The 144,179-nt window shown below is 45.6% G+C and overlaps 14 protein-coding genes across 14 annotated transcripts; 7 read left to right on the plus strand and 7 right to left on the minus strand.

The window, feature by feature from the left end:
* Nucleotides 1-4,540: 4,540 nt before the first annotated feature.
* On the minus strand, nucleotides 4,541-5,149 carry UV8b_07103 (uncharacterized protein; the record flags this gene model as incomplete). The annotated part of the gene is made up of 2 exons (XM_043144600.1): nucleotides 4,541-4,917; nucleotides 4,984-5,149. 2 exons carry the CDS (start codon nucleotides 5,147-5,149, stop codon nucleotides 4,541-4,543), a joined length of 543 nt encoding a protein of 180 aa, XP_043000535.1.
* A 16,667-nt stretch (nucleotides 5,150-21,816) lies between these two features.
* On the minus strand, nucleotides 21,817-22,951 carry UV8b_07104 (uncharacterized protein; the record flags this gene model as incomplete). The annotated part of the gene is made up of 4 exons (XM_043144601.1): nucleotides 21,817-22,027; nucleotides 22,089-22,332; nucleotides 22,404-22,649; nucleotides 22,708-22,951. The coding sequence occupies 4 exons, from the start codon at nucleotides 22,949-22,951 to the stop codon at nucleotides 21,817-21,819; spliced, it is 945 nt and encodes a 314-aa protein (XP_043000536.1).
* Nucleotides 22,952-25,558: 2,607 nt separating this feature from the next.
* UV8b_07105 (uncharacterized protein) lies at nucleotides 25,559-26,707 on the plus strand (the record flags this gene model as incomplete). The annotated part of the gene is made up of 4 exons (XM_043144602.1): nucleotides 25,559-25,830; nucleotides 25,922-26,160; nucleotides 26,231-26,424; nucleotides 26,513-26,707. 4 exons carry the CDS (start codon nucleotides 25,559-25,561, stop codon nucleotides 26,705-26,707), a joined length of 900 nt encoding a protein of 299 aa, XP_043000537.1.
* Nucleotides 26,708-28,204: 1,497 nt separating this feature from the next.
* On the plus strand, nucleotides 28,205-28,484 carry UV8b_07106 (uncharacterized protein; the record flags this gene model as incomplete). The annotated part of the gene is made up of 2 exons (XM_043144603.1): nucleotides 28,205-28,281; nucleotides 28,343-28,484. 2 exons carry the CDS (start codon nucleotides 28,205-28,207, stop codon nucleotides 28,482-28,484), a joined length of 219 nt encoding a protein of 72 aa, XP_043000538.1.
* Nucleotides 28,485-32,605: 4,121 nt separating this feature from the next.
* Nucleotides 32,606-33,985, plus strand: UV8b_07107 (uncharacterized protein; the record flags this gene model as incomplete). The annotated part of the gene is made up of 3 exons (XM_043144604.1): nucleotides 32,606-33,245; nucleotides 33,362-33,864; nucleotides 33,938-33,985. 3 exons carry the CDS (start codon nucleotides 32,606-32,608, stop codon nucleotides 33,983-33,985), a joined length of 1,191 nt encoding a protein of 396 aa, XP_043000539.1.
* A 145-nt stretch (nucleotides 33,986-34,130) lies between these two features.
* Nucleotides 34,131-35,350, minus strand: UV8b_07108 (uncharacterized protein; the record flags this gene model as incomplete). The annotated part of the gene is made up of 4 exons (XM_043144605.1): nucleotides 34,131-34,543; nucleotides 34,672-34,773; nucleotides 34,840-35,158; nucleotides 35,222-35,350. 4 exons carry the CDS (start codon nucleotides 35,348-35,350, stop codon nucleotides 34,131-34,133), a joined length of 963 nt encoding a protein of 320 aa, XP_043000540.1.
* A 13,040-nt stretch (nucleotides 35,351-48,390) lies between these two features.
* On the minus strand, nucleotides 48,391-48,712 carry UV8b_07109 (uncharacterized protein; the record flags this gene model as incomplete). The annotated part of the gene is made up of 2 exons (XM_043144606.1): nucleotides 48,391-48,527; nucleotides 48,640-48,712. The coding sequence occupies 2 exons, from the start codon at nucleotides 48,710-48,712 to the stop codon at nucleotides 48,391-48,393; spliced, it is 210 nt and encodes a 69-aa protein (XP_043000541.1).
* Nucleotides 48,713-49,406: 694 nt separating this feature from the next.
* On the minus strand, nucleotides 49,407-51,404 carry UV8b_07110 (uncharacterized protein; the record flags this gene model as incomplete). Its single annotated transcript, XM_043144607.1, has 1 exon — nucleotides 49,407-51,404. The coding sequence occupies one exon, from the start codon at nucleotides 51,402-51,404 to the stop codon at nucleotides 49,407-49,409; it is 1,998 nt and encodes a 665-aa protein (XP_043000542.1).
* Nucleotides 51,405-54,582: 3,178 nt separating this feature from the next.
* Nucleotides 54,583-55,641, minus strand: UV8b_07111 (uncharacterized protein; the record flags this gene model as incomplete). The annotated part of the gene is made up of 1 exon (XM_043144608.1): nucleotides 54,583-55,641. One exon carries the CDS (start codon nucleotides 55,639-55,641, stop codon nucleotides 54,583-54,585), a length of 1,059 nt encoding a protein of 352 aa, XP_043000543.1.
* Nucleotides 55,642-56,981: 1,340 nt separating this feature from the next.
* On the minus strand, nucleotides 56,982-58,980 carry UV8b_07112 (uncharacterized protein; the record flags this gene model as incomplete). The annotated part of the gene is made up of 6 exons (XM_043144609.1): nucleotides 56,982-57,092; nucleotides 57,176-57,699; nucleotides 57,767-58,306; nucleotides 58,388-58,534; nucleotides 58,615-58,751; nucleotides 58,859-58,980. The coding sequence occupies 6 exons, from the start codon at nucleotides 58,978-58,980 to the stop codon at nucleotides 56,982-56,984; spliced, it is 1,581 nt and encodes a 526-aa protein (XP_043000544.1).
* A 1,351-nt stretch (nucleotides 58,981-60,331) lies between these two features.
* Nucleotides 60,332-62,706, plus strand: UV8b_07113 (uncharacterized protein; the record flags this gene model as incomplete). Its single annotated transcript, XM_043144610.1, has 3 exons — nucleotides 60,332-60,413; nucleotides 60,472-62,294; nucleotides 62,359-62,706. 3 exons carry the CDS (start codon nucleotides 60,332-60,334, stop codon nucleotides 62,704-62,706), a joined length of 2,253 nt encoding a protein of 750 aa, XP_043000545.1.
* Nucleotides 62,707-64,227: 1,521 nt separating this feature from the next.
* Nucleotides 64,228-65,587, plus strand: UV8b_07114 (uncharacterized protein; the record flags this gene model as incomplete). Its single annotated transcript, XM_043144611.1, has 3 exons — nucleotides 64,228-64,504; nucleotides 64,565-65,210; nucleotides 65,275-65,587. 3 exons carry the CDS (start codon nucleotides 64,228-64,230, stop codon nucleotides 65,585-65,587), a joined length of 1,236 nt encoding a protein of 411 aa, XP_043000546.1.
* A 2,501-nt stretch (nucleotides 65,588-68,088) lies between these two features.
* Nucleotides 68,089-69,673, plus strand: UV8b_07115 (uncharacterized protein; the record flags this gene model as incomplete). Its single annotated transcript, XM_043144612.1, has 2 exons — nucleotides 68,089-68,322; nucleotides 68,441-69,673. 2 exons carry the CDS (start codon nucleotides 68,089-68,091, stop codon nucleotides 69,671-69,673), a joined length of 1,467 nt encoding a protein of 488 aa, XP_043000547.1.
* A 6,231-nt stretch (nucleotides 69,674-75,904) lies between these two features.
* Nucleotides 75,905-80,012, plus strand: UV8b_07116 (uncharacterized protein; the record flags this gene model as incomplete). Its single annotated transcript, XM_043144613.1, has 2 exons — nucleotides 75,905-77,668; nucleotides 77,736-80,012. The coding sequence occupies 2 exons, from the start codon at nucleotides 75,905-75,907 to the stop codon at nucleotides 80,010-80,012; spliced, it is 4,041 nt and encodes a 1,346-aa protein (XP_043000548.1).
* Between the last annotated feature and the right edge of the window lie 64,167 nt (nucleotides 80,013-144,179).

The following is a 144,179-nucleotide window of genomic DNA, read 5'->3' on the forward strand; positions in this document are numbered from 1 at the left end:
CTCCCTCCCTCGACTCTCGTCCTTTCCTTCGGATTTATTTATTTATATTTACTTTTAGTCGAAAGAGCCCTTGCTATTCCTTGGCATAGCGTGTCCGAAAGGGCGCTATTGCCTAAAAAGCCTTCAAGATGGGGAGGAGATGATGGGAGCGGGTCTTCTAATCAAGCCCTGGCATCAATTATTCGAAATCCCTTCGAAGGGATACTTCAGCAAGAGTAGAAAGGCATATACTATATACGCCACATAGCAGGCTTTTCTGGAACCAGCACTTTGAGCTGAAATGGCAATTAGATACGAAAACCAATATTTTCAGCTTTGGTTTAGTCTCCGCATCTTACGTCTTCGTATATGGTCCAGTTCTAGGGCCTGGTATCTTGGCGCGACATGATCTATGCCATTTCCACTGCATGGAACAGTCCAGCGGGATTAGCGACATGCTGAGCCACGTGTTTAGAAATGACTTACCAGGGCGAGTGCCATGAGCAAGGTGACTGGAGGGGCCGCTATCCCGGGGAGTCGAATTCTATACTACGTATTCTTGTAGTCGTATGCACGAATATAGGAAGAGTCTGCTACCGCTACCCCCTGTTGCGTTTCGTTGATCTCGTCGACGGTGCCGGATTTAATATGTACATAGGTAGGTTGCATGAGAGCGGTGCAGTCTGTTCAACAAGAATTGCATCGAGGGCCGTGCAATACTAGCTCGGCTGCCGGGCCTGTGGTGGCAGGAGAGGTGATGTGGAATCAATTTTTGTTCGCGTCGTCGACATTGCTGTCATGCTCTCCATACGTGACAAAGTCTTCATCGCCCCTTGTTTTGATTTCCGTGACGAGCGGAAGAAGAAGCATACGGTTAAAGTGCCTCCTGACTCGCTATTCCTATCTATCATATCCTCGTGTGGTGCTTTACATCGAAATCCCTCCTTCCTCGGCGGCGGCAACGCCGGTCGTACGTTAGATAAGTGGGGCAAAAGGTGGGCACATCGCAAAACCCGGAAAACCGGAAAATCAGAAAAACCTAAACCCCCTTCCCCCACCTTCTCTTGTCTGCAAGATTTACTAATTCTGGTTGGCTAGTTTTTTTCTTAAAACAAATGCCCCACTAAGCTGCGATACCTGCTGTGGTAGATAATTGCTGCAATTGATGCCGGCTGCGACAGATGTCTACTGCAATAGATGCTGGCTGCGATAGGTACTGATTGCGGTAGATACTGGCTGCGGTAAACAACTACTTCGTACGAGAGATGCCTGCTGCGATAGATAGCTGCAGGAGATGCCTGCATCGATTATAGTAGGCATCTCTCCTTCAGCTTCAAAGTAGGCATCTCTTATATTTAGCAATTATTTACCGCAGCTAGCATCTATGGCAGTAGACGCCACTCGAAGCACGCCACCAAATGGCTAACCAGGGTACTGCATTGATCTGCGGGGCATGGGGTTCTTTGTTTTTTCTCGAAGCTGTGGATCTAACTAGTTTCGTCTGGGGTAATGAAGACGGGCCGGCCCCTGATGACAATACCAGGAGCAGTGCCGCTCGTTTCTCTAGATATTGTTGATTTCGAGTCCCACGGCGATATTGCCATGAGGATGAGCTAGGAGTCTGAGGCAGGGTTGGTACTTTTCCGCAGTCAGAGCAGCCAGCCTTGCGACCGATGTTTAAGTGAAGCCGCTAATTCTTCAATTTCGCATTCCGACGCACTAGATCTGCGGGGTACCCCTGCATAGCAGGGTGTTCAGATGTGCCTGACGGCACTAGTGCGCAACTACCGAGGCTTAAACCAAACAGGCCGGATCTCGCGTTGAGCCTCACGCGCCATTTGTCGGGGCCGAGTTGTAGCCGTTCGTGGCAGCTGCGGAGCAGCATGGTGCCCGATAATGGCTGGCTTCGTATCTTTCAGCATAAGCACATTTTCAGACTTTCTCTTTGCGACATTTACGTGGTTGGCATTTGCAGCATTTTGAAGCACTCACCATGGGGAATTGGTCTTGGGGAAGCTCAAGTCGGTCGACAGCTCAACGCGGCTGCGCAAGCTGGGGAAAATCCACACAAACCATCGCATTATTGGGAAAAAGCAGGGACGATTTCGATGAAACCCGCGTTTCTTAAGCAACCCGTTTGAATGTCTATATTCTACAGGGGAGGTGTCATCTGCGCTGCGTATTACCAATGTGCGCTAACAAAATAAGAAGTCACAGATATCTTGCCATGATTTTCTATCCCAGAGCATCTGAAAGTGAAAGAGAGATTTAAAGTCCACTCTAAACAGGACCCCAAGCCTAATAACCCAGCATTATAGACCTTTGGCTTTGCACCTCCCTTGATATATATCAACGGCTTGATCATCATGCTTCCTAGCATCTAGTCCTCTCCGGCGGTCGCCAGCAAACTGGCGTACGCGGCCGTCAAGCAGAAGCTTGCGCCCGTGCCATGTACCAACTGCGTAGGCACATGAGAAAATGCCTATCTTCCCAGCCGTTATGAGCGTACCCTTGATGCACACACCTCGAATTATTTCCAACAATATTTCGACTCTAGCTATCCTGTAGAGAGAACTGCTGTTCTGCCGCAATAACCCCCAGGGCAGCACCTAAGCCCTTAAGTTCTAGCCTCTAAGACCACTATAGAAACGATGTAATATAGCGTTGACATTAATAGTAAGGTAGGGGTTTTACAAGCGGCACGGCGGACCCTTAGAGTGTGTAGGTGGACGTATCCTCGGATATTTCCAAGGAATGGGGAAAAACTTCTGCAGTGACGACAGCGCGCGAGAAACAGTATCCAGTAAATCAGGTAGAGACATGCGATCCGACGACAGTGCAGGTCCAAGGCGATTGTGGGACGGAGATCACTAACGCTATAGCAGTGTGGTATTATAAGAAAAGCGCATTGTTATTGCAGTGGAAAAACTAGCAGATCTTGACGCCTGGCTTTTGGCATAAAATACATTTATAAACTAGCCTGCTTCTTAAATGCAAAGGGTGAATCTAGAACGCTGTGAGGGTGGATGAAGAAGGGCACGATCCCGCTAGACATGGTTATAGACGCCAATGAGTCGAGCCACGATTCCTGGGCCATCGAGGGCATGAGATTGTAGAACTAGGACTTGGAAACCAGAAACTAGAGACAGCGAAGGGTCTGAGGTAGGACTTCCATGACCATCATCATGATGCCTTTAAGTAGGGATGAAAGAAATGTGGGATTTCAGAGTGCTTATGCTCTGATATCAGAGGTCCGGCCTAATTAACATGCTTCCAGATTTCCGATCGGACGTCTGATATCAACTTCAAACAGTAAATATAATAAGTGGATACAATTAATAAAATACAGCTGCGAATATAAATAGATTTAGGTAGATATGCCCAGATAATATCTAGGAAAATACAAGATCCGAGGAGATTAGTACCAAGTTATACTGTACCTAAGCAAGTTCACGATAGCTGGCCAACTCTCCCTTTGCTTTTTGAGTCCATCGCACTAATCGAGACGCTTGCCAGGTACAGTCGCGTCATTACAGCGACGACTTTTGACGACAATGCCACCACGTATGTGTGAATGCTCCCCTTCGTGCCACGTGCAGCAGAATTAAACGCATGGCAGAGACGCTGAAAAAGGTGGTGAGAATCAAGCCTGCATCTCTCAAATGCCACGTATGGTTCCGAAAAGAACCTGTCCTTATTCGGACCCCCCTATTTCCTACGCAGCCTCATTTCTCTCCAAGTTCTTATAACGTAGGCAATTTGAACAACCTCCTCGCATCATCCCTCCCGATCTTGGCCTTGTCAAACAAATCGATAGGCAGGACGTCATACCAGTCCCGGGCATCCGCAAAGTGGTAAACGGATAATCAATCGAAAAAGATTTCCATCAGCGCCGACCCTTGGCAATGCAAAACTGCTGCGTAGTCGGTGAAAAGTGGCCGCTGGTGGCGATGCAGATAGTCTGCTGAAACAAACTCCCGTATGATTTCCCTGCAATCTAAACCAAGAGGCTTCTTGACATCTTTGAGTTAGTGGTGAATTCTCCACATGTAAAAAGGAATTTGCTCGCCCAGGTGGCCCGGCACGACCTAGAGCTTGGGGTGGCGGTCGAGGACACCGTTGGTCACCATACCGAGGAGGTGAAGACTGACGCCCTGAGCGAAGCTAGGGGGCGGTCCGATAATCACTTGGGCTTGCCCTCGGCCTCTCGTCCTGTGTGCCTGTGGGGCTTGGAGGGTGAGGGTAAAAGGGGACGTCCAGTTCGGTGACGGCGGACCAGAAGGCGTCCTATTTCGGGCCGTCGTAAAATCATGTCGTCGCCGTCGGGACCGGCGCACTGCGTGTCGTTAACGAGCTCCCTCGAAGCATCGATTTGTTACGCAGCGCTCGAGTTCAGCGGCTGCTTCTTCCGGACTGTGCTTAGACAGGGCGCTGCGGAGCACATGGTAGTGCCAAGACGCTCGTTATGCTAATAAGAGTTAATACTTCGGCTTTGCGCACGTAAAAGCGCCGAATCGGTCCAGGCGGTGCTTGATGGCTTCGGCGAAATAGTCGTTGATCTCTACGGCGAGGTTCTGGGCTTCCCTGGAGTCCAAATGTCTTGGACACCGGGGGCAGTGTATGACAGGATGGTGTATTGAACGTTGTGCTTGTCCATGTAGTTGACCCTGATGTCAACAATGTCTGTCATCTCAGCCGCGCGCTGTTCTGGATTCACAGCAAACAGGAAAGCCCACCATCTCGTCCGTTCGTGGAGACGAGGAAGGTCAAAGGTCACCTCGAGAGCTATCTTCTGTGCATGGCGTGAAGTGAAAAAAGTCTGTAGATGCCATGCGAGACAATTTCGAGGGCGTGGGGGACCTAGAAAAGCTTGTTCACGGAATATATGAAGAATAGACCGGGCGAAAAAAAGACGATCCACGTCGAGCATGAAGCGGTCTAACGGCCGCCATGATGTATAGCTTCTTGTGGATTATTGGAGTCGGTATTAGACGGCGCCGATACCTTCGCGAGCATGGCTATTTCTGACAGCGACCAAATGTGAGTAGACTCGGGAGTCGGGATCGGGATAGCCGCTCGGGGGACGTTTGGGGTGTTGGGTGAGTTGAAGGGGAGAATCCAGGCGGAAAGGGCAGAGAGGAGATGAAGAAAAGTCAGGACTTAGGACCATGGCCTTTGCACCTTATGCGGCCATAAGTGCGGGGCAGAAGTCATGGGAACTGTTGAAAAGCAGCTAGAATTTCAACCGTTATTGGAAATCACACCTCACAAGCCCCTGTCCTGATCCACCGGTGTGAAACAACGCCCAACACGTGACAATCTCTTCTTTGAACGGAAACCCGTCTGGAAATCACGTGCGACGGCTTAACCTCGGCGCAACCTTTTCCCCAGGCACTGGTTCCACATGCCGTCTTGCTACATAGTTGGACTTGAGTGGATCACCCTATCATAGTGGTCGACAGCATGTCTGATCTGGTCTGGCAGCTAATTGCGACTGTCAGCTGTCAAGCATCGGGAGGCAGGCGTACTTGCTGCGGGTACGGAGCACGTGCCTAATACCCAATAGTCACGGGTCCCTGGCGCTACTACCAAACAGGGAGCAAGGCCCAAGTCACCCTCCGATTTTCAGGGAAAGCGGAGCTTTGCCTGAGATTTGCGAAGAAATCGGAAGGCAAGGCAGAAAGGGCGTAGCTCTTTCCCGCTTTCCCTCTTTAAAATATAGTGAGGCCGTCCTATAGAGACATCTCCACTGCCTGCTTAATGATTCGTTAAAAAACTTTTTAGAATTCTTAATTCGAGCGGATATTAGTTAATTAAGTCGGCAAAGTATTGTGATGTACTGCTTCCCTTTGAAATAAGTGTAAAAGAACGTAAAAGTACGGAAATTAGGCGGTGAGGTTTTGCTATATAAAAGGCGGTGAGATTCTGCTATATAAAAGGCGGTGAAAAGCGTAATTCTGCCATACTTTCTAAGTAGAGGCCCGCTGCAGGCGAAAAAGCCCGCCGTAGGCGGAAGCTCGCCGCAGGTAGCCCCCGGCAGGGCCCCCGGAGGGCCCCTGGAGGGAAATAATAAAAAATGTATCCTATGATAATATTAAAGTATTTTAAATGCTATACTATACTATATTTTGTCGCTTTGCATTGTGTTGTGTTACTGTAGGGTAGGATCCTAGCAAGAGGGTTGTAAGTTGTGATTTATAGTAATGCGGGTCGCTCTTTCTTATAATGTAAGATGCTATGCACTATCCTAACCCTCCTCTTAGGGCTGTTTTTCTACCTTTTTAACTCCTTATAATCTCTTTCTCTTTCTACCTATTAGGCATAATTCCTCTTTTTATCCGAAATTTTTCGTCAATTATCTAATAAAATGACTTCTATTTAGCCTCTTCTTCTACCTCTTAAACCTCCTAGCGGTAATATTGCTGACGCTCTAGATATTCTAGGGGATGCTATTAAAACGCGTTAATATATACTTTACAAGCAAGAGAAGCCTATTGATTAATTTATTAACCTTAAGAACCTAAGCAAATTTATATAGAAGTGCCTTGACTATTGCGATAAGTAGAACGCTTTAGTATGTCATATATATATGCTAATATATATAAATGCTAATCCTTTTATATCTAGAAATGAGTATAGAACCATTTTATAAGGGGCATTTCTTTAGCAGCCGCCTAGAGTAATAAACGTCCTATTAGTAGTGTATAAGCTATAAAATAATAGCCTCTCTAACGACTTCCTATATTAATCTCTTAGGAATATAATTAAGAACGTTAGGCTTGTGAATAATATACAGTAGGAATGCTATAACTTTGGCTATTAACTAGTTATTTCTCTAACTTGATTAGATATACTACTGATTTAATAAGGTTTCTTTATCAAAGGTAGTTTTTTTAGGATACTCTAGAATAAGTAAGAGCTTGGGCTTAGTAGGTATACTTTATTTCTATATAATATAAAGATTAAGCTAATTAGATTAGGCTATAATTTAATATAAATATCGAGCTATATGGCGTGCTGGTAAGGTTCTAGACTTAATACTATTAATTGCCGAGCTAATATAAGCTAATTTGCCTAAAAATCGTACTTCTTAGAGGCCTTAGGTGTAAGATCTTTTTGGTAGTTAACTCGATATTATCCCTAGAAGGAGCGTTTTAAGTAGCTCTAGGGATGGTCACTTTTTTAATTGCGATATCTGCGGTATTACTCGCCCTATTACTGCTCGTTATAACGGAATAAATACTTATATTTACTATGCTGCTAGGCCAGATGTATAATTACCAGCTAAGGAGAAGGTTTGTAACCTTTACTAGCATATATATCTACAATAAGAGTTTATTAGTATTAATAGCATCGAGTATATTTACTGCAGAAGATGTTATTGTGAGTAGGTAAATACCCCTTCTTTAATTGGGGAATTGGATATTAATCTATCCGCATCTCTAATATCTACTATTTTAGGTATTATATTAAGACTTTAGTCTCTTTCTCCGATGGCTATTGCAGTACTTAAAGTAGAGCTTATTCTCCCTAACCCTATTTTCACTAGCGATATTAATAAATATTGCCTGACTAGATGCGATTATAGTTTAATTTAGTAATGGGTTAATAGTCTAAATTCCAACGTTATAGAGTTTTGCTTATATTATAAGGTGTGATGGTTCGACTTTAAACTAAAGAATAGAATCTGCAGCTCTTATAACTATCGCGATATTATTCTATCTGGTCGAGGAATATGGATTTAGCGATATACTGGTTAACCTTTCTTTTAATCTAGTAAAAATAAGCTTGATCCTGGCGAAGTTTCTAGCTATCTGCCCGAGTTAACTTAGGTAAAAGAGATGCTTATCGCTAAAGTTTATATTTATATTATAGTTATGATGTATCGCAGTTAACAATATAGATATAAAGGTTATATTATTAACTTTATAAAGAATATTGGCTAGGTCTATAATTAGCTACCCTTTTTGCTAAAAGATCTTGATATTATTATTCTACGTCCTTCTAATTAAATAAGCTAGCCTTATATGATTAGACAGTTTCGTAATCAATTTCGGGTATATTAGAATATTATTCGGGCTTGGCTTATGCATCTTCGCTAGAATTATACTAGTTACCGCTATATTGAGATTGTTAAGGAAAATATTAATTATCTCCCTTAAGATAGCGATATTATAGATCAGCTAGCTATTAAGAATGCTAATACTATAGAAATTAAAGAAGTCTTTTATAATAACGAAGATGACTAGGTAACTATATAATACGAGGCAGTAGTAGTGCTTAACTTTATTGCCGAGCAATAAGAACTTACTAGGCTATACAATTAGATTTAAGGCGATTAGAATAATCCTCCGATTCCTATAGAGTAGATTCCCCTTCAAATAGTTTAATAGATGTATCTTAATATACCGCAAATGCGTAATACTCCTCTTAATGAATTTAACCGCTTACAGCTACTACTATTAGAAGCCTTTCCTAGGCTCTTTCTAAATGGTAAAGCAGACTTTATCGAGCCTTAAGAGCATAATATTACTTATTCTAATTACATTAATCGGCTGCTTAAGTATTATAATGGCCGTTTTGCGTATTACCCTTGCTTCCTATATATTGCCTTTAATACGCTTATGCGCTAATAGGTAAATAAGCGAAGCGCTTACTTTATAAAGAGAGATAACCGCTATAACCTAGTCGATATTAACCAGCTTCGCCTTGCCTTTAACTCTGATACGGTAGAAGCTAAGGTATTATTTAATTCTATCGTGAGATTTATAGGCAGTCTTAGGGGCATAAGAGTATATTAGGGAGGCCGAAGATACTAGCTTAAGGCTTATATCTATACTCTCGGTTGCCTAAATATATTTATTACCCTTTCTACTGCTGATCTGTATTAGTAAGATCTTTAAAGGCATATGCTGCAGTATAAGGAATAGTTATAAGCAGATAACTAAGGTAAAGCTAGAATTACAGCTAAGAATCTCCAGGAAAACCCTTATATATCGGCATAGTATTTCAAGTTTCGGTTCCAGATATTTCTTATATATATTTTAAAGCTAAAATTCGGTATTATAGAATATTGGTTTCGGTACGAGTGGTAGGCGAGGGGCAGCCCTTATGCTTACTGCCTATTTTGGATTAAAGATGCCCTAAAACCTAATCTAGATACTAATGAATTAAAGTAAGCATTTATCGACTTCTGGGGTCATTATATTCTTATATTTAATGCCGATCTAGCGCGTGCTAGATTATAGCATTAAGGAAATAATCCCTTAATATCGCCAGTCCTTAATCTAATATTTGACGATTTAGTTAATATTATTAACCGCGTGCAGCATCATAGATATGGTAATGTATACTGTTAGCGATATAAATGACTTTTAAATAGAAAGTTATCTAATGAAATTTACTGTTGGTTCTTTTTCCCTCGGCTGTATTATTTGGAGCTAATTATTACTATGCAGTTAAACCCCTAATATATAGTATTCGATAGAGTGCGAAATAACTCTTATATGAATAATTATAATCTAATAACTGTACTCTTATGGCTAGCTAATATCGACTTTACGCTATGTATAAGCTTATAGGCTACTATTAACTATATTACGAAGTACTGCAGCAAATCGGAAAAGAAATCGATTAGTTATAAATAGATAGTAAAAGAAATTTTTTTATGAGTCAATTTTAGCTGTAGGCTTGTCGGCTTTATAGCTAAACTTCTGAATTATCTAGTTGCTAAGAGAGATTAGTCTGCGTAAGAGGTAATGCATTTATTGTTAAATTTTAGACTTTAAGATGGATCTTGTGTAGTTTATATTATTAATTGCCGTCCCCTGAATAAATATTAGAATGCTGATTATCTTCCTACTGAGGGGGACGATTACATTTAATTGATTGTAAATTAGTATTAGAAATATCTTAGTTATCCTGATAATCTGGTAGATATTATTTTCTTCTGGTTCTTAACTCGATATGACTTTTCTAAGAAGCTTAAGAATTAGAAAGAGTTCCTAAATATAGTAAATCGCGTATTTAACTATTTTCCTCGATATAAGGTAAATTCCGATTCTAAAACCTTTAAGGATTTCTATCGGGTTAAGCTTATACTTTATTATCTATATATAGACTTTAATTAGCTGAAAACTATTGAGGATAAGATATTCGCTACCTTTTATAAAGCGTACTAATATTGCAGGGATATTTATAGAGATGCTTATAAAAACGACTACTATAGAGAACTTCCCCCCTTTTTACTAGATTAATTTAAAGAGGACCTAAACTAGGAAGATAAAGTCCTATGAGAGGGATGTGTCACGGACTCGGGCTATGCCCGTGTTATGGATTGACTGAGGCTCGGGCTGCGCCCGTGCCTAGTCCGGAACGGATGACATAGGATAGACGCGCGGGCCCATAAGGCAACATTAGGGCTCTAGCCCGCGCCACACACGGATGTATATAGACTGCGGAAGGGACCCGATTCGGGCTCTTCTCCCTTCCTCCTTAGGTTTATCAATACATCCGATTGACGCCTATCCGCAGTCGCCCTAGGGCCAGTCCGTCACAGGATGGTAGGAATTAGCTAGGTAAGTGCTATATATAGAACTTAATAATAATAAGGTTCCCCTATTTGGTAATTGCGATTTAGATTTAGGTTTCGATTAATCGTCTTATATTAAGAAGTATCCTAATTTTTTAGCTTAAAAGAGGGAATATTAGAAGAGTTAGAAGGAGGTCTTTAACCCTATTATTTCTAGAGGGCTACTTAGCGACTATATTATTTTAAGCTTAAATGCTAAGCAATGCCTTATCTATAATATATTTATAAAGCATTTTAACGATACTCTTGATCGGAATCTTCTGACCCTATTGCCGCTATTACTTTAGGTTGATAGTTAGGGAGGCATTAGAAAGTCCTTTATTATCTATGCTCTATCAACTAGGTTAGAGGAATGACTTCCGGGATATATTATTCGTACTGCCCCTATTGGGATTACTGCAAATAGGATAAATAGTACGATTTTATACTTATTACTTTATCTTCCTGTTTCTCGGTAAATTGCGGTATTACCTGATCTTTTAATAAATAAGCTGGCAGACCTTTAAGCTAAGCTGCGATCTATTAAGTATATTATTATCGATGAAAAGTCTATAATTGGCCTAAAGACTCTTTACTCGGTCGATCGGCGCCTCTATTAAATCTTTACTAATAATGAATACTTTAGTAGCTATAGCGTTATTCTATTTGGAGATTTCTATTAGCTTCTGCTTGTGTTCGAAAAGCCTCTATTTAGTGCTAATCTACTTGCCAATAGTATAGATCTTACGGGCTATAATATATATTATGCATTTAATTAGATTATTACGCTTAAATAAGTAGTGCGCCAATAGGGAGATAATTAAGCACTATTTCGTGAAGCTCTTTAAAGGCTTCGTTAAGGTCGCCCGACTATTAAGAATTAGCGGCTTTTTTATATACGAATTTAAGTGCGGCTCTCTCCTGTAAAAGTAAATTCCTTTATTAATGCTATTCGTATCTATAGCACGAATTAGAAAGTCTGCGATTATAACCGTGATTATATGGAGAAACTGTCGATTGCAATTATTCAAATTAATGCCTCTTATATAAGCAGTTTTAGCCGCGATGCTGACTTTTAGACTGCTAGGAATCTTTATAAAACCTTACCGATATGCATTAGGGCAAGAGTTATATTAATAGAGAATATTTGGACTAATATTGGCCTAGTTAATGGTGCAATAGGCAGTATGGAAGATATTTATTAGGATTATAATGTCACTAATCCTCGTAAGAAGGCGCTAGAGATTATTTTTATACGGCTGGATAAGTACTTAGGACCCCTATTCTTCCTATCGCCTGATATAGCTATAGTCGTTCTAATCTTCTGTTCTTATCGCGAGTTCGTTAAGGGCAGTTATTTATGCGACTGTCGCTAATTTCCTCTGACTATAGTATATAGTATTACGGTTTATAAGTCCTAAGAAATTACGCTTAATAAAGCTATAATTGATATCTCTGCAAAGGAGTTCACAATAGGGCTAATATATATAGCTATTTCGCGCGTTAAGACCCTCGAGGGCATTATATTTGATGCGCCTTTTGATTTTAGTACTTTAGTATCGCGAACTAACCTAAATTCTGCTCTTAAGGCGATTAATGCTTAGCGAAGAGAAGCCTAGACTATTTATGCCGCTTAATTAACCTTATTACTATGGGTAAGATGCGCCTTTAGGTGTATCTTGCCTATGGTCGGCCTGGACTTTAATAGGCTAGATGCGCTTATAAAATAATATATTAATACTATTGAGTGCGTCCGGCCTATAGTCAGCCTGGACTCAATCTATAGGCTAGATGCTATAAAGGACTGGCCCTAGGGCTACTGCGAATAGGCGTCGAATAAATATATTAAATAGACTAAAGAGGAAAGAGAGAGGACCTAAATAAGGGGCTCTTGATAGTCTATTTAACTATACGTTAGTACGGGTCGGGGTCCTAGCGTAGTCCTGTGACCCCATACCGCTGACTTATATGACCCTACCTAGGCTAGGCATAGGTATAGCCCGAGTCCTAGCCATATTGTAGCGCAGGCATAGCCCGAGCCCGTAATATACCCCCCTCTTCCGCCTCGCAATCGAATTAATTGCATTCCGAAACCTACCCCTCCTCTACATAAGCCTAATTAGGTCGCCTAGGTTTTTATCGCAATAACCTTAAGTCTATTCGTCGGGTCTGGTTTATGCGCGTAGGGGTGTCGTAGAGTGGTCAATTCGATAGTGGTATAGTAGAAGTATATAGAAGGCTAGCATCGTATCGCTAGTTGGAAGCTATCTGTAGCAGCCGTTAGTATCATAAAAAATTTTTCGCTAGCTATCGGTAGGTAATCCCCTTAGGTAAAGGTGCGTTTTCTCTCGCGCCCTCTTTATCACCTTTTTTCTTCCCTTTCTTTTCCTTCCTATAGCCGATTTAATTATTATTAGCATCCTACCGTAAGTATTATCCCCCCTGCCTAGGGTCGTAATAGATACTAATATTAATAGACTAGTTACCTGCATATTCTCTAAAAGGCCACACCCTATCTCCGCCTACATTTAATATATATATCGGTTCGAGCCTAATACGACTCTATATTCCCTTAATTAACCGTATTAAGACCCCGAATATATCTAAGCCGAACCCTAATAGCGGCTAAGCCGTAAGCGGCGCAACGACCCCTATAGAACTTAATATTATAGAAATCCTGCGACCTATAAGCGGTCTAACCGCCCTATCTGCCGAGCACTTCGGCCCTTTAGAGCGCAGATATAAGCCATAGTACGCTACGGGCGACTATTTATTAGAGGGTGATTCCTCCGATAAGGAGTATAAATACGCCTATAACGAAGAGTTTTTATATAAGCGGTATGACTAAAAAATGCAGGCGATTGGTATTCTCCCCGTCTGCGTGCGAAAAAGTAAGAGCAAAAGCTACTTTTACTACTAAAATGCGTACAGCTCGTATATATAGCTCGACTTTAAGCTTGCCGGTAATCTTAGACTTTGGCGGATCTATCGGGCGTAGATTAAGGTATATAAGGACGGTACTATTGTTATTAAACCTATGCGTCTTGCGACTAAGACGATTAAGGCCTAGGCTGCTATCCTCTCGCCCTCTTTTCGGGCCCTTAATAACCAGTGGCGGTATACTATAGCCGCCGACTAAATAACTCCCTATATCCTATATCTTGCTTTTGGTCCCCGCGGTGCCGCTAATAAGGCATTAACCAATATCTCTTAGGCTATAACTCCCTTTTGCTGTTAAGCCAGGTCGGTCGTCGATCTGGCCCCTATATTGAGCGTAATGTGGGATATATAACGAGAGGCCTGGGAGTACCACGCCCGGATGGAGCAGTACCTGGCGGCTCCTACCCGGCCCCATCTGGCCCCCCCCATATTCCCCGTATAGTATATCCCCCGGAACGCCGTTACATTAGGGTCGTATGGGCAACCGTCCGCGTCAGGCCTACTCGCCGTATACACATCCGACCCCCTATAGATACCACTATAGAGGTTATACGCAGCCGCCCCCGCCACTACCGCCCCCGTAGCAGCCGCCGCCGCAGGGGTATGCCGATCCCGATAGTGCCGAAGAGGGCCTGTATAATAATGAGTATAGTGGTTATAACGTAAGAGAGGGGGGAGGATAGTATTAGCCTAAGAGAGGGGCGTATAAGCTTAGTGGTTTATTTTTTTTTTTTTTTTTTTTTTAAGGGTTTTTTTTTTTTTTTTGTAAATAGGCATTTAAGCATCGTTTATAGGTCTAGTAGACCTCGTTTCGATAGCCCGGAGGGCCTATTATATATATAAATATCACCCCATTTGGTTTCAAATGCCTCTTATGCCGCTAAATCTTTAAAGTTTTCTAAGGGTTCCTATATAAATAAATTATACCCTTTCTATTTGACTAATATATTACGGTTCCTACCCTAACCCTAAGCGTTTTTCGCCGCTAGTATCGCCTTAACCTTATATTCCTCGTATAGCTAATTAGAGTCTTACGGGAGAATAAATAGGGGCTTTAGCCTAGTATCGATTACGGTCTATATTAGGAGTGGATTGGATATAGCCTATTCGATAAGGTTGATATAAAAAACTAAATAGATACCCTTAGGGATATTAAGCTAGATAATAAGCAGGGATAGGACGGCGATAATAATATATTTAGTAGAGACCTAGTCGAGCTTTTTATAAGGGCGGTTCGTCTTAATATTCCTTAAGCTAAGCTATATGCAGTCTCTAACCTAGAAACGCTTTACTAAGTAGCGTAAATAGTTTATTACGTCCTATTATCGTTATTATGCGAAAGTAATAGTAGTTTAGGCTAACTCCCCTCCCTCTTAGAGGTTAGCTAGGAAGAGAGCTGCCTGCCCTTTTAGTATTTTTAAGCTTAATATTACCTCTAAGGCCGGCATAATAGTTAGTATATCGAACCTATTAAGGAGTCGGTTCGGGCTAAACCCTATTATTAATAATATCTAATTATTTAGGGCGAGTTAGTATACCGCGAGGTGCTTAGGCTAGTCGTATTGGTTAAAGGAGATTATAATATAGAAGATAGTCTAGACCTTTTAGTTTATTTATTCTATACTATTATCGGTTTAGGGGTAATATATAGTCGAGAGGAGTTATTCGGTCCTAACTGCCTTATAAAGTATCGTTTAGAATTATCCTACCTAATCTAAGCTTTTATCGCTAATAATCTCGTTAGGGAATCTATAGAAGTACTATTAGTATTATTAGAATTGCTCTATGCACTCTTCGGCTATTATAAAGTGTATCGCCTCTAGCTAGATATACTTTAATAAGTAGTCGGTAATTACTATAAGGAAGCGTGGGTCGGAAGAGTTATAGGCAGGGAGGTTTATTATAAAGTCTACTAATATTTACGATTAGAAACGGTCTAGGATCGATAAAGGCTATAGCAGACCCTATTGTAATTAGCGGCTCTTATGTGCCCTGCGGCATTAATAATTCTAAATAAACCTTACTACCTTAGATAATATATTATCGAAATGATAATCCCATTATAGCAATTAGAAGGTAGTGTTCTTCCCTAGGTGACCCGCTATAGGCGAGTTATAGCACTATTAAATCACTATTATAGTTAAAGGCTCGAATAATGGGAGCTATATCCGCCCCCGGTAAAGCAATATGCTATATGCGTTTAGGGTATAATCTGCAATTTATTCCTATATCGCTGCCTCTATAGGGAATTATCGCTCTCTATTTGCTACTGCTATCTATTATGCCTAGTATGTATTATCTTTAGATATCGCTTAGTCCTAAAGAGCCTAAAGGTAAGTATTAGCGAAGATATATAGGCTATAAGGTAGGGTAACCTTTAAATCTAAAGTCGGGGTCTTAATGCCTTCTATTTTATCTATATTAAGTGCTAAAATAGATAGCAGTTTTAGGATCTGGCCGATTTGTAGCTTTACCCTATCTGCTTTTTATTCTTATTAAGAAAGCGTATTGAGGCATTAGGCTTATAACCTTAGCCTATATTAAAGATAGAAGTTAAAGAGCGCTAGAGTTTCGGCCTATTAGGCTTATCGCTTAGATATTTCTTATAGTTAGGTAAAGTACTTTAGGTTCTTATAGTCGGTAAGGATAGTAAAGGGGGAGGCTACTAAATAGAGTTTTACTAATTATACCTTAAGGTAAGAGATAATAGTAAGGAGTTCTTTATTGTATATAGTATAGTTCTATTCTGCATCTAATAAGTAAGTAGAATAGTATGCGATAGGGTATAATATATTATCCTCCCCGACCTACGATAGATAGCTATTAAGGGCTATATTAGAACTATCTGCCTTAAGGACTATCTTTTTATTAGGATCTTATTAAGCGAGAACCGGAGATAATATAAAATACTATTTAAGCGCCTAGAATACTACTTCTTCTTTATCTAACTATTAGAATAGAACCCTTTTCTTTATTAACCTAACTAAAAGGTTGGCGAGGCGGGAGAAGTCTGGGATAAAATCGCGGTAGAAGTTGGTAAAGCCGAGGAAACTATAAATGCCTTTTAATTTCGTAAGTGCTTCCTAGTTTTAGATAGCTTTAATCTTTTTGGGGTTTAAATGGATTTCCTTTCTAGCTATTACGATATATCCTAGGTACTAGACCTCCTTTACTATAAAGTCGCATTTATTAAGATTTAAATTTAAGCCGGCCTTTTATAGTCGTCGAAGGATTTCCTTAATGCGCCCTATATAGTCTGCCTTTAATCCCCTAGTATAGATTAAAACGTTATTAAGGTAGGCGGTTATAAAGTCTCTTAGTGTATTCCCTAAGGCCCTGTTAATATATCTTTAAAAGGTTATAGGGGCCCCGGTCAGGCTAAATGGCGTAATAAGCTATTCAAATAGTCCGAATCATATGCGGAATATAATTAAGTATTTATCGCCCTCTACAATACATATCTTATAGAATGCTATATATACGTCAACCTTAGTAAACTATTTCGCCTAGGATAGGGATTGTAATATCTCCTTAATTAAAAAGAGGGGGTATTAGTCTTAGGCTATAACCTTATTAAGGGCCCGGTAGTTGATGTAAAAATGCCACCCGCTATTCCCCTTTTTGGCTAGTAGGATTAGTACTACTATTAATAAGGAGCTCGCTTAGATCTATCCTTTATCTATTAGGTTAGTTACTTATCTCCGAACTTTAAATAATTGGTCTCGTGGTATATTATATAATAGGCCCTAAGGTAGGTCTAGTTGGCTCTTATCTATAGTCTTTTTGAGCCGGATATAGTAATCTAATATGCCTTAGTATAGAGGGAGACTGGAAGCCTTCTTTTTATTAAAGAGGTCGGCGAATTCCTATAATTTTATTAGGAGTACCTATAGCTCTTACGATTATAGGGTAGAGTCTTAATAAGGTAGTAGTATAATGCAGAAGATATATATTATCTCCTATAAGCTTATCGTAATAAAAAAAGTCGACCAATCCCTAGAGCGTTTCGCCTACTTTAGTATACTATAAAAGATGGAGCTAAGGATATTTACTACAGTTAGACCTTATCGTCTTTTCGTCGATTCCTTAACGATAAGGCTATCTACCGATCCGATCTTTAATTAGTACTGCTTCGCCTATAGTATAATATTATAGTGCTCTATCTAAGGTATCCTAAGGATAATATCGTGGGTAAGGCTTAGGATAATATAAAGTATAACTATAGACGGCTATCTATCGATATTAATCGCTATACGGATAATATAGGTAATAGAGGAATATATTACCTTATATTCTCTTAAATAGCTCTAAATATCTATTGCTGTTCCGATTTCCCTGCATTATAGTAGGCGGATAGGTTAGAGGCTTAACTATTATACTATCTTTTCGCTTATAGCGCTATAGTAGTTATATCCCGAGTCGATTAAAGTATTAATAAAGGTATAAGATTTATATAAGATTGGTACTAAAAAGGGGTGTCTATCTATTTATTCTATAATCTCTTTTAATTCCTTCTATAATTAGGCCGGGGTTTATATATATATCTTAAGCCCTCTAATAAGACTAGATTTAAAGGCTATTCTTTTTCTTAATCTTTATTGCTACTTTCGATCTTTACGACTCGTAAGTCTAGCGAGGCTACTTTAACTGTATTTGGCCGGATTACTAGTAGTAGGTAGTATATATTCCTCTAATGCTTAGAAGAGCTATATTAAAGATAAAGACCTTTCTTTCTGCATTCTTTATATTATTCTATAGAGACCTATATCGCTTTGGGTGAATTACCCTTCGAGTCTAGCTTATTAACGCCTGATATTTATATATCGCTTTTGGAATCTTAAGCGTAGGTTGGTCGGGAATAGGCTAAGCCCGGTTAGTAGTTAATAGTCAGGCTAGTCTTAATATCGATAGCAATTTATCGGTAGCAATCTACCGCCGAATAGTAATTATAATAGGAGACCCTAAGGCTAATAATCTTATTAGCTATATAAGTATTAAGCGCCGATCGGAGATATTTTAGCTTAACTTCCTTAGGCTAACTGAGACCACTAGTAAGTATAAGTTTTTCCTCGAATCGCATAAAGAAGGCAGCAAAAGGTTCTTTAAGGCCCTAGCATAAAGAGTACTTAAGCTTAATAATAGCGCGATCCTACTAATATAGGTCCTTAAAGAGATGTTAGAGGTATTTAAAGAACTTTATTATATTATAATTATAAGCTGTACCGTTCTTAAAGAAGGCTGCGACCTATAATTAGACTGTAAACAATAGGTTCTAGAAGATAAATATCTATTAAGTCTTTTTGTCTCTAATAAAGTCCCTATCGATCTTAAGTTTGTATTATATAAAGGTCTGCTAGGCTATAAATATAGCCTTTTTGCCATTAAAGGGGTCCCCTATTGGGATCGGCTTACGCTTTAGCTAGGTATCCTAAGTAGTAAAAAGGGGGTCGTTCTATTATACAACTAGGGCCGGTTGGGTAGTATTTTAGGAGCTATTTAACTAGTTCGCAAGGAGGGTCTATAGTAAGGCGGCAATAGCAGCGAGGTATTACGCGTTAGTCTGCATTTGCGCCTCTATCTATTATAATCCTAATGCGAGCTACTCCATTTGGGTATATATATTACGTCGGGGGTGTCGTAGTCTCGGGTTATCTATACCCATTTCTCTAGGTGTACTTATCTCGATATCTTATATAGCCTGCATCATCGGCTCTATAATATAAGGTTATAACAGTAAGGCTGAGAGAGTCTATTTAAATGTAAAGGACTAGCCCTAGGGCTACTGCGAATAGGCGTCGAATAAATATATTAAATAGACTAAAGAGGAAAAAGAGAGGACCTGAATAGGGGGCTCTCGATAGTCTATTTAATTATACGTTAGCATGGGTCGGGGTCCTGGCGTAGTCCCGTGACCCCGTGCCGCTGACTTATATGACCCTACCTAGGCTAGGCATAGGCGCAGCCCGAGTCCTAGCCACATTATGGCGCGGGCGTAGCCCGAGCCCGTAACAGATGCGCTTATAAAATAATAATATTAATATAATTGAGTGTATCCGGCCTAGGTTAGCTTGGATTCGATCTATAGGCTGGATGCGCTCCCCTGTCCCGATAAATTAATTAATATAAAAGAAATGGGATTATTAAATATTAAGTGTATCCGGCCTATAGTTAGGCTGGACTCGATATATAGGCTGGATATACTCGTGCTAATGTTATTCTTATATTCTTATTAATTGTATCTAGCCTGTGGCCGCTATTTAGGCGGTATATTATTTCTTCTTTAATAGAAGGGGTAGTATATCGCTCGGGCGTTATAAGCGATTGCGTTATTTAGGCGGTATATTATTTCTTCTTTAATAGAAGGGGTAGTATATCGCTTGGGCATTATAATAATAAGCGACTGCGCTATCTAGGTGGTATATTATTTCTTCTTTAACAGAAGGGGTAGTATATCGCTCGGGCGTTATAATAATAAGCGATTACGCCATTTAGGCGGTATATTATTTCTTCTTTAATAGAAGGGGTAGATAATAGGTATCTAGGAGACGGTCAAAATCAGGATCATTAAAAGATATAGGATTAAGCTATATAATCAATTATAGAGTGCTCAATTAAAATAATTATTATTATATCTCGATATATTGTAATACGTATATAGTATGGTGTGGTATCGCGATAACCTTATTTACATCCCCCCCCCCCTTCCCCTCCCTCTATTGCAATTAGTATCAATGTGTTATATACTAGAATTGGTAAATTGGTATTCAACCTAAGCTATAAGCAAAGAGGTCGTGTTTTAATGCAGTTGGTAGTAAGGCCGGCATTACCAATTCGCTGATAAACACTATATAAGACCGGCCCTTGTGTAGTAGACCTCGTTGTAAGTGTATGGGCATTAAGGCTGCTTCCTTGCCTAGTTCAAAAAGAAGAAACCCCCCCTGCTATAGTTGGAAGTTAAGGATAGTAGGTTGGATTAGTGATAGTAGGGTGTTATATATAAATAGATTAGCTTAGATAGTAATTGAATATGCCTTCCACTATGATACTAATATGTAATAGGATACAACTAACGACCGACGACTGATAACCGATAATTAACGACTAACGACCGATAATAACTACTAACGACTATCGACTACTAATGACTTATACCGACTTATGCCGAATGATTGACCGATTGACCGACCGAAATAATTAAGACTATTATACTAACCTAATTACTGTTCTATGTATATTGGGGGCTTTGGTTACTTAATGATCTAGGTTGTGATATATTGCCTCGGGTTGTCAGACTGGTGCCTAAGGCGGCTGGGTTATTTATATAGCGTTAAGTCCTGGCTAGCCGCCTAATTAATACCTCTCCAATCTAGTGAGGGTAACCCCCATTTTTTAGTATATAGGAAATATTACGCGATATCTTAGATATTATATTTACGCGATATTACGCGCGATATCTTCTAGTGGCAAGGGAGGTATGTTCCTAAGTGAGAACATAACGCAAAATATCGCCTATTTAATTGCACGTAGGGAAAGAAAGTAAGCATATTTGCGAGTCTTAGCACTTTTGTGTATATTAAGGTCGTGCATTCGAATCCTGCGTGTGCGATTTTTTTTTATAAAAAATGGGGCCATATACAGTCTGACTAATTAGATTGTAATTTTTGGAGAAAAGTGGGGCCGCAAAAAAATTAATCCCGACCTATAATCACACTCATAGGGCTCCTCCGCTTTCCCTGTGCCTTTGAGACCGAAGAATTCGGCGGCACCCTAGTACTAACGCTAATTTTATGTTAGTGTATTGTCCTGATTAACTGGCTACACTCCACCCAAATGAACAATGGGAACGAAATGCAGCGACACAAAGTAAGAAAGATGATGATAACTGACTGTCTTCATAAGCGAAACCGTTCTATCTATATATTCCGAGCATATGCCCCAAGAAAAGACAGCCACAAGTCATATGGCCGGCTAGGCTAGTGAAAGGCTACAAAACCTCAACGACCATGAGTAGAGAACATGATTGACGCTTCAACGGACTTAGACTGCTCAATCTTAAAACCATGTCATCCACACCTCCAAGTTCAACGGCCAACAATCCAGCCAACAACCATTGATCACGACGGGGAACTCGTAACAAATCGTCGACTGCATACCTCCGACAGGAAGATGTCGAAATCCAGACAGAAGTATGACAAAGTCCAAGCCAATCGCAACAGCCAGACGATCAGTCAATTCAGATGAGGGTTGCAAAAGCCATCGTTGGTGTTGGCTTGCGGATCTCGCGGCGGGTAGGAGAGCAAAGAACACTTCCGACGTGTGATGAGGCTTCAAGCGTCGGTTGCTGCGGACTTCCCACGGCGACGACGGGATGGACCAACAATTCTTGCCAGCAGTTGTGGGTGACGCCTTAACATAGCAAGCTCAGACATTTCGACGAATCCGATGATGCTGTTCGACACTTGTCCAACGGCTTCAACGATGGGCCAATGACCAATTTGAGGCACGGTATCGACAAGTTTGGGGGCAAGAAGATGCCACCTGATACGCAAAGTTAAATCAAAGTTCACAAAGACTGGTGTGGAAGGGCCACAATGCTTACCGGTCACAGATATCCTCGCACACATCTGCGTGGCATGTTATGTCTTTGGACCCACGAAGGATTGTCAACGGGCAGTTAAGAGCGGGATATCTCGGTCGATCGGCATTGTAGAGAGCTTGGCACAATGAAGCGTATACCTCCGGGGTGTGCGACAACATCATGGTTCGAAGGAATTTTTTCTGCTCGTCCGTTGCGAATTCCGCCGTCACGCTAAGCACCTTGTCTGCCAGGACCTCCAGGCCCGCTGCGAGTTGGGGGAAAAATCAGCGACAGGTCGAAAAGGGCAGGGAAGGTTATTAGAAGATCAAATCCTACATCTCGCTAGTATTCGCTGCCGAATACACATTATTTCTTTCGTGACGGGGTGGGGGTTGAGTGGTGCGATCATCATAATGCCCCAGACTTCAACATGGAGAGCCAATTCGCATGCGACCAAGGTTCCCAAGGAGTGAGCTACGATGAGAACGCGCCGGATGCCCAAGTGCCTCAGCAGGGCGAGCGGAACTCGGCACATTGTCTCGATGCTGGTTTCGCGTCCATTGGAAGTCGACTGACCGGAGCCTGTAAACCTGTGAGTTTGAGACGGGGATGCGGGCGGAGGGGGAAAGGGTGAAATGACCTGGCACATCGTAAGACAGGCACGTGTGTCCCTTGTTGGACACCCTCTGTATGATATCCGAATAGGAGCTGCGGGTGGCGCCCAGTCCCGGGATGAACAGTATGGTCTTGAAGATCAACAGTTCCGCGTCAAACTCGCCACTCAAGTCGTCGCCGCTGTCCGATTCATCGTCCGGAATAGGTTGGGGGACTGCAGGGGTGAGTCTGTAGTGAATCTTTTGATCGTCGACGGTGATGAAGGGCATTTTGGAGGATTGGAGTGGAATTGAAAAAGCGAAAGAAAAAAGCAGACAGGCGGATTATCAGATTGGTAGTCGGTCAAGTTGTAGTCAGATGGTAAGAAGCATCAGAGAGTTGTTGTTGCGATGAAACGAAAAGCTGAAACGGACGCGGAGTCGAGGATATTTATGTTGTTGGGCCACGGGCGATTTGCCATTGGCAGCAGAATGCAGAGGAATTGACAGCGAGCGGGCAACGGTCCGGAAGGGGCCAAGTGTGAGGCTGCGTATTCGCAGAGCAAGGAGGCACCGTTGGAGGTTCGGCGAGCATCGTCGGCCATGAAGACGGCGTGGTATAATCCGCCGCCGCAATAACCACCGCACCTGTGGAGTCTTGGAATCCGAAACTCAAAAGTTCAGGCCAACCTGATTACTGGTCAATTGGAGCCACTGCTTGGCGCTCATGAGTAGTAAGATCGGGCTTTACGGCGCCAACGAACCTGTGGAGCCAGCGCAGCCAGCTTCTACATGGTCGGATCATCCCACGCGGCATCCACGAGTCCTCCCCTCAACTTGACAGCACAAGTCATGTCACGGGGGGAATGTGTCCACAGGTGGAAGCCAACCAGCACCACCGTCCGACTCATGCCGTGACGCCCCCTCCTGGACGACGCATCGCTTCCCACTCGGGCCTAGGCCAAACGCCACAGCATCGACTTGACGGGCGCAAGGGACAAGCCGTATCCCCCCACCCACCCCCCCATCTCCGCGATATGAACGCCATCGAGGCCTCCGTCGTGTCGTCGCTCGCCCGACGGAAGCCTCGGCCAGGCGCGGACGAATCAAATCCATCGCCGGTACTTGAGCCATGTGGAGGTGAATCGTATCCTCGTCGGCCTAGTAGAAACAGACTTGCTCAATCAAGGCGCAATCGAACCCGCACCGGACGCCATGTCGGCGAGTCTACACGAGTCTGCCGATCATGGCGAGTAATATCACATCTGTGGATGCGTTTACGACTCTCAACATGATTGGGTTGCCGCTCCACAGGCCTGATCTCACTGCACATGACGATGTTTCGCAACAGGATCGAGGTGGCCAGCCAGGAGAAATTCTGTCTGGTAGCCAGGTCTTGAACATGCAGGTCCCAAGACCCACAATTGCAAAGAACATGGCGCCAACGTTCTCAAGATGACGAGTCATAATCACAGCGATATCGGGTTTTTTTTTTCTAGGACGGCCCATAGCGAATGCTGTGATTGGACGTGGTAAAGGCACCGTACCGTATATGTAAATGAGAGATGCCTTGGGTACCAAGACAAATGGGCTAGTCGTCGTGGCTGGCAGCAGGTTGCCGACTTGTATACGTGGAATTCTCCGTAGAGTTGCTCTTTCCTTTACTCTTTCCCCCGCATTTCAATTCAACAATATAATGTTGCGCTGGGAATAGCAAGCCGCTTATGACACTCGGGTCACGGGATTAGCCTGGGAGCAAGCACGCTCGATGGAAGCCTGTTGTACCGTTCGAAGCTATGCAGGAAGAGCTTCGCCAGCATGCAGGTCTACAATATGCAGGTCCAGAGTTTACTCGCCGGTGCCACTCGCACAGCGTGCCTCAGGAGGGATGCGGAAGGTGTAGATCATCTAGATTTTCTCGACCACTAGTCCTCCGAAAAGTATACTTTAGAAGAATATACCTTATAAAAGTACTTACTGCCAGCAGTGGAGATGGGTGGGGTGGACATACGTTTGGTTCTGCCGGCCGGGAGAGAGTGACGAGTCGTGTGTGGCAGGACTCTGTGGGATTCTGGGCCGGCAAAGGACCAGCGGCGGGCGGTATGTTCCATGATATTTCGTGTGAGGGGTTCACATACTTGGCTACGTTACGGCAGGCAAAAAAAAAAAAAAAAATTACGTTTCAGTCTGCCATCGGAGAGCAGGATGAAAATTGGGTATTCGAGGGTTAGCACCGGCAAACTAATTGCCACGGGACATGCATCATTTCCTTCGATGCTACTGCGTCCTAGGTAGCGTTCTGGACAGCCCGATACGGAGTCGATGCGGTTAAAATCAACCCGATTCTCATACCATGTCCGTGTGTGTCCTAGACCGTGGGGAAAAGGCTTATCGTTCGATTTAGAGTTCAGAAGGCGCAATCAAACTTTCAAAGGTTCCAAGGGCAAAGTATGTATAAACTGTGACTGACTACTGACAACCCGCCTCATCCGCACAGCGGGCGGGGAAAGGTGACACTAGTAGGAGCCTGGGCCTGACGTGCTGGGCGGGCGGTGCGGGGTTCCCCGGACGTCGCGGAGTTCTCAAATGTTCTCCTGCGCACACTTCCCAGCTAGCAGTTGGCTAGCTTTAGCCTAGCTCTATTCTAGCATCAGGCTAGCATCAGGCTAGCGACGGTCATGGGCTGACGCGAGGCCGAGACTTCATAGACCATATCTGCCCACTTGACAAATAGCGTCTTGGCTCCCAGGCCGCCCCCGTCCGACTTGCTTTCTCTCAAAAAGGTTAGAGCAATAGCCACGTCGAGTCGTGAACTGAACCAAGCCTCGGTCTCGGTCCATCACAGGCTCCATCACCACAGGTCCACCCATTACCCAAAAAAAAATCGCCTTCGTCATCATGGCTTCGATCGAATCCGGGACTGGGTCTGGGACTGTCCTGGGCCAGCAGTTCACAAAGTCCGTTATCGAGTCCATAGGCCCCAAGGCCTCCCCCCGCCTCCGCGAGGTCATGGCTTCTCTGATCCAGCATATCCACGACTTTGCCAGAGAGGTGGAGCTCACGACGGACGAGTGGATGGCAGGCGTACAGCTCATCAACGCGGCCGGGCAGATGAGCAACGACAAGAGAAACGAGGGACAGCTGCTGTGCGACGTGATTGGACTGGAGTCGTAAGCTCTACCTCCTGCCATCTCGTCTCATGGCATCGTATCCCCCCCTTCGCTCTGTGCTACATGTACTAAAAGGGCCTTGCCGCGCCAGCCTGGTAGACGACATCACCTTTTCTGCAGCCGCCAAGAAGACAAACGGGCTGACGGCGTCGGCCATCCTTGGACCCTTTTGGAGACGAGACACGCCTCGACGGCAGAACGGATCCACCATCGCTCTCGACATGCCCCCGGACGGACGGGCTGTCTACATGCATGGCAAGGTCAGCGATGTGGACACGGGGAAGCCGCTGGTCAGCGCGTCCCTCGATGTCTGGCAGGCCTCCACAAACGGTAGGAAATCATCTCGCTCCTCCGCCGCATGCACCGACCGCCGTGTTGACCAGGATTTCACATCAAAAAGGCCTCTACGAGCAGCAAGACCCCGAGCAAAGGGAGTACAACCTCCGCGGCATTTTCCAGACCGATGCGCGCGGCAGGTACGCCTTCTACTGCCTGAAGCCGACGGCGTATCCCGTGCCGACCGACGGTCCGGCAGGACAGCTTCTTCAGAAGATGGACCGACAGGTTTTCCGTCCCGCGCACATTCACCTCATGGTAGGGAAGCCCTTGCCCCTTTGCCACGGAATGGATTGTGTGAAGTCGGGTAAAAAATGCTAAAAAAAAAAATTCCCCCTTATTGCAGGTCCAAGCCGACGGCTATAAGCCGCTGACGACGCAGATTTTCGACAAGTACTGCCAGTATCTTGGCGAGGACTCGGTGTTTGCGGTCAAGGACGAGCTAAGCGTGGAATTCGTGCCGCGAGAGGGGGATTCGCAGGCTGGGCTGCAGCTGGAGTACAATGTCACTCTAAAGAGGGCTGACGTGGAGGAAACATAGAAACAACAGAGGTCAATACCAGTTGAAAATTGACACGACAACAAACTTTGATGACGTGGGGCCGCTGCCAAGGCAGAAGGCTCTTTTTCAGTTTATAAATTCTTTTGCAAATGCATATACTCCAACAAAGTCCAAGACCGTGAACGAAAGACATGACTGATGCGCCACCACGCCGCAATCACGCCACTTGCCAATTCCAGACCCACCAGCAGTCTCCATCGTTCCTTACTTGGTACGACAAGGCCCCTCAACTGTCCACCAACCCGCTCCCAACTCACGTGTTCTCATCTTCCTTCAATTGTCAAAATCTTCCTCCGATCGTCCGTCCACCTTGTACGTTGCAGCTTATGTATTTGCCGAAACCCCCGACGCCCCTTCCACGTCGCCCCCTCATTTCAAAAGTTCCAACAAAGACCTTGCCCGATCCGCTCATCAAAGCCCGTACGCTTGCCGTAGCCGCTTGAACACGAGTTACACCTGAGCGCACATGCTATGCTTTGTATACGACATACTTCACGACTAGTGCCTTCACATCCCCCGCTGAAATGGCGCTTGTCGAAACAGGATTCCTGGCGCTGCGGCATCCTCTATCGTCATGCAGGCACCCTGCATGCACGGGTAGGGTTGTGGATTCATAGTCCACTTGGCCAGGTGGTCAAACACGTGTCTGCATGTACAATGTAGTCCCTGCAGTCGCAGTCTGCACTATGTACAGTTCGGGACGGGCGCAGCAGCTCTGCCGCCGACAAGTCAGCTCCACCCCACCTCTAGCTGGCCTAGTCGCCCTTCTCGCGTGGCAAGATGCAGTACTTCGTAATACGACAGGAGCTTGTTGTGAGCCCGTCGTTGCGCACGAGTCGACAGCACAATCTTGTCATGTTCAGAGTCTAGACGCGTGATTCTGCGCCTGCATGCCCATGCCCGATGGCGCTTCGGGCCACCGATCCGATGCCATCTCCACCGATAATGACACGGTGGTGCGCCACGACACCGTCTGGAAACGTATTAGCGATAGCTTCCACGTCGCTTTACTTGCTCTGGTTTCGGCGCGTGAAAACGGATAAACGCAAAAGCAAAGAATAAAAACATAAGTTTATGATTGACCGTCCACCCGGCTATCTCTTCATCTCCCTCTGTTCCCAGCCGCTCTCCTTCAATATAGATGCATAAATTGCTCATGAAATTTGTTACGTACAAATTCCCATATTCTCTTCATAGTCGGGCCAAGTCGTCGACGCTCACAGACTTTCCCTTCTTCCAGTCTATTGATCAGCTTCTTGACCATCACCGTGTCGTTCCATCGAAACGTAGGTTATCCAATCGTGCAACCATATTGCCCCGTTTGGCCCGCAAGACACTGACGCGCTCATTGTCAGATACTACCATCGCAGCTTACTCTTTACTGAATATTTGCAGTATACCACTTTGCATCGCTTACGTCTATATGCTTATTTTTGGACATAGTGTTGCCCTGCGGCCCCTATTCATACCACCCCTATGCTCGAAAATCACATCACGGCACTATACTACAGCAACCACCTATCTTCTATTAATGGAAACGCCCTAAATCTCTTGTAAGTAGGAATTGCCTCATGCTGCTACTTGTAATCTCTTCTAATATGGCCGTACGGCAAGGCCTCACCATTCTTGCCTACCCCCCTCATCCCAGGATGTCATAATACGGCATAGCCTTGCCGCAGACTACTATCTGGATCACTTGTTAAGAAGTACACGTAGACTACTATCTCTTGGTATCTTCCCATACCTCTATCCCTGAGATTATATACCATATGACGCTACAACTCAAGTACCTATCCACTTACCTCTTAGGATATTATGTCATAGCACCATCTTGCAGTAATATCCTTTTGATATTTCACGAGATTACTCATATTATTATTATATAAAGTATTATTACTTGGTATCGCCTTATATTTATATCCCTGGGTGTTGTAGTAGCATTGTATAGTATGTACTCTACCTTCCCTTATAGTATACCTCAAGGTATATATTTATAAGCCGAGGCATGAAATATACTATACAGTGATACTGTAATATCTAGCGATATAAATGTAAGGCGATGCTGAGTAATAATACTTTGTATGATAATACTATGGAAATCTCAGTTTAAATATTAAATGGGTATAACTGCGAGGTGGTGTCGTGATATAATATCCAAAGAGGTTGGTAAATAGGTATTTAAGTCGTAGCGCCATATGGTATATAATTTCAGGGATAGCGATATAGGCTGAAAGCAAGAGGTAACCTACGTAAAAATCCTACTTTCAGTAGATTATATCCTTGCGGCCGGACTGCCGCAGTACAATGGCACTTTCATGCTGCCGCTGTCGCTTACTCTCTCTAGTCTGGGCCCGATGTAGTTCGTTGGATTGGTCGCTGTGTGTGTCGGGATGAAATTTTGGCTGTTTTTACTCCTTGGTAAATGCTGGATCCGCTCATTGCGTGGCACCTTTAAAATGTAATGGACGAAAGAGTTGGTGAAAGTATGTATATAGCGCGTTAAATGCAACCGCATGCTTGCTTTAATAACGATCTTCGAGCACACTCTATCCTGCTATGAAGTGATACGACGGCTGGATTCCTATGAAAAAATTGTTCCTCAAGAATCAAGAATGTTATGTGTTGCTTTACTAGTAACCAGGAGTCTATCTTGTAGTCGAAGCTGTATACTCCCGCTGTGTCGAGTTGTGTCAACCGATGGACATTTTTTCCAGTTTTTAAATTCCCCGCCTTGCATTGTGGACCTACCGCCCTTATTCGACCCAGGTAGTACTACAGCCTGCATGGAAAATTGAGCAACTTGAAGATTAATCTAACCTAGATACTTCTTGCCCAACCTCAGCCGGTACTTGATTCCGCGTGAGCCAAGAGACGCCATCTTCCGGAAACCCTGGGGAAAAACTAGTAACCTGGAACTCCGTCTTTGAACTCATCGTAGGGTTTTGGTAACGAGACTGGTTTTTGCTTCTCGAGGTGTAAAGATCTTAGAGGCGTACTTAGTTCTGTGTCTCGGCTAGATGCTGCTGCTAATGGCATGCAGCAGTGGGAGCAGCGTTCAGATGCAGTACCAGTGTTCTGCTTAGGGACTCTACGATGCCAAGAAGTTGAGGGAGTTGAGATCTTTCGCGCCATTGAATGCAACTGTCTCGAGGTCCCAATAACCCGCTCGAAGTAAAGACTAGTGCCCCAATACAGCAGGTCAGAACAAGATACACATTCCAAGGGCGGAAAAGTAGAGAATTAAAAAAAAGGGGGGGAAGGGGAGTGTTGGCGGGGACACTCTTCAGTATACACATGTATTTCCATTCAAGAAATTGACTCGGCTGGCATCGACACTGGCCTGCACCATGCACACAGTCGCTGAAGCCAGTTGCGTATGGGCAACCCCCCCTTCCAAACGTTGCTGTGAGCACGATATGAGGATCGGCTGGGTGACAAGAGCAACGGCGGAATAGCAGAAGCGTGACCCATGAGCATTGCCAAGAGCTCTGTTTTTACTCTTGACTTGCGTGGTATGTCTACCTCTGTTTGTGTACCGAAGAGAGTCTGGGATGCTTCTCGACCGGGCTCTATGTTGCCCGGGAGAGCCTCGAAGACCGACGTAGATGTGCCTTTCCGATCGCGTGAGATATTCCTCATGTCGAACAACGAGGGCGACTATTTGGTGCTTTGCAACCAGGCGTGACATGTCGTTTGATATATCTGTCTGTGATAAAAATTCAAGAACGGTGTTGAAACCTGGGCTCAGCCCTGACGTAGCCGCAGGTCGGCCGAGGTTTTCGTTGACAAGCATGTCAAGGACGCCAAGGCTGTATCAAATCAAAGTCTTTATTTTTTTTTTTTGCATCATCAGCCGCCGCAGAATGACATATATAAACTCGAAACCGAAGGAACCAGTGTATAGTCCCATCCCTTATCCTTCTTCGGAGATCCTTCAAGTATTAATAGCATTCGCGGACATAAGAGGCCAGGGCCACAGCAGCCCTCGTCACATAAATACACGAACGAAGCGTCCCGACACCCCCATGATATTAAATCGCAATCGGCAAGAGCGACCAGACAATGTCAGTGCCTGCATCTGACGGCATGCCTTAAAGGCCTTGGATTGGGCTTGTCTGAAATAATCCTGTTTGATATCGCGAGCACACAACGGGAGACTCGCATTGGGCGCCAACAGCAATAACCATTCCCAGCGATTCTTGTTTACGAGGCCAATCAGCTGAAGCTTTATGGAGAATGATATACTCGCCAACCTTGGAAGGGGAAGATACGTCGATAAAGTCCTCGGTTTACAATCCCGCCATGCGCTGCAACTCTTGCGTTGCACCGTTATTGTGTAGATAGGGGCGGGCGGGTAGCTACGGAAGTCCCAATATCTCCTCGTCTAAATATATAAACGACGGTCCCTTCCCTGATCCCAAGTCGACGTCAAGTGCAAAGTCTGTGGGCGTACATGACATGACGCGTATTTCCAGACGGATGGATAGGGGGCAACAAGTGCTGATTCGCGCAGCCGTGGCGATTCGTCCATTCACACCCCTGAGAAATTGTGAAGGGTAGCCCGCTGTATTTCAACCGGGCGAGGTGCCATTGCGCCGCTTCAGACCGACAGGACCTTACGGACCCGTCGTCGTAATTGGTGATGCAGGGTGGTTTGAAGCTTCAACGTTGGGCTCGAGCCGTGCCAGAGGATACGCAACCCATCACCATATCCTCCCTTGGATGATCCATGTGCACGGGTGGAAAGTGATGGATGGTCATGTCTGCAGTATCCGAGGTGCATGTGAATTGCGAGGAGGCCCGGACATGTCTGTGACAAGCGCCAGGATACGCGTGGGACGACCTGGAATATCTATGCGCGAAATAGGTAGGTATATTCATGTGCCGTTGATTACCGACAGCTGTTTAGGCGCGTCGACCATCGAGCAAGCAGATCGATAGAACGCAGCTGGGTATCTTGTTCGTGGTGGAGGATCAAGAAGGAGGAAAGGCGACCGCGTCGGCCGCATGCAAGGGTTTGTTTCAAGCCCGCCTGACGCAGCTTTTGTATTGATCCTCGCGGGTTGCTCGGATCCTGCGTGCTTGCTATTCGCTGGTTGACGTTGTGTCGAGGTTCCCCTGTACGGGGGACCAGCACCTGGGATGGAAGGCCCGTCACACGTCATCCACCATCTTTGGCGATGCAGATGCAGCCCTTAAGCGCAGCTCGATGGCGGCGACACGCCAGCCGCTGCGGCACTTTGCTCCTACGGCAGACTCCCAGTCTGCTCAAAGCACCTCTGAAACTCTGAATATGCCCAGCTGGCCCGTGGGCGAGGCAAGGATGCTGGCCAGCCAGCAAGGGACCAAGCCAGATACCTTGGGTACCTGGTGCGGAACACGTACCTGCGGAGGAGTACAGGTAGCACACGAAGCATATTTCCCCCCAAACTGGCAGAAAATCTCACTTCATTTGATGGGCTTGTTGTTGCACTAAAAATGTGACGCCGCACAATGGGTGACTTTATTGGGTATTATACATACTGCGGTACTTGTATGATGCACTCATTGTCAAGTTGTCAACGGCAGGAAAGACGGACCAGGAGGTTTGCCTTTGGGCAACAGCGCTGGCGCCTAGGTACAGAGTACTCCAGAGCCGGGCCCACAGTACGTACCAGCTGCCAGCCAGGGCACGTTTTCAGGGACGCGGATCCCCAGTCGATGCTGTACCCGTACGGAGTGCATTCGGAGCACACTGTCGGAGCGAATCCGCTTCAATTTCGCAAAGCGCAAGCAGCCAATGTTTGCATTTCAACACAGCGTGGCCGGCCAATCAGGTTTACGTACCGCCAGAAACTGTATGGAGGCAGACTCGGGCTCCAAGGCGACCAGCCGACCATGCTCAACAGCGAAACAGACGCAAACACGATCCGCCGAGCCACATACTATCCAGAAAGCACGACGTACCCGCACCTTCGGACACGGTCGACCCCGCCCCAGTCGTCGTCGTTCGGTGCATCACCAGCCGAGCTGGCGTCGTCACCCTCATCTATCATCACCCTCATCATCATCATCGTCGTCGTCTCGACATTAAACCCAGCCGCCCCGCCGCTTGCAACAACCAGACCTCAGCACGCCATGCCCCCCCGACCTACCTTTGACGAGCTGCCCGTCCGGAAAGACGGCCCCCCGGGCAACGCGTGGGGCCTGTACGGCGACGGCGACGAGTGCGGCACCCTCAACCTCCTCACGCCCGAGCGAGTGGCCCGCGCGGCGCGCGAAATCGTCCACGGGGTGCGCGTCTCCACGGACTGGCACCTGGACAGCATGTCGCCGCCGTGCTTTGGCCGCCGCTCGTGCGAGCACACCATTACGCACAAGGCGCCGATGGCCGTCAACGACGACGAGCTGCGGCTCAACACGCAGAGCAGTTCTCAGTGGGATGGGCTCCGCCACTTTGGCTACCAGGACGAGAAGCTCTACTACAACGGCATGTCGCAGGACGAGGTGCTCAGCACGCACAGGAACGGCATCCACGGTGGGTTGTGCCTCGGTGCCCTCTGCTGCTTGCATAAAAAAAGAAATAATAAAAGGAAAGAAGAAAAGAAGAAAAAAAAAAGGATCAAACCTTGTGCTGACGACAGGACGATGCAGCATGGGTGGAAAAGGGCGGCGTGGTAGGTCGGGGCGTCCTGCTGGACTACGCGGCCTGGGCAGACGCCAAGGGTCTGCAGCTCAAGCCCCTTGAAACAGTCTCGATACCCGTGTCGGCATTGGACCAAGTCGCCGCCAGTCAAGGGACCACGCTCCAGGCTGGCGATATTCTCTTCGTCCGCGTCGGCTGGACACGAGAGTACCAGAAGCAATCGCCAAATGAGCGGGCCGCCCTCGCAAGCAAGGAATCGCCTCCGGCAATGGGTCTGGAGTCCTCTGAAGAGACTCTCCGATGGATCTGGGACAAGGAACTCGCTGCTATCGCGGGAGACCACCCCTCGATGGAGGCGTGGCCGTGCCAAAACATGGCGTTTCAGTTGCACCCGTGGCTTCTGGCTGGCTGGGGAATGCCGATTGGCGAGTTGTTCGACTTGGAGAGGTTGAGCGAGGAATGCAGCAAGAGGCAGCGGTGGACGTTCTTCTTCAGCAGCATGCCTCTCAAGGTAAAGAGTCCCCCAACAAGCCCAACAAGCCCAACAAGCGCCGAGGCCATCGAAATCCTAACAATGTTCTTAGGTTCCTGGTGGTGTGGCTAGTCCGCCAAACGGCGTGGCTATATTCTGACTGCATCCCGTGGATATTTTGGTTATTCTTGCTGTTTACGAACTGCTAGCCATCAAGTCTCGTACTGCTTATAAACACCGTGAGAAACGGTATCAAGGCGCCTTGATGCATCATCTTGCTGCAAAACCGCCCCTGCCCCCTGTCCCTAGGATATGCCAGCCTCCTCGTCCAGCTCGGCCTGGCTGGGACACCACCAGTTCTGAAGCTCCCTATCCAACGTCGCCCTAATGAAATAGGTATCCCACCACTCGCCCCGGCTCGTCAAGAAGATGCGGTCCGGGTCCTCTGGGAGATCGTCCCGCAACAGGCCTTTGAGAATGTTTGCTGCACCCTGCCTCGCTGATTTCGCATCAGGCAAGATACCAGAGGTCTTGCTGCCCCTCTCGCGTCCCAATCCAGTGTTGGGAACCAGCCCCGGGGAAACGGCGATGACGACGCACTGGTTCTGGAGCTGGCGGCGCCACCAGTGCGCACCAAGGAGTTGTACGAACTTGCTGCCCGCGTAGACGAAGAATCCATCAAATCCGGAGCCAGGTTGCAATAGGTCGTCCAAATCGTCTGCGATATGTTGGCCATTAATGCCTTAATATTTTTTCCCCTTTTGTAGTCCCTGCCTGTGGTTTTTCTTTTTTTCTTTTGGCAAAGAAAAATAGAAAAAAAAAAGAGAAAACAAAAGAGGTACTCACCTGGGTCCTCTACATGGATCAAAGCTGCCGACGACACCATGACGATTCGAGTCTTGGAAGCAACAAGCTTCCCCTGAAGCAAATGAATCAAGTAGTGATGTGCTGTACACAAACATCATCAATCTGTTACGTCCCACGCACCCACGCCTCTTCCTCGCATTCACTTACAGAAGTGATTCACCACAGCAGCCTCGCACCACCTTGACCCATAACTATCCTCATCCTCCTCCACGGTCCCCTTGAAAATGGCCGCGTTCAAAACTAAGTAATCAATCTTGCCAGGGCCGATTTTTTCCATGACCTGTTGGGCAAAGGATCGGACCGTCTTCATGTCGGAAAGCTCCAGGGGAAGCACGGTGACGGCATTTGCCGCATCGTCATACTGGAGTTTGGAGACGGCGTCAATGGCTGCCTCGCGGTCGCGAGCCCCGAATATGATATTGTAGGGTGTGCTTCGATCCAGAAGTTGACGCAGGACTTCGAATCCCTGCAGTCGTGACTTAGCGTACCAGACTGGGGATCCGTATCGTTTCAAACGCTACCAGCTTACCAATCCGGACGAGAAGCCGGTTGCCAAGACAGTTTTCGAAACCGAGGCCATGTTCACACGTCTGACATGGGAGTCGCTGCGGCATACAGAGTTGGGCAGATGCGGGAGGAAGCTGATGACACCGACCATCTTGAATCCTGGGCCACCAAGCTTTATACACCTTGAGATTCCAGATTCCCCGCCTCCTCCAGGTGGCAGTCACAAAATTTGGTCTCAAACAAGTCAGTGTCTTGATGCGGCATCGATCGAGGCGTATGGCAGACCAAGACATGGCGAGACTCGCAACGGGCCGTTGGTCTGGAAACTAGTGGGTGTGCATGGCTGCATGCGGCCCCCAATTCTCTGCTGCGACTGCGGGATAAACATGCATATGATCCCAGCGATAGGGTACGTCTCCCATAGACCTGATTTTTTTTTTTTGCCATTGCCAAGTTGGCGTTTCCTGTGTATTTCCGGTTGAGGGGCGACGCAGCAGCATTGCCGACTCGCTTCAAATGAATTGGCGCATTGAAACCGGAATCTGTCGTGCTTAGTTCATCGTACTTGCTCAGGGACCTGGTCAAGTCATAAAGAAGGAGCTCGTTTCATGGTAGCCTATCTGGGCACCAGCCCTCGTGCGGAGTTGTTGAACGGTAGAGAGAGAATTGGGGACTTTTTGCAGTGGGAGTGGTGGAAGATGGTGGATGATGGTGGAAGACGGTGAAATTTGAAATGACAGGAAGGTGCCGGCACAAGTTTGCAGCTGTCGCATGTCTGTCGCAATCGCACAAGTCGAACCCCCAAAAGGGCTGGTGCAAGCGCCTCGATATGCAAGAACCGATTAGACCGATCGTCGGCTCGGCGAAAACGCAGCCCGACCTGACCCGACTCGACCCCTCCTTTCTCTGGAGAAGCCCGACCCCTCGCATCACACTAGTAAAAGCCCTCGCACCACGGTGCTCCGCCGGCTGCACAATACCAAGTCAGCCACCCCACGGCAATCGCTGCATTCAGAAGGGACCGGTTATCGCGGGCTTGGAAGGGTCCCGTCAAGAGCCGACAGGATCCAATCTCGCATCCAAGACCTGCAGTCGTCACAGTCGCAGTCGCAGTCTCTTGCTCCGGTCAAGTTTTGGTTCGTTGGGCTGCGCCCACAGGCACACCTTCCTGTTTCCTCGCATTTGCCAGCCATTTGCAGCAGGAAAGCCAGGAATTTTGACTCACATTAAGAAGCCTCCCATTTTCCCCTCTATCGAATGCAAAAAATACCTGACTAGGCCGCCCGGTGGGGATTGCAATGAAGCGTGGTCGTGATTTAATCTCCCGACTGGTATCTTGGACGTCCAACGCTATGTAAGTAGCGGTGCGGATAGTTGCTTGGGTTAGCGGGCATGCCTTTCCGTTTCCTTACAAAAAAAACCCCCCGATTTATGATCAGCCTAAAAGTGCTCACTGGTCGAAATGGCGAGGTAGAGATGAGAAACATGGCCAAGATGTAGTGCCTACGGCAAGTAGGGCAGAAAGGCGGCAGGGTTCTGGTACGGCCGTCATCATCAAATACTTTGTCGGCAAATAACCGCGAACCCAAACCTAAGCCTACATGACCGAACCCGGTAAAACTCGGACCGTCTACTACATTTCAGGGTCAGGCCCTCACAACGCGTAGTGCTCTCTCGAGAGAAGGAATGTTCTTTGAAAGAATGAAGAAAGCAGCGAATTGAGCAATCTTTCCAAATTACGACTGGATCAGCACTGCGGGTGGGATCCCAGTAGAAACGCAAGGCGCAAAATTGGCGCATCTTGAGCAAAACCTGGCACCTTACTAAAATCAGCATAGATCTGCAGCATACATTTATAAAAGTATGACGTATCCTATAACTCTAAACCCCAATTTAAAATGACCGCGCTAGCAGGGGCCGCTTAGATGCCCTATAATATGGATCAATACATAGTATAGCAGCTGAGAAGATACGCTAATTTAGCGGTTTTTATATAACTGGAAATAAATATGCCGCGCTAATAATGTTGGCGTTTCTCTAGCCTGGTCTAGGCAGCACCAGGTAAAGTCTGCACACAATTTATAAGTCGGTTGTGCTTCTAAATGCCACGCGTCTTGCCTGGCATTTTACTTGGATCTCGGCCGCATGCGTATAGGAAGAAAACGTCGAGTGGCTAGGGGTCCCGCTGGGCTCCGACCTGGGAATTCTTTTTTTTTTTTTTTTTTTTTTTTTTCCATGCAATATTTGGCTACTAGATGATATGAATCAGTATCTGTAGGATTTGAACGACTATTCACGGCGCGGTTCAATTCCTGCCGCGGTTTTTGTTTCAATTAAGTCTTCGTGGCATTTGCGATTTTTATGCATCACCAAGACGCATCTTCATATTAGCCAAATAAACCCCTGGTCAAGTTGGGCTGTCTGTTTCTCTTGCACATTTCGTGCCTTTTGTTTTATTCGTTTCTGCCAACGGATTCCAACGCCGGCAAGAATGCCCATGCTCGCAGATCAATAGCCGCCACGCCACGTAAGGAAGCTGCGCAGGGGGATCCATTTTAAATTCCAGTGTGCCGTCTCGTCCCGTCCCATGTCATCTCAATTACATTTGAGCCGCACAGAAATGGGACTCATGCGACCTGCAAACACAAACCGTGCCGGGTACTAAAGATGACGGGCGTGAGCCTCAGGCTGATCGCCCTGTCACGCCTGAATAGGACCATTGTGGAGAATCTCGGGTACCTGCGTCAGACCTTCAACTACCGGAGGCTTCTAGCCAACAAAATGAATACGAGCTATGCAACCAATCGCTTTTAAAGGTGGATGTTGCAACCCACTCCTCAGCCACTTCGCACTAGCAAAGCTTAAGTCGATTCCGGGGCTACCTGTCTGCTGGTTGACATCCGACTAATGCAGTACGTGGCAAAGACGCTTAAGGCGATGGTAGCCGGGAGTATCGCAAGTTACATGACTTGAATTCCAGTGAAATCAACCATGATGCGACAAAGTCAATCATCTACAAGTCTATCGCCCAACTGGGCCCTAGTCCCAAAAGCAAGTCTTCCGAAAACTGCTCCCTTCCAATGAAAGTACACGAAATCAAGCGAAGAGAGATGCCGCGTTATCTCTCCGTGGAATTCACAACAGGGCCTTATGCACCTAATTTCCAGTCCAAGTAAACAGCATTTCAAGACAGCGCGATGACGTGAACAAAGCAAATCGGCAGGGTTTGCAGCTGAGACGGATAAACAAAGTCGTGATGATCATTGTGTATATAAGGGCTCGTGTACACCGGCACATTTAGTTGCCAACTAACAACCCGCATACTTTTTGTGTTTCCCCCTTCGTCCTGCTTGACCATATCCGACATGGCTTGACTTTGTTCGACCCCGTCTGATCTCGCTTGGGCTGCTTTCGGACACAACCCACCTGAGAATCCCAAACCAGACTATCGACAATGCCGCGCCGCGAAAACAAGTACACTTGACCTGATCCATTGCAACCAGATTCAATTATCAATGCGACTTGTCCAGTTGAGTGTATAAAAACCCAGAGTTCAGTTTAAGACAAATAATTTTTTGCTTTGTAATAGTACTTAACTACTGAAAATTAAATGCTTATCTTGCAAATTACTCTTAACACTCTGTAGTTAAAATATTTTAATGTAAGATTCCAAATGTAATATTTAATAATAATTTTGGATTAGTAAAATTTCGGATTAAGTATTATTTTGATTAACCTGATATCTTAGGGTACTAAATATATATAATGTATTATACACCTTATTTTATAAGTATAAATAAATTGTTTTATTAATGAAAAAGTAATATTATAATTACTTGATTTAATAGTACATAATATTAAATTTAAGTATAACTTGAATACTTTTTTATTAAATTTATTACATATTATAATATATGCAAGAAAAATGTAATTTTACATACATAATAATTTTCAGAATTGTAAAATTAATGACACTTAAAAGGCTACGTATTTTAATCTACTTACGTAGCGCTAGTTGAAAAGTAATATAAATTAAGTAAAGTTAAAAAATTAGCGTCATTTTAAACTGTTCCATTATTACTTAATATGATTTACTTTTCTTAATTATTTTTTACATTATATAATATAACTGTGATAAAATATATAAATGTATTATTAGAATCTATTGCTATATATATAACTTATCTACATAATAGATTTAAGATCTTGCAATTCTAGCATCATTCTTATTTAACTATAAAGTCTATTAAAGACAATAACTTTGAATGATTATAATAATATCTGGTTTATTTTATCTGAAGTCAATAATCCAACGGTAGATTGACACTATAGAAACAATGAATAGGATATTTCTACAAGGACTTGGGCTCCTGGGTATTCAAATATGCTTATGGACAAGAGGAGCTATAGGCGATTGTTCAGATATCACAGTATATTATCAACCTCTTCAAGTATACTGCCAAGGAGCAAGTTATGCCTTGACAGGCGCTTAGTAAGTTACGCACCTACATAGCAAGTCGTCGTTGTCAGTGCAGCATGAAGAAGCTAATTTCTAGCAACAGCACTAGCATAGGTTGTTTAAACGAGGATCATGTTACCACCGCTGTATCCAATACTGGCATCGTTACGACTACTACGCAACCGTCAGTCGCCACTCAGCCCGGGTCGGTGACTGGTTCGGCAAGTTCATCGCCCAGTCAGGGTTGTGCGCTTCCAATCACTATCGCGGGCTTTCAATTATACGGATGCGCATTCTCGGCTGTTGGCTTCCCAGGGTTTATCAAAGTCAATTCGGACAACGCAATGGACCTAGCAAGATGTGCTGCCACATGCACAACGCGTTTCATGGGCGTTTATAATACGTGAGTTGCCAATCAAATGCATGAGAATATGTGCTGTTAGCAAATGATAAGGAAACTAATTATTGAACGGTAAAAAGCGATTGTTTTTGTGGAGACAGAGTCGACGCCAGCCTAGTAACAACCTCGACGGGCATATGCAATATTCCGTGCCCTGGCAATAAGAAGTGGTGTTGTGGTGGGCAAGGCGTGCAAAGGAGGTCTGACCATCTCTGGAAGCGGCAAATAATAGACTTGACAACCATTGGGTTATCTCTGTACCAGCGACTGCAAGACACGGGTAACAGTGGTACCATATCGACAACGAATCCATTTCAAACAGCATCCTACGTGACAGTAACACAGCCATTCAGTGGGCAAGTCACTGCACCAACAACCATTACAATTCCTCCCAGCGGCACAAACCCAGGTAGCGAGGTCGTTATTACGCCGCCGGCAACCGGAATCGTTACGCTCACTCAGGCATTCAGCGGATCACTCACAGTACCTACTACTATAACAATTCCACCAAGCGGCACGAACCCCGGCAGCGTAATAGTTCTGACGCCTCCAGTAACAGGGCCCTATGTAACATTTACCCAGCCTATCTCAGGCACTAATAGCGTACCGACTACTGTCACCATCCCTCCTAGCGGCACCAACCCAGGCAGTGTGCTTATTATTACGCCTCCAGTAACAGGGCCCTTTGTAACATTTATACAGCCTATCTCGGGAACTAACAGCGTTCCTACTACTATCACGATTGCCCCTAGCGGCACCAACCCGGGTAGCGTCGTTATTATTACGCCGCCGGCAACAGGACCCTCTTATGTGACATTTACTCAGCCTATCTCGGGCCCCAATAGCGTACTGACTACTGTCACCATCCCTCCTAGCGGCACTAACCCGGGAAGTGTGTTAATCATTACGCCCCCAGCGACCGGTTCCTATGTAACACTTATACAGCCTATCTCGGGAACCAATAGCGTTCCTACGACTGTTACAATCCCCCCCAGTGGCACCAACCCAGGCAGCGTGTTTATCATTACGCCCCCTTCGACCGGCTCCTACGTAACATTTACCCAGCCTATATCTGGTACTAATAGCGTGCCTACCACGATCACTATCCCTCCTAGCGGAAATAACCCCGGCAGTGTACTTATTGTTACGACGCCGACTGCTGGTACTTCCTATGTAACGATACTACAGCCTATAACAGGCACTAATAGCGTGCCAACCACGATCACTATCCCTCCTAGCGGCACCAACCCCGGTAGTATACTTATTATTACGACGCCAGCTACTATTCCTTCCTATGTAACGATATTGCAGCCTATAACAGGCACTAATAGCGTGCCTACCACGATCACTATCCCTCCTAGCGGTACTAACCCCGGTAGTATACTTATTGTTACGACGCCAGCTACTATTCCTTCCTATGTAACGATATTACAGCCTATAACAGGCACTAATAGCGTGCCTACCACGATCACTATCCCTCCTAGCGGAACTAACCCCGGTAGTATACTTATTGTTACGACGCCAGCTACTATTCCTTCCTATGTAACGATATTACAGCCTATAACAGGCACTAATAGCGTGCCTACTACAATCACTATCCCACCTAGTGGCACTAACCCCGGCAGTGTGCTTATTGTTACGACGCCAGCTACTATTCCATCCTATGTAACGATATTACAGCCTATAACAGGCACTAATAGCGTGCCTACTACGATCACTATCCCTCCTAGCGGAACTAACCCCGGCAGTGTGCTGATTATTACAACGCCGACTGCTGCTCCTTCAACTGCTGGTCCTTCCTATGTGACGATTTTACAGCCTATAACAGGCACTAATAGCGTGCCTACTACAATCACTATCCCACCTAGTGGCACTAACCCCGGCAGTGTACTTATTGTTACGACGCCAGCTACTATTCCATCCTATGTAACGATATTACAGCCTATAACAGGCACTAATAGCGTGCCTACCACGATCACTATCCCTCCTAGCGGAACTAACCCCGGTAGTATACTTATTGTTACGACGCCAGCTACTATTCCTTCCTATGTAACGATATTACAGCCTATAACAGGCACTAATAGCGTGCCTACTACGATCACTATCCCTCCTAGCGGAACTAACCCCGGCAGTGTGCTGATTATTACAACGCCGACTGCTGCTCCTTCAACTGCTGGTCCTTCCTATGTGACGATTTTACAGCCTGTAACAGGCACTAATAGCGTGCCTACTACAATCACTATCCCACCTAGTGGCACTAACCCCGGCAGTGTGCTTATTGTTACGACGCCAGCTACTATTCCATCCTATGTAACGATATTACAGCCTATAACAGGCACTAATAGCGTGCCTACCACGATCACTATCCCTCCTAGCGGAACTAACCCCGGCAGTGTGCTGATTATTACAACGCCGACTGCTGCTCCTTCAACTGCTGGTCCTTCCTATGTGACGATTTTACAGCCTATAACAGGCACTAATAGCGTGCCTACTACAATCACTATCCCACCTAGTGGCACTAACCCCGGCAGTGTACTTATTGTTACGACGCCAGCTACTATTCCATCCTATGTAACGATATTACAGCCTATAACAGGCACTAATAGCGTGCCTACTACGATCACTATCCCTCCTAGCGGAACTAACCCCGGCAGTGTACTTATTGTTACGACGCCAGCTACTATTCCTTCCTATGTAACGATATTACAGCCTATAACAGGCACTAATAGCGTGCCTACTACGATCACTATCCCTCCTAGCGGAACTAACCCCGGCAGTGTGCTGATTATTACAACGCCGACTGCTGCTCCTTCAACTGCTGGTCCATCCTATGTAACGATATTACAGCCTATAACAGGCACTAATAGCGTGCCTACTACGATCACTATCCCTCCTAGCGGCACCAACCCCGGTAGTATACTTATTATTACGACGCCAGCTACTATTCCTTCCTATGTAACAATATTGCAGCCTATAACAGGCACTAATAGCGTGCCTACTACGATCACTATCCCTCCTAGCGGCACCAACCCCGGTAGTATACTTATTATTACGACGCCAGCTACTATTCCTTCCTATGTAACAATATTGCAGCCTATAACAGGCACTAATAGCATGCCTACAACGATCACTATCCCTCCTAGCGGCACCAACCCAGGCAGTGTGGTTATCGTCACAACGCCATCGTCAGGAGCGTCCTTCGGGCCGTCTTCAGGGCCGGCAACGGGACCATCATCAGCGCCGTCATCAGTGCTATCATCAGGGCTGGCAACTGGACCGTCATCAGCGCCATCATCAGGGCCAGGATCCGGGTCAGCATCAGGGTCAGCGTCAGGGCCATCTTCAGCGACGTACTACATGACATTTGCACAGCCTATCTCGGGCACTAATAGCGCGCCTACTACGGTTACTATACCCCCTAGCGGTACCAACCCAGGCAGTGTTATTATTATTACGACGCCATCATCAGGTCCGGCACCGGGGATGTCATCTGGACAGTCTTCCGGGCCATCGTCAGCGCTGTACTATGTGACCTTTACACAGTCACTCTCTGGCACGTATAGCGTTCCTACGACCGTTACGGTACCACCTAGTGGCACTTACCCAGGAAGTGTGTTCATTCTTACCCCTTTATCAACTATTAGTGCTTCCATCACTTTCCTTACGCAGACATCTCCTGTTACTTCGGCCGTAGCATTGACAAGCTCTACTTCTTCTGTACTTGCTTCCCCATCTATAGCATGTAAACTCCGAGGAGGGCCTACAAGTTCTAGATGTCCGCCTTTCCGGACAATACAAAACGGCGCTGGTACCTATGCTCTTTGTCAACAATCCTGCCAAAGCCTTGCAAATTGCGCGTCCTTTGCGATAAGTGCTACTCAGGATGGCAGCTGTTTTCTATATAGTTATACAGCTCTTACCTGTGCTAGTGAATCTGGGGATGGTTTCTTATTTTCTGATGCAGGGTGCCCTATTTATCCCTCGTGCTTAATTGAAGGGGGACCGACTTCAAATGCCTGCCCACCTTATAAGGTTGTCTCGGGTGCTAGCACCCTCGCCCTCTGTCAACAGTCATGTTCTAGGGATTCTTTATGCCAATCTTTTGCTATCGGAAGGGCGCAGAATGGTGATTGTTTTCTATATTCTGAATCTGCCCTTACCTGTGCTAGCCAACCTGGGACAGGATTTTTCTTCTCTGATACAAATTGTCCGGCAATTTTGAGTCCTTATTGCTTATTAGAGGGCGGGGAAACTTCATCTAATTGCCCGCCTTATAGGACTATTGTCACAGGTGCTGGTACCGTTGATCTCTGTCAAGCGGCATGTTCTAGTGATCCTATTTGCCAATCTTTTGCTGTTGCAAGGGGTCAAAATACCAAGTGTTGGATTTATACTACTTCAGCTCTTACTTGTGCTAGCCAGCCGGGGAATGGCTTCTTTTTCTCAGATACGAATTGCTCTTCTACTATAACACCGCCTTTCTATCCGTCTTTATCACCTAGTTGTAAACTCCGAGGAGGGCCTACGTCTTCTTCTAGATGCTTGCCTTTCCAAACAATTGCCGATGGCTCGAGTACTTACGCTCTCTGTCAACAATCCTGTCAACGTACTGCTAATTGTAACTCCTTTGCAATAAGTAGTACCCAAGATGGCGCCTGTTTTCTTTATACTTACACCGCTCTTACATGTGCTAGTGAAACTGGAAGTGGCTTTTTATTCTCTGATGCAAGCTGCCCTATATCACCTTCATGTTTAATTCAAGGGGGAGAAACTTCAAATGCCTGCCCACCTTATAAGACAATTACTTCAGGTGCCAATACTGTATCACTCTGCGAACAAGCCTGTGCTAGTGATAATTCATGCTTCTCTTTTGCTGTTGCAACAGGTCAGAACCGTTATTGTTGGCTTTATGCTTATTCTGCTCTTTTATGTGGGAGCCAGCCTGGGACAGGATTTTTCTTTTCTGATAAAAGTTGCCCTAGAACAATCTCAACCCCCTCCTGCTTACTTGAGGGCGGGGAAACTTCATCTAATTGCCCGCCTTATAGGACTATTGCTACAGGTGCTAGTACTGTTACACTATGTCAAATGGCATGTTCTAGTGATCCTTTTTGCCAATCTTTTGCTGTTGCAAAAGGTCAAAATACCCGGTGTTGGCTTTATGCTACTTCAGCTCTTACCTGTGCTAGTCAGCCAGGGAATGGCTTCTTTTTCTCGGACAAAAATTGTTACTCTCCTCAAGGTTGGGTTACGCTTACACAGGCATTTACCGGGTCCCTAACAGTAGCCACCACTGTAACTATTGCGCCTATCGGCACTATTCCTGGCAGTGTGCTCATTATAACGCCCCCGACAATAGCCCCTTCTGTTGCAGTTACGCAGTCTCTTTCTGTTTCTGGAATTAGTAGCTTTATACCTTATACTGTGACACAAACCATCACGCAGGCTGGGACAACATTTATTCAAACTGTTGTCATTACACCATCTCAAGTCATAGGCACGTCCTCATCTTTTCCTGTGCCGACGTCGACACCAAGCCTCACCCTACTTTACAGATGTACCACTCTTAGCAGTGGCCAACATTTTGAGAGTATCAACTCTCAATGCGAAGGACAGCATACAGACGGTCCTATTGGCTACATCTATACTCTTTCGTCGTCAGTTCCGGGTACTACTTTACTTTATCGGTGTACTATTCCAGCCACATCAGACATTTTTTCTAGCATTAATCCGGCTTGCGAAGGTAATCATCTAGATAGCCTTATGGGCTACGTTTATCCACCCTCTGCCAATATCACAAATACAACTGGAATATACCGCTGTGTTATTAAAAGTGGTAGTTACCAGGATCATTTTGAGAGCACCAATCCAGCATGCGAGGGTCAGTATACAGACGGGCTTTTAGGATATATCTTTCCTTTGCAGCCTACGACATCTAATCTTACTTTACTTTACAGATGTACCACTGTGGGCTCTGGGAATCATTTTGAAAGTATCAACTCGCAATGTGAAGGCCATCATGTAGATGGTCCTATTGGCTATATTTATACTCTGTCGTCTTCAGTTCCGGGAACTATTTTACTTTTCCGGTGCACTATTCCTAGTACTGGGGATATTTTTTCCAGTATTGATCCTCATTGTGAAGGTCAGACGGTAGATGGTGTTATGGGGTTTGTATATCCTTTAACTTCTACAATTCCAAATACTATCAAAGTATACCGTTGCGTTATTCAAAGTACACAAGATCATTTTGAGAGCACTGATCCACAATGTGAGGGTCAGCATGTGGATAACCCTCTTGCTTATTTAATTCGCCTATAATTTAGGTGATATTATTTAAATATTAAGTTTGCTTAATTTGAAACTTAAGATTTATATTTTACTTAACTAAATGTTTCTTATTTTTCCTGTTGATGTATTATAGTTTTAATGTATATAGAGAATAATAACTAATAAAGAAACTTGCAACGGCTACCGCTGTACGGCAGCTTCCACCATCACTACCGCTGCTACTGTATCATTGGGGCACTGCTGCTGCTATTACCGCGGCGGCTTCCACTATCGCGGCTGCATCTATCGCTACGTTTCACATATGACGGATTGACCGCCTGACGCACCGTTCGACATTTTCTAACAGGTGTTGCAAAATGGTGGCTTAGAACACCGTTGGAAAAGTGGGCTAAGCACCGGCAGTGGCGGACAAGGCGTTGTTATAATAAAACAAAGGCTGGTTAAAGATTTAAATGCACGAGAGGTTGACCAAGGCGAAGAAGTCAGGGAAATCTGTTTCTAATTATTGGTGATTATTCTATCTAGAAAGAGGGTATTCTAGACCTATTTCTACTGCCTTGAAGAGGTAGTAGAAAATCATGAGAAGCCGTAGAAAATAGCGAAAAACCTGACAAAAAAGTCGTCGTGCCCAATCGTGCCCAACCGTGCCCGACCTAGCCCAATTCCTACCAAATCCTACCGAACCTAGCCCAGTGGCTAGTAGCGGTATGCCGGATGCCTTATAACAGCCCACCGTAAGGACCGGAGGCCCCATTATAGTATGCCGTAAAGGCCCGGTATAGCGAGAGACCGTAAGTAGAAGGCCGAAGGTGCCAGTATTCTGGCTGGGTTGACCATTTGGTAATCCCGTAAGAAATGTGCCGCCCGTAGTGAGGCCCTGTGGTCCGCTGTGTCCGGCCGCTGTGGCCGGACGTGGCCCACTGTAGCCGGTGCTGTGACCGGCGTGGTGCCCCACTGTATCCGGCGTTGTGGGGCGTTGTGACCTACTATGATGCCTGGTAAAGCCACCGCAATATATCGACGTAGCGGCTATATAGTGACGAGACCAGTACCAAAATGCAGCTTAAAAGGCGCTGATTTCAACAACTATGGATATTGTCAAAGTCTGGCTCGGTTACGCCTCTAAAACATTGGTAATAATAGCCCCTTAGAGCTGTCCCTGTTCCCACTATAAATGGCTAGCGTAACGAGTCTGAGTCAGTTGGGCTCGCTATTACGGGGGCTCGTTATTATCAATTAATTTTATTTCGGTTTTCCCCTATGCATTGTGACAGCCACTAAGCAAGTCAACTAACTGCGACTTCCTCGAAACTCTATTCCAAACAACGCACGCTTCCATCGCGACAGTCCTGGAACTATAACCGGCAATAGTTAAACCCAGAATACGAAAATAGAAAAAAAAACAGGTCGACGACTTAAAAAGTGTCGAGAGCTAAAAACTTGCCACAAAGCATATGCAAGACCAGGGGAGGCGAGTAAAATGTCCAACGACATCCAGCCAGAGCCACGCCAGGCTCCATTCATCTTGAAATCGTTCCGCTTACAACATTGCCATGGGCGGCTCAGGCTAAGGTGGCTTATCCGCAGCCATAGCGTTCCGCAGGCAGGCCAGTGTCACCATATGGTAAGATGTCAAGGAGAGGTTGGTGCGCTCTTAAGCGCTTCAAGCAGATTCCGATTCCGGCTAGTACGGGACGCCGACATTTCCAATGCCCGACGGTCATCCTGAAACATTTCATTAGATACGATGGGTAGACTGGACATGTTCCGGCACGTACTCTCTCGGAAACTCTCGAGTGCAGTTCGGCACCAACTGCAACACCTTCCACAGAATTGGTCTTCACCAGCTTCCGAAGCAAGCTGCCAGGTCTGAAGGCGGCAAAAGCGCCCTGTCTGGTTCGGCATCCGGCGCAAAGATGTGGATTTAGATCTCATAACCGGCAACGTCATGTTCGAAAACGGCGTGTGGACTGCTCATGACGTCGTTTGCGCTGACGGCATTCACTATCAGATGCGCGAGACTCTCCATTGCTCCGCGCTTCTATCCATCTGCATATGCTGTGGCCGCTGCTAAGCCCTGCTGATAAGCTTCGGGATATCGGCCCTGGGAGGTTGCCGAGAATGGCGCGTTCCAATTCTGAGGCGGTGACGGCAACGACGACGTTGCGGGTGCTGGTTCTGGCCACGACGTTGTCAGCTACTACTGCGTTTACGCTGCAGAGAAGAATGGTCTGAAGACGGCTGGAGTGTTTCGTCCGCAGCCGGGAATCCGGCCGTCACGTTTCCATACCTTCATGATAGGGAAGGTCGTTGCCCCTGATGCCGAAGACATCAAGATGTGGCAGTTGAACCCCCCGACTCATATACGCCTTGGGTCAAAGGCAAATGCTGCCTTCTCGGCGACGCGCTCATCCCACGATGCCGTATCAATGGCAGGGAGTCTGTGTTGCCATTGAGCATGCAGGAGCTCTTGGGATCCTCGTCTCACCCAGGTAGGCGCGCTCACATTGCCGAGACGCTTCACCTGTACGAGCTGCAGGGCAACCTCGTGCCACCCGAGTGAAGGATAGGAGCGTCGAGCCGGAGTCGACCTGACCCAGCTATAGGTTGAAGTAGCACCGACGGCTCAGGCGAACGAAGCATCGAGAAGAATGCGGTTACCAAATGCATGCCCATGGGACGCCAATCGCTGAGCAGCACGCAGCTGGAATCAGGAATCTCAGGGATGAATATTTCGAGGTATTTCCAGGACGTATCGGCGATTTCCATAGATAAATCGTGTAAAGCGCACGCTGGAATCATGCGCCCAGGATGAGTACTTTCGAGGTATTTCTGGAACACATCGGGCGATTTCCATGATCATGAGCCCCAGGATGAATACATCCAATGTGTTTCCAGAGCGCATCGGCGATTTCCATAGACAGGTCATGTAAAGCGCACGCTAGAACATGAGGATGGCACTTCCAGCGCGTTCCCACAACATATCGGGCAATCTCCGTGCCCAGCTCGTGTAAGCGACGCACCACACCAACCAGTCACGCCGTCACAAGCGAGCCGTCAAAACACCACCAGCCCATGCATCTCGTAGTACCGGATCTTCGCCCAGTTCACGACGGCCCCCGTCCCCCTTGACTCATCCCTCCTCGACCAGACGCGCTCCACGAGATCTCGAGCGTTGTAGATGTACCCGAACCCGCAGGTCCGCTCCATCACCAGCAGCCTGTCCTGGATGATGACCCGGTGCTCGAGCTTCCAGCACGACCCCCCGGCCATGACGAGCGGGAACAGGATGCAGGGCTCCAGGGGGCTCCCGTAGCGGATCCTCTGGACGCAGTCGAGAATGCCGTCGACGTGCCTCCCGACCTTGGGGTCCGTCAGCTCGTAGCCCTCCACAATCTGGTGGAGCCTGAGCCGGATGGCGTGCTCGAAAGCCAAGGTGGCGTGCAAGACGTCGTCGGTGTTGGGTGTCGGCGCGGACACGGCTCGCGCGATGCCGCCGTATTCGCAGGACCAGTTGTTGATGCGGTGCTCGATGGCGTTGGCGTGCCGCCGAAAGGCGATTTCGGAGGCTTGGTCGACTCGGGTGCTTCGCAGCTCGGCCAGGGTGTTCACGCGGTCCACCAGGTGGAACAGCTCCTTGGGGATGCCGTACACGGCCGAGTCCTCTTCGTCCGGGGTGGCGGACCAGGTGTCGAGAGCCTGGGCCTCGGCAGCTTCGGCCCCCATGAGCGGCGGCCGGCAGGTCGAGGTGGTGGCGGCGGAGTCGAGAAATCGGGCGAGTCGGAGGAGGAACTTGTAGTGGCCAGTCATCATGGCGCCTTGCTGCTTCCGCAACGTGATGAGCAACCGTTTTGCGCCTTTGAGATGCAGCTTCCACCCTTCGCTTGTGCCGTCGAACAGCTCTGTCATGCAGAGAAGCAGGCTGCTGACCAGCGCTATATCGGCGCTCGTCCTGTCGACATGGGGAAGAATGCCCGCCAAGGCCTGCGTGGCTTTGCTCTTGTGCAGCAGTCCGCGGTCGCCCAAGTCCGGCTGCAGCTTGCGCCAGTGGTTTGCCGACAGCGCCAGGATGCAGTGGAGGACGAGGTCGTTGGACTGGGCCATGGGCAAGAGGTAGCCGTTGTAGGGGTTGTCTACCGATGACCGGCGGGACAGTATCGAAGAGACGATGGTGGAGTAGTGGTTGAGCAGGGCCTTGTCTTGCGGGGCAATCAACTGCGGCATGAGCTGCGGGACGTAGATGGACAGCGACGACGGTGCCGAGTGTACGGAATCGAGGGATGCGGCTGGACTGTTGTTGCTGACGGGAGTAACTGCGTCGAGCCAAGCGGGAGGCGAGGCCGATATGTCCCACGACAGCCTCGAGGGGCTCATATCAGGGGTGAGCCCGCTAAAGACGCCAGACGTGACGGGGATGGCGGCCGATAAGGGGATTGCCATGGCGGTTGTGGCCATGGTCATCAGGGAAGAGTAGTTGATGGGGCGGTTGAAGTCTGCGTAAGTGTCGGGAAAGCTCAGCTGAGCGCCATGGCCGGGGTGACCGTGTTGGCTCGGGGTGTCGTAGCTTCCGTGCCCTCCGCTGCTGGAGCTGGACGAAGGGCTGGGGCTGCCGCGGATGGGAATATCGCGCATCAGCAACACGTCGGGCTCCTGCTTGAAGCTGCTGCCGGTCGGGATCGGCGCGACCAGACCGGAGTTAAGGCGCGCCAACGCGTTGAGGGGCTCGTCGGCGACCGCAGAGCCCGGCTTGGCGGACCTCGCTTGTCGCTCTTGCGGCCAGGTGCATTCGAGGCACAAGCGCCGACAGTCGCCGCATCTCGGCTTGGTCTCGTCGCACTTCTTCTTGCGCCTCTTGCACATGAGGCAGCCTGTCTGGACCCTCCGGATCTTGGCCTTGGGTACATCGCCGTAGGGGAAGTCGTCGCCGGAGCCGGTAGTGTTCCGTAAGCGACACGGCAGGCTGAGGCGCACGCAACGCGCGCAGGGAAGGTTGCCGTCACAGGCCTGTTTAATCTGCGCACAGCGATGACAGACTGGCCGGGTCTCTAGGCCCATGTCGAAGAGCGTGGTATCGACAACGCTTTGCGCTTTCCTTTCGTCGTTCTGTCCTTCCTTGCTAATTTCTTCTTCTTATTTCTTTCTTTTCTTTTCCTTTCTTTTTTTTTTCACACTTTATTCCGTTCGTGCCATTCGAGGTGCTTCCGGGAGGCGTCGAGTGGATCGAGGCGGTCCTCGACCCGCCGGCTTAGGCGTCCAGCAATCCAAGTCGAGTGGGACGGAAATGTATGTTTTCGACAAACAAAAGCGCAGAAAACCCTCTCCAGAGATGGAAAGCGTCACATCGACCACGGGCTTGCAGGAAAGCAGGTAGCGGCAGGGCTTGGACGGTTTACGGTTTGGAGGAACAAGATTTCCAAACGTGATCTGGCAGCGCAGCGAGGGGGGAGGAAGGGTGGGCCGGGGGAAGTTGGAGCCTCGCGGCTTGGCTTCAGATGCAAGTATCAACGGGACGGACGGCGGCTAGCTACAAAGCATTGACATTGTCAATGGCCTGCCACCAGGCAGGTAGGTGCTCCTGCCCAACCAGAGATGCCAGCCACACAAGGCATGTGGGCAGGGATCTCCCAGGTGCGGGCAGCAGTGGCGGCGCCATCCCGTGCTGGGGCCAATGGTGGCCCTTTCCATAGCCAGAGGTGGGGCAGGGCGTAATGGCCGTCTTGGCGAGGCTTGGGTCCCAACTCTAACAGCAAAGGAGGCACTGCCACTACGTGGGTGTACTTGGGTACCTGGGTGGGAGGAGAGGCTATTCCCAAAGCAGGAAGAAAAAAAAAGAAAAAAAAAAGAAACGCAAGCAAAGAATACAAAGCAAACAAAAAACGGGTCAAGGATTGCCGGCCAAATTGCCGGCAAAACCCAAGTGGGCCGCGAATCCTTGCTGGGCAGGGGCAGGGGCCGGGGTGTCGCGTCGTCGCATGGTTGGGGGTGACGGAACCATGGCCGAATGCGAGGCAGTCCCCCCCCCGTGGCTTCGCCCCCGACAATAAGCCCTCCGATGGCAACAATAATAAGCCGGGTAGGATTGTGGGATCAGGGCCCTCCGTATTACGGCCAGTTGCCGCCCAGCTATATGTGCTGCTCCTCCCACCTGTATTTTTTCTGTCTCGAGCTTATCGCGGAAATTGCATGTGGTCACTTTGAGTCCCTCGCACAATGCAGCCAGCCTCCTCCAAGTGCAAAGACGCAGCCAGGGCGCCACCGGCCGCCGTCGCTGGTTGGCGCAAGGCACCAAGATGCTCCTTTTTACCTCCTGGCTGGAGGGTACATGCAGGTAGTTGACCCAACATCGAATTACACGCTGGAGCATTTTCGTTGGAGGACTCTGAGCGGCAGAGGAAGCCGGCAGCAGCCACTGGGGCTTGCCGCGTGTACTTTCTGACGCATATCTGCCTTGCGCAAAAGTTGCATGTATGTTTGTTGCACGTCACGTCACATGCCGTTGGCAGATGACATATTGATCAAAGACATCAGCAGCACTGGCGGCCTCTGACTGGAGCCTGCTGACCGAGACATGCTGAGACTACGGGGGAGCACAGCGGTGTGTGTCAGCGTGAGTCAGGCCGCCAATCCGCCAATCCGCCAATCAGCACAAGGTCTGGGTACATCCGAAGCACCCAGCCAAAGAGACTTGGCGCTTAGCTTGCCCCCCAGCGGAGTACTCCGCGTCTGGGATTGCTACATAAAACAGCCCTACGGGATGGTCTCGGGGCGAAAAAAGAACAAGAAAAAGAAAAAGGAAAAAAAAAGAAAAAGAAATAAAACAGACCAGGTTGCACCAACCAGACCATAGCAGCGTCTCTGACGCAGCCCTTTGGACCGCCGTCCCATCCCATCCCCGATCGCTGCCGAACCAGCTGCCCTGCCCGTTCTTCCCAGATTCCCCCCCGCGTCGCGTCGAGTCCGCCACGCCACCCCGCACGATCAGGCTGGGGTGCCCCACTGGGGCGATTACATTGGCCATGATAGTGACAGTGCTGTCGCACAGTCTCTCGGCGGGCGAGTCCCTCGGCTGACTCCGTACTCAAGACAAACGCATCCATCCCGACTTCTTCCGTCAGCGACGGCACCAAGATGACTTGCTCCGTTCCCATACCTGCGTGGTACATACGTAGCAGGACGGAGTACGGAAGGAGCAGAGGTGAAAAGGAACCAGCCCGCGCAGGGATATCGCTCCGTGACATCCACTCTGCTGGGCTTCCCGGCTGAGTTGACCCTGAATACTCCCCAGTTGTCCGCGCTTGGCGACGCCCCGATTTATGTACTGGCCGTGCATCCTAGCTGCCCATTGCCGCCCCACCACGGGGGGTGGTAAATCTGAGTTGACCTCCTATTTTGAATTTCGGATGCTGCGGGGAGGCGAGGACGGGCTGCTATTGTGGTGCGTACCTACCTGCTACTTTAGGTACGTACCCACTTACCCCCAGCCTGCGAGGCAGGCGCACGACGGCGTCAGAGTGCGTCCTCTGAAAGGCGGTTCCTCCGACCGTTGGTCAGCATAGGGATTCATGACTGATCCTTCCCCGCGATTGCATATGCTCGCTTCTTACTCCGTACATTCCAATTTACCCCGTGTCTCAGTTCCTTTCTCCATCTGAATGTATTTCTGGACATGACCAGGCAGTGGGTACGGAGTACTCCGCAACCGGTGCACTGTTGTCCGCAGCGCGTACGGAGTGTTCCGTACCGTCCTAAAATAATAAAGCCTGAAAAGGACACATCATCTGCATTGGACTTGAACGAGCAGATTTGTCTGCATGTACTCCGTGCTCTGCACATATTACCCTAGCTTTTGTCTCTCGTCCGTTGGATCGTGCTCAAGTCTCCTTGAGGTCACCCGGTCTCCGACAGGCATGTGGACCTCCTGCATAACAGGCACACGAATCCAACCGCAAGTTTCATCTTGATAGAGGTCCTTATGCCGGCCTCTCAGGCACAAGTATCTTTGGCAGAGCCCAGATAAGCCATATGCTAGAATGTTGTCTCCTCTTTGCCTCGCGGCACAAATGTCGACCACTAGAAAATTTCTCTTTCCATCCTGGCCATGTTTTTCGCCCCATTTCACACGGCGTCGAACCGAGTTGCGGCGTCTTATATCTCGACCCAACCTCTCCACGAGAAATACCCTTCTGCATCGTTTCCCATGCGGTGGCTCCATGCCGCATAAGCGCGCCCAGTGCTACAAGTCGTAAAGGGCAAGGCGGATCTCCCGTGCCGTCTTGTCGATGAATTCGCTGGCCTGCCACAGATCCTTGTCCATGTGCATAAAAGGATGCGGCACCCCGGGGAATCGTCGCAGTGTCACCTCGATGCCATTCTCCACCAGCACCCGGGCATATCGCTCGCCTTCGTCCCGCAGCGGATCAGCGCCGGCAGTGTAGATGACCGTTTTGGGGAGGCCCTTGAAGCTGGGCGCCTGAAGCAGGTTCGCGAACCAGGCCACCTTCTCTCGAGCGGCCCCGTGGCCCTGTGCGTCGGCCGGCAGGGACGACCACTTGAGCTTGTCGAACCAGGCCAGCCGGGCCCAGTTGAGCGTGGGCGCCCACTCGTTTTCCTGCATCGACGGGAACGGCGACTCGGCCGCCGACGAGTACTGCGACAGGTCGTCGATGACGGGGGTTCCCACAATCACCAGCTTTACGGGCACCGGGGTGGGCTTGTTGTCGCGCGCGAGGTGCGCGAGGGCCAGCGCGATGCACCCTCCCGCCGAGACGCCGCCCAGGGAGATGCTGTCGGGCCTGATGTTGAATCTCTCCGCGCCGTGGGCGTGGACGTACTTGAGGGCGGCGAAGCTGTCTGTGATGCCGACGGGGAAGGCATGCTCGGGAACCAGTCTGTAGGCCACGTCGACGACGACGACATTGGCCTTTTTGCAGATGTGCTTGCAGATGTGGGATTCCGTGTCGAGATCCCCCAGGGCCCAGCCCCCGCCGTGGTAGTCGATGTGTGCTGGCCACGGGCCCTTGGAGTCTGGCTCGTAGACCCTCACGTCGAGCTGCACGTCACTGCCGTCGCCCAGCGGGATTCGGTCGTCGTATACGCGTCCCACGTCGGGGGCCGGACCAGTCCCGTAGCTGTATAGTTCCGAGTACTTGGATCGGAGTGCACCCAGGTCGATTGGTCTCAATGGTGTGCTGGCCACGTTGTCGTTGTATAGCTTTTCGAACACGGGGTCGAGCTTGCCAGCCATGGAAGGGTGGATAGGCTGCAGAGCCTCATGCGTGCCCTCGGAGGCCATGCTGGGGAAGAATGTGGGCCTCTTTTGACCGTGGAGTGTAGGTTTGTGACAGGCGCAGATTGGAGATGAACCGCATGGGAATTTGGCTCGAATTTTTTGCGCTTTTTTTTAAAAAATGAAAAAAAAAAAAAAATTGTCCCGGAGAGATTGACCTGGCTGTGATTGAACCCCGCCCGCCCTGTCAAGAAATGGTGATGTGAAGTGACGGCTGCGGGGCGCCAAGCGGAAACGGTACCAGCCAGTACGGAGCACTCCGCAGACAAAAGTAGGTACTATCTTCTCCGTACAGGGGTGTGGATGCCCGTCGGTAGGGAGGAGCTTGACGCATAAACCCGCGGAATGATTAATCCGGCCACTAGACTCGAGTTAGTACATATCTACATCTCACACAAAGCCGAGCAGACGGCCCAGAATTTGCAATCCTGCACGGAGGATCCCCCATTGTTAAACCCTGGCTCGCGATAACACCGCGCTAGCAGGGGCCGCAAAGATGCCTCCAAGAGGCTTAGCGGGCCGGGAAAGCGCAATTCTGCCGTGATCCACGCCAGATAATAGTCGCGAAACCCACAAAGTTGGCTAAATGGCATAAGAGACCTCCACTGTCCTTTTTTTCCAGTGGGAAAGGTATGAAGAACTCGCCCCAGGAACCAAGCTCACAGCCTTGGGCAAGGCTGGGTCCACATAGTACCTAAACTTATGGCGGCTTGCTGGGGGTTCATGAGGAAGACGATGAAGAGTCCAAAGAGTCATTAAGCAAAGCTGTCGAGAGAAGATAATGGCTCGCTTGAATGCTTGCCTGGCCCTGCGGAGCGTACACTGCATGGCAAAGCAAAGGAAACTTCCTTTCCAGCTCGAGCAGAACGTTTCGCAGGCGTTTCACGTCACGAATTGGATGTCTACTGCTGACCATCTGCAAATATCATTGCCATGGAAACATGATGCAAGTTGTAACTTTGGAAAGGAAAAAAAAAGCATGTCAACTCCACGGGTAAATAGACCAAGAAACCTGTATCCTTCGTTCCCTTCCCTACAATAACAATGCGGTGCTCGTTCTGTCTCCTACGCCAAATCTTTCCAACTTATGTAAAACATGCGTTTCATCGTATACATCGTAAACATTATAACGCAAAGATCAGCATTCGTCGTCGCAGCGAGTTCTGTAAGCTTCGAAGTTTCCACATCAAACAACTGGATGCGTGGGTGTGTCCAAGGCCTGCAGATGACGTGTCTCGGTGGGCCGCAAACGAGCAGCAACCGGCACTTCCAGCGTGTCTCGCCTCTCTCTTCCTCGACCTCTGCTTGAGTTGTCGTCCATCGGCAACGGACTTATAGGAGAAAGCTCACGCGAGCTTGTTTCGGCCGGCGGCATACTTGCTCGTAGACGAGACGACGAGGGTGCTGGAGAAGGCGATGGGTGTGCTCGGCGTGCAGGCCATGGTGATGGGGGGTCGCTAGACGAATTGGCAGGTTCAAGCGCGCAGCCTGATGGTCCGGCTTCGATGAAACTGCTGGCCCTGGAACGTGACGCTTGAACAGCAGGAGTTCCATCTGCTTGCAGCCGTTTACTGTACAGCTCTTTGACGTGTGCCAGGTTTCTATTTCTTTCCTTCTCTCCTGGAATCTCCGGAAAGTCCAGAGCAGCTCCATCTCTAAATTTGCTTAGATCGAAAGAATCGTGGGTTACTTGGCCTAATAGGCCGCTCCAGGCAATCAGTGCATCTGCGGCTTTGCGTCGACTTCCGCTCAGTCCATGAGCCGAAGTAGTCTTCGAGTTCCCCGTGACTGAGAGACCGTTAATTTTGCCCTTGAGACGACCACCTTTATCCCTGGAGAAGCTGCGCAACGTCTCGTCCACTGTGTCTGTCTCGTCAAGTGAGTGGGAAGGCGGAAGGATTTGCTCCTCCGTTGGCGCATGGGAGGAATGTTTCGGACATTCATGTTCGCATCCCTTTTCATTATCGCTCGGCCCATGCAATGCGGCTTCAATATCTGCCGCTAGGAGAAGATACAAGGATCCTACAATTGCGATGCCTGTTCCAACAATCGGACCCCACTGCCCTATTGGTGTGGTTAGAGATGCAAGGTTATGCTGACGTATAAGGCCTTGAAATTAGATGCTGCCTACCAATACTTGCCATTGGCTCGTTCTGGTATCTCATCTGGTACGAGAAGAAATTGATTTCGCCGACAATCAGCACGGCCAGCCCAGCGGCCGTAAATATCGGAACTATGGCAACGCTAATGAAGAATCTGATTATCTCATTGACATCGTTCATCTTGCCCACAGTGGCGCCATTTGTGCCTTTGATCGGTTCGCTGCGAATATCGTCGTTGATGCCAAATCTAGACTTCCAGTTGATTTCCAAGATTTTGTCCATCATGGATGCCAGCCAAAGGATAGCGTGGACGCAGCATGTGGCGCACAGAAGGGTTCCTGTACCAAACGAAAGTTTGCTCGGTGCTGGGATCAGGTATATGTTGTTTGCGGCTCCACCTCGCATAGGCGACTGTGGTCCCGCAGGGGAGGTATTGCAAGTCATGTTGCAGGCGGGTTGTGCATCATACGGGAAATCATGGGGATCCCCGGACAATGCCCTGCCTTGATCATCCATATAACATGTCGTGGGAACTGCTCTGTAAAACTCCACGGTTAAGCCAAGCAGTCCTATGAGAATGAGGGTCAGAATACAGCAAGCGGAAAAAAAAAAGCAGAAGTCGACAAATCAGATAAGGACTGATTCAATACCTGCCAAGATGAGACCAGCCCAGAGGAAAATGGCGTTGCGGCCCGGGTCATTGAAATATGTTCGTGACAACCTAACAGTTACAGGAGCAGCCAGGATGCCGATTGCGCACAGTTGAAACGCGCCATAGATGTCTAAATCGACGGCCCCTACATTCGGATTGCAGCCCCTCGTCAACATGCGCTGAAGGAATTGATGTGATTGACATAAACGAAGGACGCAAGCATACCGTCGCGGTGGAAAGCTGCCAAGGCAATGCCGTGGAGTGCCGCAACCGCTGGAAACAACAACGCGGCAGCGAGACAGGCGTTCTTGATCCACTCCGCTTTCCGGGCAAGCACACAGGCTGCTATGAGGACGTAATATCTGCCAAAGAGGTCAGCTCGAGGCCACAGTTGCAAAAATCCACAGTTTGGTTATTCCGCGTCAGCCAGGACGGCAAGGCTGAAAGCTCGAGGCGATGCTAGGCTTACAGGATCCTAGATCCTGGCCCATATTGTCCTGATACAGGCCAGGCACAAACAACCTCGATTCCTTGCTCATAGACGTCTGAAACATTCCGGTCAAGTAAAGCTTGATTAACCGTAGTGCTCATCAGCGGGGACGAGGACAAGGCGGGCATGGCCCTTTCCCCTCCATTCCCGCTTCGCGGGAGGCTGGTGGTTGTTTTGGTGAGACAAAGAAGACGAGGAGGATACCGACCGACGTGGGGCCCAGAGCGTCCTAGCAAGGGGTAAATGTGGGAGTGATTGGTATCGGGCACTGCAGATGAAGAGACGGGACGCGCAAGAGGTTTTTATAAAGGGTATGATTTTGCGCTGCGCGGCTTTGCTCGGATGGGTTCTCCATATTCTAGGATGACTATGGGTGAATGAGGCTGAGTGTCTCCGAACTTGGAAGGAACCAGCCGCAATTGCACCTGCTCTGACAAACGGCAACCTGTCGACGGCACGGTGTTGGAGGGGGGGCACGAGGGACAATGCCCCAGCCGCCATGCCGTTTAGGGGAGCTGCATCTGCATCAGGCAGCAAAATAACTAACTAAATGGTACGGACTGAGCTCCGAAGCCGCTGTTGACTTCAGCCGCTTCCATTTATCTTTCATGCCGCCAATTGAATCCAATTACGGGTGAGCATGGGATGACGCGACGAACTTTGCAAGGCATCAGAGCAGTCATGCAAAATGAGCTTATGGCAGCTTGCCTTGGGTAATGTTTCAGTCTTCTTTACTTTCGAGTTCCATCGCACCTCGACTGACTCTCGTAACGCTTCATTTCTCAATTCTACTTTGTCGCAGCTGCACATGAAGCCCCGCCACGACGCGCCTTGATGTCCTCGTCGGTCAGCCTTAAATGGGGCACAGCCTCTATGATCTCATTGGTCGTGTCCAATGAACGAGATGACCTCATACCCCGCCAATCAGTGCTTGTATATCCCAGTCTCTGGGTACGTACCTAGGTGAATAAGGAACTTGGGCAAGTTTCAGAACTTAAAGAAAGTTCCTGCCTTGCTTCAGCTTTCGCGCGGAGCTTTTCTTCTCATTTTCCTCGTCTTTCCCCGTCCCCTTCCGTTACCCGACCTCCAGACAGCCCGTGCAAGCTGGGCTCGTTTGTTTCATGTTATCAAGCGGCTGATATAATCAATCAGGCACGGAGAGAAGCATGGAATAGCAGGCTCGTGGCGCGTAATGGCTGACTGAGGGGGACAGCACAGGACTCTTGGGACTCTCAATCTTTCCACTCCTGCGTGTTGAAGATCCATTCGCAGTTGCGACCAATTTCAGATACCCAAGCTCCATCGTCTGCGCTTTCGCTTCTACTTCATTTGGACAATTTATGCGCAAATTAATCTTTTGCGCCCTCGCTCAGGAGCCCGAAAATCCCGTCCGCTGTTTTGAGCCCTTTGAGGTCTTTCGCGCCCGAACAAGTCTGGTAGACCCGCATAAGTATGGACGACGCTATTTCGCTAGATACAGACCAAATACGATCTTGGCGATCCATTATCACGCTCGTTGTTTTCATCCTTACCAGTAAGTGCTCATGAAAAGATCAATACCTCGCTGCCTCTTGCTTACAATCTCCTGTTAGATATTAATGTGCTCTTCCCATTTCATATCCCTTTCTACCTTCCCACAAGAGTTTGGCGCTTAGTTGTTGGCACGTTGATTCATCTTCGAGTCATACCGCCTAGGCACAATGCGCCTGAGGGTGAAACAGCCGACGATGAACAAAATGGCAAGCTGAAGCCATGGATCAGGTTCCAATTTCCCATGAACTTTGTCACCGCGCCACTAATCGCGGATCTCTTTCTGCTTGCAATCTCGGCAATTGGCCGAAAGGAAGTTCATGATGGAACCCTCGGGGCCGACAACATTTCTCCCATTGACATCATGGCATTCTTCCTTACTTTGGCGTACATTGCCATTTCTATTGATGCGTCGGGGTTGATTCGATATCTTGCGTTCAAGGTACTGCAATGGGGCGGCAGAATCGGCCACCGGCTTTTTTTCCTCCTCTACGCTTTCTTCTTTCTAATTGGCAGTTTCATTGGCAACGATCCCATCATTTTATCCGGCACGGCTTTCTTGGCCTACATGACCAGAGTGTCCAGCAACATCGTCCACCCTAGAGCTTGGATTCATACCCAGTTCGCCGTCGCAAATATTGCTTCTGCGATCCTCGTTTCGTCAAACCCAACCAACCTGGTTCTCGCTGGGGCCTTCAAGATCAAATTCATCAACTACACCGCCAACATGATAGTTCCTGTAGTGGTGACTGCGACTGTGCTCTTTCCCTTTTTGCTCTACATTGTGTTTGCTAACGAGTCTTTGATCCCGTCTACTATCAAGATGCACGAGTTGCCACTAGAGGCTCGAGGGAAGAAGCCGGTCAATCCTAATATTCCTCACGCTCGCGGACAAATGGAAGAAGAAGAAAACAGCCTCGAAAATGATGAGCAGGTCAAACTACTTTCACTGGAAGAGATTATGAATCCCTTCCTGGACAAGGGCGGTGCTGCATTTGGTGCCGCCATTATGGCGGCTACCCTTATCACCGTATTAGTTCTCAACGCCGTAAGCACAGGTACCGATGCGCGCCCTGTCTTCTGGGTGACACTCCCAGCCGCGTTTGTTATGTTTTGCTGGGATCTCGGTTTCGGCTGGTATCATCGTGCTGAAACCCGGCAAATTGCTCGCAACGGTAGACAGGAACTTGAAAACGCGCGTGCGGAGAGGGTGTTGCGGGAGGAGCAGCCAGCATTACCACCAGTAGCTCAAGCAACTGCGAATGGCTCTATCATGAATGAGATTGAGAGACAAGGCTCGATTCCTGGTGGGTTATTGGAAACTGAGAAACGCGGGCCAGCTGCAACTACGCCTTTGCCTCCGGCCATTCTTGTTTCTGAGAATCCAGACGGCGCAGCGATCAGAACCAGTTCTTCATCCGAATCCCTTCAAGCGACGTCAACCTCCATCCCTGAGCGGGCCAACGGAGGGAATGCCCCGTATGACGAAAAGAGCGCAGCCCTCTTCCAATCGGCAGACGGACAAGCGATGGCTTTATCCCCCACTCCAGACCTCCTCGTATCATCTAATGGGGACGGTGATGGCCCAAAACGCTCCTCCCAAGCACCGTCGTTTCGACCTGACAAATGTCGGACGACTTTGGTTTCCCTCGCCAAAGGCGCCTTTCGCTGGGCCCAGGAAACTTTCCCTACCGCAGCCGCAGTTGTTCTCCATTTGCCTTTCGCCCTGGTACCCTTTGCGTTCTCCATGTTTGTGCTTGTACAAGCCTTGGCGACCAAGGGCTGGATTCCCGTTTTTGCGTATGGATGGGACCACTGGGTGAGGAAGACTGGGACGGTTGGTGCTATAGGCGGCATGGGGTTTCTGTCCGTGGTTCTTTGCAACGTAGGTTTATTCCCTGCATGTTTGTGCCCCGAATGCATCGAGGCTAACGATTGTTTGATGCAAGTTTGCCGGAACAAACATCGGTACGACGATTCTTTTATCCCGCGTTATTCAGACCTGGCAAGCGATCAATGCGGAAAACAAGACCGAAATCAGCGACCGTACGTTTTGGGCTACGGTATACAGCATGGCTATTGGTGTCAACTACGGCGCATTCAGCACAGCATTCAGCGCGTCATTAGCAGGGCTTCTCTGGAAAGACATTTTATCCCGCAAACACATTCATGTTCGGGGGCTTGAGTTTGCTCGAGTGAACCTTCCTATTATTGCCATTGCTATGGTCGTGGGTCTTGCCGTCCTTACTGGGCAAATATACATTGTCCGCGGCGACCAACCTTATGATCACACGTGAGAAACATTGGCCTCGAAGGGACCAATGGTGAAATGAGGTCTATCTTTATCTTGGCTTCTTAAGATGTGGCTAGAGCATGGGTAAGGTAGATGAGTTGAGACGCATTCACACTGTACATACGGCATTTGGACATGATGCCAACCCTCGGATATGATTGTTCTGATTGAAATAGTGTTGCCGGGGCTACGTATCGATAGAGATGGCGAGATTATCAATGAATAATGACTCGGTTTTAGACTGGGGCGAGCTCGATATCTGTTATTTCGTTTCCTCCCGTACATGCAGCGGTGGCCATCACGCGCACAACACCCGGCCTGTCGCATAACGCCACCTCGCCGCGGATCAAACCTGCTGAATTCGGCGACTCAACAAAATTCCATGCTTACAGGGCACACTTGCTGATGCGATTTGGGCAATGCTGCCCGTGACAGTTTGCCAGCAAGACCGATTGGCGGGTTTCAAGCACCGCAGTTAGCCTTCTGTTCTTTACCTAGATACATGTATTTATCCCTCCCCTCTTGTGCATTATCCAGCTTTTGATCCAATCAAAACCCAACGATTGCGGCTCAACATGGAAAGCGAGTGATTTCAGCAGAACGAGGCAGGCCAGGCCCGGACCGATCTGGCGCGCTTGGCTGCACTGGGCAAGTCTTGGCCACAGCCCGGTTTTGGCGGTGAAGAAACAGCATCGCCAAGCATCCCGTCCAATGTCTTTTGTCCAGAGTGGAATGTGACGTACGAGAAGCGGGGTTGATGTCGTCGTGCGCCAACACGGGGGCATTCTACTGTTGGTTCCGTACAGCCACGTCGATGAAACATCGCCTTTGAATTAAACTCCATTTTGGAAGCTGCTAGCACGAAAATGTAGTCAGCCGATGAATGTCACCGATGGGGTTCGTAGGTAGGGTACGCCTTGTTTGCTTCGGTACAGTTGTCGCGGGGAGCGGAATGACTGATAAAAGTTGAAGTCTGACTTGTCCATTTCCCCAGCGGAGCGCTTTGGAAGGAATTGTGTTTTTCGAGAAGCAAGCCTTTCGGCCAGAAGATAGTAAAAAGGATCCTGCTATGAAACCACGGGTGGAGCCTCACATCACGAAAGTGCCACTGCAGATCCCATACAACCTTCCGAAAGTGGCTACTCCCGAACATGGCGTTTATTCTTCCAGTTGACGCGGTGTACTTGGCGATGGGCAGCATTGTGACGTCGCTGTTAAGGCCAGAAGAACTCTGGTCATCTCGGCCGGCCAAACGATCCACGCTGCGAATTATATAATGCTTTCACAGGCGTATCAGACAACGCATGCCGTTGTGGTGAAAGAGAGAACGCCAGCCGACAGAGTGTAATTCAAATAGCCAGGTAATTCTTCTTGAAGTCGTCCCTTTTGGCTTGCCGTTCATGTGGTTTTAGAGTCTCGCCCTTCAAATTCCTGTTACCCAGGGGCAATCGTTGCTGGTTGAATGCAGCCCATCATGAAGTCGTTCACCGCTTTCTTGGTACTTTCCATCTTTTCTTTTCGCAGCATGGCAAGTACAGACGTTGCTCCCAATGCTGAAAGCCTAGCGGCCGCGGATTCTCCTCTCGCCGTATCAATGGAGGAGGTGATGGAGGCGAAGCTTTCGCACAGGGAAAGGGACATCGCCGCTGGCGTTTTCGACGAGGATCGCTATGCTCCTCAGAGTGCCACGCCTTGTAGGAATGGCAATTCCGGCGAGTATTCGTGCGAGAATGTCGACTTGAGGGGGTTTTTGCGCCATCAAGATCTGGGGAGCGAGACTCGAACTGGCAACGACGTCTGGGGTAAGTGGCTACGCCTCCTTCAGCGCTTACAAACATAGAGTCTCATGTTCTCTTCACTAGGCTGGACTTCGTTGAGCGGGAGAGAATTCGGCATCGTCGGCCAGACAGACGGCGTGGGTTTTGTCGAAGTCCTCAAGGACGGCAGCCTGCGGGCCATGGGGCGCCTTCCCACGCAGACGACCGACAGCGTCTGGCGCGATATCAAGGTCATTGGCAGGCACGCCTACATCGGCTCCGAGGCTCCTGGCCACGGCCTCCAAGTCTTTGACCTGACCAAGCTCCTGACGGTTGATGCCAGGAGCCCGCCCACATTCGACATCAAGTCCGACCTGACGGCGCACTTTTCCGGATTCGGAAGCAGCCACAACATCGTGGCCCACGGGGCCACCCGGACGATCTTCGCCGTGGGGACTTCCCGCAACGGCTCGTGCAAGGGCGGGCTCTGGATGGTCGACGTGTCTGATCCCGCTGAGCCCCGGGATGCCGGCTGCTTCGCGCAAGACGGCTACGTCCACGACGCCCAGTGCGTCATCTACAAGGGGCCGGACAGGAGGTACCGCGGCTGCGAGATTTGCTTCTGCTACGACGAGAGCGCCCTCACCATTGTGGACGTCACGCGGCGCCGCAATGCCAAGCGGCTCTCGGTCACGCCCTACAGGGGGGCGTCGTACACGCACCAGGGGTGGCTGACGGGGCATGACCAGCGGTTCCTGCTGCTGGACGATGAGCTGGACGAGGACCTACATCGTCGATGTGGCTGACCTGACTAGGCCCGTGTTCACGGGCTACTACAAGAGTCCGGCCAAGGCTATCGATCACAACCTGTATGTCGTTGACGGGCTGTCGTACATGTCAAACTATGGCTCTGGGCTACGCATCGTCAACGTGACGTCGGTCGCTGAGAACAGCAGCGGCTCCTGGTTCCGCGAGGTTGGGTTCTTTGACGTTTATCCCGAGGATGACGCCGTGGGCGGGGAGGTGACTTTTAATGGGGCTTGGTCGGTGTATCCTTATTTCCGGAGCGGAAACATTCTCGTCAACAGCATCGAGCGTGGGATATTCTCCGTCAAGCTCGTTTTGTGATGGATGGTTTTTCGTTTGTTTGTATAAATGTTGAGGGTCAGGTGTGGTCTGCAAGAGCAGGTTGGTAGATGCTTGTGGTTGTCGTCAATGGCCAGAACATTGCACCAGCGGGAACCTTTTGAGTCGATGTGACTCTGGAGCGGCTTTGGGCAAGCTGGTCTGCCATTCTTTTGACTTGCATTGAGCCTGCTTGGCCGTGGTCGCTGAGAGGGGGTTGGTCGGAGGCCGCCAAGATGAGCTCTATGATGCGCAACGAGCGGCATGAATCTGGAAAAAGTGCTAAGACGCCCAATCTGCCGTGTCCCGCGTTAAATAGGGGATATAGATTGGACTCGAAAATATAGGGACTCCTTTTCTTCTTTAGGCCCAGCTAGGAGCCTGAAAATTCTGGCGCATTGGATATAGGGGAGTCTTAAAGCACCATTAGTCGCGGCGTGGGCTCACTCGATGTTCAGGGCAACATAGTCTTAATCCTGATCTAAGAGCCAGAGAGAAATGACAACAACAGTAACTCACTAGCTAGCAATGCTCGTTGTTATCAATGTTTATCGCAATCAATGCATCCTGGGAAGTAATATTCAAGGTGTCGTGTATCATAGTATTCGCAATCAATGCATCCTGGGAAGTACTTTTCAAGGTGTCATGTATCATGATATCCGCAAGATTCTCATAATAACGCCCCGCCGCCTTGATGCCTACGGACACACAACGATCGCAGAGTCTCGTGCATGTCACATAAAAAAGAAATGTGTGGGCCTCATTCGTCCGTCAGCTGCGGCTTATAGAATAAGGGCCTTGTAGGTTCGAGTCTCGATTCGAACTTCACGTGCTAATGTCTGACGTGAATGCTACTCACGTAGAGGGTAAATGCGGAGGTGCTTCTTCTCATTTTCGCCCCTGCTGCCTCTTATCCATCCGCCCCCTTGCTTCTGTGGCAGATGAGCTTATTAAGCCCATGTTCGAATTATTAGCGATGCTTGGGATGACAGCTGTATCCCAGGTTGCCAGAGCCACCTCGCCGTCTGTTGTCCAGCATGGAACTTCCCGAGCTCTCGACGAATGATTCGGCCTCGTCACGGCTTCCGGGGGCGTGTTTCCCGAAGACGTAGTCAGCCTGGACAAATTGCTGGCAGGGAGGCCGTGTAGTCCGCACTACGTACCATCCGTGATACCAGAATCCGGCTGGCAAAGGTTTGTGGCTAAAGTACACTCGGCCAAGCTTCTGCACCTGGGACGATAGTTGTTATTATGGTTAGCCTCGTGATCTCCCACGACTGTATTGGCCCGTCTTCCTTGGCTATGATTCCGAGTTTTGATGCTCGCTGCATATTCGGATACGCTGGGAAGATGCGTTTCACCTGCGCTCCTTCATGGCTTCATGCCATGTGCATCTTCGATGGTTTTAATATTTACAGCATTCGCCACCAGCCCCATAACCCGTCTATCCAAACCTGTAGCTTGCACGGGGCCGTATCCAAGAGCATCTCCTGAGACCCCTGTAGAGGATGGTGAATAGGGCCAAGACCTGCTGCTGCCCAATCTTTGCTGCACGAGAAGCGAGATTTCTCACAGATACAGAGGCAGATTCAGGTCAATTTCAGGGTCACTGGCCCAACGAGTGCTTCTGTGATTACGGGTCCTCGGTAGATGTTCATTCGTACCAGTTGACCTCCACATCAAGAGTTCTAGTGCCTCGGAGCCAGATACCTTGTCTTAGGTGGCTAGTCTAAATACCGAGACCAGTGATGCAGGCGTTCGCATCGATAATGGTTGCACTAAAACATGACGCCATATAAAGTGCGGTTCTATTGGGCTTCATCCTGCGATACATAACCCAGTGCTACCTGGTACATGCGGTACATGATTAATCACGAATATTAGCCGACGGAAACAAAACGTAAAAAACTATCGTCACCCGGCATTTCTTGCGCAAATCATCGCCCATATCTGACTCGAGCTTATCCCACTTACGTCAGGACCGATGCTCATCTTATTGGTTAGAGGCTGCTGCGACGATTTAACTCTTTTTCCAACTTGACACATATTCCAGCTCCATCGTCGGTGTCGGTGACTTTGCGCAGCCATCCAACGAAAAAAAAAAGATAAAAAAAACAGGCTAAAAAATGGTATGTGCTCATCAAATCCGTTCCTGCATGGGTCACCGCACCCATCATCTACATGTACCCACCCAGAAGCATTGCTTAGGCCATCGACATCGCCGACCGGATTCTGAAACCTCGCACCGAGCCCCCTTAAGCCGTTGGCGCCAGCGTTCAGAAGTGCACATGCCACGCCACCACCATGTTGGACTCGACCACCCGTCCGCTTCTTCAGGGGTCAGTCAACCTCGAGACTGCCTTGCGAGATGACGGCATATCCTGCGGCGGCTAGAATATCCAGAGGAGAAACGACGATTCTGGAGCTCACTGGCGGCGCGTAAAGTCGACATTGAATCCATGATTCGCCATCAGTTGGGCGTCGACTAGTGCCACATGAGCGCCATGGAAGCATGGAAGTTGGGCAGGTTCAACGTCGTAGTTCCTATTATGCTCCCCCTTGAAGAGACTGTGTTCCTCCGCCTGCCACTTCCTTACAAAGTTGGCGATGCACGCTGTCCGGGCAACTCGGACGAGAAGCTTCGGACCGAGGTTGCAACCTACATTTGGCTTGAAGAAAACTGCCCTGAAGCTCCTATTCCCACCCTTCGCGCCTTTGGTTTCCCCGACGGGTCTGCGGTGAGTCTGGTCTATGCAAAGTCTCCATCCGGCGCCTAACATGGATCTAGTATGCGCATCCGAGCAATGCTCCTCTCGTCACCAAGACCCTATAACGGTTACGGAGATGGACACTAAGACTTCTTGGGCGGCCGGTTCCGTCTTGCTACTGTATGTACCTAGCAGCAAGAGGAACCCTCTGGAGCACGGCTACCTCATTCTCAGTGAAGCCAAGGGCGAAATGCTTTCCTTGTCCTGGGAGAAATACCGTCACGATAAATCCTATCGAGAGAGGTTATTCCTTGGCCTTGCCAACGTAACCTTGTCATTAAATAGAACGCCTCTGTCCCGCATTGCTTCCCTTACGTTGCGGCCCAACGGCTGTGTTGCGCTTTCAAATGGACCGCTGGACCTGCACTTTCAGATGCTGGAGAATGAGGGCATCAGCTCTGGAATCCCGCGACATAGGACGTATGCCGCATTCGAGCCTTATATATCTGACCTGATTTCCCTCCAAGATAGCAAGATGCTACATCAACCAAACTCAGTCCGCAACTTTGCCGATGGTAAGAGGCAGCTCGCGGCCCTGGTGACTCTGCGAGCCGTCATGCCCACCTTCATCCGCCCACAGTATCGCGAGGGCCCTTTCCACTTGACCCTCACCGACCTCGACCAGTCAAACATCTTTGTCGATGGGCAGTGGAACATCAAAACGATAATCGAACTTGAGTGGGCATGCGCAAGGCCCATTGAAATGCAGATGCCGCCATTCTGGCTCACTTCAAGGGCAGTTGACGGGTTCAAAGACGCAGACGAGATAGCCGAGTACGATGCCATTCTCGCAGAGTATCTCGAATTCTCTGCAGCCGAAGAGAAGCGACGCAACGGCGTGGCGCTCGAGGCGCCCATCCAGCGACATGTGTGGAGAAGTGGCGCCTTTTGGTTTTTTCATGCGGCGTTGACACCAAAGGGCATGTTTAACCTGTTCTCGCGGCATATCCATCCTCACTTCAGCAAGGTGCATCCCCAGATGATTATATTCAACGAGATGCTTTTCTGTTACTGGGGCTTGCAGGCCGAGAAGACGATAGGTTTGAAAGTCAGGCAAAAAGATGAGTACGTCGAAAAAGTCAGGCAGGTTTTTGGGCAGCCCGTGGAGCAGCGAGCCACGTGGGGAGGGGAGGATAGATTGGCCGAGCCCCGAGCCCCGGGCTACAGCAGACGCTGGGTAGATTTCTTTCTTATTGTGCAGAGCTATTACTGGCGTGGTGCGGACCAAAAGTTGCACTCTAGCAGGATGTACATGTATATCACGACAAAAACCATGATCTTGGGTAATGACTTGCTTGGATGCTCCATCTTGTGCTTGTAACGAAACACTACGAAGCCTAGCGCAATTACCGTTACACAGTTCTTATTTAGATGACTTGGCTTGGAGCCCTTTTTTATTTTGCGTGAAGTAGACGGTGAGAATCTGCAAGGATCTGGGACGACGATGCTACAGGCGCCGGAAGGTCTGGCATTTCTCATCGCACGGCTGCCACGGCAGTGATGCTCTCCCCTGAACGAGGCGGCGGGCAACCACAACGTCAGGAATTTTGACCAAAGCAGCCGATCATCCGATATGCCAGCGTTTGCACTTTTGTCTGATAGAATTTGATTTCGAGCGTGCATGGTTGATCTCGCTCAGCGGGGTAAGCTAGCCAAGTGCACTAATGTCCTCTAGGCTTGTTTCTGCATCGAGGAAAACGGGCGAGTGGCGCCGCTTTAAGCACGTAGCAGATGGAGCTTTGCTGTATAAGAAGATGATTCGTATCGTCTGCGAACGGCCCAGACGGGGAAGACGAGCACGTAAACAGAGCGGGAAGAGTTTTCAAACCCACCGGGAACGCTAAACCTAAAAGAGAACTTGTACCTTTGCACCTATTTTCTATGAGTAGTGACGTGCCGCATTTTTACTGCTGCGAACCTTTGAAGTGTGCATACTTATCTTAAGGGAAATCGCGATTTAATGCCACTTTTGATAATGTAGAGCTTCTATTGAGGCCTATAATATACCCATCCTTCGTGCTGGCTAGAGTCTATCTCAGGATTTATCTGCAAAGATAAGGGACTTGGCCTAGGGCTAAGATTACGTGGAACTTGAGGTACTAGGCCTATTGTATGAAATGGTTGGCTGTATTGAGCCATTTGAGGGGATCTAGCTGGCCGCTGTGCTATTAAGTGCGCTGCTTGCGAAGGCGCTGCTTGCGAAGGCGCTGCTTGCGAATTTACTTGCGAAGAAAAAGGACTTGGCCTAAGGCTAGGATCGCGCGTAACTAGAGGTATTGGTGCTCTTCTGTAGAAAGGTTGCGAGGATGCAGCCGGCCAATGTTCTATTATTGAAGGGCCTACTTAATGAGGCTGTTGGTAATGATGATGATGATGATGATGATGCATAGTAGCCTATTGCTGCGAGGTCTGTAGAGCCTCAATAGTGCCTGCTATCCGTAAGATAGCAGCCTAAAGCTCTTCAATCTATTGTTGGCCCTGGTTATGCGCATTTCCTTGTTTCCTTAGTTTCTTTATGCTATTACGGCTTAATAATGCCACTGATGATGCCCTTGTTCTAGAGGCTTCAACCTGATGAACAAAGTTAAAGATCGCATTCCCTTCTCGTTCGTCAATACTAAGGATTCTGCCTATATAAGACTCGATTGATAAGAGGGGCTTCGGCTCGTTAGATTGTATGCCTCATTATCATATAATATCAGGATCGGGCTCGCGATAACGGTTAAGAAGCTCTTCTTCATCGGGCTATAAATAAGGCAATTAGTAGCTATTGTGATAGGCAAAATGTATGACATACTGTTGTTGCCTTAAGCCACCAGTGAGGGTGTACATCTTTTATCTCAAGAGGCTGCCCACTATCAATCCTACTAGCAATTATATGCTTGCAAGGGAGCCCGTACTGCGATGTAAAATGGCCACTGCATAGCTCTAAGGCGCGTTGTGTTTGTGCCCGTTGTTTTATTGCATCGAGGGCTAGCTTGACTTACTATATGATGAGGTCCATCGCCTGCCACCCAATGCGAAGCATAAGATTGCGAATAACATCATATTTATCCCAGGCTACTTTCCTATAGGTGAATTCAGAGTCGAATTGTATAGTAAGTCGCTGCTTACGCCACTGCGTCATATCCCAAATCGCAGAATGAAGCTCAAATAGGTCGATAAATGGGTGTCTTATGCGCCGCTTAAGCTCGTAATATATGCTTTCAACTCGCGATATGGCCTGTGTGCCAAAGTTAAGGTATATTCCTACAGTATATTTGGCAAATTGCTCACGCCATGGAAGGTAGGTCGTATTAAGGTAAGATATAATTGCTAGAATATAATAATTAGCAGTGAAATGCATAGATGGGTCATTAAGGGTTGATTATACGCTCCTGGTAAGGAAACGAGGCGTAAAGATGCTGCTATTAAGATAAAAAATCCTGCTCTGAAGGGGCCTTTACCACAGCCATCCAAGCAGTAAGAATATCATCAGCAGTATTATTTAGTGATAATAATATAAAACCTGCTGAATCAATTGAATTAAATACCTAGATTGCCGCAATATAGCTTAGTTCTTCTTCCTTAGAATCTTCTATAGAAGAAGAACCGTGCTCTATTTCGTCATCCCTATCCTTCCATTCTTCGCGTTATTATTTTTTTGCAGCCTTTTTTGTCTTATAACCTTCGATAATCTGACAACCCTCAAGGGTTCCATTCCATTTCTTCTTAATATTAAATACAACATTCTTAAGTATATGCTATATACAAACTTACTGTTGTAATATAGGAAAGATACTTCGAAGCGAGGTCTTAAGGGCGGCTTCGAAATCTATAATAATAACCGAGGGTTCTTTAATTAAAGCTCGTTCTTGTGCCCTTCAAAGTGCTATAAGAAACCAAGTATAGGCATCAATATCTTCACGGGATGCTAATCCAAATGCAATACTGAAATTTGTATATAATAATAAGATACCTGTGACTTGCATTAAGGGGAGGTTAAAGCGGTTAATCTTATATATATTATCCATTAGCATTACCTCTGGATTCTGCTTCTAATCACTAATGCAGTCAGAATATATCCAGAACACCCGGCAAATCTTTCCAATTTCACTTCGATCAATTTCATAGTGAAAAATGCGGGAATCTTTAGAAAGAAGGTCCACAAAGGCTTATATTAATATTCCAGCACTATATTCGGCGAGTTATAACTTTCGCTTAAAGAAAAAAACATCCAGGGTATTGATCAGAAGCTTAGGATATTTGCGCATAATCTGCTTAGCAATTTGCCTTACTGTTAGTTGTATTCCTTAGGCCTTTTTTTCTATTACTGAAAGAAGCCTATCCTGGCCGAATTGTTGTTGACTTTATAGTCGTAATGTGCTTAAACTAATAAGGGAAGCGATTCGCTTATAATTATATGATGAATGTAAGACTTTAAGATAAAAGAGATTATTATGAATATTATATAGAATTCGGGCTCGAAAGGGGCAATCAGTCTTATATAATGAAGTATTATAAATGGCTCTACTTTGTGCCCATTAGCGATAATGACGACTTTGGCGGCATTGCATCGTGATATTTACCACTAAAGTCGTGCGAGGATTGCGTTTTTTACTGCTAATAGTGCATACAAAGCCCTCAAGACGTTGATGGTCCTGAATCGCAGTAATTGCATCTTGCGATGTATGATATCCACACTCAATATCAGATAAAGGGATAACATAGGGCGTCGGAGTTGCTTCTGAAGCCATTGCGTAGGCAAAAGTCGTGATAATATATGTGGTGGTGTAGAAAGGAGAAATGTGCCTAGAGTAGCAGGAAGGAAGAAAAATGCGGCACGTCACTACTCATAGAAAATAGGTGCAAAGGTACAAGTTCTCTTTTAGGTTTAGCGTTCCCGGTGGGTTTGAAAACTCTTCCCGCTCTGTTTACGTACTCGGGGAAGACAACGCACGAGTCATGCACGGCTCGTGCCCCCAATCGCAGAAACATAATATCTCATACGATCAGAAGAAGATAAGTGCGCACTAGTAGGCGCCACCATATCTGGTGCGAACACTATTCAGCGCTTGCATCGTATCCTGCCAAGCTTGTGGATTCTTCTTGTCTTGGAGAATGCAGGTCCGGATGTCGAAGGATGGGTACCGGCAGGCAGGCGGCCGGCTCATGGGTTGCTATTTTTACGTTGTTTTACAGGGGACCCTAACTGTGAAGCCGAGGTTACAGATTGCTGCCAACAAGATGACGAGGAGATGAGAGCATCTCGGCTGGCACTTGCAAGGGCGAGATTAATCCAGCAGGGTTGAATGGCCCGCTGGCGGTGCGTATGACGACGCATTTCAGGCACAGCTATGGTAGCTGAGCAACCGGAGTAATGTTTGAAATTCAAATGTCCTACTGTCAGGAAGCAGGGAGAGAAAGCGGTATATTGTAAAGGGTTGACCTGACCTGGCTCAACAGTACTCAGGTCACCAGCTATTTATAGTGGGCACGGGGGTAACCCTAAGGGGCTACTGTTCCCTCGGTTACATGTGCCACATTCGTACCCGAACATTCCCGACGCATACGAATCCACCGGTATCCCCGCCGACACCTACCATCCCTTAGACTGTATTAAGGTGCAGCTTTTGTAACGGACCAGGGTTTCAGCCAATAGAAAACCGTAAACTAAAGGGTACATTAGCAGACTAGGAAATAGTATAATAGCATAAGTACCGGCAATTTCCAGACTTACAAAAGAGCTACATCGCACTTATCGCACCTATACGGCCCGGCACATAGCGCTGTGAGGCTATTTCCACTCTATTAGGCTGTTAATTTAGCAGTGATAAGGGCAGATAGAAAAGGCGTTATTACTAACTCTTAAGATATCACTTATTGGCTCTATTAAAAATGCCAGAATTCTGTTCACGGTGCGTTGCCTGACTTTCTGTTTTAGCTTTGGCAGCGAGCACGAGATAGGCAATGGTGGCTTGGGAAATGGGCGTGGTCGGGCACATCGGTCGATGGCATTCGAGCAACGTGGTGGGTAGGTTTGCAAGTGAATACGTTGACTGCTTCAGTCGGCGAAAAATGCTGGAATTTCCTGTTTAGGAGCTTCAGTCCGGCTTACCCCCAGAACAGATCGATCGGCCAAGTGCCCTGGGCCGAGAACCCCGGATTCCGGCGTTTTCCGGCGGCTTCACAATTCGCCGTGCGGCCTCGGAGCGGCTCAACTCATCCGTTCACGGACCGTTGACCCGCAACGACAATGGCTAGTCGGCATGGCGGACTCCACTGCGATCAATGGCCTGATGGCCTAGACCTCTGTTTGCCCTTTATTCGGGGTCACCGAAAGTTTAAATCCGTTGCTGCGTGTCAAAGCACTCTAAACTCTAAAGGCGGCAGCTGGCTGCTTGCAGTTTGGCAACTTTAGTGGGCCAGTTAGCAGTCATTGCATCGGCCACTTGGAGATGCAAGTCGAGCCATGTAGCATTTGTGGCGTCATCAACCCCGGCGTTATCAAGCTCCGAGACTTGCTACCAGGCGGTTTACGAAAACGGCAGCAGCTGGAAAAACAAGCCGCGATGACATCAGCAGCCGCGGCTCCCTGGCGCCCATGTTGCCGATAAAATCGTGCAGCAGCGGGGTCTGAAGCGACGTCACGGAAAAATAATTGATCTGATTGATTGCTTGGGCAACGTACATGCCACTTGTACTACAATCTATCTAGAACCCTTCCTGTCCGTTTGCCGGGAACACCTCCCCAGCTTTTCTTTATGTGGGGAATGGCGTGTTATGAAGCTTTTAGGACTGTGCTGTGGTGGAGCCCGATGAGCGAGCTAGTTGGAAGTTTGTGTTTCCTCCCGGAAAATGCCATCGTCGACAATTTGGTCCAAGTGATGTGAAGGCATCCACGCCACTCGTCAAGCAAAGCACCTTACTGCTCGGGATTCTAAATTGCTGATGATCTTGGTTGCTTCCACTCTCGCGGCGAATCCCTTTGGCTGTGTGGTCCACGCCAGCACTGCGCCGCTACTGGAGGAAACCGTGTGGCTTACCCCATCTTGCTAAACGTCGAGCGCCATGGAAACTGGCCGACTTGGTTAGTCTTCCTGACTCTAGAGATGGTTTGCTCCGGATTACGTGTCAGATACGCGCCAGATGGATAAGCGGGATACGGTCCTTTGCCAGTCACCACTGGTCGTCATTCCAGCGATTTTCCTGCGGGATAGACCTTGGATGCTACTAGTCGTGACAGTCGGGCCCGGCCCAAACTCGGGTGACTTACTCGCAAAGATGGGGTGGTGGTCCTGAAGCAGCTCCGTTTCGCAGGCATGACACGTCCAAACATCAAACGTGTCTTTCTTGGTGCTCGAAGCCGTCAGGGAGAGAAAACGACGGGTCGGACCGGTTGCGCAAACAAGCTTTACAGAACAGGTAACTATATTTAAGTCCAGCCAACTCTCCAGCGTCTGGCTATCTTTTTAATTTCCATCCCCTATGTTCATGCTCGCTGAGAAACCGCAAGACCAGTTTCTCATGGCAGCAATCCGACTTCCTTCCGATTCCGGCTACGGCAGTGATAATGGATGCATCCGAAAACCGTGGCACCGACGACGCAGACTCGTCGAGCTCGCCGTACGTGATCTCACTTGGTAGGGAAATTCCCCCCGAAGAATACAGTTTCTACCTTTCGGAATCGGTGACCTGTCCCAGCATCCTGTTCCTTGACGATGTCCCCGCTGTCCATGTCCAAGTGCGCGGTCTATCAGTCTCTCTCAACACCGCCCCGTCATGGCTCGAGCCCGCTACCTACCCGGACTTAATATGCGGCAAGTTCGACACGGCCCCTCGCAGCAAAACTCTGCTGCATTCGGTGGCTGCCGACATGCGTCCCGGAACCTTGACGGCCATCATCGGCGGCAGCGGTTCCGGTAAAACCACACTCCTGAATGCCATGGCAGAGCGCACCACCAGCTGGAGACTGAATCAGGAGGGAGCCGTAACCTTCAACGGCCAGTTGGGTGTCCACAGTGCTCGCCACGCCTACGTCATGCAGCAAGACAGCTTGGTGCCAACACTCACGGTGCGCGAGACACTCCGGTACGCGGCTGCGCTACGTCTTCCCGCAACAACCTCACGGGAGCATCGCAATGGCGTGGTGGAACAAGTCCTTTGCGAACTGGGGCTGAACAAATGCGCAGACACCAGAATCGGCAACAGCCGGAACCGTGGTTGCTCGGCAGGGGAAAAGAAACGCGTCAGTATTGGAGTTCAGCTGCTGGCGAATCCATCCGTTTTGTTTCTCGACGAGCCCACGAGCGGGTTGGATGCCACGAGTGCGCATCTGCTCATGCACACTCTCAAATCCCTGGCCAGCCAAGGCCGTACGGTCATCACAACCCTCCATCAGCCTCGATCCGAGATTTGGCATTTGCTTGACAACCTCGTCGTCTTGTCCGAAGGTGCACCCATGTATGCCGGCTGCGTCCTGGATTGTCTCCACTGGTTCCAGGAGCTAGGCTTCACCTCGCCGCAGTTTGTGAATCCAGCCGATTTCGTCATCGACTTGACCGCCATCGACAAGCGCACTCCAGAACTTGAAGCGGAATCCACTGATAGGTTAAATGGCCTGAAGTCTGCATGGGCTGAGGAGAGTACCATTTTATATCGGTCCGAAGACCCTGATGCTTCATATACCGGACAGAAGCCTGTGGCAAACACGCAACATGCCGGCCCGTTCCTCCGCCAGCTGCGATTGTTAACGGTTCGAACTCTTAAAGTAACGCATCGAGATGCGCTTGGAAAAACAGCAACCTGGGTCGAGGCAATCTTCATGGGTCTTCTGACTGGGTACATATTTAATGGCCTCGGGCGCGATCAGATGGGGATCAGGTCTCGCGAGGGAGGATTGTATATTGCGACTGTCTTGCAAGGCTACTTTATTCTCCTGCTCGAGGTGTACCGGATGACCATCGACATTCGCACTTTTGACAACGAGTCGGCGGACGGCTGTGTCGATGCCCTGCCGTTTGTGCTCTCTCGCCGACTTGCTCACTTGCTCACCGAGGACTTGCTCGTGCCGGCTGTATATTCCGCCCTGGTGTACTTTCCGGCCGGGTTCCAACTCACCTCGACCCAGTTCCTCACTTTCCTTGCCATTACAGTCATAAATCATTCCGTTTGCGTTTCTTGCGCCATGACAAGCGTCGTTGCTGCGCGCCGTTTTGCCAGGGCTTGCTTGCTAGCCAATCTGGTGTATACGTTGCAGATCCTTGTTTGCGGAATGCTTATTCAGGTCAACACCATGTCTGTATACGTACGGTGGCTTAGATGGATTTCCTTTGCTGTAAGTTTCCCCTCGATTCCTGCCGTGTGCTCCTGCGCACCTGAAGTCGTCTGACAGTGTTTTGCAGTTCTACGCCTTTAGCTCCTACGCAGGCAACGAGTTCCAGGGCAACTTTTACGAGTGCCCGCTTCCAGGCGGTCCCTTAAACCCAGCTTGCCAGCCGTACTCCGGTGACTTTGTCATGGAGTCGCTTGGATTCCCTAGCAACTGGGTTGCTCGCCCCATAATCATATTGACGTCGTTTCTCGCCTTTTTTACCATTTTGTCAGTCTTAGGTTTGCGGTTCCTCAAAGCTGATACATCAATTTCTCGGTCCCAGACCTCGGACACGGACTTGTCGGCAGGAAAGGAGAAGATGACGGAGCGCATGTTCCAGGAGACGGGGATGATTGACCTTGGTTTGGACGGGCTTGCCCTTGTCCTCGATAAGAGGAACGGCTCTGGGAAATGGCAGCCGAAGAAAGTTATCCTGTACCCTGTGACGACCACCTTTCGAGCCGGCGTGCTGAGTGTCGTCATGGGCCCGTCTGGGAGTGGAAAGACGTCGTTGCTGAACGCAATGGCGTTGCGACTTCGAAATACGGTGCGCGCAAAGTACCGGACTTTTGGACATGTGACCTTCAACGGGTCTGTTCCCTCGGATTCGGTTATCCGATCGGTCTGCTCCTACGTCTGCCAAGATGACGACGCCCTGCTTCCGTCGCTGACGGTACGCGAAACGCTAAGATTTGCAGCCGGTCTTCGACTCCCCTCCTTCATGCGCACCGATGAGAAAAACCGGGTGGCGGAGGACGTTATTATGAAGATGGGATTGAAGGACTGCGCAGACAAGCTGATTGGAAGCGACACGATCCAAGGAATTTCTAGAGGAGAAAAGCGCCGCGTCTCAATCGGCATACAGATCCTCACCAACCCTCGGATCCTGCTTCTGGACGAGCCAACATCAGGCCTGGACGCTTTCACGGCCAGCTCCGTCATGGAAGTGCTGCAGGGCCTGGCAAACGAAGGCCGCACTGTCATTATGACAGTTCATCAAGCTCGGTCGGATCTTTTCCATCGTTTTGGTGACGTTGTGCTACTGGCAAGCGACGGGTTGTCAGTCTTCCTCGGACCTGCGAGCCAGATGCTGGAGCATTTCTCCCACTTTGGTTATAATTGCCCAACGCAGACCAATCCAGCTGATTTTGGTATTGACATGGTCACTATCAATGAGCAGCAGGATGAACGGGAAGCGAAAACTCGCGATAGGGTGCAGAAGCTGATTGAGGAATGGACTCGGAGTTACGCAGAAGGTCGCTGGCAGCCGTTTGGTGATGCGGTATGCGGCATCCCGGAAGGCGGCGAGGCAAACAATAACGAGGACGGTAAAGACCACACTATAGTGGTCCAGCAGGGAAACGCGCCACTAAACGGGCAAAACGGTCCCTCGTCACCACGGCTCAGCAAGGCAAAACTCTTGACCCCCGCCGAACTGGCCGCGCTTATTGGGAGACGACCATCCATCCTCACTACGCTGCCATTGCTTGTCCAGAGAGCTTTCATCAACATCCGCAGACAGCCGCAGCTCGTCATGGCGCGCATCAGGCATTGCGTAGGCTTGGCCGTGTTGCTTGCCATCTTTTTCGCGCCCATCGGCAACGACTACTTCGCAGTGCAAACTCGCATGGGCTTTGTGCAGGCAGTCGGGGCCTTTTATCTCGTGGGAATGCTGCAGAACGCCGTAGCGTACCCCTTCGAGCGCGACGTCTTTTACCGCGAGAACGACGACGGGGCGTATGGCGCCGGCGCATTCCTCGCCTCGTACACGCTCGTCGAAGTGCCCCTGGAACTGCTCAGCTGCATGGTGGTCAGCGTCCTCAGCACATTTGCCGTCGGCCTTCCCAGAAACATGGCCATGTACGGGGCTTATTCAATTGCCTGCTTCGGCCTAGTGTCGTGCGGCGAGTCCCTCGGCATCATGTTCAACACTCTTTTTGGACGCTCCGGCTTTCCGCTCACCCTGATGGGGTTTGTGCTGTCAATCGCGATGGCCATGGCCGGGGTGTTCTCTATTGATATGCCGCGATGGTTGCAGGCGGTGAATTTTTTGTCTCCGATTCGATATGCTACGCGGGCTGTAGCTCCGTTATCGCTTCGGGACGTCCAGTTTACATGTACGGATGGGCAGCGATTGCCGGTTGGACGGTGTCCCATTGAAACGGGGCAGCAGGTTCTGGAGCTGTACGGGTTTGATGTCGACCCGTGGGTGAATGCCGCGTGTCTGGCGGCTTGTATTGTTGTGTATAGGTTGATGGCGTGGGCTCTGCTGAAGATGGCGCGGGCGCGGTGGGCAAGTCGCAGGTAGCTACAGTGCGGATGTTGAAGGATGCGCAGGCCACTTAGGATGTTATATGTAGATGACCAAGTAGGTAGTAGAGGAGCATTTACCTCGCAAAAAAGCTCAGGAGAATACGGGTAGCTGTAGCTCCCTTTCTGCTATATGGCTGCTTCTATTCTTCTAGGTGTTTTTGCGACGTGATGTTCCTCCGCTACCTACTTGGTCATCTAGATGTAATTATTCGTCGACCGCGAGTCTGGTGGCTTGTATTTTTGAGTATATGTCGACGGCGTGGGCCACGCGGGCGCGTTGGGCGAGTTGTAGGCTGTAGCTACGGTGCGGCTATTGGAGGAGGTGTAGGCCTCTCGAGGTATTATTTGTCGACGACGAAGTAGGTAGTTGAGGAGCGTTACTTCGCAAATGACCGAGGAGAATATGGGCAGTTGTATAGTTTACTTTCTACTATATGGCTGCTTCTATTCTCTTTGGTGACTTTGTGATGTAATGCTCCTCGGCTACCTACTTGGTCATCTTCATGTAATTATCTTGCCTACATCACCTGCGGATTGGAGCACAATAGTAATTTATTGTTCACACAATTTTCTCGAGGCAAGCGCTAAAAGTGCTTCTAATATATAAGCGGAGGGCCATGTTATGAGCGCCTCTACTTTCAATTGCTATATCACGATGCATATTGCAGGGGATATCGTCGGATCGACTCGGATATTGCCAAGTTCTGGCTCGGTTATGCCACTATAACCGCGGTACAAATAGTAGCGCCATAGGGCTACCCTATTCCCATTGCAGTCTTGCAAGTGTTGCTTAGTAGCTGACTTTGCTATTTTTGAAATGAATTGTATTTACCCATACACTCTGACATAGTAGCTCTTATGTATGTAATATCATCTTCGTTCTTTATCGTCGTTTGATAGTCGAGCATATACCGTTTGACGTTTCTCATCATACTGTTGCTGCCGCTCTTCAGATTACTTAAGCAGAGCCAGCCGCATCGGTAAATCTCCTATGATTACTCGAACTACTATGTAATTACGTAGCCTTGTGCACAAGAGGCCATCTAAAAGCAATAATCATCAATCATTGATTCTATTCATTTTTTGACTATCGATAACCGCTGCGGAGATTGTAAATGTTCGATACTTGTAGCCGGGTTAAGTCCATGACCTTGCGTCACTTTGTAGTTATACTAATAACTTAGTATTAAGGTGTACTCTAATGGTGCTGAGAGGACCCGAGCCCGCGCTTCCTCACCCTCTCCGCAGTATTATTTATGCGCACACAGTCCAATTTTTCAAATCAAGCCGAAAAGAAGGTGCGGTAGAAAATTGCCGCAGATGTAACCGTGTTGCAAAGTATGTGAAGTCCCAGCGCTTATAAAAGGGCCGGTCATGGCGTCCGTACTTGTTGATAACATGCAGCAAAAACTTGACCTCACATCAAGTGGCTTCATACTGTGAAATAAATCACGCTGCTAGTTGAGACACGCATTTTGTGAATCCCAGAACACGAAAAAAGTGCCCTGGTTCACCAGCTCTTGTTGGTTATGAGGGCCACTTTATCCATTACCTCAGGAGCCGCAGGGATACAAAACGACCCCCAAACGCCAAAGTCCTGTTCTAAACTAGTGTTCCTCCTCCACTTAATAGAGAGGAGTGTTTCTTTCAGCTCACGAAGATGCGTTTGTAGTAACTATTTACCCTAAGCTACTAAAGGCAGGCTAAGTTTATAGATAGAGCCCTACTACTAGCTATCTACTACTATAGTCGACAGCACCACGCAGAAGATATTTATCATTGCGATAATAGATGCCTAGAACCTTGCAGAACAATTTCAGCAGATTGTGCTGATGACAAGCAGTACTTCCGCAGCTTCCTCTCAAGTAAAAATAGAGCAATCCCATCGTCATTTCTCTAGCCTTATTGGAATTAAATCTCCTCGCATACAACTGAAAGCCCGACTTCTAACTATTAGCAATAGCTGCCATTGCCTGTCCCAACTGCAACCACGTAATATGAGACGAAGATATTACAGCATGAGTAATATAATCCACACTTCCATATTTACTTAGATCAATTAAAGACTTTGGATAAAGAGGCAAGCAAGAAACACCCCAAGTAGCTTTATCACAGTCATCAGGCTGGTTATAGGGGCCCACCACAGGCGCTCTGCCACGAGTTTCGCCACCCTTCAACTAAGCAGCATTGGCCTGTTGATATCGAGACGGGATACCCTGGTTTTATCAAGGCCTTGCGGATGAATAGCTTAAGTATATGCGGGAAAAGTGGTTTCAACCTGTCAATGTACTAGAGGTTCCCCCCTACCTCTTCAGCACCAAGCATACATTTCAAATACGAATGCCTCGCTGCGGCTGACCACTGACCATATGGTGCCCTGCTTTATGATGTTCTGGATTTCTCGAATAGTGGAGGTTACTAAAGGGGGTCACCTGGAAGATAATTACCGGATCTGAAGCGCTAATATGGTTAGTCGAACGGCTATTGTGAACTAACTTTAGATAAGACGAAGGCGATCTTTAGCCAACAATGGGTAGGTCGCCACCTGCCATAAAATTACTACCATATATTAGTGTTGCAACAGATGGTATAACGCACTGCATATAATCTAGAGCAAGGCATACGCGTTCTTTGTGATATTGAGGTTCTATTGCAACGGATGGCCGGTGAGTGATACCTGTCAGCAGCCTGGCTTGGCGTATCACCCTAACTTTCTTGATAATAGCGAAGGGACTTTGCCTAGGAGTGTAATTACGGTCACGGATAGGTATTAGGCTGACGAACCTGTCAGCAGCCTGGCTTGGAGTATCACCCTAACTTTCTTGATAATTGCGAAGGGACTTCGCCTAGTAGTGTAATTACGGTCACGGATAGGTGTTAGGCTGACGAACCTGTCATAATTGATATAGATGTGTGTTGCTCCGAGCTATTTGATGGCATATTCCCCCGTTTTAGGTTTAGTTGCTGCTGCATCTCCTATTCATGTATATCAACTCGCGCTATTAGGACCCCTGGACCAATCGGCACCAATGAAGATAGAAACCATCCTGTCGGGTCAGCATCCCTTACGTACGAGATGCCATCTCCACTTATTTGGTGCCTGGGCCTTTTCTAGAAAATGGGCCTAGGCGCTCTTTTCTTAGAATATGACCTCAATAGCCTTCCTAAAAAGGAGGACCTGAGGTGACGTTTGCGCTAGTATGCCTGTTAGCTCCACTCAGGATATCAGGAAGCTTGCAGAGAAAACGCTATATTGAAGAAGGTTAACAAGCATTAACTGACCAATACTTGCTGCACCAGCTATTCATGGTGGGCACGGGGGTAGCCCTAAGGGGCTACTGTTCCCTCGGTTATATATGCCACATCCTAGCCGAATATTCCCGACAATTATACGAATCCACCGTTATCCCCGCCGACACAGGATCACTCGATAATGCATATCCTGCGTAGAAGGCCATACGTATCGGTAGAATGAAGCCGGGACGGCGCTCCCCTAAAATAGAATTTATTCTATACTTAAAATAAATTTGAGCTCCTTGAGCTATTTTAAAACCAGCCGCGGATAAGACTTAAGATATAGATTTGCCAACATCGGGCAAGCAATAACCAATATGTAGCGTCTGCAACATTAAAGAAAGCCAGGAGAATCCTGGGCAAAAGTTATAGAGAAGTGTTTCACATTTATTATAAAATTAGTTGAAATCTTGCGACAACTACTTAGTAGGAAAGGCTTGCTAGGAGCAAATGCAAAGGAGTTTGAAGTCATTATTTCAGCATTAATTCGCGATTTTTTAACAGCCTCCGCCGGTTGCCAAGAAAGAAGAAAAGGAATAAGTGCCCTTTATAGGTGGTGATCCCCACCTTGGCCAATCACTTGGCGCTTCGTAGTACCAACGACCGACCTGATGTAAGGCTCGAGACTGTAGTGTCGCGTGCGTAAGGCGGGCCACAAAAAAACAATACCATTGTCTATTTCTTTTTTATGTAAGCCGTACTACTGATAAGATGTGAGATCGCTTCGATTAATGCCAAGGATAATCCCACGCCCTGCGTTTATACCTAGTATGTACGAAGTCAAAACCTTATGGAACATAATGAGACAGTATTGTGAAATACTGGATAAGATATTAAGATAAGTAGTAGCGATATAAATGAAGCGTAAACTAAATATTTAGATTTTCATTACTTGGTGCAATTCGGGGACTTGGGTAGGGCCGTTGATTATTGCATTACAGCTTTCATCTACTATGGCTAGATCTGAGAGGGTGGTTTAATTGCCACACCCTCCTACATTAAAATACACCCAACTTTGCCAAAAATCCTCTTACTGCATTATAAATCTTATAACGATTAAGCGAGACAGGCTAATATGCTGCAAAGAAACATTTACAGTATATCCTACTAGTTGATATATATCGGTCAGAGTAATAATTATTCCGGTCGAATTGTCTATAAAAGAAGAATACCTTAAGAAAGGGTTGCGACTCTACGTTATTGCATATAAAATCAAAGACAGGGGCGTATAAGATGCGGATATATGTTTTAATACAGCTGTAAAGATTATGACCAGGGTTTACGCTCCGACTGGATATATCACCATTGACAATGCCAACATAAATACAGTATAAATCATGATAGTACTAGCATACCTAGCTAGCTTCTTTCAGTCTCTTTCTTGCCATAAAGAAAGTCTTTAGCCGTATCAGCTTGGTGTTCCAGATCTTAAGATCTACTACTGTATAAGGAAAGGTGCCACGTAATCCTATGAGGCTATGATATTGGCGCTATGTGGGACATCGAAATCGGCAAGCCATAAGGCGTCCCTTAGAATATTTGGGGAAACATCTATTGTTAGTCAAGCCCATTCCGCATTTTCATATATGGCTAGACTCAACCGGTATGGCTAACTCTAATTACTCCCAAGCTTCATTATAGATGAACTTTTCGTCGGGTTTACTTTTTCCTTACATAAGTATAATAAATTTATACGGCAGATTCTTATAGATTTAACGAAACGATTTTCTGCTATATCGAACTTGGAAATAGAGCTATGGACTGGCTATTTCTACGATTACTTGTGTTCTTAGGAATACAGATATGTCTCTTGACCAGGACGGCGATAGGCGCTGATGCCTGCTCAGATGTGGCAGTATATTACCAACCGCTACAGATATACTGTCAGGGAGCTACATATGCCTTGACAGGAGCGTAGTAAGTGCACTTAATAGGAAACAAAAATCATAGTGTCAAGATAACTAACTTGCAAGGATAGCACCAGCATAGGCTGTATGAGTACCGCTGTTACAACAGTAAATCCCGGCACGGGTACTGTTGCAACAACTCTTACACAACCGCCAATATCATCGCCTAGTCAAGGGTGTGATCTTCCAAGTACTATCGCAAGCTTTATATTATATGGATGCACGATTTCTACAGCTGGCTTCCCAGGCTTTGCGAAAGTTGGCTCAGATGCTTCGATGGATCTAGCAAAATGTGCTGCTATATGCACAACTCGTTTTATGGGAGTATATAATAAGTAAGTTAAAAATAAAGAATGGATAATAGGACTATTAATCTGATTTTAAAAGTGATTGCTATTGCGGAGACCAGTTAGACATAAGTATTATAGTGACTTCAAAAAGTGTTTGCAATATCTTATGTCCAGGAAATAGCAAACAGTGCTGCGGAGGCCGAATTATTCAAAAACGGTCCAATATTAATTTAAAGCGGCAAGCAACAGACTTATCAAGTGTTGGATTATCTCTATATCAACGCCAGGCAGATAGCGTAAGCAGTAGTATTAGTATTAACACTATCAATCCGACACAAACAGGCTTATATATCACTATTATGCAACCTTTCTCGGGTACAAATACGGTTCCTACTACAGTCACTATACCACCTAGCGGCACCAATCCAGGAAGTGTGATTATTCTTACGCCGCCAGCGACTAGTCCTTCCTATATAACTATTACGCAGGCATTTTCCGGAACTAATAGCGTTCCTACTACAATCACAATACCACCAAGCGGCACGAATCCAGGAAGTGTGGTTATTCTTACACCACCGGCTACTGGTCCTTATGTGACTATTACGCAGGCATTTTCCGGGACTATTAGCGTTCCTACCACAGTCACTATACCACCGAGCGGTACCAACCCAGGTAGTGTGGTTATTATTACGCCGCCGGCTACTGGTCCTTCTTATGTGACGATACTACAGCCTGCAACAGGCACTAATAGCGTGCCTACTACGGTCACCATCCCCCCTAGCGGTACCAACCCAGGTAGTGTGGTTATTGTTACGCCGCCAGCTACTGGGCCTTCCTATGTGACGATACTACAGCCTGCAACAGGCACTAATAGCATTCCTACTACGGTCACTATCCCCCCTAGTGGCACCAACCCAGGTAGTGTGGTTATTGTTACGCCGCCAGCTACTGGGCCTTCCTATGTGACGATACTACAGCCTGCGACAGGCACTAATAGCGTCCCTACTACGGTCACTATCCCCCCTAGCGGTACCAACCCAGGTAGTGTGGTTATTATTACGCCGCCAGCTACTGGGCCTTCCTATGTGACGATACTACAGCCTGCAACAGGCACTAATAGCGTGCCTACTACGGTCACCATCCCCCCTAGCGGTACCAACCCAGGTAGTGTGGTTATTGTTACGCCGCCAGCTACTGGGCCTTCCTATGTGACGATACTACAGCCTGCGACAGGCACTAATAGCATCCCTACTACGGTCACTATCCCCCCTAGTGGTACCAACCCAGGTAGTGTGGTTATTGTTACGCCGCCAGCTACTGGGCCTTCCTATGTGACGATACTACAGCCTGCGACAGGCACTAATAGCATCCCTACTACGGTCACTATCCCCCCTAGTGGCACCAACCCAGGTAGTGTGGTTATTGTTACGCCGCCAGCTACTGGGCCTTCCTATGTGACGATACTACAGCCTGCGACAGGCACTAATAGCGTCCCTACTACGGTCACTATCCCCCCTAGTGGTACCAACCCAGGTAGTGTGGTTATTGTTACGCCGCCAGCTACTGGGCCTTCCTATGTGACGATACTACAGCCTGCTACAGGCACTAATAGCGTCCCTACTACGGTCACCATCCCCCCTAGCGGTACCAACCCAGGTAGTGTGGTTATTGTTACGCCGCCAGCTACTGGCCCTTCCTACGTGACGATACTACAGCCTGCAACAGGCACTAATAGCGTCCCTACCACGGTCACTATCCCCCCTAGCGGTACTAACCCAGGTAGCGTGCTTATTGTTACTACGCCAGCTACTGGGCCTTCCTACGTAACGATACTACAGCCTGCGACAGGCACTAATAGCGTCCCTACTACGGTCACTATCCCCCCTAGTGGTACTAACCCAGGTAGTGTGGTTATTGTTACGCCGCCAGCTACTGGGCCTTCCTATGTGACGATACTACAGCCTGCTACAGGCACTAATAGCGTCCCTACTACGGTCACTATCCCCCCTAGCGGTACCAACCCAGGAAGTGTGGTTATTGTTACGCCGCCAGCTACTGGCCCTTCCTACGTGACGATACTACAGCCTGCAACAGGCACTAATAGCGTCCCTACCACGGTCACTATCCCCCCTAGCGGTACTAACCCAGGTAGCGTGCTTATTGTTACTACGCCAGCTACTGGGCCTTCCTACGTAACGATACTACAGCCTGCAACAGGCACTAATAGCGTCCCTACCACGGTCACTATCCCCCCTAGCGGTACTAACCCAGGCAGCGTGCTTATTATTACTACGCCGACTTCCGGACCTTCCTACGTAACGATACTACAGCCTGCAACAGGCACTAACAGCATTCCTACCACGGTCACTATCCCCCCTAGCGGTACTAATCCAGGCAGCGTGCTTATTATTACCACGCCGACTTCCGGTCCTTCCTACGTCACGATACTACAGCCTGCAACAGGCACTAATAGCGTCCCTACCACGGTTACTATCCCCCCTAGCGGTACCAACCCAGGTAGTATAGTTATTGTTACGCCGCCAGCTACTGGTCCTTCCTACGTAACGATACTACAGCCTGCAACAGGCACTAATAGCGTCCCTACCACGGTCACTATCCCCCCTAGCGGTACTAACCCAGGTAGCGTGCTTATTGTTACTACGCCAGCTACTGGGCCTTCCTACGTGACGATACTACAGCCTGCAACAGGCACTAATAGCGTCCCTACCACGGTCACTATCCCCCCTAGCGGTACTAACCCAGGCAGCGTGCTTATTATTACCACGCCGACTTTCGGACCTTCCTACGTAACGATACTACAGCCTGCAACAGGCACTAATAGCATTCCTACCACAGTTACTATCCCCCCTAGCGGCACCAACCCAGGCAGCGTGCTTATTATTACCACGCCGACTTCCGGTCCTTCCTACGTAACGATACTACAGCCTGCAACAGGCACTAATAGCGTTCCTACCACGGTCACTATCCCCCCTAGCGGCACCAACCCAGGAAGCGTGCTTATTATTACCACGCCGACTTCCGGTCCTTCCTATATAACGATACTACAGCCTGCAACAGGCACTAATAGCGTTCCTACCACGGTCACTATCCCCCCTAGCGGCACCAACCCAGGAAGCGTGCTTATTATTACCACGCCGACTTCTGGTCCTTCCTATATAACGATACTACAGCCTGCAACAGGCACTAATAGCGTTCCTACCACGGTCACTATCCCCCCTAGCGGCACCAACCCAGGAAGCGTGCTTATTATTACCACGCCGACTTCCGGTCCTTCCTATATAACGATACTACAGCCTGCAACAGGCACTAATAGCGTTCCTACTACGGTTACTATCCCCCCTAGCGGCACCAACCCAGGCAGCGTGCTTATTATTACCACGCCGACTTCCGGTCCTTCCTACGTAACGATACTACAGCCTGCAACAGGCACTAATAGCGTCCCTACCACGGTCACTATCCCCCCTAGCGGCACCAACCCAGGAAGCGTGCTTATTATTACCACGCCGACTTCCGGTCCTTCCTATATAACGATACTACAGCCCGCAACAGGCACTAATAGCGTCCCTACCACGGTCACTATCCCCCCTAGCGGTACTAACCCAGGTAGCGTGCTTATTGTTACTACGCCAGCTACTGGGCCTTCCTACGTGACGATACTACAGCCTGCAACAGGCACTAATAGCGTTCCTACTACGGTTACTATCCCCCCTAGCGGCACCAACCCAGGAAGCATACTTATTATTACCACGCCGACTTCTGGTCCTTCCTATATAACGATACTACAGCCTGCAACAGGCACTAATAGTATTCCTACCACGGTCACTATCCCCCCTAGCGGTACTAATCCAGGCAGCGTGCTTATTATTACCACGCCGACTTCCGGTCCTTCCTATATAACGATACTACAGCCTGCAACAGGCACTAATAGCGTTCCTACCACGGTCACTATTCCTCCTAGCGGTACTAACCCAGGCAGCGTGCTTATTATCACGACGCCATCATCAGCGCCGTCATCAGCGACGTACTATGTCACATTTACACAGCCTGTCTCGGGCACCAATAGCGTGCCTACTACGGTCACGGTTGCTCCTAGCGGCACTGTCCCCGGTAGTATCTTTATTATCACGCCACTAGCATCAGGGACGTCTTCAGTCCCATCATCAGGGGTAGCGTCAGTTTCAGCATCAGCGCTATCATCAGCGATATATGTGACATTTACACAGCCCGTCTCAGGGACTAACAGCGTGCCTACTACGGTTACTATTCCCCCCAGCGGGACTATCCCCGGCAGTGTACTCATCATAACGCCGCCATTATCGGGTCCATCGTCAGCGCTATCATCCGGGCCATCATCAGCGACATATTATGTGACATTTACACAGCCCTTCTCAGGCACTAATAGCGTCCCTACCACGGTCACTGTCCCCCCTAGCGGCACCATCCCCGGCAGCGTGTTGATTATTACGCCCCCGGCAACAGCGTCTTCTAATACATTCACGCAGCCTCTCTCTGGAATTAGTAGCAGTTCTACTATAGTCACTCTCCAGCCTAGTGGTACCATTCCTACCACTGTGTTGTCTGTCATATCCTCGGCGGCATCCACCTTTCTTTTACCATATACAGTAACACAAACTATTACACAGGCTGGAACAACACTTACTCAAACTGTTGTCATTACACCATCTCAAGTCATAAGCACGTCTATCTCTAGTCCTATCTCTACTTTAATTCTATCTCCCTCTGTTCTTCCGGCCTGTTTTCTTGAAACCGGCGACGCTACTTCTTGCACTGGCCCGAGGTTATTGCAACTTATTTCTTCAGGGGCTAGCACTAAGGAGCAATGCGGTGCAGCCTGCATTGCTAATATAAACTGTCAATCTTACGCTGTTACAAAGGCCCAGAATGGAATTTGTTCGTTATATACCGTCCAAGCAAGTCTATGTGGTAATACTTTAGCTTCTTCAGGACATGACTTTTGGGTGTTTGATAGAAACTGCTCGTTAACTGCCCCTGCTTGCTATATTGAGACTGGTGATGCAACGTCCTGCACGGGCCCCAGGTTACTGCAGCTTATTAATTCGGGGGCTAGCACTGCCAATCTTTGTAGCGCAGCCTGTAGTGCTAATTCTAACTGTCAATCGTTTGCTATCACTAAGGCCCAGGATGGAGCTTGTTCATTATATACTGTCCAAGCAAGTCAATGTGGCAATACCTTAGCTTCCTCAGGACACGACTTTTGGGTATTTGATAGAAACTGCTCATTAACTGCCCCTGCTTGCTATATTGAGACTGGTGATGCAACGTCTTGCACGGGCCCTAGGTTACTGCAGCTTATTGCTTCAGGAGCCAGCACTATTAACCTCTGTGGCGCAGCCTGTAGTGCTAATTCTAACTGTCAATCTTTTGCTGTCACCAAGGCCCAGGATGGAATTTGTTCGTTATATACTGTCCAAGCAAGTCAATGTGCCAATACCTTGGCTTCCTCAGGACATGACTTTTGGGTATTTGATAAAGGCTGTTTAGCCTCTAGTACCTCGCCCTCTATAATTAGTTCATCCACTCAAACACCTTTGCCGACTTCATCACCAAGCCTGATCTTACTTTACAGATGTACTACTATTAATAGTGGTCAACATTTTGAGAGTATTAACTCTCAATGCGAAGGACAGCGTGTAGACGGTCCTATTGGCTACATCTATACTCTTTCGTCGTCAGTTCCGGGAACTACTTTACTGTATCGGTGTACTATCACCTCCACTTCAGATATTTTTTCTAGTATTAATTCGACTTGCGAAGGTCATCATCTGGATACTCCTATGGGCTATATTTATCCACCTACTGCTAATGTCACAAATACTACTGGAATATACCGCTGTGTTATTAATAGTGGTAATACCCAGGATCATTTTGAGAGCACTAATCCAGGATGCGAGGGTCAATATACAGACGGACTTTTAGGTTACATCTTTCCTCTGCAACCTACAACATCTAGTCTCACTCTACTCTACAGATGTACTACTGGCTCTGGCAATCATTTTGAAAGTATTAACTCTCAATGTGAAGGCAATCATGTAGATGGTCCTATTGGCTACGTTTATACTCTTGCGTCTTCAGTTCCAGGATCTATTTTATTATTCCGATGCAGCATTACTAGTACAGGGGATATTTTTTCTAGTATTGATCCTCATTGTGAAGGTCAGAGAGTAGACGGTCTTATTGGCTTTGTTTATTCTCTAAACTCTACGGTTTCAAATACTATTAAATTATACCGTTGTGTTATTCAAAATACACAAGATCATTTTGAAAGCATTGATCCACAATGCGAGGGTCAGCATGTGGATAACCCACTTGCTTATATAATTCATTTATAATATAAACTATATTATTAAGTATTGGATATATGTAATATAAAACTTGGGATTTATGTTAGTTAATTAAATATGTTTTTATTACTTTATTAATATTGTTGATTAGAATTGGGGTACCCAGTTATACGTAGGGTGCGCGCGTGGTACTGAGGTACCGGAGGATTACTAATCAAAGGTATTACTGTATATTCTTCTTTGACTTATGACCAACTATTTAAGAAGGAAGAAGAAAGATTGTCAAAGGTTTTTGCCAGCTAACGTAATGCAGTATGCGAAAGATAAATGCAGTGGAATGGTAAAATCGATGTAAGGTAACGGCACAGATAAGATACGAGATTAAGGCGTAGGAATAATCTATCATTTACTTGCGTGAATGCATACTTCCGTATCTCCTTCCTTCCCACTATTTGGGTAGGAATATCTAGGGATTTAAATACATAATAGTCCGATATAGAATATCCCTAGTGAAATCAATCTGACGTTAGTATTGTGACCACACTGTGATATCATAGATACGTGGCGAAATATGCAATTTGTAGTGCATCGAGATTTGCGATAATAAAGTGGTATGATCTATCGCGGTATGCGGGGCTCACTAGCAAAGGTGCATTATAGTCCTTAATTACTATGTATCTATTAAGGGCGATATGTGTAAAGGACTGGCCCTAGGGCTACTGCGAATAGGCGTCGAATGTGTCGGAATCGCTGTCGCAAGGTGCCCAATTGGGCACACTGCGACGGATGTGCCACGCACCGCTGCATACGATGCGGCCCCTTTTGCCCCTGTGCCCGGTAGGGCACACGGGCAGCCCGGCCCGACTGCACCGATGTACGTGACTATAGCACGCGCACAAAAGAGGCCACATCGTGTAATTCCCCCTCTTTTGCTTCCTTTCCTACCTTTCTTAGATAGTCATAAGTAAAGCAATAGAATCCATTGCTTCGTGACCACCCGGTACATTATACCACGCGCGCGACCCTACGTACAACTAGGTACCCCTTGATATGACACCAACACTAATCAGTGAAGTTAAAGTTCACTTTATAGATTAGCTAAGACCATCAAGAAGAGACGATTTGATTAAGTCGTGCTATTAAGGAACGTGATTTAGCCCATTTAGAGGAACAGCTATAGATATTACGAACCAAGGGATAAACTGATTGTGTCTAACCTTCCCTACTCGTCTATCACGAGGAACAATCGCTAATATCATACTGAGTGTGGCAGCCAGTAACGATAGCTAAATATCACGATATCTTTGGTTGTGCTAGGATATACGTAGCGCCAAATCTATCGTGATACAATTAGCAGGCTAAACGCAGGTTCTTACGCAAGCGACTCAGAGCCACACAACGGTAAAGGACCTTTTTACCGTTATATTTAACAGTCAAAATAAGCAACCGGAACGCCTACAATATCCTGCCCGACTATTGCTTCCTTCCTTCTTTCCTTCTTTTACTAATTATAACCTTCTTTTCATCAATTACTTCCTTCTATTACCTACGCCTATCTCTCTCTCTATCACCCATGCCTATCCCTATCAACATCACAATAGAGGCATCACTACCAGAAAAGCTCAAGCCTTACGCTAAGATCATTATAAAGGACTGGACCAATTCAACAGAACAGATTAACCCTACTAATGCTAAGTTACACAATCGTATCGCCTACCTTATCCACAACTACTTAACAGGCGATGAGATTGATAATGATCTATAGGAATAATTCTGTAATAATTGTAACGAATGGACCGAGGACCTATTCAGCCGTATCAATAAACGGCTTCTACAGGAATTACGAATAACCCTACGGGAATGTGGTATTTACGTCGGAAGTATAGGATCCCTAGCAGTCAAGACCCTCATCAATTGCATCCAACAAAAGGATATGTCTAAATGGCCTTAAGAAGAAATAGACCGCCAATTAGCTCGTAAGACCTTTATATCTCGGTTAAACCCTCGAAGGAAACCCTTAATCCCTATCGCCTATACCGAACAAGAAATGCGAATAATGCGAATACCCTCACAAAGACCCTTACAAGCCTCTCCAACCCCTAGGGACTTTGCAATACAAAGGGCTCAATCCTACCAAAGGATAGAGGCCCCCGACAGGATATATGCCCCGGCCTATCCCGACAAGATAGATAGCCCGGCCTATTACGACCGTCCTAACCGGATAGAGGTCCCAGCCCGTCCCAATAGGCATATATCTTTCGACCTATCCATTACACAACGACAACAAAAGCCTAATTTTAAAAGATATCGCGAGATGGAATAAGCGCCTTCAATGGCAGGTCGATAACCAGCTTTATATAGAGCAAGTATGTCATATGCAGCGCAATCGCTTCCAAGCTGTAAAGCATAGTACGAAAGGGAATGACAATCTCGCTAATGCAATGACTAAAGGAATGCCGAATAAAGCCCTTAAGACCTTCATTAACCAAAATAAGGCTGTTATACGTGTGGAAGGGTGGGTGAAGAAGCCGGTCAATATCTGACCGATTTTTAGAAGTATTGGTGATATTATGTATAGCAAGTGGGTGGGTTTCCCTTGTTCAATGTTGTGTTCAACGCTGCATTTGCTGTTTTTTACTGCATTTACTGCTGCCCCTTTTTGCCCCTTTATTTTGGCTGCGATTTTCAACATACCGGCTGTACGGTATGATGCTGCCGCGCGGCGCGACAACGTTATCGGCAGCACAACCTTCCGAGACCGCGCCGCACTTTCTTTTCTATATGTACGCCTTACATCCTAGCGATTCCGATGTTTGCTTCTATAAAAAGAGAAGCTGCCAGTGTCGGAATCGTTGTCGCAAGGTGCCCAATTGGGCACACTGCGACGGATGTGCCGCGCACCGCTGCACACAATGTGGCCCCTTTGCCCCTGTGCCCGGTAGGGCATGCGGGCAGCCCGGCCCGACTGCGCCGATGCACGTGACTACGGCACGCGCACAAAAGAGGCCACATCGTGTAATTCCTCTTTTGCTTCCTTTCTTCCTTCTCTTAGATAGTCATAAGTAAAGCAATAGAATCCGTTGCTTCGTGACCACCCGGTACGTCATACCACGCGGGCGACCCTACATACAACTGGGTACCCCTTGATGTGACACCAACACTCACTAGGTTGTGTGACATATTAATTAGGCGGCTAGTGTCGGCGGGGATACCGGTGGATTCGTATGTGTCGGGAATGTTCGGCTACGAATGTGTCACATGTAACCGAGGGAACAGTAGCCCCTTAGGGTTACCCCCGTGCCCACTATAAATAGCTGGTGACCTGAGTACTGTTGAGTCAGGTCAGGTCAACCCTTTACAATATACCGCTTTCTCTCCCTGCTTCCTGACAGCTAGCCAAGACTTGATGCTGTATTTGTCGGAATCGCTGTCGCAAGGTGCCCAATTGGGCACATTGCGACGAATGTGCCGCGCACACCCGTTGCACACGATGTGGCCACTTTTGCCCCTGTGCCCCTGAGCCCGGTAGGGCACGCGGGCAGCCCGGCCCGACCGCGCCGATGCACGTGACTACGGCACGCACAAAAAGGCCACATCGTGTAATTACCCTCTTTTGCTTCCTTTCCTCTTTCTTAGATAGTCATTAGTAAAGCAAATAAATCCTTTACTTGGTGACCTCACGGTACATGATACCACGCGCGCGACCCTACGTATAACTGGGTACCCCGAGTTTATATCAACAGTATTGCTACAACCGCCTTAGGCAATAGTCTGACGACCCAAAGGCAATATATCATACAACCTAGATTACTATGTAACCGAAACCCCCAGTATGCATAGAATATTAATTAGGTTAGTAGAATAGTCTTAATTATTTCGGTTGGTTGGTTCGATTGGTCAGTCGGTCGGTTAGTTAGCGTTAGTCGGCATAAGGCATTAGGCGTTAGTGTCAGAATGCACAGGGAAAATGCGATAATGCTTGATTGAAGGAACCAAGTCTTCTCTAAGAGACTTGTGTTCCCAGCTATTTATAGTGGGATAGGGGGTACCCCTAAGGGCTTACTGATCCAGGGAAAACTCTACACATCCTACCTCGGATATGACAGATATCCATATTACAGACAAGCCAATTTCCCTCCAATACACCCCCTTAGGATATGCTTTCTCAAGGATATCCTGCCATATAGCCAAATTTAGTGTAAAGCAAGATAACAAGTAGAAATATCAATCCACTCAAAACGATATGCACAAAATAACGGTGCCGTTGTTGAACAGGCTACCTATATAGGGGTAAATTGGCCCAATAGCACACATACAAAGTAAGAAAACAATAATAAACCGTAGATTCCAATTTTCTATAGGAAACAAGTGCAGCTGTTGAAAAGCCCCTTTCAATCTGATTTTTCAGGGCGTCTTTTGGTTCTTAGAGGGCGTCTTTTGGTCCTTCTAAGGCTCTTCCTCACCACTAAGAACAACATCGTGAGACTGCGGTCCAGCGTCATAGGATCCCTTCAAAACAATAAGCCCAAGCTGGCGGCAGAAGATTTCAAATTTCTGGCCTATTAGAGGCTTTATAAAACCGTCAGTAACCATATCGCCCGTTAGAACCTACATAACATCGATTATTCCTTTCTAAACCTCCTATCGCAGCCAATAATAATAAATATCTATATGACGAAGCCGCATTACGAGCTTGAAGAATTCCTCCTTCAACAGGCGAATAGTCTGGATATTATCGCATTAAATTATAGGGATATCGGCACACAATTAGAGCCCAACTTCCTCGCATAATCTCTTAAAGGCGACGACCTCCTTTGCCGTATATAATATCGCAAGAAGCTCTACCTCTATTGACAATATCGTAATAATATCCTATTAACCCGATTTATACACAATTAGGCCGCCAAAGAGCTTAATTACATAGCCCTAACTGCTTCGTCGCATCGTGATATCATCAGCATAAAAAGCATTAGAAAATGCCTCCATTTCTGCTATATTAGCCTAGAACTCTATCGCGGTATTCTTCCACGCATAGCCATAATCGAGTGCCTTCCTTGCGGCTTGTAAATAGTCTAGACCTGGATTTTAAAGGAATCTTAATAGCTGCGATCCAATATAGCCTAGTTCAGGCCTTATAATCATAATCGGATACACTAACGAGCCTACTATTAATTAATATTGCTTCATATCGTGTGGTTTAGCTATCCTATCGAATGCCTTAAGTCTTACAGCATGCAGCAAGTGCTCCAGAAGGCAGTCCTTAGCATCGTTAAACGCAGTAAGATTATATTTTATCGCTAGCTTATCGAAATAAGCCCTCTGTGTAAGCTATAACTTTCCAGCTGTACGGTTGCAAATAACCTCAATTGCTAGGAACTACTATAGCTCGCCGAGATCCTTAATCTTAAATGCCGCCATTAATGCCGTATAGAACGATTCGAATGCCTCTATTTATGACTTATAATAAAGCACGACCAGGTCATTAATATAGAAGAATATAATAAGGAAGCTATTGATAAAAATATAGGGGTCCTTATAGACCTGTTTGAAGCCTTATTGCAATAGGAATCGTAATAACTCTTTAAACTATAGTAGTAGAGACCTTCGAAGCCTATATAGGGCATGCAACAACCTGATAAATGTGAAACTATCGTAGAATCCGTTAGGTTATTTGCAATAGATAGTCTCATCAAGTGGTGCATTAAGAAAAGCCATAATAAAGTCATATTAGTGCGTTTCCAGGTTAAAGAAGCATATCAACACCATAAGAAGCCGAAATGTACGTACTATAAGCGCTACTGCCCAGGTATCATAAAGATTATAGGGTTATTAATCACTACAAACGCATAATCGTGCCTTATAACCGATAAAATACCTATTTTGGTCCTATTTGTAGGCAAATACCTACTTCAGGTCTAATGGCTTAATCTAAGGGTCGATAGATAAATCATTACGTTAAATAATGCATCTAATCTCCCTATTTATAACCTTTGAATATTCTTCTTTCGCGGCGGCAATAAATTCCTCGTGCTTAGGGTGCTTTCTTGTCAGACGTTTTCGCCTGCTAAGATAATGCAGTATGCGAAGGATAAAGGCAGTGGAATGGTAAAATCGCAGTAAGGTAAAAGTAACGGCACAGATAAGATACGAGACTAAGGCGTAGGGACAATCTGATGTGCATTAATTCTGCATACTTGCTTGCATGCATACATCCATACTTCCTTCCTTCCCACTATTTGGGTAGGAATATCTAGGGATTTAAATACATAATATTCCAACATAGAACATCCCTAGTGAAATCAATCTGACGTGAATATCGTGACCATACTGTGATATCATAGATATATGGCGAAATGTGCATTTGTAGTGCATCGAGATTTGCGACGATAAAGTGGTGTGATCAATTTGTGATGCATCATATGTTTGCGCGTAAGAGAATGTGTGTAAGTACTAGGTACTCAACTTTACTAGCAGCTGCCATATAAATATAAGTACTGAATACTTAATACCTTTCTCAATCTGATGATGCGGCGATGCGTAGAGATTGTCGGCGATAGATATCTAAAAATAATAAAATAAAATAACAATAAATAATTTCATTCTGACATACCCCCCTAGATAGGCTAGAATATAGCTCTATCTAGCTAGTCGGTATCACTCTCGTCATCTTCTGTTTTTCGTACTAGGTCCTCAATATCTACTAGGCCTAGTTGGTTACGGAAGGTAGTAAATCGTTGACCTATAAGAGCCTTTGTGAGCCCATCCGCTACTATATTATTAGTAGGGATATAAGTCAGGTCGAATAAACCCTGCTGATAAGCCTGTCGTAGCCAGCTGTTGTGGATATCAATATGCTTTAATGCAGTGTTAATACGGGGCATTGTTGTTGTTACTAGGCGTATAGCTTGTAGGTTATCGCACTCAATAGTAACCTTATAATCAAGCTTAAGTCCTAGTTGTTCCATAAGACGGGTTATAGATATAGTGGTCTTAGCAGTTGATGATAGTGCTAGTAGCTCTGCTTCGGTGGAAGATGTGGTAATAGTATGTTGTTTAGTGGCTTCCCAACCAATAGGTCCGCCAAATAGGCTGAAGAAAGAGCCCTAGGTAGACTTTCGGGTCTCTTTATCATCGGCAAAAGCAGCATCAGAAGATATTAATAGCTCTTTAGTAGACGGTTCCTGCTGGATATCATCACTTGGTTGTTGTATGGCAGTATATTAAATAGCTAAGTAACGTGTGATATAGAGGTACATTGTGACCCCTATGGCTAGTAGGTAATGGTAAGGAGAAGGGTTGTGTAGATGTTCTGAAAGGCGGGAGACTGCTACAGCAGTATCAGGTCGGGTCATAGTGGTTGGGTAATTTATAGAGCCCATAAGCTTTTGGTACTGGTATATCTCGTATGCTATAGCGATACTAGTATATTTATCAAGAGGCTGTTCTGGAATTAGATAGTTTTTATATGTAATATTTATTCCTTTTAAGAAGTCGTGCGCAAGCTTTTCCATATAAGAGTCTTGCAATAGCCAGGTCTTAGTAGGCTGATGCCGTATAATTCGGATACCTAGGAACCATTTCAGAGTACCAAGGTCCTTCATTTTATAGGCTGCTTTTAATTTATTGACGAGGGATTCTGCTTTGGGACGATTCTTTGGTTGAAATAGTACTACTATATCATCCACAAAATAAAAGACTACTACAGTGGTAGTAATCATAATGCAAGGGTCTTCTGTGATAAGAGTAAGGTCGAGGGATTTAAGGGTTGATAAAAGCTCTTATTGCTATAGGTAAGGGGACCTGCGAAGACTATATAAGGCGCGTTATAATAATAGTGCCCATCCAGGTCTTTTAAATCCATCTGGATATTCGATATAGACGATTTCGTCCTATAGGCTATTGGTAAATGCCGATACAGCATCCATTTGTATAGTGTCAAGGTCGAACTTCGTCATAATAGCTATTAAGATTCAGAAGGACTTAGCAGCTAGCGTAGCAGCATAAGTCTCTTTATCACTATAAGGTTGAAGATCACCACGCACACAAATTCGGGCTTTAAATTTGGTGAGAAAGCCGTGTTTATCACACTTGTATTTAAATACCCACGTAAGTGGTATAGGCTTATAATTATTTGGAAGGTCTGATAGTTGGGTAGGCTTAAAGGTTCCTTTATTCTAGTTATCGTAGAATTCGCTCTTTGCGGCCTCTTTAAATTCTGGTTCGAAATGGTGACCTTTTAGGTCTTTCCAAAACCTTGGTTCAGGCGGTAGGGATGATCGGTATAGGCGTTCCTTAGTGCCTAGAAAAAAACTGCTAATAAAAGCCGTACTAGAAGCATTCTTACTAGCTAGCCTAGCTGACCTTCGTAGTGTAGGACTGCTATTAGTCTTAGTACTTGCTTCGGAAGGATATGTATCAGAAGGATATGTGGAAGCTAGGGTAGGTAGCTGGACTGTAAGATATTGTTGTTTACTAGGAACAGCTTATTCACTAGTAGGTATAGAAGTCGAAGGTAATATTATGCTAGTAGAAGGCATGGTAGGACTAGGAATATAAGGCTGGGTAGTGCTAGGGGTAGAAGGAACAGGTATAATAGTAGTAGAAGGGTGAGATATATAGAGCTCGTCTATATCCTCATACTTATATGCGTTGTCGATATGTTGTGGTAGTTGTATTTCAAGTCGTTGTGGTATAGTGGCGGTGACTTTACTACTATAGAAGCTGTTTTCATCGAAAGTAACATCGCGAATTCGTCGTATTTCATAAGGGTCGGGAATCTATACACGGTAGATATTAGTAGAATCGTAACCTACTAAATATCCTATCTTAGCGTGTGGTGCTAACTTTAATTCTCGTCGATCAGTGCCTTTTAACGCTGTTGTTGTTAATGGATAGGCCTTGCAACCGTAAGCCTTGAGGAATGATATAGAAGGCCTAGGATTAGTATATTGGGTATCCCTAGCGTTATTAGCTAGCCAGGAATGAAGTCGTTGATATGGTGTAATCTACTGAAGGCCTTATTGTAGTGTGCGATTATATAAGAAGGTTGCGGCTTTCCATAGCTCCGGCTATAGGTCTTCAGGTAGGTTAGCAGCTAGTCGTAAGGTCCTAGCTTTAGTCCCTATAATACCCCCCGAGCATTCAGCTGGGCCGTTTTGGGCTGAAGTATAAGGCGCTGTGACTTCATCCTCTATACCTAAGGATGTCTTCCAATTGTGGTATTGTTGCTAGAAAGTAGGGTCGTTATCGCGATGAACAATAGATATAGCAAGGTTCCACTAGCGCTGTAAATAATTGTCAAGGTCTGCTAGCTTTCCTAGGATTTCCGACTGGGTCCTAGAGTATAAGGGATAACAGAAGATAAATTTAGTATTATCATCCTATAGTAATAGTACTGCAACAGCACCATTATAAGCTTGGTCCAGTATAAATATGTCAATATATACCCGCCAGAAAGGTCTTGGGCTAGGTAAATAGGGCTGCCGGCTGATAATCCTAGTGGCCTTAGATAGTGAGCACTGTGTTGATATAAACTCGGGGTACCCAGTTATACGTAGGGTCGCGCGCGTGGTATCATGTACCGTGAAGTCACCAAGTAAAGGATTTATTGACTTTACTAATGACTGAATATCTAAAAGGAAAGAAAGGAAGCAAAAGAGGGTAATTACACGATGTGGCCTTTTTGTGCGTGTGCCGTTGTCACGTGCATCGGCGCGGTCGGGCCGGGCTGCCCGCGTGCCCTACCGGGCTCAGGGGTAAAGGGGCAAAAGTGGCCACATCGTGCATAACAGGTGTGCGCGGCACATTCGTCGCAATGTGCCCAATTGGTGCCCAATTGGGCACCTTGCGACAGCGATTCCGATACTGGCAGCTTCTCTTTTTATAGAAGCAAACATCGGAATCGCCAGGATGTAAGGCGCACATATAGAAAAGAAAGTGCGGCGCGGTCTCAGCAGGTTATGCCGCCGATAATGCTGTTGCGCCGCGCGGCCGGCTTGTATAGGATCATACCGTACAGCCGGTATGTTGAATATCGCAGCCGAAACAAAGGGGTAAAAAGGGGCAGCAGTAAACGCAGTAAAAGCAATAAATGCACACAACATTAAACATAGGAAAATCACAACATTGAACATAGGAAAATCTACACACTTGCCACCTATGACATCACTAACATCTCCCAAATGTAGTCAGATATTGACCGGCCTCTTTACCTACCCTTCCACACGTATAATAGCCCTATTTTGGTCGACGAAGGTCTTAAGGGCTTTATTTGGCGTCCCCTTGGTTATTATATCGGCGAGGTTATTATTCCCGTTGATCCAGCGAATCTTATAGATTTCCCGGCGCTCGTATGACTATCGCAAGGCCATAATATCTATTATAAGCCTCTTTTCTTTAGTAATACCTAGCTTGATAAGGCATTCGTATAACGAAAACGAATCCGTACATACAACTATAAGGATCTTCGGCAATCCCAGCCTGCTGGTAATCATATTAAGGGTCGTGCCTATCGCATATGCGATATCGACCCCTTATATTATACTATACAGCTCTGAAGCGAGTGCGCTGTGTATTATACGTTTACTTTTTATAGAGCTATAAATAATGATATTACCGGTCAGCAGGAAGGCGTTATCTATAGGGTTATCCTCTTCATTCCCTAGCATAATGATATATCCAATCTAGGAGCTTAAATCTTTGTTATTGGCAAAGGATCCGTCAATAAATACAAAGAGCTTAGTTATAGTAAGGGCCAGATTGATATACTGCAAGCCACGATCCTGGTTATTACGCTGCCATTAAAGGCGCTTATTCAACCTCGCGATATCGTCAGGGTCAGGTTGCTGGTGTTATGCCGCGATAGACAGGTCAAAAGACGCCTTAGGCTGGCAGACTATAGCCATATAGGCGCCGCAAGCGCGTTGTTCGATATAATTACGCTGTGCTATAGGCGCATTCTTATCGATGGTCGCGATCTTCTTGCTTTGACCTTTCTGGCATAACGTTATTATGCCGTCGGAAGTGGCCGTCAGTATGCATCCGTTAAATATCAGGGGCACGGTTAGTAATAGCTTTGTCTTAGGCTTGGGTTAAAGCCTGCCTTAGTAAGCTCTAGTTCTTCCCGTTAGAAGAAGGCATCGTCACTTAGGCCGAGGGTATCGTTAGTCTACATACCCACGATACCGAAGCATATATTAGTATCGTTAGTATCGCTAGTACGGTCAATATCGTCATTACCGGCGGATATTAGTAAACAGGGGTCATAGGTTAATGTAGTCATGCCCAACTTCTCGCGATAGTACCGGAAGTATATTGCCCACCAGTAGGTGCCTGCCTCAGCTATTCCGTATAGTGGCTTCACCACTTCCATAATAGTGTTATTAGGGTATTGGTGGGCTATTTGCTTGGGTAGCTTGGCGATAATCGACCGATTGAGGGTAATTAATGACTGCATATAAGCCTGTGTGATATCACGTATCTAGAGAAATAAGCCGTAAGAGCGTTATAGTAATAGTGCTAATGATATAAGTAACCGTTGACTAGCCCGTTGGATTATAGGGGACTAAGTCAATATCAATTGCTTCTTATTATCACTATGACCTTATATCACAAGCCTAGATTTCTCGTATAGTGTATCCATACCTTTACCCTTAATCTCTCGTACCATACGTAAGTTAAACAGACGTTAGGCTCTATATTTACCGATATCAAAGGTAATAAATCGGAATATATCGCGGGCCTATAATGCTTCTACCTCTATACGGTCAGACTATTCGAAGGGGTCTCCTGGGGTTATAATCTTTCCTTCCCAGCATAATTAACTAGCAAGCTACAGGTCGGCTTACTCTTTTACAGTCAGGAAAGAGGCATCAATAACGGTGTCAAAAGCTATAGCATTAATAAGAGCTTCTTCTTAGTCCTCATTAATTATAATATCGGATATCACACGTACTAGCGGTAGGGATAATGATACTAGCCTGACTTGATTAGACCTAGTAGCTGGCGATGGGTATATCGCGGCTATAGGTGTTATCGATGATATCTCGGCTATAGGTATTATCGCGGCTGGAGGTGCGGGTGCAGCCGGTATCCTGACTTCTAGCCTGCCGGGGCAGGCCAGGCCTTCGGTATAGATGATATCTTCGGGATCGTCTATACCGGGATTAGTATCACAATCGGGGTCGTGGTTATATAGCTTAACGACCGTAGACTGGAACTTGACCGGGCCATATGGCATCTATATAATATAGGTCTCACCATCGAGGCTGATTAGCCGGTATAGCCCGTGCTATCTACCCTTTTCTCTCCATACCCGTATATTAGACTGTAGGGGTAGTCGGTAGATAGGCCACATATCCGGGCTATTCTGTTAGGTGAGGGCATCGTGAACTTGTCGCTTAGCGAGGCATTTCCTAGCTTCATCAGTGGCCTTTCGTAACGTTAAGGCGCGTTATAATACTAGTAAGCTAGGAGGTAAGTCATCCGTAAGTCGGGGATACGCTCCAAAGACTAGTAACGTAGGTACTAGGCCGTTAGGCCTAGTAGAATCGTTGACGGCTTTAATAGCTAGCTGTAGTTTCTATTCCCTTATTAATAGGTCGCCTACTTCTTTATTAACGATAGTATAGGCTCTGCGTAATAGGGCGTAGTATCTCTCGACTTTACCAATACTATAGTAGGCTTCTATAGGAATTTCATCCACATTAATAGATAGAAGCCGGGCATTATAATAGAATTTAGCGGAAGCGAAATTTAGACCGGCATTATAGACTATCCAATCCGGTAGGCCAAGGTAAGTATTAATCCAGCATTCTTTAAGGGCATTCCAAACGTCTCGGGCCTTCTATCTTTATGGATCAAGGAATCTAGCTGCCTAGAAGCTTATCGCGGCATCCACAATATATAATACCGGCCGATTATCAATATAAAGGATATCAATAATAATTTCGTAGTTGAACTAGCTAGTATCGTTATCCTTAAGCGTGAATTTGAATCGGCTAGGTGCCTTTGCATTCATTTAGCATTAATAGCACATATAGGTAATACTTTCGATAATATTGCAGTCAATATCATCATAACCAGCCCATTAAAGCAATTTAGTAAGCCTATTAATAGAGGGATGCCCGAATCGACGATGAAGCTAGCGGATTTCCTATAATAAGAGGTAGAAGGCAGCAGTATCCGTGGCATTAAGAGTCTACCATAGATATCCCTATTTCCTAATAATAGGGACCTTAATATCCCCTTAGATTAACAGGTTATCAATATTATTAAGCTTTATGCCCATCCTATCTATATCTATAATAGAATAAAGGAAGGGGGTACTGCTATTAAAGACGTAGAAGGGGATATTGCTAAATATCGTCGGGATATTCAGTATACCAGAAGATATGGCAAAGCCTGCTCCGAAATTCACTATATGCTTCTTATTAGTTATCTCGATGGTCAGGGTCTTTATCAACCTCATTAGGGCCTTTACTTGACCTAGGCCTACTATTAATAGGCCGGAAGCGCCAGTATCCAGTAGGATTCCGCAGAAGGTATAATCACTATACCATTCTTTTTCTAGAAAGGCAGAATTACAGTCTAATAGTAAGGGCATTCGGAAAGGATCAATCTATAGAAAGGCATATCGGCATAATTCATCCTATAGGGCTTGCAACGTCTCGATAGATAAAGGTGACGGTTCTGATTATATAAAGGCTAGGAAATATTGCGTGGCTATAATTTGTGGTATGGCAGCCTTCTCTACATCCCATTATGCATCCCCTGCCATTATTACCTCGATATTACCGATAATATCGTCAAGGTCGGCCTCTGCTTCTTCTTCGAGGCCTTAGGGGCCAGGCTCTTCGTATTCCTATAAGAAAATACGGAATTTCTTATTATTAGGGGCAGTACAATAGGATCGGTTCTTTATCTATTAGTCCTTTAATTCTTATTGCTCTTTAGCAGAGTAGTTAAATAACCAATACCCTAATTTATTGCAAACGAAGCAACGTCTTTAACGGGGCCTATCTAAAAGGGCACGATTCTATTATTGATACTATTAATATGGGCCAAATCAGCATTAAGGGGGTCCGTATCGTTAGGGGCGTTAATACCGGTTATAGGATTAACCGTATCTACAATCTATAAATAACGCCATATTATCAGCGATATCAATATCTTCAACATCTTAATATTACTGAGGCTATTATTAAAGGAAATAATGCTATTAAGTCATATAGGTAGTCTTATAGATAGAAAGGGATCGCTATAGGTCAGCAGCGAGGCCTTCGAATATAGGGGCATATCGATACAGCGCCTAGCTACACTCAGGGGTATCCCTTACAGCATTAAGGACTTATCGGTGAAGCTCTATATCAGCTATAAAAGGGGGAAAAAGACCACAATATAGGCATTAAAGTTCCTCTAGTAGGATATTAAGGCATTCTAGCTTTAACTTATTAGGATGTTTCGCAATAGTTAATTAGAGTATTATTCTATTCTAATGGTGCAAATAGAATTGCTCTATACTCTTATTTTCGAAATAGCTCTTAACTTTACGGACCATATCGTCAAAAGTAAGGGTATTGCGAATACGTTCAATATTATCAAAATAATAGGTCTCAGCATCGCTAATAAGCATAATTTAGAAGGCTCTAGCGAATATATTATCGGGTAATCCTAGTAGGCAGCACTTACTCTTAAAAGAGATGACTTTTAGTACAATAAAATCATCCATTTTGCCGCTATATCTATCCTCTATACGATAGCTGTATAAGAGGTCAGATATCTTCTTAGAAATATCGTCATACCCGGTTCGGGTATAATCTTCTTAGCTAAACCCTTATCGGGTATAATCTTCTTAGGGGTATTCCAGAGGGTATTCCGGAACGGCTTATCGGTTGCCTCGCGGTAGGCTGGCGGGGTTTCTTGCGGGGTCATCCCATAACTCGGGTCGGTCTAGGTTTACCGGTCCTCCCATTAAGACAGTCCATTCATCGGCCTAGGTAGGGCGATATTAACGGGAAGGGCCGGGTGCCGTGCCTATTTTTAGCATTATCGGATAAGGCGTTTGGGCCTGCGGGCCGCGATACCGCGATTCGTAATATCTAGTATTAGGGGCGGCATTAGTGGTATTAGCTTGGAGGGTATTATCATCGGGGTCCTCTATTAAAGGAAGTATATCATCGGGGCCTATAACCCGAGCTCTATTGGGTATGCTATAACCTCGAGGGGTATTGGAATAGCCGCCTCGGCTAGCCCAACTAGGGGTATAACCCCTAGGGTGTAATATTTAGTCGGTCGGGCTATAATCTTCGGCCGTTGCATATTATTATTAGCGGGAGCTTTCCCCTAATTCGAATAGCGACTTATTATAAATAGGCGTCTTCCCTTTTCGTTATTAGGATCGGCCCCTATCTTCTTCGGTAGGGGCAGGGGCAAAAGGCTTTTTCGATATAGAGGGGGGGATAATGGGTTATTGTGACTATAATCGTGCCACCCTTGGTGTTATGAAGTCCCTTGTTGTTAAAGCTTATAAGGGCCTTCGTGATGATATTCTCATAACTGTTATGGGTGCTCGTGATGAATTCCGTAAGCCTATGACTTCCTCATCGAAATTGCCGATAGGTACTAATACTTCCCTATAAGGGTTAAATCGTAACCGGAACATCTTACGCCCTAATTGACGGTCGATCTCTTCTTAAGGCCATTCGGGGTTCTATTGTTGTTAAAGGCATTCCATCAAGGTAGGTATTATAATAGAGCCTAATGCTCCGATATATACGCCGTAATCCCATAAGTATATGCGGAATTCGCGTAGGAATGGGGGATTAATGCGGTTGAATAGTTGTTCATCCCATTCACTATAGTCTTCGTGGAACAGTTCCTATAGGTCGTTGTTAATAGTACAATCCTTCTCATAGGTATAGATCAAAAAAGCCAGGCGGTTATATAATGCCACAGTAGTGGCATCAGGGGTAATTGGCTCTATCGCAGTGGCCCAATTATCATCGAGTAAGGGGGCAAATCGCTATAACCTTTTAGGCAGTGCCGGTTGTGATATTAATGATCGTAATCGTGCTATAGTATTAAGAGGAGGGTTTAAGAGGGGGGATATATTGCAAGGAGTGCAATATTCACTCTTGCAAGGAGTATAAGATGCATGCCTCACAAGATTATTACAAGGAATATAAGAGGGCTTTTACCGGTAGGGGTAAAAGAGAGAAAAGAAGGGGTTAATTAGCAAAATAACCGTTCAACGGAATGGGTTATTTGCCTCCTATAGTTGGCAATAGACCGTTCAACGGAATAGGTTAGCCGCCTCCTATATATACTAAGGGTATCTTCAAAGATCGTAATAGTCAGTATATTTTCTTCCTTCGTAATAGACAGAAGTAGAAGAGGTCCACATCGTTCTTCCAATTAGTTAGCAGCATAACCATTCAACGGAATAGGTTATCTGCCTTCCTAATTAGCACGATTTGCAACGGAAATCATCTCTTCGAGAGTAATCTTACTAATCTATAATGCACTATTCTTTGCGGGATGTAATTATCCTATAAGTGGTGGTTATCACCACTGATCAGTATTGATATAAACTCGGGGTACCCAGTTATACGTAGGGTCGCGCGCATAGTATCATGTACCGTGAAGTCACCAAGTAAAGGATTTATTGACTTTACTAATGACTGAATATCTAAAAGGAAAGAAAGGAAGCAAAAGAGGGTAATTACACGATGTAGCCTTTTTGTGCGTATGCCGTTGTCACGTGCATCGGCGCGGTCGGGCCGGGCTGCCCGCGTGCCCTACCGGGCTCAGGGGTAAAGGGGCAAAAGTGGCCACATCGTGCATAACAGGTGTGCGCGGCACATTCGTCGCAATATGCCCAATTGGTGCCCAATTGGTGCCCAATTGGGCACCTTGCGACAGCGATTCCGACACACTGCTCATAATTAATAGTAAGTAATCCCTTAATTTTAGCGCCGGTAGTCGACTAGACTATCCTTTCCAAGGCTTCCTTATTAGGGTGGCCTAGTCGTTTATGCCATATCGTAGCCGTAGCTTCCGAGGCAGACGCATTTTAGGTATCCTTCGAGATAGCCACTGCTGTAGCGGGCGCTGTACTGGTTGGAGTGGGATGAGATAATGTGTATTGTGTAGCCGCAGAATTGTTGATTGACGGAGACATATTTTTATCTGGTATAATAGGGTCTTCCCTACTAATAATAGATGAAGGAGGCGTAGTATCCTCAGAAGTAGTAGTGGTGGCGGCAATAGTGACTTCGCTATACTCAATAACCTGCTGGCCAAACATCCGGTTGGTATAAAATAAACGGTCCTTATTGTGTGTAATCTAGCCAGTCTGTGAGTTCCAGTGGTAATTTGCACGCATAAATCGCTCCAAGCTTGCCACATTAGTGTAAAATATCGGTATATATGCTACGTATAGTAGCTCGAAGATGCCTTTATTAGTATTTAATCGCACTCTTCTATATCCTAGTATAGAAGGATTAGATTCGCCTGCAAATGCTGTTTCTAGCTCGATATTTGGTACGTAATCTAGCAACCGGTCCTTATTGTTGGTGATGTGGGTATTGGAACCACTATCCAGTATCCAGGAATCTTTAAGTGGATAGGGTGTGGTTGAGAGAGATGCCTGTGGGCTGGTAATAGATAGGGATGCCTGTAGGCTGGTAATAGATAGGGATGCCTGTGGGCTTGCCTGTGGGCTGGTAATAGTCGTTGACGATATAGTCGGTTCGGGTTGCACAACGTTGTGTAACGTATTACTATTCTTGCTAGCAAATGCAATTCCAAGTGATGTAGAAGGAGAGGGTGGTTGTAATACAATAGGATTAATCGTGATTCCTTTTGCTTGCAATGCTTTGATAACTATATCCTTAAAGCACTGATCAGATGAAAACTTGGATTGGATTTTATTAAGTATAGTGGTATTAGGCTTCTAATCCTTAGGCGCCTTTTGCTGGTTTAAAGCATAACAATCTTCCTAGCGATGAAAAAGGCCACAAACGCATGGTTGTTTTGGCTTGGTAATGTCAGTTGTTTTTTATTGATTATTTTGTTGATTTTTATTTGCATCCATAGTGGTATCTATATCCTGGAACGAGGCAAAGGCACCTTGTGCTCTTTATTGTGTAGCAAACTCTTGCTCAAATAAATCACTGATATAATGACCGTTAGGTATCTTCTTCTCCCATCCTTCTTTGTTATTGCGTTGCTTTTCCTTGATTTTATTCTTCCAATAATTAGAAAAGGCTGGTATAATAGATTCCACGGCGTCGATAAAATCCTAGGTTGGTCGGAGTCCTTATGTATCTGGTAGGTTAATATTAATAGCTTCTGCAAGGACTTTCTTGTAGGAAGTAATCCAGCTGGATATTTTAGTCCTATTAGGACTTCGCAGTACAGCTGTATAGCGCTGGCGGATATCTTTTTCATGATCCCAAGTGGTAGGCTGCAAGCGTTGTTTTAATAAGTATAGCTGTGCGGCAACATCATTCTCCTGGCTTATGGTATCGTAGTAGTTTCCTATTGTTGCGATAATCCAGCGTTGGATATTGACGAGAGCCTTTTTCTTATCCTTATAATCCTGCAGGGCAGTCCTATAGACATTCGTTATATACTGCAACCTAGTAAAATCAGAATCGTCGAGGTTAAGGATAGAGGAAGCATAAGGCTTGATAGTAGAAGCAGTAGGCTCAACGGGCTATTATAAGGTAGGCCTATCTTGCACAGAAGGGTTGATATAGGCCTAGATATTTTCGTTGATAGCGAACTTCTCAATAATCGAGATCTATTTAAACCAGTCTTTACTGCCTAGCAGTTAGAAGTTTGCCGGGTTCCCCAGGTCGGTATTAGTAGCTATAGTAGAATAGGTAGGAAAGGCAGGATAGGTAAGATAGGTAAGGTAGGATAGGTAGGATAGGTAGGATAGGTAAGATAGATAGGAAAGAATAATAATAGGAAAGAATAATAACCTAGCCTTAGTCAAAGAAAATCCAACGGATAAAGGTCCAAGTAAATCTAAAGGGCAAAATAGTCCCGGTAAATAGTCCTAGGCAAAAGGGATCAATCCAGGTGGTTAATCTAGTCACAATATACCATACTTATGGTCTTCCGGCCTTAGTAGTCAAAAGTCGCTTGCCGGCTTCCTAAGTCAGAAGAAATGTTTCGCGTAGGCAAATGTGTCGGCACTGCTGCGTTCTTTTGGGCTGTGCCTTGCACTAGCAATTTGTATGGCAGTATGGGTGCCCTAGCAGAACTTTTGCCTGAGGCTGATTTCTTCGTCGGAAAGAATATTTAATCGTAGAAAATCGTCTGGCAAGATAGCGACGATATAATAGAAGGTGCGCAGGTAAGCAGTCAGTATGCCTATTGCGCGGCGAAGGTCGGAATAAAGTGACAGAATTTGCGCGATTGTGCAGATTTGCACGCTATTTATCACGCGTTTATATGGTCCTAGTAACAGTATTAGCACAGAGGTATAAGAAATATAGCAGCAAGAAAAGATTGATATTGCATAGAATGCGTAATTGCACTCTTACAACTAAGGCACAGCTGCGTGCAGCTGGCTAATGTTAATGTGCAGCTGTTTGCGTGCACGATAAAAAGGGGGAGCAGCTGGCAATCCGTCGGACCAGTTGATAATTTGTCGGCGTGCAGCTGGCAATAAATGCACGCGAATAATAGTCGGAGAGAAATCGATAGGATAAAATAGATAGAATAAAGCGATTTACCGGGTGCAAACCGGGCTCATAACTGTCAGACGTTTTCGCCTGCTAAGATAATGCAGTATGCGAAGGATAAAGGCAGTAGAATGGTAAAATCGCAGTAAGGTAAAAGTAACGGCATAGATAAGATACGAGACTAAGGCGTAGGGACAATCTGATGTGCATTAATTCTGCATACTTGCTTGCATGCATACATCCATACTTCCTTCCTTCCCACTATTTGGGTAGGAATATCTAGGGATTTAAATACATAATATTCCAATATAGAACATCCCTAGTGAAATCAATCTGACGTGAATATCGTGACCATACTGTGATATCATAGATATGTGGCGAAATGTGCATTTGTAGTGCATCGAGATTTGCGACGATAAAGTGGTGTGATCAATTTGTGATGCATCATATGTTTGCGCGTAAGGGAATGTGTGTAAGTACTAGGTACTCAACTTTACTAGCAGCTGCCATATAAATATAAGTACTGAATACTTAATACCTTTCTCAATCTGATGATGCGGCGATGCGTAGAGATTGTCGGCGATAGATATCCAAAAATAATAAAATAAAATAACAATAAATAATTTCATTCTGACATTTCTAAGCTCCCTTTATATCGCCGGCTCTTTAGGTATATTCGTAATATATAGTGCCTCCATTATAGCTAAAGGCTTCGCAATAGAAGCTGTGAAAATATTATAAGCTTTTCCTTTAAGCTTTATAAAGAATATATTATTGAGGGGAGCAGTCAGCTTAAGTTAATCATCAGGCTTAGGTAAAAATAGCAGGGATAGTAGCATTACTTAAGCGATAGCTTCTTTGGGGTAATCTATAACCTTAAGATTAATTTCTATCGGTTAAGGGGCATCGTTAGTAGCTTCATTTTATGCCTCTAGTGCCTATTTAACAATAGGATCGTTAGTAAAAATATTTTCAATCGAATTCCCGGATAATACAAATTTAAAATCGTTAATAATAGGTATTTCTTTAATATTACCGATAAGGCTATTTAGGGCCTCCTTCTATTATTCAGAAATTAGTAAGTAGCATTCATCTTAATAAAAAACGGTCTTATTAAATATAATGTGGCTAGAATTAAACCAGCAGCTTCTTTTCAATGAAGGCACCTAAATTAGGTACTAAATGGTCGAGATGTAGCCTGCTAAATACCTAATATAAGCTCTTTGATTGAGCTTTAGACCTTTTTGCAATATCCTATCGCGAGTCATTATAAAAGCCTTATATCTATAGGCGTAGAGGTAGTAAATTTGTAGACGAATATCTGCCGGTAGGTATTTCCAGGCGGGCTTATTATTACGGAGCTAAAGTTGAAGCATTTAAAGAGGTGACTTCTAGTTATCGTAAGGTCTTTCCGACTTCCTAGGGCTTCGATTTAGCAAATATACCACTACTTTGGCTGTAATAGGCTATAACTCCTTAGGAAAGCCTATTTATATATTAAGAAGGGCCATCTTCGTCTTTAATACCCCCCCAGATTATTTAGTATAACCATTCTAATATTAGTGATTAGGGCTTGAATTTTAAATCATAATGCCTTTCTACTTGGCTTCTTCCCGACCATTATTAGTCTAGAGCGCCGTTTTATTATTAGAGATGACCATTGCGATCGCTATATTATATAGACGTAAAACCTAATTCTCGAAGATTAGCTAGCATCTAAGTAGGTCGGTCTTTTTAGGTATTATAAAAATGCACTTCATTCCTATGAATCGGCAGGTGAATAACGCTATATATTTATTACCGTTGAAAGTAGCCGCTTATAGAAATAGATCGAAAGAAACCACTTTAAAGGGTTCCTAAGGCATTAAGAGCTTATAAGGTGACCGTAATATCTGCTTTACGATTTTCACGCTGCTATAAACCTTACAATTTAAAGCTTCTTTTTCCTTAGGTATTTGCAATATATCCTTAAAGATACAATCCATTAAATCCCGACCCAGGTGCCTAAAACGCATATACCAGACAGCATAAGGCGTTTTCATTAAAGTTTTGGGCTGGCGGCTATCTCCTCGAGCCAAATAGGCTTTATTAACCATTAAGGCTTTATTTTAAGCCTTTATAATGAATTCATCTATAGGCATATTGTTTCCGCTACTTTAGTAAAGGATATAGGGCCTTTCTTCTACCTAAGAAACTTGAAAGATAACTTCTTATTGACTATTTTTCCGCAGGTAAATCTTATCGACTTTATTGTTCTAAAATAATCCCTTATTTTTCATCTTTTTTACGGCAAGAAGATTTACTATAATCATCAGATTATATAGAACATTAGTAAAGGTAACGGCCCTTCCATCCTACAATACAATTTAAATAGAGCTAATACCAAAAACTTTTGAAACACCATTATAAGCATCACAAACGAGGTGCTTATCAATATTATAGTCAATATTGGTAAACCACTTTATATCGTTGAAAATATGCATTAAAACGCCACTATCGAGCATAATATAAGACTTTAAAAGGCCTAAATTATCTAGGTGAGTTCCTATGGAAAGAATAAATATTATAAACACCTTATCTTCCTTTTCTTTCTCTATTGATCCATCTTCTTCTTTATTATTATCATTATTACTTTTGCTTTTGCCTTTGCCCTTATATTTATCTTAAAAGGCTTTAAACGCATCTTATACCTCTTTAGATTCCTTTTTTATCTTCTTATATACGGCTTCTTAGCTTTTCTTACTGATCCTATCTTTCAAGTGGTTCAGAGCCATTAATAGAGTTAATATCCAACAATTCTTATAATAAGGCCCCTTTACTATATAGGGCTTGCCATAGTATTTGCAGGTTTTTTTCTCTGCTAAAGATAAAGCTAAAGCATCGCTAGAACCGCCTCTAGAAACAGCTTGCAATAAAGGTTTGGTATTATTAGTCATAAATGCTATATGACTACTGCTAACCTTCCCCTTCTCTTCCAGCTCCCATTTCTGCTAAATATATTTAACGGTTATTAGAAAATCGAGATATTTATTCTATTCCTATGCCTTTACTATTCGATTAAGGATTTTTTCCTTAAAGGCAGGATACTTTTGATGAAGAGCTTCCACTAGCCATTTAGTAGGTATATTCCTATTGATAAGGATCGAGTCTATTCGCACTAATCGCTTATACAATGTGGAGATTTCATTAAACCATTCCTCCATATTATATCTTCTAAGGTTACATCACATAGCCTGCTTAAATTTTTCTTTAAGGTATTCCCAGATAACAAGCTAAACTGGTTGCATACGTTCTATTAGGCGTTAAATTTTTCCTCGAATGTTCCGATCGCCTGCCACTAATATCTTATAGCTAAGGCTCAACATTAATTCAAACCACGCCGTATATGCTCGAAGGTTCCAACTAAACATCGCATAACGGTCATTCTAAAAGTTATACTAAATGTTAGCTTGCTTCATCCATTCTGCAGTACTAATACCACCAGGGCGTTATATCGGCTTGAAGTAGTGGTTTTCTTCAACATTCTCGACTTACTGCAGCCGGATTATTCTTATTCTCACTATTAGTACTGCCGATGATGCCCTAGCTGCCGATACAGCTCTAGTATTTGCAGAAGGGGCACGATCTGTAGCTTCTGTTAATGAATCGGCTATTACTGCCGATATAGGTGTTAATGCTGATGCCTGCGTGGAATAGATAGGTTCATCCAATTCCTACGCCAGCAGAAGAGGCATGTTTAGTATCGCCGAGCCCTTAAGGTCAACGAATATCCAAATATCATCCTCTAAAGCACGCTTTTAAATATAATCATACCAGATATCCCAATCATATCGGGACATCAGCTTGACTACTGGTTTAGAGCTATCATCAGCAACAGTACCCATTTTCGCTAATAACGATGTTTAGGGCACGAATTGATCTGATGAAAATAGCGGTTAAGATGTCGGTTGGTTAATTTTTAAAGGAAATATCGCGACTTTCCTCCTAAATAGCCTCCTTTTTGATTGATAAGGCCACACGAGTATATCAGCAACAAGGCTTTTGACGGATTCAATGGGGAACCCAGAGCTTGCTCAAATAGGATCCGGAAAATAGTGGCTTTTATAGCAAAATAAAGATAACAGTTGATCTTAAGGCTAGGCCACAAGGTAAGGGATAAAAATGAGGTTTTTTATTATAATATTTACGCAATTGCTACCATGTCAGAATGCATAGGGAAAATGCGATAATGCTTGATTGAAGGAACCAAGTCTTCTCTAAGAGACTTGTGTTCCCAGCTATTTATAGTGGGATAGGGGGTACCCCTAAGGGCTTACTGATCTAGGGAAAACTCTGCACATCCTACCTCGGACATGACAGATATCCACATTACAGACAAGCCAATTTCCCTCCAACAGTTAGTTAGTATTAGTTATGTTGAGCTGGCCCAGGTCCCAGTGCGTAGGGTGCGCGCGTGATACTACTGTATCGGTGACTATCACAGTATCACCTATCAGAGGTATTGATCGTCCCTGAAGTGAATATATTGTGAAGTGTCTTAACTTTCTAAAAGGGAAGACAGGACTGAGGGCAATAATGTGCCCTATATATATACATATGTGTGCCGGGCACGCCGTGGCCACGTACGCATATGTGCTATGGTTACGTATGCATATATGCTGTGGCCACATATGCCGCGTCATCGTCAGGTGCGCTGACCAACTGACTGACTGACTGACCGACGATTCTGACAAGTTATTATCGGTTGTCGTCGGTTGTCGTTAGTTATTATCGGTTATTATCGGTCGTCATCAATTGTATTCTATTATATATTAGTATCATAGTAGAAGACATATTTAATTACTATCTAAGCTAATCTATTTATATATAACTAATCTAATCTACTATCCTTAACTTCTAACCGTGGCGGGGGGGGGATTTCTTCTTTTTGAACTAGGCAAAAAAGTAGCCTTAATCCCCGTGTTGGTATCACATCAAGGGGTACCCAGTTGTACGTAGGGTTGCGCGCGTGGTAGGATATACCGGGTAGTCACGAAGCAACGGATTTTATTGCTTTATTTACGACTGACTAACTAAGAGGGAAGAAAGGAAGCAAAAGAGGAATTACACGATATGGCCTTTTTGTGCGTGCTGTAGTCACGTGCATCGGCGCGGTCGGGCCGGGCTGCCCGCGTGCCCTACCGGGCTCAGGGGTAAAGGGGCAAAAGTGGCCACATCGTGTGCAACGGGTGTGCGCGGCATATCTGTCGCAATATGCCTAATTGGTGCCCAATTGGGCACCTTGCGATAGCGATTCCGATACTGGCAGCTTCTCTTTTTATAGAAGCAAACATCGGAATCGCTAGGATATAAGGCGCATATATAAAAAGAAAAGTGCGGCGCGGTCTCGGCAGGTTGTGCCGCCGATAACGCTGTCGCGCCGCGCGGCCGGCTTGTACAGGCTCATACTGTCGGAATCGCTGTCGCAAGGTGCCCAATTGGGCACATTGCGACGGATGTGCCGCGCACACGATGTGGCCCCTTTTGCCCCTTTACCCCTATGCCCGGTAGGGCACGCGGGCAGCCCGGCCCGACCGCGCCGATGCATGTGACCACGGCACACACAAAAAGGCCACATCGTGTAATTACTCTTTTGCTTCCTTTCTTTCCTTTTAGTTAGTTAGTCATAATTAAAGAAGTAATCATACCTTTGACCGGTGACCCCACGGTACATAATACCACGCGCGCAACCCTACGTACAACTGGGTACCCCTTAGTAAAACCAATACTAATTAGTGAAGTTAAAGTTCACTTCACAGATTAGCTAGGACTAGCAAGAAGAGACGATTTAAAAAGATCGTACTAATAAGGAACGTAATTTAGCCTAATTCAGTCGAAACGGCTTATATATTACGGACTAAGGGATAAATTGATTATATCTAACCTGCCCTACTCGTTTATTATAAGGAATAATCGCTAAACATCATACTGATTGATTGTATTAATTAGTAACAATCGCTAAATATTACGATACCTTTAGTTATGCCGGGAACTATAGAATGCTAAATCTATCGTAATACCATTAGTAAGCATAAAACGCAGGTTCTTACGCAAGCGACTCTAAACCGCAATAACATCTACAGTAAAGGACCTATTTACCGATATATAGTTAAATAAGCAAATAGAATGCCTATAATACCCTGCCCGATTATTACTTCCTTCCTTCCTTACTTCTTTCTTTCTACCTTCTTCTTATTAATTACTTCCTTCTCTTCTTTATTAATTTCTTCCTTCTAATACTTATACTAAACGCTCCCTCTCTCTTTGCCTTTTCTACCTAATCCTTACCTCTATTAATATTATAATAGAGGCACTATTATCGGAAAAGCTTAACCTTTTCGCTAAGATTATCATAAAAGACTAAATCAATTCAATAGACCAAGTTAACCCTATAAATGCTACAGACGAATAGTTATACAATCGTATCGCCTACCTTATCAATAGTTACACAATAGGCGATAAGAAGGATGATAATCTATAGGAATAATTCTGTAAGGATTATAATAAGTGGACCGAGGAACTATTCAGCTATATTAACAAACGGCTCCTATAGGAATTCCGAATAACCCTATAGGAACATAGGGTGTATATTGGAAGTATAGGATTATTAACAATCAGGACCTTTCTCTATTGCATACAATAAGAGCATATACCTAAATGGCCTCAAGAAGAAATAGACCTCTAACTTATACGTAAGACCTTTATATCCCGGTTAAACCCAGATAGGGAATAATTAGTCCCTACTGCTTATACCGAATAGGAGATATAAATAAACCAGGATGCCCCCTCTATTATAAGCTTAAGGAATTCACTTCCTACTATAATTATTCAGATACCATCACGGATACCATTATAAATGCCCTTACAAATCCCTTTGCGATTACCCTTATAAATACCCTCGCGATTACCCTCGTAAAGACCTTTATAAGCCCCTTCGACCCCCAAGGACTTTATAATACTAATAGTATAATAACCCTTTATCCCTCTATCTATATTAAAGAAGGCCCCTATTCCTACCGAAGAGGAAAGGGGCTAGCCGCTATAATAGAAAAGGAAAGCGCCTATTTACAATAGGCCGCTATTTAAGACAGGGGAAAGCTCCCGACAATAATAATAGCATATAATGGACGATAACTATAGCCCGACCGACTAGATACTTTACCTTAGGGGTTATACCCCTAGCCGGGCTAGCTAAGGCGGCTATCCTAATACCCCTCGGAATTATAATATGCCCATAAGAATAAGAGGTTAGGTTATAAGACCCGATAATATACTTCCCTTAATAGAGGGACCCGACGCTGCCCTAGATACCAGATATTACGAATTATAGTATCGCAGCCATAACCTATAGGCACAAATGCCTTAACTACCGGCTTAAATGCTTTACCCGATAATGCTAAGGATAGGCACGGCACCAGACCCCTCCCGGTACTATCGGCCTACTTAGGCCGATAAACGGATAGTTTTAATAGGAAGAAATAAAGCCCCCGCAAACACAGGAGGAAATAAAGCTCCTCCTAATAGGGGAGGAAATAAAGCCTTAGCCAATAGGGGAAGAAACGAAGCCCCCGCTAACTTCCTATTGTAAGGCAATAACCGATAAGCCGTTTTAGAATACCTTCTAGAATACCACTAAGAAGATTATACCTAAAGAGCCTATATAAAGGCCGGGTTTAACGATATTTCGAAAAAGATATTTAACCTCTTATGCAGCTATCATATAGAGGATAGATATAGCGGCAAAATAAATGACTTTTTTATACTAAAGGTAGTATCCTTTAAGAGTAAATGCCGCCTTTTAGGATTGCCCAATTATATACTTATTAGAGCCTTCTAAATCATACTGATCGGCGATATTGAGACCTACTACTTTAACAATATCGAACGCATCTGTAATACCCTCACTTTTAACGATATAGTCCGCAAAGTTAAGAGCCATTTCGAGAATAAAAGTATAGAGTAATTCTATTTGCACCATTAGAATAGAATAACGCTCTAATTAACTATCGCGAAATATCCTAATAAGTTAAAGCTAGAATGCCTTAACATCCTACTAGAGGAATTTTAGCGCCTATATCGTAGTCTTTTTCCCCCCTTTACAGCTAATATAAAGCTTCATCGATAAGTACTTAACGCTATAAGGGATACCCCTAAGTGTAGCCAGGCTATATATCGTTATGCCTCTACATTCGAAGGCCTCGCTGCTAACCTATAGCAATCCCTTTCTATCTACGAATCGATCTATATAAATTAATACTATTATTTCCTTCAATAATAATAACATCACGATACTAATGATATTAATAATAATATAGCGCTGTTTATAGACCGTAGATATAGTCAATCCCGCCCTTAACGCCAATTCGGCCTACAGCAGCAGTATCAACGGCAATAATAACAAAATCGCGCCCTTCTAGCCAGGCCCTATTAAAGAAGATGCTTCGTTTGCAATAAATTAGGATATTAGTCATCTAACTATACTGCCCAAGAGCAATAAGAATTAAAGGCATAATAGCTAAAGAACCGTTCTAACTATACCGCCCCTAATGACAAGAAATTCCATATTTTCCTATAGGAATATAAAAGGCCGGCCGACTAAAGCCTTAAGGATGCTAATTTTAATGATATCGTTAAAGATATCGAAGTCATAATAGCCAATATTATATGGTGGGATGCAGAGGACGCTATCGTACCGCAAATTACAGCCACTCAGTATTTCTAAGCCCCCCTGCAAATAGAGGCATCACCGACCGAGATACTATAAGCCTTATAGGATGAATTATGCCGATATACCTTCCTATAGATTGATCCCTTCTAAATACCCTCACCAGACCGTAACTCTGCCTTTCTAGAAGAAGAACATTATAGTAACTATACCTTCCGCGGAATCCTACCGGATACCGGCGCCTCCGGCCTATTAACAGTAGGCCTAGGTCAAGCAAAGGCCCTAATAAGATTAATAAAGTCCCTAACTATCGAGACAACTAACAAAAAGCATACAGTAAACTTTAGCGCAGGCTCTGCCATATCTTCCAGCATACTAAATATCCCTACGATATTTAGGAATATCCCCTTCTACGTCCTTAATAGCAGCACCCCCTTCCTTTATTCTATTACGGATATAGATAGGATAGGCATAAAGCTTAATAATATTGATAACCTGCTAATCTAAGGGGATATTAAGGTTCCAATTATCAGGAAATAGGGACATCCATAGTAGACTCTTAATGCCACAGATACTACAGCCTTCCACCTATCGTCATAGGAAATCCGTCAGCTATATTATCGATTCAGGCACCCCTCCATCAATAGGCTTACCAAATTGCTTCAATAGGCCGGATACAATAAGGATATTAACCGCAATATCATCAAGAGAATCACCTATATATGCCATCAATACCAAATAAACGCAAAAGCACCTAGCCGATTCAAATTCACACTTAAGGATAATAATACCAGCCAATTCAACTATAAGATTATTGTTAATATCCTTTATATTAATAATCGGCCGGTATTATATATTATAGATGCCGCTATAAGCTTCCAGGCAGCTAGGTTCTTTAATCTATAAAGATAGAAGGCCCAAGACGTTTAGAATGCCCTTAAGGAATACTAGATTAATACTTACCTTAGCCCACCGGATTAGATAGTCTATAATGCCAGACCAAACTTTGCTTCTGCTAAATTCCATTACAATGCCCGGCTTTTATCTATTAATGTAGATAAAATCCCTATTGAAGCCTACCACAGCATTAGTAAAGTCGAGAGATACCACGCCCTATTATACAGAGCCTATACCATTATAAATAAAGAAGTAGGCGACCTAATAACAAAAGAATAGAAATTATAGCTTACTGTAAAGGCTGTCAACAATTCCGCTAGACCCAATAGTCTAGTGCCTACATTATTGGTCTTTAGTGTATATCCTCGACTTACGGATGACTCACCCCCTAGCTTATCAGTATCACAACACGCCTTAACATTATAAAAGGCTACTAACGAAGCTAGGAAATGCCTCGCTAGACGCCAGGTTCGCAATGCCCTCGCCTAATGGAATGGCCCTAATACATAGCCTATCCACCGACTGCCCCTATAATCAGATATATGGGTATAGAGAGAAAAGGGTAGATAGCATAAGCCGTACTAGCTAATCAGCCTCGATAGTAAGATCTATATTATATAAATGCCTTACGGCCCTATTAAGTTCAGGTCAACAGTCATCAAGCTATATAACTACGACCTTAATAGTAATCCCGCTACTAATGACCCTAAAGATATCGTCTACGCCGAAGGCCCGGCCCGCCCTAGTAGGCTAGAAGTCAGGATACCGGCTATAGCTATATCTGCAGCCGCGATATCATCGCCGACCCCTAACAGACTACCTACAGCCGCGATATTATTGTCGCCAACCCCTGACCCTAACCCAGCTAGGATACCAGCGTTACGGCCAGTATTACTATCACCAGCAAGGGTGGTATCTAACGTAATAATTAATAAGGACCAAAAAGAAGCTCTTATTAATACTATAGCTTCTAATACCGTCATCGATACCTCTTTCCTAACCGCTAAAGAGCAAGCCGACCTATAGTTTACTAGTTAATTACGCCAGGAAGGGAAGATAACAACCCTAGGAGCCCCCTTCGAATAGTCTAACTATATAGAGGTAGAAACGTTATAGGCCTGCAATATATTCCGATTTATTACCTTTAATATCAGTAAATATAGAGCCCAACGTCTATTTAACTTACGTATAGTACAAGAAATTAAGGGTAAAGGCATAGATACGCCCTATAAGAAATCACGACTCGTTATATAAGGCCATAATGATGATAAAAAGCAATTGATATTAATTTAGTCCCCCATAATCCAACGGGCTAGTTAGCGGCTACTTATATTATTGGCCCTATTACTATAACGCTCTTACGGCTTATTCCTCTGGATACGTGATATCACACAGGCTTACGTACAGTCATTAATTACCCTCAATCGGTCGATTATCGCCAAATTACCCAAGCAAATAGCCCACTAATATCCTGATAATACTATCATAGAAGTAGTGAAGCCACTATACGGAATAGCTGAGGCAGGCACCCACTAGTAGGCGATATACTTCCGGCACCATCACAAGAGACTAGGCATAACTATATCAATATATAACCCTTATCTATTAAGATCCGACGATACTGGCGATACTATATACTTCGGCATCGTAGGGATACAGACTAATGATACCCTTAGCCTTAGTGACGATGCCTTCTTCCAATAGGAAGAATTAGAGCTTACTAAGGTAGGCTTTAACGCCAAGCCCAAGACAAAGCTATCACTAACCGTGCCCCTGATATTCAATAGATACATATTGACGGCTAATAGTAATGGTATAATATTATACCAGAAAGGTCAAAGCAAGAAGATTATAACCATTAATAAGAATACGCCCACAGCCTAGCGTAATTATATCGAATAACGCGCTCGTAGCGCTTATATGGCTACGGTCTACCAACCTGAAGCCTCTTTTGACCTATCTTTCGCAGCACAATACTAATAACCTAACCCTAACGATATCGCGAGGTTGAACAAGCGCCTTCAATAGCAGCACAATAACCAGGATCGTAGCTTGCGGTACATCAATCTGACCCTTACTATAGCCAAACTCTTTATATTTATTGATGGATCCTTTGCTAATAACAAAGATTTGAGCTCCCAGATTAGCTATATTATTATGCTAGGGAATAAAGAGGATAATCCTACAGATAACGCTAATGCCTTCCTGCTGACCGGTAATATCGTCACTTACAGCTCTACAAAGAGTAAGCGTATAACGCGCAGCGCACTCGCTTTGGAGCTGTATAGTATAGTGCAAGGGGTCGATATCGCATATGCGATAGGCACGACCCTCAACATGATTACCAGCAGGTTAGAACTACCAAAGATTCCTACAGTGGTATACATAGATTCTTTTTCGTTGTACGAATGCCTTATCAAGCTAGGCACCACAAAAGAGAAGAGGCTCATAATAGATATTATAGCCTTGCAATAGTTATACGAGCGCCAGGAAATCTATAAGATTCGCTAGATTAATAGGAATGATAACCTCGCCGATGTAATGACTAAGGGAACGCCAAATAAAGCCCTTAAGACCTTCGTCAACCGCAATCAGGCTGTTATACGTATAGAAGGGTAGGTAAAGAGGTCGGTCAATATCTGACTGCATTTAGGAGATATTGGTGATATCATGGGTGGCAAGTGTGTGGATTTTCCTATATTCAATGTTGCTGCATTTGCTGCTTTTACTGCGTTTACTATTGCCCCTTTATTTTGGCTGCGATATTCAACATACCGGCTGTACGGTATGATGCTGCCGCGCGGCGCGACAACATTATCGGCGGCACAACCTGCCGAGACTGCGCCGCACTTTCTTTTCTATGTATGCGCCTTATATCCTAGCGATTCCGATGTTTGCTTCTATAAAAAGAGAAGCTGCCAGTGTCGGAATCGCTGTCGCAAGGTGCCCAATTGGGCACATTGCGACGGATGTGCCGCGCATACGATGTGGCCCCTTTTGCCCCTTTACCCCTATGCCCGGTAGGGCACGCGGGCAGCCCGGCCCGACCGCGCCGATGCACGTGACCACAGCACGCATAAAAAGGCCATATCGTGTAATTACTCTTTTACTTCCTTTCTTTCCTCTTAGTTAGTCAGTCATAATTAAAGAAGTAATCATACCTTTGACCGGTGACCCCACGGTACATAATACCACGCGCGCAACCCTACGTACAACTGGGTACCCCTTGGTGAAACCAACACATACTATATAGCCGGTATATTAAATATCGCAGCCAAAATAAAAGGGCAAAAGTAAACGCAGTAAAAGCAGTAAATGCAGTATTGAACATAAGGAAATCTACCCACTTGCTACATATGATATCACCAATATCTCCTAAACGCAGTTAGATATTGACCGGCCTCTTTACCCACCCTTCTATACGTATAACAGCCTGATTGCAGTCGACGAAGGTCTTAAGGGCTTTATTTGGCGTTCCCTTAGTTATTGCGTTGGCGAGATTATTATTCTTATTGATCTAATAGATCTTATATATCTCCCGGCGCTCGTATGACTATCGTAGGGCTATAATATTTATTATGAGCCTCTTCTCCTTAGTAGTGCCTAGCTTAATAAGGCATTCATATAATAAAAACAAATCCGTATATATAATCGTAGGGATCTTCGGCAATCCCAGCCTACTAGTAATTATATTGAGGGTCGTGCCTATTGCATATGCAATATCGACCCTTTGCACTATGCTATATAGCTCCAAAGCGAGTGTGCTGCGCGTTATACGCTTACTCTTTGTAGAGCTATAAGTAATAATGTTACCGGTTAGCTAGAAGGCGTTATCTATCGTATGTTCCTCATTGCCTAGTATAATCATATAGCCAATCTGGGAGCTTAAATCTTTGTTATTAGCAAAGGATCCGTCAACAAATATAAAGAGTTTAGCTGTAGTAAGGGCCAGATTAATATACCGTAAGCTACGATCCTGGTTATCTAGCTGCTATTAAAGGCGCTTGTTTAATCTTGCGATATCTGTAGGGTTAGGCTGTTGGTGTTGTGCCGCAACAGATAGGTTAAAAGACGCCTCAGGCTGGCAGACCGTAGCTATATAAGCACTGCGAGCGCGTTGCTCGATATAATTATGCTGGGCTGTAGGCGCATTTTTGTCGATAGTCGCGATCTTTTTGCTTTGGCCTTTCTGGTATAGCGTTATTGTGCCGTCTGTGTTATCAATTGTGAGTATATATCCGTTGAATATTAGGGGTATAGTTGGCAATAGCTTCGTCTTAGGCTTAGCGTTAAAGCCTACTTTAGTAAGCTCTAATTCTTCCCGTTGGAAGAAAGTATTATCACTAAGGCCGAGGGTATCGTTAGTCTGCATCCCTACGATGCCGAAGTATATAGCATCGCTAGTATCGTCGGATATTAATAGACAAGGGTCGTATATTGATATGGTTATGCCCAGTCTCTCGCGATAGTGCCGGAAGTATGTCGCCCACTAGTAGGTGCCTGCCTTAGCTATTCCGTATAGTGGCTTAACTACTTCCATGATAGTAATATTAGGGTATTAGTAAGCTATCTATTTAGGTAGCTTGGTAATGATCGACCGATTGAGGGTAGTTAATGATTGCACGTAAGCCTATGTAATATCCTATATCCAAAGAAATAGGCTATGAGAGCGTTATAATGAAGGGGCTATTAATATAAGTAACCGTTAATTAGCCTGTTAGATTGTAGGGGACTGAGTCAATATCAATCGCTTCTCATTATCACTATGCCTTTAAATAACAAGCCTAGACTTCTCGTATAGGGCATCGGTGCCTTTGCTTTTAATTTCCCGTACTATATGTGAGTTAAATAGGCGTGAGGCTCTATATTAACTGATATTAAAGGTGACGAATCTGAACATATTATAGGCTTGTAATGCTTTAATCTCTATATAGTCAGACTGCTTAAAAGGGTCTCTAGGGGTTATAATCTTGCCTTTCCGGCGTAATTAGCTAGCAAGCTATAGGTCGGCTTACTCTTTAGCGGTCAGGAAAGAGGCATTAATAACGGTATTAGAAGCGATAGTATTGACGAGAGCCTCTTTTTAGTCCTTATTGATTATAATGTTAGATACTACCCTTACTAGTGATACTAGCCTGACTTAATCAGGGTTAGTAGCTGGCGACGGATATATCGCGGCTATAGGTGTTATCGATAATGTCTCGGCTGTAAGTATTATTGCGGCTGGAGGTGCGGCTATAGCCGGTATCTTGATTTCCATCCTGCTGGGACGGGCCAGGCCTTTAGCATAGACGATATCTTTAGGATCGTCTGTATCGGGGTCGTGGTTATAGGGCTTGACGACTATTGACCGGAACTTGACGGGGCTATATGGCATCTGTACGATATAGGTCTTACCTTTAAGGCTGATTAGCTGGTACAGCCTATACTATCCACCCTTTTCTCTCTATACCCATATATCTAACTATAGGGGTAATCGGTAGATAGGCTGGGTATTTAGGCCATTCTATTGGGCGAAGGCATCGCGAACCTATCGCTTAGCGAGGTATTTCCTAGCTTCATCAGTAGCCTTTCGTAATGTTAAGGCATATTATAATACTGATAAGCTAGGGGGTGAATTATCTATAAGTCGAGGATATACTCTAAAGACCAATAATATAGGCACTAGACCGTTAGGTCTAGTAGAATTATTAACAGCCTTTATAGTAAGCTATAATTTCTATTCTTTTGTTATTAGGTCGCCTATTTTGTTGTCAATAATGGTATAGGCTTAGCGTAATGGGGCGTGATATCTTTCAACTTTGCTAATACTATTATGGGCTTCTATAGGGATTTTATCTATATTGATAGATAGAAGCCGGGCATTATAATAGAATTTAGCGGAGGCGAAATTTAGACCGGCATTATGAACTATCCAATCCGGCGGGCTGAGGTATATATCAATCTAGCATTTTTTGAGGGTATTCTAGATATCTCGGGCCTTCTGTCTTTATAGATTAAGGAACCTAGCTGCCTGGAAGCTTATTGTAGTATCTACGATGTATAATACCGGCCGATTATTAATATAAAGGATATCTACGATTATCTTATAGTTAAATTAGCAGTTATCTTTTAGAGTGAATTTAAATCGGTTAGGCACTTTTGCGTTTATTTAGTATTGACGGCATATATGGGTAATCCTCTCGATGATATTGCGGTTAATATTATTATTATATCCGGCCTATTGGAGCAATTTGGTAAGCCTATTGATGGAGGGGTGCCCAAATCGGCGATAAAGCTAATGGATTTCCTGTGATGAGAGGTGGAAGGCAGTAGTATCTATAGCATTAAGAGTCTACTATAGATATCCCTATTTCCTGATAATTAGAACCTTAATATCCCCTTTGATAAGCAAGTTATTAATATTATCTAGCTTTACGCCTATTCTATCTATATCCATAATAGAATAGAGAAAGGGGGTACTACTATTAAGGATGTGGAAGGGGATATTACTAAATATCGTTGGGATATTTAGTATACTAGAAGATGTGGCAGAACCTGCTCTGAAATTAATGGTATGCTATTTATTTATTGACTTAATCGTTAAAGATTTTGTTGCAAAATGGTGATTCAGAACACTGTTGGAAATGTACTGGATACCGATAGTGGCGTATAAGGCGTTGCAAAATAAAACAAAGAGCTGGTTAAAGATTTAAAGCGCACGAGAGGTTGACCAGAGCAAAGATGTCAGGGAAATCTAATTCTAATTGTTAGTGACTATTCTAGCTAGAAAGAGGGAATTTTGGGCATATTTCTACCATCTTGAAAAAGCGGTTGAAAATAATGAAAAATCGCAAAAATAGCGAAAAACCCGACGAAAAGTCGTCCTGCCCAACCATGCCCAGTCTATGCCCAATATCCTACCTAATGCCTACCCAATGCCTACCCAACCAAGCCCAGTGGCTTGTAGCGGTATGCCGGATGCCCTATAACAGCCTGCCGTATGGGCCGGAAGCCCTATACCGGTCTGCCGTAAAGGCGCGGTGTAGCGGGTGACTGTATGTAGAAGGCCGAAAGTGCTGGTATTAGCAAGGTTTGCCCATTTAGTAATCCCGTAGAAATGCGCCGCCTATTATGGGCCCTGTGGCCCACTGTGACCGGCCGCTGTGGCCGGATGTGGGTCGCTGTACCGGTGCCGTGACCGGCGCTATGGCCTACTGTAATCGGCGTTATGGGGCGCTGTGCCCTACTATAGCGCCTGGTATAGCCACCGCGATATCTCAACGTAGAGACGTCGTACGGTAGCGAGACCAGTACCAAAATACAGCTAAAAAGGCGCTAATTTCAACACCCCCTCTGATTAGCAATATGGCTAATCTTAGCGTTAGAATAAAAGAAAGAAGTCCCGTAAAAATAAGAAAAAAAGACTATAGGGATTGCAACCCTAGTAGTTGCCGAAATATGGGGAATTTCGGGCTTGGAAGTGGTTTAGTAAGTCCATCCGCAGGCATATCTATCGTGGGTAAATAAGATATTTTTACTAGGCCACTGTGGGCCTTCTCACGTATATACCGGAATTTAAGCAAGGTATGCTTAGTGCGGGCATGCTAATTTGGGTCATTTGCGTTAGAAATAGACCCTTAGTTATTGCAGTATAGTAGTATTAGGCGTTAAATATCGACCTGGATTTCTTTAAATAAATTAGATATCCACTCCACTTCGCGAAGCGCCTTAAGTATTGCATCAGACTCGGCTTTAAGCGTTAACAAAACCACAGTCGAAGACCGTTTTAACCTCTAGCTGATAGGTCCACTATTCAAGGTAGTAAGATAACCACCAGTAGATTTAGAAGTCAGCCGGCACCTAGCAAAATCGCTGTCAGAAAATACAGCTAATACTACGGTAGCTTTAGCGGCTCGGTAATAAATGGCTGTATTTGCCGTACCAGCTAAATAGCGAAAAGTGCCCTTAGCAGCATTAAGCTATATAGTAGAAGCCTGTTGCATATATCGTGATAGGTATTGCGTTAGAAAGGCAAGGTCAGGTCTTAACATCATCATCAACCATATCGATGTCCCTACTAGCTGCTGGAATAAGTATTAATTACTAGCATCTAGCGGCGTGTTATTAGCCTTAGACTCGGCGAGTATACCAGGCTATAGTAGGATTAGATGCGGTCGTGCATCCTTAAGGTTGAATTTCTTAAGGACTTCCGCAATATATTGCGATTAGTCTAGCTATAACAGGCCCTTTTCTCTATCCCTAATAATCTATACTCCTAAAAAGAAGGAGGCAGGTCCTCAGTCTTCTATAGTATAAACCTTATGGAATTTGGCCTTAAGCTAGTTAATATAGCTAAGGTCCGGACCGACAATCAAACAGTTATCTATATAGGTCATAATAAAGGTATGCGTTCCTTTATTATAGAAGATAGCAGCATCAGAAAGTAACGGCTTAAAACCCTCTTGCACTAGAAGGTCTTTTAACTGTAACTGCCATTCGCGAGGGCCTTGTTTTAGCCTATATAAGGCTTTCTTTAATAGTATAATTTGTGATGCAGAGGGGTTATATCTAACCTTAGTAAGTAAGGCTAGAAGTCGACGACGCTACTGGTCAGACCATAAGGCTAGGTTAGGTGAGAGTAGGCTTTCTGCAAATTCTAGAAAACTAGCTAGAATCTCTATATAAATCGTCTCTAGTAGTTCACTATTTAGAAAGGCATTAATAAAATCGATTTACTCTATTTCCTAATTATTTGCAGCAGTAAGAGCAAGGATGATCCTCTATATTAGTAGGATTAAAGTAAAGGCATAGGTTTCCGTAAAGTCTTGCCTAGATACCTGCATAAAGCCTTTAATAACTAATCGTGCCTTATATTTAACCGGGTTATTATTCGCATCTTTCTTAATACGAAAAACAGGCCGGTTACGTAATATTTTCCTACTAGTAGGAATACTAGTCTTAGGAATAAATTGGAAGATATTTAGGTCGATTAATTACTCGAATTCCGAAAATAAGGCCTTAACCTAGCTATCTTTATATAGGTTGTATAAGACTTCCTTCTAGCTATTAGGCATACCTTCTGGGGCCCGTTTTATAGCTTTAATCTTTACTGCACAGTAAATATCGTATATTTGCTGGTAAGAAGCATAGGAAGGGGGGAAATCCTATATGGGAGCCTCTGGGGGGCTGCCTGGGTATCCGAAAATCTAGTCGTTTTTCGGCTAAGTGGGTAGGAAAGCACCCTATTGGTCAGTCTGTGGGTCAGACTATTAGTCAGACTGTTGGTCAGTCTGTAGGTCCAAAAGTGACCTATAGTATCTATAACCTAGGATACCTTACACGTCTCGTATCTGTGGCTACATTCTTCCTCGAATTCTACCCCTAGTAGCCCTAACCTAGTATGGCTAAATAGGCGGCATATTTTCTAGTACTCGAAATATTTTTACCTATAGTCTCTCATTTGAGGCGATATCTAGACTCTTGAATTTCAGATATTCTAGTATAGGCAGCGTTTTACTATAGTGAAATGCTGTATTTACTAGGAAGCCGGACGAAAAGGCAGAATCTATTGTATCGGAAGGTTGTAGAAAATCAGTATATATAGGGCTTTAAGATTCGGACTATTGAAAATTTTCTATATGGGGCGAGTCAGAATTTTTATATATACGGGGTATGCCTACTTTTGTGATGGATTCGGAAAATCTTAATGGTTGAGATTCCTAGTGACGAGAGCTTTCTATATTTCCTAGCATTTGCAGCCTTTTTATATGGGAAAAAAGCGTATTTTCCTTAGCCGGTAAAAAAGGACCGTCTTACCTAAGCTAAAAAGCTGAGTTAGGCTAAAGCGATTTGAAATTAAAAGATAGCGAATTGCTGGGAAATATTGCAGAGTGCTATAGCGGGCCTATTGGTTGTAGTAGGCCTACTGGTTGTAGTGGATCTATGTGCTATATTAGGCCCATTTGTGGGCCCGTAGGCTGTATTAGATCCGTGGCCTATAGTAGGCCTGTGCCTTCGACTAGGCCCATATCGTTAGTCTTAGACGAAATAGGCATATTTAGGCGAGGCGACTTCTAAATAGGCTCTTCTAGAGCAATTTAGTCGATATTTACCCCCTCTAAATTAGAAGGCGGTTAGAAATCAAAAATGCCCTCTAGGCCACTTGAAATAGGGCCTATACCTTTATTTTGGTAGGTAAAGGTAATAAAAGAGGTCTTAGTGATGACCCGGCGATATAGGATGTAGACGAGGTAGGTACTGTTACCTAGCGTAGCTAGTAACCTACCTGACTCGGTCCGGGGGGCCAGCTTGTGGCTAATGACCCATTTTTCTAGAGGGATTAGCACCTCTACAGCCGCACTAATAGCCCTAAAGCTAGTAAGGTCGGGTAGGTGGTAGTATATAATTTCCAGAAAGTCTTTTTTTAATTCCTCGAAAGGTAACAAAGAACGGTTTAAGACTGCTATTAGATTTACCAAGGTAGTAATACTAAGAATCACTGCAGACCAAAGGTAAGAAGGTAACCAAGACCAAAGTATAATAGCTCTAAGTCAGTCAACGATAACCCATATAGAGCGTTCTACTAACCCATTTTGCTTATGAATATAAGGGGAAGAGGTTAAAAAATCTATGCCCTTAAGAGCTAGCCAGGCTGTAATAACATCATTAATTTCCTTGCCACTATTATAGTGGAATTCTATAGCTGATTTGCCGTAGCGATTCCTAAGACCTTAGAAGAACCCCTATAATACTAGGAATACTGTGGGTCCCTCCTTGTTAGGTGGTAAATATACCTAACGGAAGCGTGATTTCCGGTTAACTAAGATAAGGCAAATGGGGCGTTTATTGTATAGTAGAGGGTTAATTTGGAAAATATCACCCTCTATAATATCCAAATAGTGTATCGGGTCTAGTATAGCCCCTAATGTAAAACGCCGAACTAACTTTGCCCTTTTATAGGCGATGCAGTTGAAATCAGAATCCTTTACCTTATTGAGATCAGGTAACCCTATAGTTGATGCATAGGTTTTCTTTAAAAGTTGGATTCCGATATGCCTAAGCTGGATATGCTAAAGTCCGGCTAGTAATAGCAGCTTTTGATACTTAGTATCAGCTGCTGGGGCTGGGTCGAGGGTGACTGGGGCCCTCTGTAGTGGTTGGACTATATTGGGAATAGCAGCCTCTATTGGTACCACTGAAAAACTAGGACTAGCTAATAGGTCAGCTTGCGAATTAGCTAGTGGAAGGTCCGAGTCAGCTAATAGGGTAGGTAAATCCTCTGGCAGGGGATATTCCTTGTATTCTTCTGGGTTGGCTAGGGCAGGTAATTCGACCGAGATACTATATATAGCCGGGTGATTTTGGCTAGTATGGTGTAAAAATAGCGAATCAACCCCTTTTTGTTATAAAAAGAAGCTATACTTCTTAAAATTAAAAAGCCTAATGCACTTATTATTGCTATTAACTAGGCTTTAGCCCTGAATACTGCTACGATTCAGATAGTGTTTAACGCCGCTAAAGATGTTAATATTAGAAGATGGTATAAAGAGGGCGTTAGTTAGCTCTAAGATGCCCTACTAAGGTGGGTTGGTGCCCTATAGCATGGTAAAACGCGCTATGCCCTACCCACTAGGCTTAATTGGGCCACCACCTGTGCTAATGACTGGTCTGTTTTTAGTATAATATTGGAAGTAGGTGAAGTGCTTTTTATCGTTAATAATATACACCGTAGAACCAGTATTATAGAGTAAAGAATCTATTAGCGTTTTCTTATTAGATTATGCACTATAGCTGGTAGCTAAAAATTATATATATTTGCGGTCCTAGAAGGAAGAATAGGCTGTCTTACTGGGTATAAGACTTAGAGTGTTATAATTCCCTAATATAAAGGAATCTATAGTCTTTTCCTTTTCATCGGTCTTTTATAGGGTATCTGCTTTATTAGCTAAATCTTTCTTTTCTTTCTTCTTTTTATTTTCCAGCTTATCTTATGTAGCTGAAGAAGACCCTTATTGTTAGGTAGAAGAAGACCCTTATTTCTTTTTATTGGCGTTGGTGGTAGTGTTTTTACTACCCTTGCTAGTATTGTTATTAGCCGACTTGCTACTGTTGTTAGTATTAGTAGCGGCACCCTTGACCTTTGCGAGGTGGGTAGTAGCCCTTGCTACTGATGACCCTTTAATGCGTTGTTCTTCTAGTAAATCAACCATATAAAATTGCAGGTTAATATTTGATGTATTTCCTTAAGTATAGGCGATTCTTATTATTATGCGGTGCCGTTCTGCTTGCTGAAAAAAGACCCCTTCTACAGTATGTAAATACTGGCTGATTTAGTCGAAAGGTTGTATGTAGGAGCCTAAAATTTGCAACCTGGATAGGTAGCTATTAAAGGAGGCATTAAAAGATTCCAAGGTACCCTTATAGCCTATAAAATTTAGTTGATGGAAGGCAGGGTATAAGTGGGTCCGCTGTACGTCTAATGAGTGAGAATACTATTTAGTGAGTAATATAAAGGCTGACTCTGGGTCAGTGCACTAGTTAATAGCGGCAGCTGGTCCTTCTGTGCAACTATTCTTGATAAGTAATAGTAAAAGTGCTTGCTCTGAATCGTTAAAATTGCTAGTAATAGAAGGATCTTCAATGAATTTGGCGATATTAAGTGCCCTAAGTTAAATTATAAGGGCCTGTTTCTATTAGTTGAAGTTAGATGCCCCCCTTAGCTTTTGGGATTCCTGGAATCTGTTGGCTGTCTTAGCTAGTTCCTTAATAGCTATAGCACTGACTTAGCTGCTAATACTGGATGGAACCGGCAGGGGTTGCTGGGCTTTTGGTAGAGGGGTATTTCCCTTACCTATAGGCGTTTAGAAGGTATCTATATCTATTATATTCTGTGATGGTGGGCTAGCAGCAGGCTTGATTAGTCTGTCTACTAAGGTGCCCACTTTATTAGCTAAGAAATCGATTTTAGAGTTTATTCGATTAAATTTATAACTGAATTCTTTTTTTATTTCCTATTGGTCTTCCCTGAGTTAGGCAATTTCTTGGTTATTATTAGATTCTTCTACCTCTGCCGTATTAGGGACTTGGTAGCCTAGGTTATTATGGCCTGGGTTATTATGGCCTGGGTTATTAGCAGGAATGTTCTAACTGGCTATTGTAAGAAGAGAAAAGGTGCCGGAATGTCTTAAAAATGCGAAGAAAATTAAGACTAAAAATCTAGATAAAACTAGAAGAAAGCTGCGTTAAGGAATAACCTTAGAAATTCCTATTGTAAGGATGTATTGCAGCTTGGTGTAGTAGCTGGGTTCTTAAATCTAGGATAATCAGTCCCTTATTAGTAGATTTCTGGAAGGTTAGCTACTAAATGCGTTAAAATCCTAAGTTAGCATAAAAAAGTCTTAAGCTAGAAGCCTTAAGACACCGGGCTTATAACCTATTGCAAAATGGTGATTCAGAACACTATTGGAAATATACTGGATACCGATAGTGGCGTATAAGGCGTTGCAAAATAAAATAAAGAGCTAGTTAAAGATTTAAAGCGCACGAGAGGTTGACTAGAGCAAAGATATTAGGGAAATCTGATTCTAATTGTTGGTGACTATTCTAGCTAGAAAGAGGGAATTTTGGGCATATTTCTACCATCTTGAAAAAGCGGTTGAAAATAATGAAAAATCGCAAAAATAGCGAAAAACCCGACGAAAAGTCGTCCTGCCCAACCGTGCCCAGTCTGTGCCCAATATCCTACCCAATGCCTACCTAATGCCTACCCAACCAAGCCTAGTGGCTTGTAGCGGTGTGCCGGATGCCCTATAACAGCCTGCCGTACGGGCCGGAAGCCCTATACCGGTCTGCCGTAAAGGCGCGGTGTAGCGGGTGACTGTATGTAGAAGGCCGAAAGTGCTGGTATTAGCAAGGTTTGCCCATTTGGTAATCCCGTAGAAATGCGCCGCCTGTTGTGGGCCCTGTGGCCCACTGTGACCGGCCGCTGTGGCCGGATGTGGGTCGCTGTACCGGTGCCGTGACCGGCGCTGTGGCCCACTGTAATCGGCGTTGTGGGGCGCTGTGCCCCACCATAGCGCCTGGTATAGCCACCGCGATATCTCAACGTAGAGACGTCGTACGGTAGCGAGACCAGTACCAAAATACAGCTTAAAAGGCGCTGATTTCAACAGATTTTATTAATCTTATTAGGGCTCTTGCTTGACCTAGGCCTGCTATTAATAGGCTGGAAGCGCTGGTATCCAATAGGATTCTGCAGAAAGTGTGGTTACTATAGTATTCTTCTTCTAAAAAAGCAGAATTACGGTCGGGTAAGGGCATTCGGAAGGGGTTAATCTGTAAGAAGGCGTATCGATATAATTCATCTTATAGGGCTTATAATATCTCAATCGGTAATACCTCTGTTTGCAGGGGGGCTTAGAAATACTGAGTGGCTGTAATTTATAGTGCGATAGCGTTTTCTGTATCCTACTGTGTAACGTTGGCTATTATAACTTCGATATCTTTAACGATATTATTAAAATCGGCATCCTTAAGGTCTTAGTCGGCAGTCCCTTTATATTCCTATAGGAAAATACAGAATTTCTTATTATTAGGGGCGGTACGGTTAGAACGGTTCTTTAGCTATTATACCTTTAATTCTTATTGCTCTTTGGCAGTATAGTTAGATGATTAATACCCTGATTTGTTGCAAACGAAGCAACGTTTTTAATGGGGCCTAGCTGGAAGGGCGCGATTCTATTGTTTAAAGCGGTATTAAGGGGGTCTGTATTATTGGGGGCGTTAATACCGGTTTTGCGATTGCGATTAACTATATCTACGGTCTGTGAATAACGCTATATTATCATTAATATTAATGTCTTTAACATTTTGATGTTACTAGGGCTATTATTAAAGGAAATGATACTATTAAGTCGTATAGGTAGTCTTATAGATTGAAAGGGATCGCTATAAGTTAGCGGTGAGGCTTTCGAATGTAGCGGCATGACGATATATGGCTTGGCTATACTTAGGGGTATTCTTTATAGTATTAAGTACTTACCGATGAAGCTCTATATTAGCTATAAAGGGGGGAAAAAGACTATAATGTAGGCGCTAAAGTTCCTCTAGTAGGATGTTAAGGTATTCTAGCTTTGACTTATTAGGATGTTTCGCGATAGTTAATTAGAGCGTTATTCTATTCTAATAGTGCAAATTAAATTACTCTATACTCTTATTTTCGAAATAGCTCTTAACTTTGCGGACTATATCGTCAAAAGTGAGGGTATCGCGGATGCATTCGATATTGTTAAAGTAATACGTCTTAGTATCGCCGATTAGTATAATTTGAAAAGCTCTAGCGAATATATAATTAGGTAGTCCTAGAAGGCGGCACTTGCTCTTGAAGGATACTACCTTTAGTATAAGGAAGTCATCCATTTTGCCGCTATATTTATCCTTTATGCGGTAGCTGCATAAGAGGTTAGATATCTTTTTCGAAATATCGTTAAACCCGGCCTTTATATAGGCTCTTTAGGTATAATCTTCTTAGTGGTATTCTAAAAGGTATTTTAGAATAGTTTATCGGTTATTGCTTTACAGTAGGAAGTTGGCGGGGGCTTCGTTTCTTCCCCTGTTAGCTAAGGATTTATTTTCTCCCCTATTAGGGGGAGCTTCGTTTCCTCCTATATTTGCAGGGGCTTTATTTCCTCCCGTTAAAACTATCCGTTTATCGGCCTAAGTAGGCCAATAGTACCGGGAGGGGTCTAATGCTATGCCTATCTTTGGTATTATTAGGTGAAGCATTTAAGCCGGTGGTTAAGGCATTTATGCCTATGGGTTATAGCTGCGATACTATGATTCGTGATATCTAGTATCCGGGGTAGCGTCGGGTCTCTCTATTAAGGGAAGCATATCATCGGGTCCTATAACCTGACTTTTTATTCTTATGGGTATTGTTGAGCTGGCCCAGGTCCCAGTGCGTAGGGTGCGCGCGTGATACTACTGTATCGGTGACTATCACAGTATCACCTATCAGAGGTATTGATCGTCCCTGAAGTGAATATATTGTGAAGTGTCTATCTAAGAAAGAAGAAAGCAAGAAAAGACTGAGGGCGGCGATATGCCCTATATGCTATGTGTGCCGGGCACGCAATGACTACGTATGCCTGTATGCCATGGCCACATATGCCGCGTCACTATCAGGTGCACTGACTAAGTGACTGACTAACTACGTATGCATATGTGCTATAGCCACATCCGCCGCGTCACTATCAGGTGCACTGACTAAGTGACTGACTGACTGACTAAGTGACTGACTGACTGAGTGACTGAGTGACTAAGTGACTAAGTGACTGAGTGACTTACTAACCGACGATTCCGACACTGGCAGTCTCTCTTTTTATAATAACAAAACAACGGAATCGCTCGGTTGTAAGGCAGATACATAGAAATGCAAGTGTGGCTAGGTCTAAGAAGGTTATGCTTCCGACCGGTGTTATACCCCTATTGGGTTTGGCTAAGATGTTAAATATCATCGCCATTATGCCAAAAGAAATAACAGGAATTGCGTAGCGTAATAGAATATAAGAAAACAAACTCACTTACCTGCCGTAAATAACGGCGCCAATGATACCAGATATTATCTAGCTACATTTATCCACTTGCTGACCTTTTGAACCATCCTTCTACACGAATAGTAGCCTTATTGTGGTCGACAAAAGTCTCGAGGGCCTTATTTGGTGTTCCTTTAGTCATAGCATCGGCAAGGTTATCATTTCCGTTAATCCAACGGATCTCATAAATCTTTCGACGCTCATATGACTGTCTTAAGGCTATGATATCTATCATTAATCTCTTTTCTTTTGTAGTGCCTAGCTTAACAAGGCATTCGTATAGTGAAAAAGAATTTGTGCACACAACCGTAGGAATCCTTGGTAATCCTAGCTTTATGGTAATTATATTTAAAGTTGTGCCTATCGCATATGCGATATCGACTCCTTGTACCATACTATATAACTCAGAGGCAAGTGCACTGCGTGTTACGCGCTTGCTTTTAGTAGAGCTATATGTTATGATATTACCAGTTAGCGTAAAGGTATTTTCTTCCATTAGGTTATCTTTTTCGTTGCCAATAATAACAATATATCCTATCTGGGAGCTTAAATCTTTATTGTTGGCAAATGATCCATCCACAAATACAAAGATTTTAGCTGTAGTAAGGTCGAGGTTAATATATTGTAAGCCGCGGTCCTGATTATCTAGCTGCCATTTAAGGCGTTTATTTAATTTAGCGATATCATTAGAATCAGGCCGTTGTTGTTGTGCTGCAACGGATAGGTCATAAGATGCTTCGGGTTGGCAAACAGTTGCAATATAGGCGCCACGGGCACGTTGTTCGACATAGGTTTGTTGTGCCGTAGGCGTGTTTTTGTCAATAATGGCGATATTTTTACTCTGGCCTTTCTGGCATAGTGTTATGGTGCCATTATTGGCATCAATAGTTAGCTTACAACCGTTAAATAATAGGGGCGTTGTAGGTGATAATTTCGTTCTAGGCTTCGCGTTAAATCCTGCCTTAGTGAGCTCTATATCTTCGCGGTCGAAAAAAGATATATTACTAAGGCCAAGTGTATCATCTGTTTGCATTCCTACTATACCAAAAGGTGTGGTATTATCTGTGGTATTATCTGCGGTATTATTTTCGTCATTATTATCAGATATTAATAAACAGGGGTCGTATGTTGACGTGGTCATGCCTAATTTATCACGATGGTGCCGGAAGTAAGTTGCCCACCAATGCGTGCCTGCCTCAGCTATACCATATAGTGGCTTTACCACTTCCATAATGGTATTATCTGGATATTAGTGAGCAATTTGCTTAGGTAACTTCGCAATAATGGACCGGTTCAGAGTGGTTGATGACTGCACATAGGCCTGTGTGATATCTCTTATCCATAAGAATAAGCCGTGAGACCGGTATAATGATGGGGCTATAGATATTAATAAACGTTGACTTGCCCGTTGAATCGTGGGCGACTGGGTTAATATTAATTGCTTTTCATCATCACTGTGGCCTTGTATTACAAGCCGTGACTTTTCGTATGGCGTTGCGGTGCCCTTGCCTTTAATTTCCCTTACCATCCTAGAATTAAATAAGCGTTGGTTACCGTGCTTGCTATTATTATAGGTAGTAAATCGGAATACATCGCGGGCCTATAACACTTCTATTTCGGCTTGGTCAGATTGTTCAAATGGGTTTCCAGGCGTTGTAATTTTTCCTTATTGGCGTAATTCACTCGCGAGCTGTAAGTCGGCTTTTTCTTTTGCAGTCAAAAAGGCAGTATTAATTATACCATTAGAATTAACGGTATTAATAAAAGCCTCTTCTTGGTCCTCATTAATTATAACATTAAATAGGGCAGCTGCAGCGGGTATTCTGACTTCTAGCCTGCTAGAACGGGCCGGGGTATTTATTATATTGGGACGGGCCGGGGTATTTATTATATCGGGACGGGCCGGGGTATTTATACTGTCGTGATGGGCCGGGGCCTCGGTCGGTACGATTTCTATACTATTAGGACGGGCCGGGGTATTTATACTGTCGTAACGGGCCGGGGTATTAATACTGTCGTGACGGGCCAGGGTATTAATACTGTCGTGACGGGCCGGGGCCTCGGTTGGTACGATTTCTATAGGGTCCTTATCTAGGTCATAAATATAAGGCTTAACAACTGTTGATTGAAATTTAGTTGGCCCGTAAGGCATTTGCACAATACAAGTCTCATCGTTAAAGCTTATTAGCTTGTATGGGCCGTGCCAGCCACCTTTCTCTCGCCATATCCGTACGTCTGACTGTAGTGGTAATTGGTGAATAGGCCAGGTATTAGGTCCGTTACGGGTAGCAAGGGCATCATTGACTTGCCGCTTTGCAAGGCATTTTCTAGCTGCATCAGTGGCTTTCCGTAATATCTCGGCACGTTATAATACTGATAGGCTTGGTGGTGAGTCATCTATAAGCCTAGGATATGTTCCAAAGACTAATAACGTAGGTACCAAACCGTCTGGTCCAGCGGAATCATTAACGGCTTTAACAGCGAGCTATAATTTTTGTTCCTTTGTTATTATATCGCCTATTTCGCTATTAATAATAGTATAGGCGCGTCGTAATGGAGCGTGGTATCTTTCCACTTTGCCAATACCATGGTGGGCCTCAACGGGAACTTCATCAATATTTATAGCTAATAACCGTGCATTATAACGGAATTCAGCGGATGCAAAATTCTTTCCAGCATCATACACTATCCAGTCAGGCGGTCCAAGATAGGTATCTATCCAGCATTCTTTAAGGGTATTCCAAATATCTCGGGCCTTCTATCTTTATGGGTCGAGAAATCTAGCTGCTTAGAAGCTGGTTGCGGTATCTACTATATGTAATACGGGCCGGTTATCTATTTGCATAATATCGACTATAATTTCGTAATTAAATTGGTAGTCGTCCCTAAGTGTAAATTTAAATCGGGTAGGTGCCTTTGCATTTAGCTGGCATTGGTGGCACATTTGCGTGATGCGTTCGATTATATTGCAGTCTATATCATCGTGGCCAGCCCTATGCAGCACTTTTGCAAGCCTATTTATAGAAGGGTGCCCAAAACGTCGGTGTAATTGTCGGATTTCACTAGCGGAAAGATGGAAGGCTGTTGTTTCTATTGCATTTATAGGCCACCAAGGATGTCCCCATTTTCTTATTATAGGGACTTTAATATGCCCCTGTATTAACACGTTTGCTAGATTGTCTAGCTTAACACCCATTCTATCCATATCTGTGATAGAATATAGGAATTATTGGTTTCACCAAGGGGTACCCAGTTGTACGTAAGGTTGCGCGCGTGGTATCAAGTACCGTAAGGTCACCGGTCAAAGGTATGATTACTTCTTTGATTATAACTATAACTATCTAAAAGGAAAGAAAGGAAGCAAAAGAGGGTAATTACACGATGTGGCCTTTTTGTGCGTGCCGTAGTCACGTGTATCGGCGCAGTCGGGCCGGGCTGCCCGCGTGCCCTACCGGGCTCAGGGGTAAAGGGGCAAAAGGGGCCAAAGTAGCCACATCGTGCGCATCGGGTGTGCGCGGCATATCCGTCGCAATATGCCCAATTAGGCACCTTGCGACAGCGATTCCGACACTAGCAGCTTCTCTTTTTATAGAAGCAAACATCGGAATCGCTAGGATGTAAGGCGCACACATAGAAAGAAAAGTGCGGCGCAGTCTCGGCAGGTTATACCGGCGATAACGTTATCGCGCCGCACAGCTGGCATCATACCGTACAGCCGGTATATTGAATATCGTAGCCAAAACAAAGGGGCAAAAAGGGGCAGCAGTAAACGCAGTAAAAGCAGCAAATAAAAGTAGCAAATGCATACAACATTGAACATAGGAAAATCCACACACTTGCCACCTATAACATCACTAATACCTTCCAAACGCAGTCAGATATTGACTGGCCTCTTTACCCATCCTTCTATACGTATAACAGCCTAATTTCAGTCGATAAAGGTCTTAAGGGCTTTATTAGGCGTTCCCTTAGTTATTGCATTGGCGAGATTATTATTCCTATTAATCTAATAGATCTTATAAATCTCCTAGCGCTCGTATGACTATCGTAGGGCTATAATATCTATTATGAGCCTCTTTTCCTTAGTAGTATCCAGCTTAACAAGGCATTCGTATAGCGAAAACGAATCCGTATATACAACCATAGGGATCTTCGGCAATCCCAGCCTACTAGTAATCATATTAAGGGTCGTGCCTATCGTATATACAATATCGACCCCTTGCACCATACTATACAGCTCTAAAGCGAGTGCGCTGCATATCACACGCTTACTCTTTGTAGAGCTATAAGTAATGATATTGCCGGTTAGCTAGAAGGCATTATCCATCGTATATTCCTTATTGCCTAGCATAATTATATAACCAATCTAAGAGCTTAAATCTTTATTATTGGCAAAGGATCCATCAACAAATACAAAAATCTTAGCTATATTAAGGGCCAGATTAATATACTATAGGCCATGATCCTAGTTATCGAGCTGCCATTAAAGGCGCTTATTCAACCTTATAATATCATCAGGGTCAGGTTGCTAGTATTATGCTGCGATAGATAGGTCAAAAGACGCCTCAGGCTAGCAGACCGTAGCCACATAAACACCGCAAGCACGTTATTTAATATAATTACGCTAGGCCATAGGCGCATTCTTATTAATGGTCGCGATCTTCTTACTTTAACCTTTCTGGCGCAATATCATACCGTTAGCATTGGCCGTCAGTATACACCCGTTGAATATCAGGGGCACAATTAGTAATAGCTTTGTCTTAGGCTTGGCGTTAAAGCCTGCCTTAGTAAGCTCTAATTCTTCCTATTAGAAGAAGGCATTATCACTTAGGCCAAGGGTATCATCAGTCTGCATACCTACGATACCAAAGCATATGCTAGTATCGCGAGCAGGGTTAGGAGTATTAGTACAGTCAGTATCGTCATTACCGGCGGATATCAGCAAATAGGGGTCGTAGGTTAATATAGTCATGCCTAATTTCTCGCAATAGTGCCGGAAGTATATTGCCCACCAGTGAGTGCCTGCCTTAGCTATTCCGTACAGTAGCTTAACCACTTCTATGATAGTGTTATCAGGATATTAGTGAGCTATCTGCTTAGGTAGCTTAGCAATAATCGACTGATTAAGGGTAGTTAATGACTGCATATAAGCCTATATAATATCCCGTATCTAAAGAAATAGGCTATAGGAGCATTGCAATAAAAGGGCTATTAATATAAGTAACCATTAATTAGCCCATTAGATTATAGGGGACTAAGTCAATATCAATCGTTTTTCATCATTATTATGCCCTTAAATAACAAGCCTAGACTTTTTGTATAGCGTGTCTGTACCTTTACCCTTGATTTCTCGTACTATATATAAGTTAAACAGGCGTTAGGCTCTATATTGACCGATATTAAAGGTAATAAATCAGAACACATCATAGGCTTATAATGCTTCAATCTCTATGCAGTTAGACTGCTCGAAGGGTCTCTAAGGGTCATGATCTTCCCTTCCTGGCGTAATTAACTAGCAAGCTATAGGTCGGCTTGCTCTTTCGCGGTCAAGAAAGAGGCATTAATAATAGTATTAGAAGCGATAGCATTAATAAGAGCCTCTTCTTAGTCCTTATTGATTATAACGTTGGATATCACACGTACTAGCGGTAGTAATAGTAATACTAGCCTAACTTAATTAGGGCTAGTAGCTGGCGATAGGTATATTGCGGCTGCAAGTATCATCACGGCTAGAGGTGCGGCCGCAGCCGGTATCCTGACTTCCAGCCTGCCAAGGCAGGCCAGACCTTTAGCATAGACGATATCTTTAGGATCGTCAGCAGCAAGATTATTATCAAGGTCGTAGTTATAGGGTTTAACGACCATTAACCGGAACTTAACGGGGCCATAAGGCATTTGCACAATACAGGTCTCACCATTGAGGCTAAGTAGCCAGTACGGCCCATGCCATCCACCCTTTTCTCTCCATACCCATACATCAGACTATAGGGGTAGTCGGTAGATAGGCCATATATCTAGGCCATTCCGTTAGGCAAGGGCATCGCAAACCTGTCGTCTAGTGAGGCATTTCCTAGCTTTATTAGTAGCCTTTCGTAACATTAAGGCGCGTTATAATACTAATAAGCTAGGGGGTAAGTCATCCGTAAGTCAGGGATACGCTCCAAAGACTAATAACGTAGGCACTAGACCGTTAGGTCCAGCAGAATTATTAATAGCCTTTACAGCAAGCTGTAATTTCTATTCCTTTATTATTAGATCGCCTACTTCTTTATTAACAATAGTATAGGCTCTGCGTAACGGGGCGTAGTATCTCTCGACTTTACTAATGCTATAGTAGGCTTCAATAGGGATTTATCCACATTAATAGATAAAAGCCGGGCATTATAGCGGAATTCAGCAGAGGCGAAGTTGGGTCTAGCATCGTAAACAATCCAATCCAGCAGGCTAAGGTAAGT

The sequence above is a fragment of the Ustilaginoidea virens genome, chromosome 6 (genome assembly GCF_000687475.1).
Source record: "Ustilaginoidea virens chromosome 6, complete sequence".
Classification (NCBI taxonomy): domain Eukaryota; kingdom Fungi; phylum Ascomycota; class Sordariomycetes; order Hypocreales; family Clavicipitaceae; genus Ustilaginoidea; species Ustilaginoidea virens.